Source organism: Acinonyx jubatus, chromosome D1 (genome assembly GCF_027475565.1).
Source record: "Acinonyx jubatus isolate Ajub_Pintada_27869175 chromosome D1, VMU_Ajub_asm_v1.0, whole genome shotgun sequence".
In the NCBI taxonomy this organism is placed as follows: domain Eukaryota; kingdom Metazoa; phylum Chordata; class Mammalia; order Carnivora; family Felidae; genus Acinonyx; species Acinonyx jubatus.
Window position 1 is genome coordinate 108,964,917 of NC_069390.1, and position 104,045 is coordinate 109,068,961.

Genomic DNA, 104,045 nt, shown 5'->3' on the forward strand with positions numbered 1-104,045 from the left:
AGGGGGATGGGGGGTAGGGTGGGCTGGGGGTGGGGAAGGTAAACAGAACAGGAGACAGAGAACGCCACACAAGTGTGCAAACACTTGACTGAGGGCCTGTGAGAAGCAGGACTTGGGTTTTCTCTTCCATGTCTGTACCTTTTCTTAGGTAAGGTGCTTGCCAAGCATGTTGAAATAACTAAATATAGGCTACTATTTGACACAGCTTTCAGATAAACTAATAATTAAAGCAAACAAGTTGAATGGAATCCTAGAGTCTGAAAATCTGGGCGGCTGATTGCATTTTTGACTGAATGGATTTAAGTGACCAGATGTTGTGGTATTGTGTAGACAGAATTATTACCTAATAAGAGCCAAGAAAGAAGCAGATTAGTATTTGGCACTCCCACAGTTCGGTATGCAACTCAATTATGTAGTTTTGTCCATGAGAGAGATTCAGTAAATGCTTGCTGGCTGAGTGATCAAACTATTTTACTACATTTTCCCACTTCCCATCAGGGCTTTGGTTATTGTAAATATAAAAGCGATCCTGGATAACTTAATATACAAAAGAATCAACTGATACCATCTGGAAAACAATATGTCTTAAAGAACAATATTTCTTTTGGATTCTCTGTTGTGGTTTGAAATCTCTGTTTTCCCAGTTTGGGATTATTGTATTGCCACAAAGAAGAGATAACATCTTCTATTTCTCCTAAGAAGCTAATATTACAGAAGTTTATATTTCAGTATTATCCGCAACTTAACGTTTCCTTCAGAGATTGTGAAATTTTAGAAAACCACCAATTTTCAACTCTCTATATTAAATGCAGACATAATTATCCTCATTTCCACATCTTTGTGCACAGTTACAGCCACTAGGGTTTGTCTCAAATTAGAATGCCTTCGAGTCATTGCACTGCTGATACATCTGAACATTTCTTAAGGAAGAGAGAAAAGCAGTCATTCTTTTTCAAGGAAGATTAAAGTGATTAGCGTAGTCCTAAGATCAGAAATCATACATTCTGGTTATATTGTGGAGGCAGTGTTAGGGAAATGGTTAGAGAGAGTAGACTTTGAAGTGATACATATTTAAATTCCAAGTAGGAATCCACTCTTACTTACCTACTTACTCTTATTTGACAATAACTCCCTTAACCTCTCTGAGTCCTGTTTTTTTCATTTGTAAATAAGGATGATACCTTATTCATGGTCCATGATTGCTGTAGGACTTACATGGTAACATTCAATACCTGTATATATTTCACCAATATGAAGACATGCTTATAAGACACATGTATACATGTGAATAAATTACATATGTGTGTAGGTACATAGGAGTGTGTATAGATAGACAGATGAGAGAAAAAGGGAGCATGCACATAATTTAGTTTGAGCATAATGTTGGGCACATAATAAGTGCTCAGTAAAAGGCAATTCTTATTAAATATTTGGGTAATAGAATTCTATTCTGGACATTCTGGCAAGGTCCTGGCCAGTTTGGTATAACAGAGATTCAAAGATTTTTTTGCTTCTGTATTCAAATTTAGTTCTGCAACTGACTAGCTACATGATCTTGGTCAAATTATGTAAACTTCTGAAGCTCCAATTGTTTAAAGGTAAAATAAGATTACAGAAATAATAAGATTATATTTACTCTGCAGGGTTTTGAGGAGTGAGCAAGATTAAAAGACATAAAGTGTATAAAGCACTCGACACAAAGTCTGATATGCAGAAGACGTACAATATACATATCATTTTCTCCATGATCTTACACTTATTTTTTAACCCCTGATGTTTTACTTCTTGATCTTTAAAGTATATAAAAACTACATCTGTACCCTTCATAGGGTTTCTGTGTAGACTGAATGAGATGCTATATAAACTACCAAACCACCCCAGTGCATAGCTGGTTTGCAATGTCTCTCAACTCCACTTTCCTAGATACAGACAAAATCTACAAAGACATCAAAATAATGACGATCTGAATGTACAGCAACATCTTGAGTATTCCAAGAAGAATTTAAAGTCTTTGCCAAGTCCTTTCAAAAGCCTAATGCAAATTTCTCACTTGATAGCAAGATGGAAACAGTACTGAGAAAAATCCACCGTTCTCTTTCCACTTGACATAGGTGTTGGTTCCAGACTGTAATTTCTGGGAGGGTCAAGGCCATATCTGGTTTAATTACCCTTACATCCCCAGTGCCTAACCACCTGTCTAGAAAACGGTAAGTATTCAAAGTCCATTTGTTGAACACATGAATAAAAGTCACCCCTGGCAATACTCCAGCAAGGATCACCCAGAATCTGCAAACTGCAAACTACCTCCAGAGTGAAAGTCTTTTGTCCCCTGACACATTCAAAGCAGAGTCCAGGCCAATATTCGTACCCACCTGCTGATTCTCTGGTCATTTGACCATCAAAATTAGTCAATTTCTTCAACTTCAGCAGGCCTTCCACTAGAAACTACTCAAACGTATTTCGGACACTGTCGTCAAAATTACCATGTTTCACCAAAGAGCGCGATCTGCATTCATCAGATTTTACGAAATTTATTTTTTTATGGTTGGTTTAACCTTTGAATGAGCACATTAAACGCAAGCGGTAAAGCAGAATAATTTCTTAGAACCGAATCTACATGTAAATTTGATCTTGTAATATTTGCACACAGGGTGACAATTTCTGATGCTGTGGGAAGCATTACAAATGTGCAGAAATCAATTCAGCCATTAGGAAAAAGCAAGAGTTGCTAGGAAACCACATTCCAAATAAGGAATATTATAGTGGTGACCCAGACAATTACCATATGCCTGACATGATGTCAACGCAAAGGGTAACAGACTTTTAAAAGCACACATGACACTGAATTATTCCTACCACTTTTGCAACTCTGGTGATTCAAGAGTGGCCTTTCTATGACTCAAAAATTCAAATGCAAAATCAAAGTGAGTTCAGAACAATGAGAGATGCCTCCTAAGACTTACCAAGTCTCACCAGTGTGCTTAGGTACATCTATGGTATACAGTGTCACATAATTTCACTTTATTGAATGAAGTCCTCTCAATTTTTAAAAGAATCTACTCTTCAAGTCTGTATATTCTATTTCCATGTGTTTGAATATTCATAGGAGAAAAAAATCCTTCAAGAATAAACACTATTTTTTTAATTTTTTAAACATTTATTTATTTTTGAGAGAGAGAGAGACAGATGTGAGTGGGGGAGGGTGAGAGAGAGAGGGAGACACAGAATCTGAAGCAGGCTCCAGGCTGTGAGGTGTCAGCACAGAGCCCATCGTGGGGCTTGAACTCACAAACCGTGAGATCAACACCTGAGCCGAAGTTGGACACTTAACTGACTGAGCCACCCAGATGCCCTAATATGCGACACAATTTAATATGTGGTGATGGTTGGTTGGTAAATTACAGGTGATGTGACTTTCTTCCATGTGTCATTTTTCAGAGGTCATTTGACATTTTGTGATTTTGGAAAACTAATAAAGTTACTTTGAAATGATTTTTACATTTTTATTTGGCGCTAGATATTAGATTTCAAGACAGCATGACAAATCAAAAACATAAATCCTAACAGTACGGTTAGCAAGCAGAGAGCACATTCCTCTCTCACATATTATTCCATCTGGCTATCTTCACATCAGTGGTGGTATTATAAGATTCAAGCTGCTGGCCTTGGCATATGCACATGTCACAATTAACTTTAAAAGAGAGTAAGTTAAACTGGCAGTAAAAAAGAAAAGCCTTCTTGGTCAATAACACCAGAGAGACCATATTCTAAAATATAATGGGCTAACTGCCCTCACAATAGGTTGGTAAAATCACATCTTAATGTCTTTTTAGGAGCAAGACTTGGCAGAGACAGAGATTCTTATTCTTTACATAAAACTCAGATAAATAAAAATATGAGCTACCTAACTGCTTGGAGGCTTCACACTCTAAAGCACATGATCCAAGAATCAAACGAAAAGGAGCACCTTTACTAATATAATTTCTAGCCTCCTCTTAGGACATTGTACAAACACTCCTGGGAGGGACCCTCTCTCAGACAGGCTAAAATAAATGAAACAGATTATATCTTCTTGAGGAGGGTTTACCCCATCGTGACATGATTTAACAGCGTAACTTTATAAAACATTTAAAGTGTGTCTCCACTAAAGTGCATTTCTCTTGTGAAAATGCAGAAGTGTAAACACCAGTACACAAAACCAGGCTAAGCAATTTTGTATTTTATGTGCACAGTTTCCACCCAAACAATTTAACTTTCCCTTCGTTGCTTGGCTTTGTTTTTCCTTTCACACACGTATTACTGCTATTTTTTGCATGTAGCAAAAATATGCAAATACTTTCACGAAAGGACTTCTTAGAAAATCTGTTTGACAAATATCATGACAAAACTCTTCAATAAGGCCAGCCCTTTCAGAAGTGTGTGCCTGACAAACTATTTTTTCCACAGATGAAAAAGGTGATCATCAGTGTAACTATATTATATGAGAATCAGTCATGATTAAAGACAAAAGCTAAAGCAAACCAGGAAGGGAATTCTAGCTCATTGACATGCGCAAAGCATAAATATTAAGGTCTATTAATTCATTATGCCAATTTTTATAGAAGGATTGCAAGGCAGTAAGTGTGCTCTGTTACAGCTCAGAACTGCAGCATCATGCCAGAAGTGCAATTCGATGACTAAAACAAATTTCTTGCTCAAAACATAAAAATAATGAATTAGAATATAAGACACAATGTTTAAATCCAAAGACTATCTTAGGAAAAAATGTAAACATTTTAAAATATACATCTTCGGGGCGCCTGGGTGGCTCAGTCGGTTAAGCGTCCGACTTCGGCTCAGGTCATGATCTCACAGTCCGTGAGTTCAAGGCCCGCGTCAGGCTCTGGGCTGACAGCTCAGAGCCTGGAGCCTGTTTCCGATTCTGTGTCTCCCTCTCTCTCTGCCCCTCCCCCGTTCATGCTCTGTCTCTCCCCGTCTCAAAAATAAATAAACATTAAAAAAAATTAAAAAAAAAATAAATAAAATATACATCTTTTGCATCACAATCCACAATAACCAAAGGGACAATAAACAGAGAAAAAACAATGAAGTAAAGTGGCTAAGTATTCACCCAATCTGGCTGGTGACTGTGATTTTCAAAATAAGGATGAAATGACAGCCATTCCCTCCCACACACACATCACGGAACTTATCTCCCTCATTTCATAATTTAAAAAATTAATCGTTTTGGATGGAATAATTCTTAAATAGATTACTTATTTCCATTCTCTTCAAGAGGACACCTAACGGTAGTTTAACTTTTCTTGACTAGAGCCATGAAAAGTCTAACTTAACAGATAACAGATACCACACAGTAAGAAAATTGTGACAATATGAAGTTTATTTACCACACTTCTATTTAACAAGCCCTATAGAGTGCAATTAGGAGCTCAGGTTAACGAATGTTTCTTATTCTTGCCTTCAACTGTAAAACTGAAATAATATCAATAGAGCCCTTCTAGGTTTGTAAGACTCAGTAGAGCTATCACATGCCAAGTCCTTGGATCGCGACTGCCTGGCACACTGCCAAGTGCCTCAACAGATATTTATTGTTACTCTGCAGTGGCTAGTTTAAACACAGTTAGATGTTTTGGCCTTTTCTATTTACAGATAGTATCATCTGTGACTTGGGTTGAAAATAGGCACAAATGTAGATTAGTGAGGATGAATCATTATTAGTAATAAAACTCTTATAAAAAATGTACATGACTTTGAACTTCTATTTCTAGGAAGAGCAGGTTGTATAATCTGAATACCCCTCTGCAGGTCAGCTCACAAGGCAATGAAAAGAATATGACACCAAGATGGGGGGGGAGGGGGCGAAGATAAAGCTCAGGGAGAGGTCATTACTAAATCTGAGGGTGCTTGTCCGCTACAGGCATCTTCTGACTTCAGAAGGGAGTGAGGTTAGAGAAATGCTTTGGGGACTCTAATGGTACCTACAGAACCACAGGGACAAAAACCCAAGTCTGAGGATGGCCAAGGGGGACACCGTGGTAAACCCTCCATACTTTTAAGATGAGACCCTAGGAGCCAACACCCCAGGTATAAGGGAGATACCAAAAATATAAGGTGAATCAGTAACTGGCCCCCATGGGGAAGGATTCCTGGCATTAAATCATGTGACCCTGATTGCTAGAGCCCCGAGCAATTCCTCCCACCCAAAGAACACATACAATTTCCCTGCAGGAGGGTAACATCATTCCACTTCTCGAATGATTCTCTAACTGTTCATACACAATCTCCAGCACACAAAAAGTAACAAGAATTAGGCACACAGGAGACAAGTAACATGACTAAAAAGTAAGTGAAAGCACAGATAATGTCATAGACCATGAGGCTCTAGACAAGGGGTTTATGGAGCAAAGGGTTTAATGATGGCTGATAGCATCTAGGAAATAAAAGTGATATTAAAAGTTTTATCAGATGAATGGAAACTTAAAAAACTACAAACTGCTCTGATAACATGAAGTATAAAGGGGGCAGGTTTAATGAATGATTTTCATAACTAGTTGAGGGGAATATTAGTGACTTAGTAGAGCTGAAACGAATATACAGACTTAAGTTCTAATAATTAAACAGAAGCAAAGTACAAAAGAGAACCTACTGTAACCTCCTGTACTGGTAACCTCTCAGTGAAAATATACTTTAAACATATTCTTTAAAGACCCAGAAACACATTTCTAGTACCATATAAATTCACTATACAGAGTGATGTATTAGAAAATACATTTAGCCATAAATTTCACCAGTAATAGTAACTTTGTATATTATTGCTACAATAAAACAGTAATTTACCAAAACTGCAACTATTTGCATTACCTAAAAGATTAAAAGTAATTTCAAACGTGTCTAATGAATAAACACGGGAGGTGAGATTAACTGGGCTCAGTATCTTGGTGAGTTCCCACAATGCCCAAGTAGTTCTTCTGAACCCTTAGGTTTAAGTTCTAGAGATAGAACATTTCTGGTAAGTACAATACACACGTCAGGGAAAAAAATAAAATTAGAATTTTACACATAAACACTTATCAAAGAATCACAATCAAGTTACCAAATAATTAGTTTCTCTTTTCCCTAAATACAATCTTGGGCTGTAATCTCATGGGGTTAATTTAATATTACAATATTTGCAAGCAACAAATCTCTCCAAATATTAAAGTAACAACATCATTTATTATTTATAAATAACAAGTATTTAACAATTAATTGGAGAATAATTATTTCATAATCTCAAAAAATTCTGCAAACTCATTAGAAGACTCAGTTGAAGCTTACATGAGTTACAATTTAATGTACTACATGCAAATTGTAGTATACATAAGTTGTATGTTAAAATTCCTGCCTTTGGACTAGGCGGTTAGAAAAGATTCATGGCATTTCCCTGATTTGCAATTAAGATTGCTAAACACATTACTATTACAACATGATTACACATTGTTTTTTTCAAACTCTCTTTCACAATCTCTGTATAATTCCCTCATTATATAAAATGCACTGTTGTCTGAACTAATGAAGCAAATTTGAATTTGTGTGCCTGTATGATGAAATTCAATGTAAATATTTTTTTAAACTGAAGTCCAGAAGTAAAACTTAGATATTTGGACACGCTAACTCAATCTTCTTCAAAAGCCTGAAATCATGAAAATGCCACTGGTCTTTCCAAAATCTATATAATCACATTCTCCAGTCCATCAACGCAGCTTCTCTTTCCTACCCATATTTTTATTTCTAAGGAATAAAGCACAAGCAGTAATAAATATTTTGCTATTTTAATCAAACAGTGGTTAAATTATTAGTAAAAGCCTTTCTGCCTTAAAAACTGCTCAAAATACTTTGGTAGGATTAGGGTCACAAGGTTAAAGAACAGCATGAAGTCATACAATTTTCTAGTGAAGTCACAATACAGTAGCTCAAACAAAGGGCAAAGAATATAAATTTGATAGTACTTTTCTTCAAGAGTTAAGTTTAAGATGTAAGAAAAATCAGATTTCCTCTGCACGGGGGGAGTGGAATAAGCATAATGCTGACATTTCTACAAGTTCAGTCAGGAGAATAAACACCATATTGAGAAAATATTAAAAATTATAATCATTCATGTTAAAAGCAGCCTTTTGTTTGTTTCAAATTTTTATTTATATTCTAATTAGTTAATATATAGTGTAGCATTGGTTTCAGGAGAATTTAGTGATTCATCACTTACATACAAGACCCAGTACCCATCACAACAAGTGCCCTCCTTAGTGCCCATCACCCATCTAGCCCATCCCCCACCCACCGCCCTCCATCAACCCTCAGTCTGTTCTCTATGGCTAAGTCTCTTAGGGTTTGCTTCCCTCTATGAAAGCAGGCTTAATTAAAGTCACTTTGGGATTATTTTTCCAAATGGACCATATTTGTGAATGCTCTGTAGCTACAGTATAGAACAAGCCTCTCAGTCTCATTAGAGTATTTATGAAAAATAATTTCTGTGAATATTATAAAATGAATAACTGAAATACTATATTCTTTTGTTGCTTTAAAAATTTTTTAAACTAAACCAATTTTACAGTTAAGGATTCAAGGATATTACCAATCACTTTCAAGGAATTGTAACTGATAATTCAGGTACATATTTCCTGTAATGAGAGGTGCCTGAAATACTTATAAAATCATGTACACATTATCAATTAATTTTTCAAAATATGAAAGGTTTGAGGGAACTTTATTTTGAAGTATTACAACTTAAATAGCTTAAATTTTAAGCATCCTAAACTTACATAGTTTGAAGTAAACCATCAGCTGATCACATATCAACCCTACTGCACACCCAAGCATTTTTTTTTTAACGTTTATTTATTTTTGAGACAGAGAGAGACAGAGCATGAACGGGGGAGGGTCAGAGCGAGAGGGAGACACAGAATCTGAAACAGGCTCCAGGCTCCGAACTGGCAGCACAGAGCCCGATGCGGGGCTTGAACTCACAAACCGTGAGATCAGGACTTGAGCCGAAGTCAGAAGCTTACCCGACTGGGCCACCCAGGCGCCCCACACCCAAGCATTTTTAATAAAAGATTCTTTCAATAAGTTTAGAAATGTTCCCATGGCACCAACTTAGAAGCCAATTCAAAGTCAAATTAATATGCCAAAAACAATCTCAAACCACGCAAATAATATGAATAAGTAATGAAGCTAAAATTATTAAAGTGGTTTTATGATTTTGAATTCTCTTTCTGCATTCTTATTAAATCTTTATAGACATTTCCTCTTCTGATTTAATAAGACCATCTGATTCATAAGACAGAGTAATGTTACATACCACAGATAAAAATATGGAGGAGCACACCGTAACGCATGATTCCCTGGTTTTGTTCTAGGGTAATTTAAGTTTGCTTTGACAAGGCTGAATCAATACAAACATGATATCCCCTATAAAAGAAAATCCAACATAGGAAAACAATCCCAAGTGATAAGACTGCCCGGCTAGTAGTCTTGAAAATTTAAGAACTGATAGGAACTCAGTCTGGACTGTGTACATTTGCAGTTTGAAGCAGATCTGAGACAGCATTACTTTGTTTTCCTGGCAAAGGTAGAAGTGTCATTCCTATACTTGAATAACTGGATAATTATGACCTGAGGGGACTTAAACTAGTTTTCTGAATGCTCCATGCTTTCCTATTTTTATTGCTGATGAGAATGGTGAGAAAACCCTTTCTCTTTCCACTGTTTTTTTTTAACGTTTATTTATTTTTGAGACAGAGAGAGACAGAGCATGAACAGGGGAGGGGCAGAGAGAGAGGGAGACACAGAATCGGAAACAGGCTCCAGGCTCTGAGCAGTCGGCACAGAGCCCGACGGGGGGCTCGCACTCACGGACCGCGAGATCGTGACCTGAGCCGAAGTCGGACACTTAACCGACCGAGCCACCCAGGCGCCCCCTTTCCACTTCTTAAAACTGCCAAATGTAAACATATATGTAAACATCAAAGAACAGTAGTAAAATGGGTGATTCTGCACTACAATCCTACCTGCACTTTCCTTCCTGCCTCCTCTCTCTTCCCATCATCTTCTTCCTTTCCCTTGGAGTTAAGCACCATCTTGAATTTGTAGTAACCACCCCCCTTTTTTTTTCCTATACCCTTTTTCCAGCAATGCAGCTATCTCTAAATAACATGTTTTTTCCCACTTTCCCAGTTTTGAGACTTAATTAAGTGGGATAAGACTACAGCCTTCTTTTCAGACTTGCTTCTCTTGCTCCGGATTATGTTTTTGACATTCATCCTTGTTGGTGTCAGTAGCTGAAGTCATTCATTTTCCCAAGTGTATGGTGTGTGTGTGTGTGTGTGTGTGTGTGTGTGTGTGTGTGTGTGTCTACACATACACACGTACATATACATATTTTTTTTACAGGCAATCCTTTCTATTAGATGGTTATTTGAGTTATTTCCAGTTTGAAACTCTTATCAAGGTGTTGCTGTGAATAATCTTGTGACTTGTGCTACACCTGAACACGTTCTTCCCTGAGCAAGCATCTAGGGGCGAGGTTGCAGGGATGTAGGGAAGGCACACACTAAGGCACACACAATATACCGTACTTGGGACGGCGCACTCCCACCAGCTGTGTGTGACTTCCCCCTGCTCCAGATCCTCACCAACTGTGATAGTGTCAGAGCTTCAAAGTTGTGCCAAACTAGTAGGTAGCAATGCTACAGGATGGTGCTGCCAATATATAGTCATCCCGTTACTCGTGAGGTTAACCAAAGATACTTTTAATGGTTAAATGTGTTGCAAAAAACCCTCCTAGTTTGTGGTTATCTTTTTCTCTTTTTAGGTGTTATTTGACAAGCAGGAAGGTTTTAACTTCAGTGTAGAAAACTTTACACCTATTTTCCTGTGTGATTTGTAAGTTTTGACTTGACTAGTTTACAAAAAAAAATGTCCCTTATGCTGAGTTTAAAACTCCCAAATTATAAATTTAAGACATTATAGTGGGGCCCTTCACATTCAACCCAGGTGGAATTACATTCTGGACAGCTTCGTGAAGTAGAGGTCCAGTTTTAATACTTTTGTCCACATGGATAAACAGTTGTCCTCCAACCTTTGATGGAATAGCCCATTCTTTCCCCACAAATCAATTTCACCTTCGTCATGTATCAAGTCCCTCTTTTCTCCGACACACTACAGAATTATTAAGACATGTTCAGTTTTGAATTCCTATGATTTGGCTTCGTAGAAGGTTTGGATAAAAAGTGGAATTCTTCAATGAAACTTGAGGAAAATTGCACTCCATGTTAGGAGTTGGAGAACATAAAAAAATACTAGGCCATATTGCAACAGTCAAGAAGTGTTCAGTTCTAAAAGAAAATAGCCGGGACAATCAGTCCAGTATGAGATGTCCAAGTAAGAACATGAGAATATCAGGCTTTCTGGCCAGGTGGACCAATAATGGAACTTATTTGTGGTAGCGACCCAGAAGTATAAATAAAGAAAAAAATTACATAGATATACACATATGTACACCTTATTTATTTATATTTCTCTTCCAAGTTGAGAAACTCTCTGTTTATAAACACCCCCCCAATTTTTGTTGTTCTTGGGGGTTATTGGGGGGATTTTTTGTCCTGTTTGTTTTAAAAAAAAAAAATGTTTATTTTTACGTGTTTTCTTTTTTTCTCTAAAAAACTTTGATCCCACAAAGGGTGGGGGGGGGGGGGGGGGGGATTTCAAAAAAATTGTTTTTATAGCCACTTCAGGCTCAGAGCTTCCAATCATATATGGGGAAAAAATTCTCGTAGTTCTGCAAAGTCGGAACTTAGTGCATATTCTGCGTGAAGAATGTGGGCGTGGGGAGGGATGACTCATCTCTCATCTGTATTGCAATAAATCAATTCTGTTTGGGGTGGTTTCCAACTTCAATTAGATGAATTCACTCGATAAGGGTTGCTTTCAAAAACAACAAAGCCTGATGCACTAAATGGGCTGGATGAGAATGGATTTGAATTTAGAATCTAACTGAACATATGATTGTCATAATTTATCACATCTTATCTATATAATTTTAATCATCTGGCAAAGCTAGGTTATAAACATCGAATGCACTATAACTAGCTGAAACTGAATGATTTTTTTCCTTCCAGTGCAGAATGGTAAGGTGCCCTTGTGCAGTTTACACACCGTTTCTAGTACCAGAATTACTTACAATTGACAAACACTCAGGCTCGAGTTGGAAAGATGTTCCCTTACATTTCAGCAATTTAGATACTTTCTGATATTGTTATAGAAACAGACAGCCACGGCACATTGTCAATAGCTCTCTTGGCCCCAAATACAAGATTTCATGATGGGTCTTTACGATTACCGGCAGATGTATCTTCTAAGGTCTCTGTAGAGGCGGCAGCGCTGACCTTTCAAGAGCTTTGTTTGAGTCCTGCTAGTCCTGTGAAACAATACGAACTCTTTTCTTCCAGATTCTGACTGGAATGCAAGTACACGGGGGTGGCAGAGGGGAGTTCTTCTCTTGGTTTTGCAAAGGTGGCTACTTTGTGTCACTCTAGGTGAGGCTTAGAGTGGCTCAGGCCATTTCACGGTATAAAGATACTTAAAGAAATAACAACCCGAGGGAAGTGGTGTGGGGCCTTTAACTTGGCTTGTTTTAATTAAGGTACTTCGAATTTTACCCAGCTGCGCAAAGACTTCATGACATATTTCTAAGCTTTATTTCACCCCCACAGTAACCCTCTGGCCACTTACTGGGAGCTGGTTTTCCACGGAGATGTCCCTTCAACTCCCATCTGCCATTACAGACCCAAAGAATCAGTTAAACATTTGACTTGGGTATGCTTCATTCTGAAAAGACTCAGTAGTAAGAAACGAAACCACTGTTGATCACCACTACACAATCTCTACTCAGAAGCCCATTCACAGGGGTGGAGAGCAGAGGTTTAAAGAAGTCTTAACTTGACCCTTTAATTGCACATACCTTTAATTACCGTCGTTAAGAGCTACAATGGAATAGCCAAATCGTCTTCAGAGACGAGGGGATGACATGCTTAAGCATTATTTGGTAACTTTAGTTTTAACTGAAGAATTTGTTTTCCAATAGGAAAGGTAACAGTAGAGTGGCTAATCCTAATTTTATTTTTCTTTCAATTGACTTGAATACCTATGTTCAAGTGCCTCTTGATTAATATATTACAGGAGGGCAGGTAGACAGTAGAATTTACTTTCCTGGGACAACGGGGACAACTTTTTCTTCTTCTTTTTTTGAAGTATTTACAGTTGAGATACAATTTTATATTAGTTTAGGTGGACAACACAGTGATTTCACCAATTCTGTACATTTAGCATATGCTATCATGATAAGAGTAGTTACCATCGGTCACTTACAAGGTTTTTACAATATTATTGACTCTACAACACTTATGCTGATACTTTCTCTCTTGACCTTTTTTTTTAAATTGTTTATAACAATTTATTGTTCAGATTGGTTCCGTACAACACCCAGTGCTCATCACAACAGGTGCCCTCCTTCAATGCCCATCATCCACTTTCCCCTCTCACCACCCCCTTCAACCCTCAGTTTGTTCTCAATATATAGAGTCTCTTATGGTTTGCCTCCTTCCCTCTCTGTAACTTCTTTTTCCCCCTTCCCCTCCCCCCTGGTCTTCTGTTAAGTTTCTCAGGATCCACATATGAGTGAAAACATATGGTATCTGTCCATGACTTACTTTATATCTGGAAGTTTGTACCTCTTAATCCCTACACTATGTCTCTCTTTCTCCAGCAACAACCAGTTTGTTCTCTGGCATTTATGTTTTTTTGTTTGTTTGTTTGTTCTGGTTTTTTTTTTTTTTTTTTTAGGTCCGCTTTATAAATGAAATCATATGGCATTTGTCTTTCTCTCTGACTTATTCACTTAGGTAATAACTCTCTAGCTCCATCCATGTTGTTGCAAATGCAAGATCTTTTTTTTAACTGTTTATTTATTTTTGAGAGAGAGTGGGAGTGGGAGGGGCAGAGAGAGAGGGAGACAAAGAATCTCGAAGCAGGCTCAGGCTTGAGCTGTCAGCACAGAGCCCGATGCGGGCTCGAACTCATGAACTGAGAGATCATGACCTGAGCTGAAGTTGGACGCTTAACTGAGTCACTCAGGTGCCCAAGAATCTTAAATCTATTCTTTTTTATGGCTAAGTAATATTCCAGTGTGTGTGTGTGTGTGTGTGTGTGTTGTGTGTGTGTGTGCGCGCGCGCGCCCTGCACATCTTCTTTATCCATTCATCTATTGATGGACACTTGGGCTGCTCCTTATAATCTTGGCTATTGTAAATAATGATGCAATACGCATAGGTGCAGGTATCTTCGAATTAGTGTTTTCTCTTTCTTTGAGTAAATACCACAGGGATAAATTCATGAATAACTGGTTTCAAATAAACCCTTAAGTTCTCAAAGACAGCTTATTTTAAATTTTTTTTTTATGTTTTGTTTATTTATTTTGAAAGCGGGGGGGAAAGAGAAAGAGGGAGAGAGAGAGAAATCCCAAGCAGACTCTACAGTGTCAGCACAGAGATGGAGTGGGGCTCAATCACCACGAACCGTGAGATCATGACCTGAGCTGAGAATAAGAGTCTGGTGGTTAGCCGACTGAGCCACCCAGGACCCTTTCAGAGATAGCTTGTTGAACATGTTTAAAAATGGGCAAAAAGGACTGGAAGAAAATGTGCTGAAAGGTCATAGTAGGTAATTTCTTGAATGGTGGAAATTATGTCAGGTGATTTTTATTTTATTTTTCAAATTTAGAAAATCAAAACTGAATTTCAGGTTAATTGCTCATGATCGCAGTTTTCTTTGGTTTCATTATTTCCCTATGTGAAGTTTAGAGAAATATATTTTGTTATTTTTTACATTTTGCAAAATCTATTTGCTATGGGGCTCCTTGGATTAGAGGATCTCATAGCAAGAGAGTTCATCTAAAAGATAATCAAGCCTTAAATTTTTCCTACTTACTCCCTTTGCTTTCTACACACATTTTATCTGTGGCAGAAAGATTCTAAGAAAGAATCTGTAATCACAGTACACTGCAAGCAAAATTTTACCTCTGGAACTGGAGACTAGTTTAATTACAAATATTGAAATTACTTGAATCAGCTTTTCTCTCTGGATTACCAGTAGTTTAAGTATTTTTAAGGGAAGGAGAAGGGGCGCCTGGGTGGTGCAGTCGGTTAGGCGTCCGACTTCGGCTCAGGTCACGATCTCGCGGTCCGTGGAGTTCGAGCCGCGTCAGGCTCTGGCTGATGGCTCAGAGCCTGGAGCCTGTTTCGATTCTGTGTCTCCTTCTCTCTCTGCCCTCCTCCCCGCTCATGCTCTGTTTCTTCTCTGTCCAAATATAAAATAAACGTTGAAAAAAAAAATTAAGGAGAAGGAGAAGGACGGCAAATGAATGGATAACGAGAATCATGCTGGGAAATGGTTGGACTTTATGGCCAGTGAGGATGGGTATGTCCTCAACCTTAGCCTCATTATTATTTAAATTCAAGAGACTCTATCTGTGGAGAATATGAGACATTGTGAAGGAAGTGGCTATTTGTTGTAGGAAATGAGGTCGAAGAAGTGGATATTATACCGTGGTTTGTTTCTCTTCTTATTGACTGGCGCTCTCCAAGCTTTGTAACGTGCATGGATTACTTACTCCCATTACTGTGCCTCAATTTCCTCATTTGTAAGGATGGGGTTAATAATACTTCATGAAGAATTTTATCAATGATTCATGTGGCGCTAAGAATAATATCTGACATAAATTTAAGCTCTCAATTAACATTAGCCTGTATTCTCTCCTATGAGAAAGTATTGCAACACATCTACATGTGATTAGGAGAGACCTTACTACATGGCATCCATTAAACTGACATATCCTTGTCTAAAGAGTTTACACTCTAAGTATAAAGAGACTAATGAGGAAAGTGTACATACTTGGGCCCATGGGAAAAAACAGTGGTGTTAAGGGACAATCATTAAAAAAATGTTCATAGGCTGAAAAGGAGTTTTATAAGGATGATGGTGAAAAATAATTCCTAAAAGAGAAAACCAGAATTTAAATCTCACTATGGGGTTATGTGTAAGATGTAATTTCTTAACCGTAAGACTGGAACACACTGAAGGTTCTCACCACCAAAACGTGGACTCCCGACTATCAATGATGTGTAGAATGATCCCCTCCCCAGTTTAGCCTGGTTTGAATATGCATTACTGTGTGTAAAGGTGATAACATGATTGCTAATTTGTAAATAGAATGGTGAATATGAAATGAGAATATAAGTTATCAGTCTCTTAAAAAAATTTTGTTTAAGTTTATTCATTTTGAGAGAGACAGAGAGGAGCGAGCTGGGGAGAGGCAGGACGAGAGAGAGGGAGAGAGAGAATCCCAAGCAGGCTCTGCACTGTCAGCGTGGGCGCTGTTGCAGGGCTCGAACTCACGAGACGAGAGATCATGACCTGAGCTGAAACCAAGAGTCGGATGCTTAACTGACTGAGCCACCCAGGTGCCCCACCACGTGTGCTACACTTGCAAGTGAGGATTGAAGCCCCAACTTGGAGCAGCAACTGTAGGCAACCAGTACACGGAGCTCCCAATGATACCTCGTGCGCAGAAGCTCAGAGTGCTTGGGACTTTCTTTGAATGCTTCCATCAAGACACTCCTTCTTCAAGACAAGGAATGAGCCCAAGCACTATTAGGCCCTATTCTTAACCTTCCTCTCAGCCTTTACATCCAAAGAAGGAGATAAAGCTACAAAGCTCTTTTCAACAGCAGAAATCTCTTTTTTGGGCTTTTGTTCTTGCTTTACACCCTAACAGGTCTGTGCCAAAGTTTAGGGATCTTGTGCAGTGAATTTAAATTCTACAGGAAAACTCAATATACACTCATTGAGATATGTGGATTTTCCTGCTCTGTAATCGTAGAAGTTTTACATTTGACTGACAGAGGGTTTAGGTACGAAGCTTGGCTCAGAGAGTGGATGAGGTTGATCTTACTTTTCTTACAGCTAGATCTTACTCTTAATATCTATTCAGAGCTGCAAGACCACAGTATTTTTTTTTTCTTGTGATGAAGACTTTCTAGCTGGATTTATAGGATTGTGATTTGATAGCTCTTGTCTTCGTTTTGATGGACTTCTACAAGGTCTTTCCACTCTCTTGACCTCCACCTTGATTTAGCTGGCTCTTGGAGATAAGGAGACTGGGCCAAAGAAAGGCATTTTTCTGCAGGCGAGCTCAGCAGGTTGCTATGAGATTCCAAAAGGAAACTGAGTGAGTGCGTCTTGTAGGTTTGCGTAGCTACAGACAAATAGAAAAGTATCAATTGCCTCAATGGGCTGTGTATATTTACGTGGTAGTGCATTATAAAATTCAAACAGCTAATAAGGACAAATGAGTTTCTTAATGGGCTATGGATAATATGATGTTTTATTTTTGCAGATGATGTATGGTGAGGTGATTTTCCCTTAGGGTAGGATGGTGGTGTTTGGAGTCATTTGGTTACACTGCCTTTTGATTCTTTTAGCATGCAATTCTTAGAAAGGCTTCAAAACTAGGATTTAAAACCACCATATATAACTATTCCTTAGGGTTGCATTTAATTTCACACTGGGTTTATTACTATGCATTGGTGTTCGTAAGTGGGGTTTTAAATCCTGTAATGTTTATAGGATTCTAAATTATGCTTCTTAATAATGTTAAGCTTCTGCAATTGATCTGTAATGGTAAGCAATCATCTGGAGTCTTTTCTAGCAATGTGAAATTATGTGTTTGGATTCCTACTAAGCAGAGTTGATGTTATGAACCAAACCTTATTTTTCTCCTAGTGATTATTTCCCTCTTGTTATCCATACAATGAGCATGAGGGTGACAGTACAGCCAGATTACTTGGTGGAAGTGCTGAAGTGAACAAATGGGAAAAGGTGACTTGGACCTTTTTGTAAAAAAAATAAACCATTACATGAGATCTGTTGGATCAAATTTATACCGTTACCTAAATCTGCAAAGGGCATTAGTTGAATGTAATGCTAAATGCTATAAACCTCATCACAACCGCTACTCTGAAGGACAGCCAGTGCTACATGCGTCTTTTACTCTTAAAATGGATTGCTAATGGATTTCACTTTGGTCAAGAGTTTTTCTATTTTTATCTTCATTGGGAGAACTTCATCCTTTGATTTTAATGATCTTTTTAATGAGTCATTTAGGAAACTTACTGCTTTTTCTTCTTCCTCCCTCCCTACCTTCCTTCTTTTGCTAAATGAAGGTTACATTTTAACTGTTGTCCACAGTTTGTTCATAGAATTTACCACTGAAGTTTTAACTTTAATCCTACTTTCTCTGGTCTAAACCGTCACTGAGGCTATGGGTCTAAATTGCAGATCGTGCATTTTTCCCCTAAGGCAAAAGGCTCTCATTCTTACCGGATGTTCTACTAAAACAAAACATTTTAGAGGTTTTTTTTTCCTTAAGAAATGTAAATTGTGGGCCCAGAAGTGAAAATGAGAGCTTTTAGCTTTCAATAAGGCATACAAACAAGGGACGAGGTGTGCACGGTACGCCAGACGTCCCAAAGTACAGGGTCGGCCAAAGTGGTCCAGAGTGGAAGCATTGCTGTGGCAGTATCAATGAACTAAATGCTAGTCAGACCATTGTCTTAGCGTCCAGTTCTCATAGAAACCTACCATTGTCACTGATGTGCTGTAAATGCATAGTTCTCTGGGTTCTGCCACAGGTCAAGGATGTTCTCCTTGCTCAGCAAAGTCTGTTATTTTATTTATTTTTAATTGATTCGGGAGGAAATGTAGAGGAAACCAAATAAAGAGACCTTCCCAAAAGATTTTCTTTCCATTAATACCTCCATAATATTATATTTCTCTTCCCACAATTAATGCAATGCCTCCCCACGGAGAAAATACCTCACTCAAAGTCTCTGCCTTCTGTCTGATGTCTTCAATTTGTCCAGGTGGCCTGGAAACTGGAATCAGGCCCAGGTCACTTGGGAAGTGTGGTGAGGACAGCAAGCCTTCCGTGTTACCTGTGGCTGAGCTCCTGGCCACTCTGACCTCATGTATATTACTTTCATCAGGCGAAATTATGTGTCTGTGAAGGCCATCAGTCTTAACCGATAGAGAAGATTTCTGCTTTTCTTTCCTTTTCCTTTCTTTCCTTTCTTCTTTTCTAAAATGCAAACAGAAACAAATCAGCGAGGTTACTAAACAATCAGATCATAGCAAAGAAGTTGCTAACCTTAAATTCGCTTCCTAGCATCCAATTTGTTCCTAGTAAAGGACACAAATCATTGGTGTATCTTGCTTAGAACAATAGAATAATAGAACGGGACAGGCTCAATCTTACTTTACCTCCATCTGTTCCTTCGGAAGAAAAAATGGAACCAGAAGTTTGTTCAGGGTTCTGCTGAGAAGAAAATTTACCAAGAATCTCCCATCCAATACCACTTGGAAACCATTTACTCTTTCTAACGTAGTTCTAAGAGCAGTCACAAAGCCTTGTAACGTTTTGGGATGCTGCCTGATCGTAGGGCTTAGGGCTTGTTCTGGATCTTGCAAGCAAGCTCAAGCATGCCCAAGCAAGGACCCATCTTGAGAATGCACACCGTAAATAATCTACCAATTTACAGGAACTGAAGCGCAGAGGGTCATATTAAATAACACCACAGGGATGTAATCACCAAAAGCTAGAGAGTGCTTATAAATATAAATGTAAATGGAAGGATAAAACAAGAACATTTTTTTTAATGTTTATTTATTTTTGAGAGACAGAGAGACAGAGTGAGAGCAGGGGAGGGGCAGAGAGAGAGGGAGACACAAAATCTGAAGCACGCTCCACGCTCTGGGCTGTCAGCACAGAGCCCGACATGGGACTGGGGCCCATGAACTGTGAGATCAGGAATGGAGCCAAAGTCAGACGCTTAACCGACTGAGCCACCCAGGTACCCCGTAACAAGAACATTTTTTAAATGCTTAAGTGTAAGAAGGGGAATCTAGTAAGGTAGAAAGGACAGGGATGGAAGTTTAAATTATCTTAATATATCTTGTTTTGTAGAATTGACTCTTTGCAACTATTAATTTTCATAATTAAAAGCAAAATTAAATTTAAAGATGAATGCCCACAATTTGAAAGCAAAAATGAAACAAATCAACTTACAAGGCAACTTAAACCATACGGACTACTCAATTTCTTCAACAAGTATATGGCAAGAAAAAAATTGAAGGGAAATATATAGACCAAGAGTAACTTAAACAATACCTCACAAACTGTGGTGTAGGGTACATTTATTCAATACTGATTGAGAAAAATAAACTGTACCAAAAAAATTCCCTACCCACGTGCAGAAATTTAATATTAATATATCATTCAGTTTTGATGCCACAGAAATAAAAGGGATCATAAGAGATTACTGTGAATAACGTTATGTCAACAAATTTGATAACCTAAAAGAAACTGACAAATTCCTAGACACATACAAGCTACCCAAACTGAATCCTGAAGAAACAAAAAATCCAAACAAGCAAAGAAGAATTAACAGCAACTTTTCCAAATGCTTCCAAAAAATTAAAAAGCAAAAGATACTCCCAAACTCATTTTATGATATCAGCATTACCATATTAGCAAAGGCATAAAAAAAGACTTTATGAAAAGAAAACTCGGGGCGCCTGGGTGTCTCAGTCGGTTAAGTGTCCGACTTCGGCTCAGGTCACGATCTCACAGTCCGTGGGTTCAAGCCCCACGTCAGGCTCTGTGCTGACTGCTCAGAGCCTGGAGCCTGTTTCAGATTCTGTGTCTCCCTCTCTCTCTGACCCTCCCCCGTTCATGCTCTGTCTCTCTCTGTCTCAAAAATAAATAAATGTTAAAAAAAAATTTAAAAAAAAAAAAGAAAGAAAACTCCAGGTCAATATCCTTGATGAGCAGACATGCAAAAATCCTCAACAAAAAGCAAACCAAATTCAAGAGCCCATTAAAAACATAATACATCACAACCAAGTAGGGATTCATTCTTAGGAACGCAAGGAATATGAAAACCATTCTATGGGATATGCCATTTAACAGAATGACAGATGAAAATCACATGATCATCTCAATAGAAAAAGTATTTGACAAAATTCAACATCTTTTCCAAATAAACACTCTCAATAAACTGGGAATAAAAGGAAATTACATCAACATAAGGAAGGGTATATAGGAAAACCTACAGCAAACATAACACTCAACGTTAAAAAATGGAAAGCTTTTCCCCATGGATCAGGAACAAAACAAGGATGTCCACTCTCACCATTCCTGTTCATAATAGTACTGGAAGTCCTAGCCACAGAAATTGAGCAAGAAAATGAAATAAAATCAAACAAATAGGAAAGGAAAAAGTAAAACTACCTTTGTTTACAAATGACACGATCTTATATGTAGAAAACTCTAAAGATTTCACCAAAGCACTGTCAGAATAAACAAATTCAATAAAATTGCAAGATACAAATCTACATGAAAACAACCAGTTATGTTTTTTGTGATTTTCTTAACATTTCTGTTAGCTTTGAGAGACAGAGTGTGGGTGGGGGAGGGGCAGAGAGAGAGGAGACACAGAATCCAAAGCAGTCTCCAGGCTCTGAACTGTCAACACAGGACCCGACACTGGCTCGAACCCACAGACTGTGAGATCATGACCTGAGCTGAAGTCAGATGCTCAACCGACTGAGCCACCCAGGCTCCCCACCACCAGTTTTTATACTCTAATAATGAACCATCCAAAAAAGAAATTAAGAAAACAATCTCATGGATAATTTATCAAAAGAACAAAATACTCAGAAATAAAGTAACTAAAGAGGCCAAAGACTTGTACACTGAAAAATTACAAGACACTGATAAAATAAATTAAAGACACAAATAAATGGAGATATGCAATGTTCATACACTAGAAGACTTAATATTATTAAAATGCCCAAACTATCCAAAAAGATTCTAGATCTGATGCAATGCCTATTAAAATTTCAGTATTTTTTTCCCGAAATAGGAAAAGCAATCCTAAAATTCATATGGAACCACAAAGGACTTCAAACAGCCAAAACAATCTTGAGAAAGAACAAAGCTGGAGACATCACATTTCCTGATTTCACAATATATTACAAAGCTACAGTACTTAAAACAATATGGTACTGTTATAAAGACAGACATAAAGACCAACTGAACACACTAGAGAACCCAGAACTAAACCCATCCATATTTAGTCAACTGATCTTCAAACAGGGGTGCGAAAAATACACAATGAAGAAAGAGCAGTGTCTTCAAGAAAGGGTACTGGGAAAACTGGATATACACATGTGAAAAAATAAAACTGCATTCTTATCCTACATCATACACAAAATCAAATCAAAACTGATTAAAGACTTTGATGTAACAGTTGAAACTGTAAAACTTGTAAAAAAAAATAGGAAAAAAAATCTCATGACATTGGTCTTGGCAAATTTCATGGATATAACAACAGAAGCATAGGCAACAAAAGAAAGATGAACAAGACTACACTGAACTAAAAAGCTTCCGCACAGCCAAGGCAACAATCAACTTAAGGAAAAGGCAACCCATGGGATGGGAGAAAATATTTTCAAACTGTATATCTGACAAAAGGTTAATTTCTAAAATATATAGGGAACTCCTACAACTCAACAGAAAAAAAAAACCAATTAAAATAGGCAAAGCACTTTTGAATAGACATTTCTAAAAATGACACACAAACAGTTTAGGAAGAATCTTCTGCTATACCAACACACAGAGGATAATATGCTCAATATCACTAACGATCAGGGATGTACAAATCAAAACCACAAGGAGATGTTACTTATAAATATGTTAATCGGGTAGGTTTCATGTGAAGTATCTTTTCTGAAGTGAAATAATACAATACAATAAAAAAAGATATCACTCAGTTTTTTAAATTTTAGGTAGGATAATGGCATTGTGGTTATATTTCAAAAAAGAATCCGTATATTTGGAGATTACAGTGTGGATATTTATAGGTTAAATTCTAAAATGTATGGGTTTGCTGCAAAGTGATCTGGAGGGAGAGAGACGTAGACAAGGTAGAGGGGAGATGAGATGGTCCAAATTGTACCTGCTAAAGCTGCATGCCGGCATATGGAACATCACTGTTGCATCCTCTCTACTTAAATAAATAAATACACACACACACACAAATATATAATGTTTTATAAACTATTCCATATTTTAAATTATGTGATATATTTCATGTATTTTATTTTAAAAAATAATACAAAATTGCATATAAAATAATATATTGCTATATAAAATATTCAACATATAAATATTAAATTATATATAAAAATATGCATGAAAGTTGCAAAATAAAAGTTTTTTTAATGAGTATTATTCATCTCAAAAATTTGGACTTAGAACAACCTATCATAAATGCCCCCCCCCAAAACAAAGAAACAAGGAGGGAGGAAATAATAAAGTTAAGAGCAGAAGATGAGCAAAACTAAATGCTAGTTCTTTGAAAAGATGAATATAATAAACAAGAAATACCTATAGTAAGATTAAGCAAGAGGAAGGGGGGGGAAGGATATGGTTAAATCAAATTTAATTAAAAATGAAAGTAAAAAGATATCAGTTATTTAAAAATGATAAAAAGCTATTGTAAGCAGTTTGCACTAATCAATTTGAAAAAAGACAAAATGAAAAAGTTCTAGAAATGTACAAAACACAAACACTGGTGCAAGAAAGAATGTTTAAGGCACTTGGGGGGCTCAGTCAGTTGAGCATCTGACTCTTGATTTCAGCTCAAGGTCATGATCACACAGTTCATGAGTTCAAGCCCTGCATCAGGCTCTGTGCTCACAGTTCTGAGCCTGCTTGGGATTCTGTCTCCTCTCTCTCTCTGCCCTTCCCACACGCTCTCCCACTCTTTCTCTCAAAATAAATAATAAATGAACCTAGGGAAAACAAAGAGAAGTTTTATAGAGCAGTAAGTATTAAAGAAATTAAAATGGTATTAAAGATGTTTCTCCCCCCAACTCCAGGCTATCTTGGCTTTGCAGGACAATTCTACCAAATTTTCAAGGAATAATGCTTTACTATTTTACATTAACTATTTCAGAAAAAAATGGAAAAACAGATGCCCAATTCTTTTTATGAGGTTAGTGTAATCTTTTTCTCAAATTTTTATTTATTTAAATTCTAATTAGTTAAAATATAGTGTAATATTGGTTTCAGGAGCAGACTTTAGTGATTCATGAGGTTAGTGTATTCTTGATTCCACTGTCATAACCTCAGGGAAAGAACATTGTAAGTCCATTTCATTTATACATGTAGTAGAAAAGATCCTTAAATAATATGTTAGCTAGTAACATGTTCATTAAATAAGTCTACAAGTCCCTCAAAAAATAATAGCATTAAGCTGCAGAGGGTTTACCCAAGGAATGTAAGAATGATTTACCTCAAAAATATTAGAGTAATTCCTCATGTCAGTAAACTAAAGGAGAAAAAGCATAATTATTTCAGCCGATGCCCAAAAAGATTTGATCAGATTTAACATGTCTTTAAAATCTTATTTTTAAGAAAAGCAAGCTAAATTAGAAGAAAATCCTCTTTTATAAGTAATGAGTAATACTATTATAAAATTTCATCTTCAGTATTGGTTACTGTATCAGACACTATGCAATTGGGCTTTATAAATCTCATTAAATGCTTACAGAAATACTATGAATACTAAGAAGTACACATAGAGAGATTAATTTATTTGCCGACAATCATAGAACTCAAAGGTGATGAAGAAGAGTCTCAGAACTAGGGCTGCCCAGTGACAAAGCCAAATGATTTTTCCAGACTCCCCACTGATTCTTGTACAAAAGCCAAGCCAGTTGTGTTGCTTTCCATAAAGACCTAAAGCTACCCCATAATGAAGCTTTTTGTCCCGAGTAGAGGTCAGTGCTCAAGATGATCTTTCATCACTGCCTCTATATTTTGTCTTGGAAGAATTACAAACAGCCCCAAGATGAAAATAAGCCTTATCCAAAAAATAACTTAAAAGGTAACAGAGACAACACTAAATCGACGCAGAAGAGCCTGAGTGTGGTAAAACAGGTCCAGATTCTGCAGATATAAAGAGCCACAAATTCGCTTTGATCAAAAGAATGCGGAGATGTAGTACACTGATTTCTGAAACAGTGACCGTGGGATGAACATACTGCTCATAGACAGCCATAAAATTCACCACAATTTACAGAAGAATAACTGTATGTCAACCGACCCTGCATAACAATTAAGCTTCTGTCTAGAGCAAAAGAACAGAAGCTATGATTTTTCTGCCTGATGGTAAATGGGGGCAGATGGCAGCCAAGGTCAGAACATCAGAGTAGAAGGCTATAGACGAGTGCCAGGAACTCTCGTTGTATCTAATCTTCCCAGCTCAGCTTGCCAAAACTCACAGAGGTGGTCTAGGGAGCTAGGGAAATTTGGTCCTGGAAAACTTACCTTTGACAGCCCTCTGAGTAAGTGCTCTGAGAATATGCTGAGGTTGCATCTTGTTGGCAAGCAGGAAAATGGATGGAAATCTACAGAATAGTCCGGAGATGGCAGGAGTCCACAAACAAACCAAAAGCTCAAAGAAAGGTAGAGGGCACTACTCAAGGGACCAGACAGGATTCCTGTCCCAAATGATGGCAACACTTTGGGGAGGGCCTGAAGACCAGGGACAGTTGGTACCCTGGTTCTAATTGCTTCTGTCTCTCCTACTCTAAGTAGTATCTATCTGCACATTCTTAGTTATATCCTTTTCCTGTATTAAAGGAACTTGCTTTCTTTACCAATATGTATTAGCATCTTTCTGTTAATCACATCACTATCGCATTACAACAACATCATAGGAAGGGAAGGCTCAGTGATATCAAGGTCACTCAACCTCCGTTAGGTTTTAACAAATAGTACTCATTCCTATTTAGCTTCTCCTACTCCTGACTTATCTATAATGCTACCTTATTAAAATATCAAGTTTCTTACAATACAAAAAATATCTAATGGTATAAAACAAGGAATTTTGAAGCATTTATTGACCATTATCTATCTAGACAATATATATTTATTTATAATCCTTGTAACAAAGCATTCTATAGAAAACAAAACTTTTACCATGCATATGGCTAAAAGATTACATTTTTCAGATACATTTTCAGTTTTAGGGATGGCCATGAGATACGTTTGAGCTGATGATATACACCAAGGTGTTGTATAAAACTTCTAGAAAGTCTCCTTAAATGGGAGGAGGTGTGTCATTCTCTGCTTCCTCCATTCTGTTAATTCATGTAATGGCCGGAACTCCAGCAGCCATTTTTGGATCATGAAGACAAGGATCACAACACAGAGTGGAGAATCACAGAAATGGTTCCTATGCACACATGAGGATTCTATTCCACACCCCTGATCTTCTCCTGTATGAGAAAGATTTTTTAAATATCATTTAGCCAGAAGTGATTTTGTGTTTTCATCATATGTAGGTGAATCTGATCCTAACTGGCATAAGAATGTAACATTCCAAGTTCACATATCTAGTAAGTGACAAAGCTAGGATTCAAACATGCTCCAAAGCCAGATCTATATGATGCCAAAGTCCAAGAGCTCTAGAAAATCCAGTGAAGAAACATGTTTCTTAGATTTGGTTCTCCAGGAAACAGACTTAGAGCTGGAAATTGGAGATTTGCATAAAAGAAATTTACTGAAGAATTCTCTCAGGAACCACATCCATGAGTACTGGACAGAGAGAAGTTGAACAGTAATTCAGTTGCAAGAGACCTCATTCAGTCCCATGGGTGCTTCAAAGCAGGGATGGCCCTTCAGAGATGTCTCCAAAGTGAGGTGAGGGGGCAGGGTCTTTGAACTCCACCTCTACCAATCATTGTATGCCAGGTGTCTCCAGGTAAGGCCCATACGTTGGGTGAAGTCATTTCTCAGAAGGGGCTCAGCTATGAGCCAGCACTGAGAGCTAACATTCCCAGCCGCAGGAATGAATGCCTTGGTTCTACAGTTTCTAGATGTTGCTAGAGCCTCCACTGTGATGCGTTTATCGTTAAGGAGATATCAAGAGGACTTAAATCTGTTTCAGATATGATCTGACAACATCTGTTCTCTCCAATGTGGTACATACTTCAGCACCACAAGGTGCTATGCTGAGTGCCACAACAAATAGGAAGATGATTTAAATATATGTCCTGTATCAAGAGGTCAATATGGAGATGCCAATGACCTGATGATTAGCAAAGTTGAGAATGTCTTTTGTAATAAAGAAATAAGTGCATGTCCTGAGAATTCAGAGAAGGGAGAATTTATTTCCAACTGGAGATTTATTTCATGAGAATATCAGCACATGAGCTGGACCTTGAAAGTGAAGTAAGATTTGGACATATAAAGGTAATTAAGTATGGAACTAAGAGAGGTACTCCAAGGGGAGGAAATAATGGGACCATAATGAATAAGAAGAAACAAGTTTCATTTGGTTGACGTATAAAAGCACCAAAAGGAAGTAGGGAAACTCCCATGACAAAGGAGTTTGAGGAATATTTTGCTGAGAGTTGCAAATGCCTAAAATTAATTCCAGAAGCAAGAGTGACCAATTGAAGTACTCTGAGCTCCAGAATGACACAGCAAAAGCTCCATTTCAGGAAGATTAAACAGAATGAGAGGAAGGACTACATCTTCAGAATTGTTGTCATCTACTTCAGTGAAGAGGAAACATCAAAACTGTCTTTCCCAGGCAGTTTCTTCAAATGGTGCACCAAATAAGCAAGGCCATACTTTTTCGTGAGACAATCCCTTTTCTTCCCATTGCATCAGTATTTCAGTCGCAGATTCTAATCACCCCTCAAATAGACACTGTTTATAATCAAATTGTATTTTTTAGTAATTAATTTGATCATATACTGTAACCACCAACAAGAGCACAGGGGTCTCAATCACTGATGCAGCCCAAGATCTAGTAAGGGTCAAGGACTAAACGGAGACCCAGAAGAGACAAAACTAGCATCACAAGGAGTCACAGAGGTGGGAGAGGAATGGATGAGTCACCATGGTGCCCCCAAACTTGTTGGAGAAAAAAATGTACTATTATGGGTATGCTAGAAAATTGCTAAGTATGTTTATTAAGTAGGTTACCATTCTTTTATTTCTGTAACAGGTAAAAATAAAAATAGACCAAAACAAAATAAAAAAGGACACTCTAATTCAGTGACAATGACACTTCAGTCTCTTATGTGCAGTGGTTAGACATACAGTCTCTGGAGCCACATCCAAAATACAACCTGTATTACTTGTCCAAATTGCTGGACAGCTCTATGCCTTATTTTTCATTTGCAAAATGGGGTCACTAATTGTATCTGCCTTGAGGACTCTGTAAAGATTAAATGAGTTAATGTATACCTTTATAAAGTGCTTGGCACAAAAAGCATCCAATAAATGCTAATGATCATCATCATTACCACCACCACCATCATCAACATCACCATCATCATCATCACCACTACCATAATCAACATCATCATCATCATCATCTTACTAATGCAAGATCTACTCATACAAGATTTTATGCAGATGCATTTACATAGCTTTGAATCACGCGGTATATGCATTTCTTACTAGCATTCAGTTATTCAATACAATGTCTTGGTCAACTATTTTTCTTTCTTAATAATAACTCATTATTTTTAAACAATATAACAACATACACATGAAAATACCTCTTTTTTAATCCCCAAAACCCCTCAGTAGTTGTACTTCTCCAGCAGCATCTTTCCATCTACTGCTGTCTGTCTCCCCTTCCCACACTTTGTTCAGAATTAATGCAACAGATTAGGCAGAAGTCATCAAAATTCCTGAATCCCGAAAGAGCTCTGTCCTAATGTAAAACCCACAGACAGCACTCAGGCCAACACTACCGCTGCCCTCCCAGCATGGTTCACTCCCGTGAGGTCTGTGCCACCATAATGGAGATGAAGTTGGGTACAAGGAGGAAGGAAGGTTAGAGTCATATTTGTCTGTGTGGCCTCCTCTTTCTCATGCTTCCACATAATATGGTGGTGCAAAAAAAAGCCAAGAAGGACCAGAGAGTCACCCAAAGGAAAGGCATGAATACTCATGTGATTAAAAAGCAAGGGAAAGGTATGATGCTCACAAGCTGTCCAGCAGTGTGCCTCCAGTCAGGAGAACTACTTAGTGGTTCCATTAGCAAGGCCAGAGCTCACACATGCCCTCTTCTAGGCCCCTTGCCAGGTATGTGGGACCCCACAATTTCCCTCCCAAGTGTCTCCAGTCTGCTTCCAGGGCCTGCTCAGTTCTCCTCAGGAGGTCTGGCACAGCTATTTATGCAGCATGGACAGAGCTTGGATGTGTGGGCCACAGTGTCCTCCTCTGGGAATGCAAACCTCCGTGTGGTGAATGGCACAACCGAGGGCATGCAGAGAATGAAGCAGACTACAGGCCTTGGCCAGGGGCTATGGGCTAGCTCCCCATTGCTGCCACATTCCAGCACAGATCTCCGAGGAAGCCAAGCGTTCTCAGCTCAAACTTGGCCTTCCAGCCATTGTGAAGACAGAAATAGGATAGATAGATAGAATTTAAAACATTTAGTTTGGTTAATCAATTTTTAAATATTTACACACATGGGTCCTCATTTGTACTCTTGTGCCACATTATGCACATGACAGCACGATCATTTGTCCACCTCCACCTCCACTCCTTAAGAACCACGTGGGAGCCTATAAATGTCAGTGGCCCAAAAGGCTTTGGGTCATGGACCACGACAGGTTCATCCCAACGAACAGTACTGAGACTGGTAGGAACAGGCACTGTAACATGCCTAGATGGGTCACTCAAATACCTTTGTAACCCAGCAACCATCAAATACTTGTTGAATGAAAAAGGAAGGAGTGGGTGAGCCCAAACTTTCTCAAAGGGCCGGGAAACTTGAGAAACTTAAATAAAGTCTTCCTCTGGGTAGCACCATTACTGCTGATATGGACAGGTGCCTTGTGCATGAGAAACAACAAAGCTGATGAACAATACCAAGAGCTGTGAAATTTGCACAAAATGTATATAGAAAGAACTATTTTCTGCTTTTTAACGACACACTGAGGTACCCACATGTGTAAACCAGGGATGTTACACTTGGAAGTAGGTGCCACTTCTGCTCAGCTCCTTGATTACATATTCAAATAAATGTACACAGCTTTATTTGAATGTGTAATCCTACGTGAATGGGAACATTCAAACAAACTCATTCAGTCCATTTATTTAGACGTCTGATGGCTCATTCTAGGAAAATGCATGTACTTTCTCCATTTTTCTTTCTACACCATTAACTGGAATAAATACAATTTAAAACGTTTTGTTAAAATAGCATTAAGGATGGTGGGTTATGTTTTCTTTCTTTGTGGAGCAGTTACACTGAACTGTGATGCATAGAAATATATGTACGCATCTCCAACAAAATGAATGTATATTATATACGACCTCAGTAACATTCTACTGGCTAAAATGTCCTAATGTATAGCAATATAGGTTTTTATGTATAAATGGGAAAAAATGGATTGCACTGGAAATAAAGGGAAAAGACATTCTTTCTTGCCTCCCCTGCTGCTTTGACGATTGTGAATTGCAGGATTTGGATGGGGGAAGATGGAAAGTAGGACTTTATCATTATATAAAGGTTTTTTTTAATAGTTATACTTGTGCTCCAGGGCCACTAACGTGGGGAGTCCTATAAAGCTGAGTTTCCAGAAGGTTAATCTGGGAGCAGTGTATAAACAAGAAGGAAGAAAGGAGAAGCTTGGAGGGAAGGCATCTGTCCCTTAAGAGGCTCAGAGAGTAACAGGGGCACAGAATGGGATGTGGTAAGGGAGATGGGGATGTTCAGCAAGGACTGGTCATGGAAGGAAGAACAAGAGGACTGGCAATCCAATGGCTATCATTGCCTCTGCCCTCACCTGAACCACAGACCCTCATTCCAGAGCATCGACGGACCTAACACACAGGCACCTTTCAGAACTCAAAGTCTTCATGGTCCACCGTCTAAATACCCCATCTCTGGAGGCAAGGGAAACAAAAGCAAAAATGAACTACTGGGACCTCATCAAAATAAAAACCTTCTGCACAGCGAAGGAAACAATCAACAAAACTAAAAGGCAACTGAAAGAATGGAAGAAGATATTTGCAAATGACATATCAGATAAAGGGTTTGTATCCCAAATCTCTAAAGAACTTATCAAACTCAACACCCAAAAATCAAATAATCCAGTGAAGAAATGGGCAAAAGACATGAACAGAAACTTCCCCAAAGAAGACATCCAGATGGCCAACTGACACATGAAAAAATGCTCCACATCACTCATCATCAGGGTAATACAAATCAAAACCACAATGAGATACCACCTCACACCTGTCAGAATGGCTAACATTAACAATTCAGGCAACAACAGATGTTGGCGAGGATGCGGAGAAAGAGGATCTCTTTTGCATTGTTGGTGGGAATGCAAGTTGGTGCAGCCACTCTGAAAAACAGTATGAAGGTTCCTCAAAAAATTAAAAATAGGACTACCTACGACCCAGAAAATGCACTACTAGGTATTTATCCAAGGGATATAGGTATGCTGTTTCAAAGGGTCGCATGCACCCCAATGTGTATAGCAATAGCTATAAAGTATGGAAAATAGCTAAACAATAGCTAAAGTATGGAAAAAGCCAAATGTCCATCAATGCTTGAATGGATAAAGAAGATGTGGTGTGTATACATGTATATATATGTATGTATATATGTGTACACATATATACACGTATACACACACACATATACACACAATGAAGTATTACTTGGCAATCAAAAAGAATTAAATCTTGTCATTTGCAAGTATGTGGATGGAACTAGAGGGTATTATGCTAAGCAAAATTAGTCAGAGAAAGACAAATGTCATAGAACTTCACTTATATGAGGACTTCAAGATACCAAACAGATGAACATAAGGGAAGGGAAGCAAAAATAATATAAAAACAGAGGGGGACAAAACCATAAGAAACTCTTAAAAGTGGAGAACAAACAGAGGGTTACTGGAGGGACTGTGGGAGGCGTGATGTGCTAAATGGGTAAGGGGCATTAAGGAATCTACCCCTGAATTCATTGTTGCACTATATGTTAACTAACTTGGATGTAAATTAAAAAACTAAATTAAGTAAAAATTAAAAAACAACTAACCCAGTAATTAAAAGATTCCCTAATGGAATACTGTTGAAAAATCCGAGTCACTCATGAGTCCCCACTAAGCTTTCTAAGTAAGTGGCTTTCTTAGTTTTCCTAGTTTCTCATCAATACGGACCATGTACTCTGATACAAATCTGCTCTTGCCCTGCCTCAAGGTTAGCAGAAAGAAGATATTCTCCTGTGACTTGGCTTGTTAAAAAGAAAACAAGAAAGAAAATTCATCTGAGATAAACCAACTATTTCTCATGATAGAAAATCTGCATGATTACTTTGGACATAATGTATTGCATGTGTTCCTGGCTGACTTTGCCTAAATTAGCGAAGCTTTTTGAATGACCAAATACTGCACATTTCACTTACACTCTCTCTCACACACACACATAGCATGAAACAAAAGTGAATAGGATATAACCAAGGACACTAAGGACATAAAAGATTAGTTTTCCTATAAAATGTAAAAAACTGCTTTGGGAACAGTTTTCTATTTGATAACTTCACAAGCAAATTTATGTTGACTTCTAATTTATTAACCGCTTTTAGAAATACTATTTTTTTTATTTTTTTTAACATTTATTTATTTTTGAGACAGAGAGAGACAGAGCATGAGCGGGGGAGGGTCAGAGAGAGGGAGACACAGAATCTGAAACAGGCTCCAAGCTCTGAGCTGTCAGCAAAGAGCCGGACGCGGGGCTCGAACTCACGGACCGCGCGAGATCATGACCTGAGCCGAAGTCGGCCACTTAACCGACTGAGCCACCCAGGCGCCCCAAAAATACTATTTTTAATAACTCTAAACACAAATGTGATTATGGTTCAGAGAGAGGGAAACATTTTTTTTCTCTTTCGTAAATTAATCCTGCCAAAAAGTGAAAGGCATCAGTTTTGCAAAAGAAAATTCCAACAGACAACATTGTTAATATCTGAACTATCATTTCAGTGAAAGTAAAGTCAGTGAGGCTGTACCCTTGACTCAAAATCATGTACCATTTGCAGAGGGAACCCCAGAAACTTTCCTCCAACATGATGATTGTCATCCAGGAGCTGTACTTTTTTAAAATTTTTTTAATGTTTTTATTTATTTTTGAAGAGAGAGAGAGACAGAGCATGAGTGGGGGAGGAGCAGAGAGAGAGGGAGACACAGCATCTGAAACAGGCTCCAGGCTCTGAACTATCAGCACAGAGCCCGACACGACGCTCGAACTCATAGACTGCAAGATCATGACCTGAGCCAAAGTCAGACGCTTAACTGACTGAGCCACCCAGGTGCCCCAGAGCTGTACTTTTTTTTATTGGTGAAATGGAATGTTCAAACTATCTTTATCATGACTCCAGGATCTGGCGTTTTTAGTCCAGCTCAGTTCTAAAATGGTCTTAATTCATTTGCCTCAGATTACTTGTCTTAATCCTGAATACCCAAATAAAAGAGACCTCAAATTAATTATTTGATCATTAAAGAAAATCGATCTATAAAAATGATATATTCTAAACCTTACTAGCTAAGATAGTATGCTTATCTCTTCCAAGTTACTAAAAGATTAATGCTTTCATTCAGCTTAATGGTCAACCTGATATATGATGGGTTCCTAGGGAAACAACAGGAATTTATCCTTGGAAATTCAGGCTATTTCCTTGTTTTAATCACCAGTCATTATAAGTATGTTAGTGTCTACAGATTTATTCTAGACTTTTAATTTTTTTATGATTTATTTTATATTTGAGAGAAAGACAGACAGAACATGAGCAGGGGAGGGGCAGAGAGAGGGAAACACAGAATCTGAAGCAGGCTCCAAGCTCTCAGCTGTCAGCACAGAGCCCAACGTGGGGTTCGAAGTCACCAGCAATGAGATCATGACCTGAGCTGAAGTCACACGCTTAACCAACTGAGCCACCCAGATGCCCCTAGACCTATTTTAAATTCACAAATTAATATCAGACTCCAAAAGTATTGATTATTATCTAAGCCTTTAGCTCATTCACAAGGTGCATTTACTTTGAAAAAAGTTTATTGAGATAAGACGCTTTAGTCTTCTATTTTTAGGAGCTACACAAACATAGAAGCAGAGAACCAAGAGCTTCCTCATACACAACTTAAGAGCCATCTCTACACCCCTGATGCCAATTTAAAACAACCATTACCTGGCCACTTGATCAACATCCATAAGCTCAGGGCAGTGGTTTGGAAATGCCAAAGGAAACCGGAGCTCAACAGGGGTGAGGAGTCATACCATGACCATTTCCATCTACATGTCCAAATGACAGCTATTAACAGCTGCTTTCCTGTGAGTTAATGATTGCACAACTTGCATGAATACAAACATAACATACTTTTTAAAGCAAAGCTCAGTCTAAAGTAAAAATCTATGGAGAAAAATCCTAAGTTCTATTTTAAACAATCAGCTGCACCCAAAGAGAGAACGATACTCTCCTAACTATAAATAACTGACTTTCAAAGTCTACAACGTTTTTTCACCAAGAGAGCTCAGGCATGTTATCAAGAACACATGGTAAAGTCTTACAACAAAGTCAATGACCTTGGAGACAGTGTGGTAGATGAAAGAAAGGGAGCTTTGGAGCCCATGAGAACAAAGTTATCAAAAGAACAGCACTTACTAGTACTGTGATCTCAGAAACATGACCTACCCTCTTTTAAGCCTCAGATTGTAGATTTTCGAAATGAGAGTAAGCATACTTACCTCATCTGGAAGTTATGATGTGCATCCTAAGGATGTAATTCCAGTGCCAGCCAGGAACTTGGAGTATAGAGGTAGAGGGAAGAGGCAAGCCTATACAAATAAATAAACAGTTATAACTTGGACTAAGGGCAACCTGGGATTAGCACTGGGTGAGCAAATAATGGGGGCAAGGGCATACAGAAAAAAAAACCCATGTGAGTAGTGACTAGGTACTACAGACAGAAAGCTGTTATGGAATGGATTTTCCCCCAAAGTCCATACATTGAAGTCCTAACTACCCATAGGACTGTACTTGGATACCAGCTCTTGAAAGGTAAAGTGGAGGTTGAAAGAGTTCATTTGGGGGGAGGGACCCTAATCTGATAACTGGCGTCCCATAAGAAGAGAGTGGACACCTACATACACAGAAGGAAGACTACGTCAAGACAGTGGGAAGGAGGTCATCCACCAGCCATGGAGGCAGGAGACCCACCCTGCCCATACCTTGATCTAAAGTGTGAGAAAATAAATAAATCAATTTCTGTTGCTTAGGCCTCCCAGTCTGTGGTACTCTGTGATGGCGGACCCAGCAAACTAATACGAAATCCCAACACTTATTCAGCGAATGGTGTCTGAGCCTTTGTAGGAGTTAGACACTGTTGTAGAGGCATAAGGAAACAGCCCTAAACAAAGCTACTTTGGTATTTGGACCCCATAGAGCTGACATTCTGGCAGGGACTGCAGTAGGCAACAGACAGCAAGGAAGTAAGAAAAACAGATGATGCCCATGGCCAGGAAGAAAAAGAATGCGGGGAAGGGAGATCAGGTGTTTGGGTTGGAGAAGGAGCAGTTTTCAGAGCTAGCAGAGACCACACTGAGCAGGTGACGTCAGAGCAAAGATACGACAGAAATGAGGAGTATGTCATGTGGGCACATGGGAGAACATTCCGGGCAGACAGAGGCAAAGCGAGCGCAAAGGCCTGAAGCAGGAGTGTGTGCCTGACATGCTCAGGGAGCAGGGAGGGGGCTGGTCCAGGAAACAAGGGGAGGGGAAGAGGAGAAGCCTTCAGGGAGGTAGCAGAGGCTGGGGAGGGTAGCACCTGTGTGGTGCGCAGACGGAGTCAGGCGTCTGGAGACAGGAAGAGCTGGGGCAGAGCTTAAAGACTTGGAGGCCCCAGCTGCTTGTAGATAGAAGCCTGAGGCTGGCTGCGATCGCCCCAGAGTAAGGACGGGCGGAAAGCTGATGGGAGGTGGGAAGAAGATGAGGACAGACCAACACAGACACTGGTGAGCAGCGGCCCGGGCGGTGGGAGGAGGAAGGAAGGAATTTTTAAAGAAAGGGAGTAATTACGCGTGTCTGTAAAATGGTGCCACGTAGTCCGCAAACTGGGGGTTGAGACTTCACCGTGAGCTTCAGCGAGGTGAGTGTGGTTCCTTAATGAGATGAGAACTACAGCCGAGTGGGAGAGGAAGCCGGCTCAGACTCAGCTGACAGAGGGAAGATCTGCAGGTGCTGGCACGTGCAACGCTAGGGCGTAGGAAGACAAACAGGTGGTGGTGGATGGGAAGTGATTGTCCCCCTGGGCCGGGAGAAACAGCCGCAGGTGCACAGGATGGCCAGTCCCAAGGAAACCCCCAGGTGTGCAGGAGAGAGTGAAACCGTGCAGGAGCCGCGTGAGCGAGATGGCTTCCTCCCTTAGGAACGCGGCTCAACTGTGGCAACGGGACACCAGCCAGAGCCGTGGGGACAGATGTAGCCAGGTGGGCGGTTGTGAGGTTGCTGGGACTGTGTGTGATTGACAAACACGGTGAAGATGCCCTACGTTCTCTCTGCCTGTAGGACGGGATCACGGCCGGGATTTCAAAAGCGATGCACGTGAGAAACAGAGCATCGGGCCCTCCACAGGGACCCCCGTGTTGTCCTCTTACAGCAGACATTCCCACCTCCTTCTTGCCACCGTCATCTTCGTGATGCCTGGCAATCCCTCACCTGCTCTCCATTTCTATGATTTTGTCCCCTCGAGAGTATTACACAAGTGGAATCGAAAAGCGTGTGACCCTTTCAGGAGTCGCTTTCTCCCCTTTGGGCATAATTCCCTGGAGATTCGGTCCTGCTGCAGTGTCTATCAGCAGTGCATGCCCTGGCACTGCTCACCGGTGAGCACCCCACCGCACGGGGCTAGCATGGTTTGGCTGTCTCCCTATGGAAGGACACGTTGTACTAGGCTGGACAATGGCCCTCAAAGAAATCAAGTCCTGATACCTGGGATCTAACTCTCATCAATGGGATCTAGTTAAGGATCTTGAGTCCTGGGTTTTCCGAGTGAGCCCTACATGGAATCACGAGCATCCTTAGAGAAGCAAAGGGAGATTTGACAAAAGGGGAGGCACTGTGTCCATGGAGACAGACTGGGGTGATGTGGACACAAGCCAAGGGAGGTTGGTGGCCGCCGGGAGCTACCAGAGGGAAGGGATACACTGTCCCCTGGAGCCCTGGGGTCTCCAGAGGGAGTACAGCCCTGCTGACAGCTTAGTCTCAGCCCAGTTAAGCGGATTTTTGGTTCCTGGCCTCCAGAACTGTGAGAGAACACGATTTTGTTCTCATAAGCCACCAACTTTGTGGTAAACAAGCAGGTGTGTGCACAACAGGTCCTCATTCCCATCTCCCTCGGACCTTGGAGTCTTCCTTCCCTGAGAAAGTCAGGGAAGCTCTGGCATTTCAACCTAGTTGACTGAAGGCAGCCATTGAGTCATTATTACGACCGTTCCCAGTTGTCAAGGCAACACGTTAAATCGCATTTCCTGCAGGAGGAACCCTGTACCATGTCTGGCCTATCTTATGTCACCCTCCTTGGTTTAATACTCTTTGAATCCACTCCCATCCCCAGTCTCCTACCAGTGCGAAGTGGTAATGCCCTGCCACTCCCTGCATGAGCACCTGACCCTGTGTGGGCCTGATCCCGTACCCCCATTTGGAGTACGCTGGCATCCCGTTATCTTCCAGGAAGTAAACACGGATGGTAGATGTGGAGCCTGAAGATCACTGCTCTCTTGTCATGACGGTACTGTCTTAGGTGAAGCCATTGAAACCTTTTCTCGAGGGGTCCTGGGGGTGGGGTAAGACTATTTCCCTTGGACGGGGCAGGGGGGGGGGGTGGGAGGAGCTGCTTCTCTTGGCAACAAAATATAAGATAATCCCCTCATGAGGCCATACGTTTTCTGATGTTTCACCCTTGCTTTCAATCTCTCCTATTTCCTGAATATGCCCCAGACACCCAAAACTGACCCCGAACAATCTCTGTAACTGCCCCCCACCCATGGCCACAGTGAGGACTCCACCCGCAATCCTCCAGCGTGCTGTCCTCCACCACTCTGCAATGGCTCTAGTGGTAACGTGAGCAAGTGTGAAATCACCTCTTGCTTCCAACGACCAGTATCCACTTCTGCCCACAAGGAAGTTATTTGTATGTCCACCGGAGAGAAGAGCAGTCCAGTCCCAGAGTCCCATCTTCAACGTTTATTTATTCTGGGGACAGAGAGAGACCGAGCATGAACGGGGGAGGAGCAGAGAGAGAGGGAGACACAGAATCGGAAACAGGCTCCAGGCCCTGAGCCATCAGCCCAGAGCCTGATGCGGGGCTCGAACTCACGGACCGCGAGATCGTGACCTGGCTGAAGTCGGACGCTTAACCGACTGCGCCACCCAGGCGCCCCCAGAGTCCCATCTTGAGGCAGTTTCCTGAGGCCACTCCAGGTACAAATTACCATTTGTGCACAACTGCGACAGGAGACAGACCGCACACCCAAAAGCAGTGAGTGAAGAGCGCTGCAAGGGTAAGGGAGCCTCCAGAAGACAGTGGAGAGAGCAAAGCAGCCATGCTAAGCAAAGGCAAGATGTTTCCACTAAGAGGAAAGTGCAAGGAAAAGTGGTTCCTGATCCTGTGAGATTTATCTGGAGATGAGGGTCGTGTGGGGGGATGTGATACAGAGGAACATGACTACAGAAGCCCCCTGTTATCCATGGGGATATGTCCGGAGACCCCAGGTGGGTGCCTGAAACCACAGACAGTACAAATACGACAGTAGCCATGAAGGGGTGCTGGCTGCATGCCCCCACAATGCCAATGATGGGGTGCAAGTCTCTGATGAAGGGGGGCAGGCGGCACAACCCTAAATCTCCAATGAAGGGGTGTAAGATGTCCATGATTGGTTGCAGGCAGCACACCCACACCGATGAAAGGGTACAGGATGCCAATACAGGGGTGCAGGCAGCTCACGCCTACTTGTCCCATAAAGTGGTACTGTCAGTTCACCCCTACATGGCCCATGAAGGGGCACAGACGGCACACCCCTACATGGCCCATGCAGGGGTGCTGGTAGCACACCCCTACATGGCCCATGAAGGGGTACAGGTGTGATGCCCCTACATGGCCGATGAAAGGGTGCAGAAGGGGTGCAAGCGTCACACCCCCTCCATCACCGATATAGGTGTATCAAGGCTGTCCTAGAAGGGTGAAAATTTTGACTTGCATACTGTACTCAGGTGTTAGGGATGCGGTGATGAGCGTTAGTAGGTAGGCTCAGGCACTGGTATATGATCTTAAGATCTGAATATCAAAAATAGACAACTAACTGCTAACTTAATACCAGGTGAATTTCACAATAAAAGCAATAATGCTAGGATGTGCAACAAGAAATATTTGTCCTTGCATAAGCTTCTATCAGAGCAGATAACCAGGGATAGTTAACAATAAGATAAAAATAACCTGAGTATTAATATCAAACCAATTGTGGACCCAACACAGATAGGAAATCAAGGTAAAAGGAACTCAGTGCACACAAACCCCGCCTGTTTGCCAATCACATCACCTCTAGCATTTCTAGTTACCGAAAACCCCAATGGTAATCCTAACCCTAACTCTTAAGAGACGCGTGCTTCTTCAGCTGTGAAAGGGAAAGGAGCCATTCGTGAAATGTCACATTTAATAGTGGCATCACTACTCCCTTGCTGAGGGGTGGTGCTGCACATGGGTGACCCCCTCCCAAGCAGAGGTGGATGGGGCGCAAGCATACAAACCCTCCCAGAAAGAGTTGTCCAGGAGCAACTCTCAGGCACTGACCGAGGCGCATGCTTGAAACCCACGTGGGGGGGGGGGGGCAGTGCGCATGTGTGAACACCCTTTTGAGCCGAGGGTGGGCAGTACACATGTGTGAAACTCACCCGCGCCGAGGGGGGCAGTGCGCATGCACGAACACCCTCCCCCTCCCCCCCCCACCCCCCACCTCCGCCCAGAGGGGTTGGGGCGCTTGCGTGAACATTCTTCCCTGCTTATGGGGGCAGGGCACATGGTGAACCACCTCCCCGGGGCCAAGGGGGGGCAGTGCGCATGCGTGAACACCCTCCCGCACAGAGGTGTGGCAGGGTGCATGTGTGAACGCCCTCTCGAGCTGAGATTGGCCGCATGTGTGAAACTCACCCAAGCTGAGCGGGGTGGGGCGCTTACGTGAACATTCCTCGGTGTCAAAGGGGGGTGGGCGCATGGCTGAACGCCCTCCTGCGCCGTGGGAGGCGGGGCGAATGCGTGAACATCTTCCCGGGCCTAGGGGGGATGGGGCGCATGTGTGAACATTCTCTCACTCTGAGGGAGGGTACAAGCATGACCTACCCTTACCAAAACCTCTAATGGTAATCTTAACCCTAATGCTTACCTTAGAAGGTAACTGCTTCTTCAGCTATGAAAGTGAAAAGAGCCACTCATGAAATGTCACATTTAATAGTGGCATCACTACTCCCTCGCTGAGCAGGGGTGCTGCGCGTGGGTGATGCCTGCTACGCCGAGGGTGGAGGGGCGCATGCGTAAGACGCTCCAGGCAGAGGTGGGGCAGGGCGCATGGTGAACACCTTCCCCCGCAAAGGGGGACGGGGCGCATGGGTAAACGTCCTCCTGCACTGAGGGAGTTGGGACATATGCGTGAACCCCCTCCCGCAACCCCAGGGGTCGGGGAATATGCATTAAGCACCCCCGCCCCAAGGGGGGAGCAAGCATGACCTACCCCTTACCCTAACCCCTAATGGTAATGCTTACCCTAACCCTTACCTTAAGAGATTCATGCTTCTTCAGCTGTGAAAGTGAAAAGAGCCATTCATGAAACATCGCACTGAACGGTGACATCACTACTCCCTCCCTGAGGGGTGGCTCTGTGCATGGGTGACCCCCCCTTCCTGCGCAGAGGGTGACGGAGCGTATGCGTGGAAGGGTCGTTTGGGGAGCTGTGATGCAGAGGAACACGACTATAGAAGCCTCCCCATTACCCGTGGGGATATGTCTGGAGACCCCAGGTGGGTGCCTGAAACCACATACAGTACAAATACTATAGATACTATGTTTTTTTCCTATACATGCATACCTAAAGTTTCACTTATAAATTAGAGATAATAGTCTCTAATAATAACTAATGAGTTTAATAATTTGATAATTTAATACGTTTTTTTCCTATACAGGCATACCTATGCTCAAGTTTGATTTATAAAGTAAGCATGGTGAGAGTTGAACAATATTTGTCTCTAATAATAACTAATAATCTAACAATGATAGTAACTCATGATCAAATAGGGCAATTAAAACCAGATACTGTGATACAAGTTCTGGGAATGTGATCTCCCTCTTAGAACTTCTTGTATCAGACTCACCTTCTGCTTGTCAGGATGTGAGATGATAAAATGCCTACGGGAGGATCTGACAGGAGGTGACCATTGTGATGTAACGAGGCTCCTCATGACCTCCTGAGGATTCTTCAGGAGGGTCACCTGCTTCCCTGGGAACAGGAACCACAGGGAACTGCACAGAAGGCCTGCTGCCTGGTCTCCAAACCACTGCCCAGCAAGGGAATCAACACCCTGACCGAGTTCCCGTCCCACCCAGTCGTCCTCGCACTTACCAACTCCAACAAGGAAAAGGGATTCTGCTTAACACAGGGCCTATAGTGAATATGCTTCTGGTGTCCTGAGCAGGTGGAGAATGGAGTTAGAAGGGGAAAGAGTGGCTGGATGGACAGGCTGCCTGTGCCTCCAGCACTGGCAAGAGCACAGGAAGGGTGCAAAGTATCAAAAGAAAAAAGTGGGGGCTGGCCAGGATCGCCCAGGTTCTGGGTCTCCAGTTGCCCAGGGCTCCAAGTCAAGGCCACAAGACTGGCCTCACTCCCAGTGCGTGGGCACTCTCCTGTGGGGCAGCACACTGAGCATTAGGCTCGACTTCTGCTTCTATGTCCCAGAATGTTTCCTTCCTTCCTTTTCATATTGGTTCCTTTCCAACTTTTCTACAAAAAAATCCTAAAAGAACAGTGACTGTATACTTGTAGGCAAGAAAATTCCTCTGAAGCCCTCCTCTGCCTTTTGGCTTAAAATGTGGGCAAGTTTGTTCGCTTCTTACTAGATCTGTATCGCTTTTACCTAAGAGTCTTTCACAAACTTTGAATGAAATGAATGCCTCCAGAAGGTGTGCAGGTGTAACTGCTAGCACATCGCCGCCTACCCCTCAGGGTACCTATGATCTCCTTTGAGAAGTCTGAGATCAGTGAACTCATCATTCGACACCGTTGCCACTTTACATAACGTACAGAGACCCCAACCTGATGTTTCAGTCCCAAGAGAAAAATCTAAAAGTACAGGACACCACGCATCCAGGATGCGAGTGCATACTTAAGTAGTTAAGTGAATAAAATTACAAGTGATAAGAGGTTATCTCTGGAGAGGGAAGGCTTAAGGGGGGAGGGGGGGGAGGTCTTCAGCTGCACCCGTGTGTGAGTGCACGTGGGGCAATCTGAAGTTAATACAGCAAAATAGCAGTTAAACCTAGAAGCTGAGTTACACACGGGACATTATTTCACAAAATCAGCAAAAGCTACCAATCTGAAGGCTCTCGGACCGCATCATCCCTGCCCCAGGATGGCTTGCTGTTAAAACTTTCATCAGCATACCGCTGAATTTTGCAGAGTGGAGTTCAGACTCTGAATCTAGCCTATCTGGTTTGAATTATTGAGTCCACTATTCAACAGATGCATAATTTTTAAAAAGTTGTTCAACATCACAGTGCTTTTCTTGCCCCATTAAATGGGAATGATACTATAACCTACTGTAAATGTTATGAGGATCGAATAGCCTGATACTTGTGAGGTGAGGTGCTTGTGAAGGAAGATAGCTATGCTAATAGAAATACCCTAACACAAAGAAGCCACTTGATCTTAACTGGATGTATGTGCAAAGACCTCTGCTAACTTCAAATTCACAAACACTATGATGGCATATTTATTTGCCCCATACAATGAAACAAGCTCCCTTTATATTTCCTTTGAGTACTAGCACATGGAATTGTTTTCAGGTATATTTTTGACCAAAGATGTATGTACCCACATATTCACGTATAAACCTATTTTGTTATCAAGTTCAGGTGGCAATAGTTCAGCCAGTGGGGGCTACTGAGCTACCCCAATCTGATGGGTTTCTGACTTTGAAGCTGAGTAGTAAGGATAGTGTAAAATTTCATTGAAAATTTATTTGATTTCTGAGCTTTACACTGCAATGGACTATGAACATGCACACATACATAGGTCGATCCATTTTTCAAATCAACCCGTCAGTTCCTATGCAGGGAATAGTTTTCTATTCATAGAAACCAATGAAGCTGTCCCAAGCAGTATATGGTGTAATGCAAATAATGATTTTGGACTCAGCAAAACACAGCTGTGAAGCAACAGCACTGTGGTCCAGCCCAGCCCAGGATTTAACAATCGTTGGGACCAAACACTGGGCTTCAGTGGCAGGGAATGGAGTAATCTGTGTAAGCAGCAGCTGAATCCCTTACACCACCTGCGTAAGGGGATTGCCCCTTCCTCTCAGAAAATACCTCTTCCATGTCCCTTACGCTAGCATCTGCTACAAAACAAGAGGCAGAGGAAATGGGAAACCAGGGAGTCTAACAGAAGGAGAGGCAAGGGATGCCGGGGGGGGGGGGCGGGGGGGGGGGGGACAGTAAGAAGAGATTCCAGGAATGCAGCTGGGCAACAGCCACAGAAGGCACAAAGTCCAGACCGGACAAAACAGACTGCTCCAGACACGGTGTCTCCCAGAAAATGGATGAAGTGGACAGCACGGATATGTGTGAACATGCATCTCATAGAGTTTCAGGTGGCATTAGCAAGAAGTGCCTACAACCCTATGCAAACGAAGCCAATTGTCAAGGAAAAAAAACTGCCATCTGGGGCAACAACAGCCATCGATCCCTGGGCACAGCTTTACGTATTCTTAATAAAATGTAAAGGTTCTAAATCAGTCAACAATGTAAGCACTGAATCACATGATTATACTGGGAAGAGGAGGCAGGAAGGGAATATATAATGGACTGGAAACAGAACAAGCTTTTGAAACTAGAAATTAAAAGAATGCCCATGATTGCAAAATCAAGTAAAACAGAAGTATGCTATTCGAAGATATGGTAATAGATAACAAAAAGAGTTTGCTCTGGGGGATAGGAAATGGAAGAATGAGGTCAAGGGGTGGTATTTCTCACTCAGAAAAACGAGCCTATAGATCCTTTAGACTCTGTAAACCATGTGTAACTTTGAGAAACAGAAAAACAAAACATGAAATCTAGTGCAGTGCCTGGCTCATAAAAATTCACTGACGTTATTTGCTTTATTATCATGACAAGACAGATGACAGGTTTTCATATCACTATTACATTCATGCTAAGGGACAACAAGATTTCCTATTTTATATGTTACTTGATCTTTTAAAAACACATTATTTGCTCTGCTTGGAGTATTCGGGCATGCTTCATAAAATAAAAAATTACAAAACATTCCAGTTGTGTTTTTTACTAAGCAAATTATCTAATTTTATGCAATTTACACACAATTATTAATTTTAGTAACAAAAACAACAGAATTCTTTCACTTGTTGATATCCCACAATAACAAGACTTAAAGTCCCCAAGACATGCACTACAGCTGTGTAACAGATTCTGTCATCGACGTGATGGTCTTGGCATCTTCTAGATTTTGTTCCACTTTAAGTGCTAATTCACTGAATTAAAACAGGCAAAGATTATGAACAACTGGTTCAGAAGAAAGGAATAAACACAGCTAGTAACAACAATAATGTATCAATCTCATTTGTAATAAAATACAAATTTAAAAACAAGACACCATTTCTCACTTATATTGGCAAAGATCAAATGAAAAAAAACAGAGAATTTGTACAGCTGACCAGGGAGAACGGGGGTGGGGTGGGCGGGGGGGTAGGCGGAGGGGTGGTCTCACATGTAACATTAGCTGGAAGTAGAAACCACACGGCCTTTTCTTCTCAAAGTTCTAGAACTGTTTAAGCCTTGTGAACCACTTCCAGAAATGCTCTTAAGGACGAGAAGCATGTTACTCAACATGTGGTCACAAGGACACTCACTACACCAGTGTTCATAGTAAACAGCACACACGGACACAACGTCCAGCATGGGAAGGGGTGCACATGGTGCGAACCAGACCTTCCCTGTGATGGCAGGTGGCCGGGCGCCCTCGATGCCACGTCCCCACCCTCGCCGGGCTCCCTACCGCGGGTCTACTCCCCACAGAGGCCATTAACATCAGGGGTCCGATCTGAGTCAAGAGAAGCTGGGGGGAAACATTGTGGGGTCTGTTGGGAAGTTCTCTTCACGGATGACAATGAGACTGAGAGGAGAAATGGCCTTTCCTGCCTTTTAGACCCAGTCCTATGAAGATGTGAGGCTCACGTTACGGGAGCAGCTCTTTCCATGAGGGACGGGAGCCCCAGGCAGAACCGATAACCCGAGGCTGAGGTTACGGGCACCTTGGAACCGTGTGCCAATTCGGATGATAAAAGCCCCGGGGCTACTTGGATATTGTTACCTCTGGTCACGACTTCAGCGCCAGTTAAGCCACAGATGCAGACTAATGAACAGGAGATATACAGTTAAGCCAATAAAAAAATTACAAAACACTATGTTTCCATGAAAAAAAGAAAGTGGATTAATATGGATTCATTTGCCAAGAACAGGGTCTGGAAAGAAACTTCAGCTTTTAGGAATCATTATCTCTGAAGCATAAAAATTTACATATTCCCTTTCTCCATATTCGATTTTCTACTTTGTTCTACAATAAGCACCTATCACTGTAAGATTCTGCTCCTTTTTCTACTCCTTTTGTCAATCCAGTACGATTTGGGAAAGAAGAGGTAAACGTGTGTTCTAGGGAATTAGCTTGAACTGAGAACCTGGTGTTTTTAATAGGAAAAGTGGTTTGCTTTTATAAAAACGGGTTTTTGAAATAAAATTGGATACTATCAGGCATTTATTGTTTTAGTGAATACAGAAGATTACAAACAGTTTTCATTTTCCTTTGTTACTTGGGGAATCCTATCATGATTTTGTACCATTCCGTATTGGAATTTCTTCTGTGAAACAAAAACAGTCCCAAAACGAAGGATCTTCAGGGGTCATAGGAACAGCAGATGATATTAAATCATTAAAAGTGAGGACACTAAACTGCCTCGGAGTTGGTTTAGAATCATCTTGAGCTGGAACCTAAAAGGGAAAAAAAGAGATTACCTCACTGTTTTACTGCATGTGAATCTTATGATCAATTTCATAATTAGGGAAATGGGAAATAAGACCAAATTATTCATGTCAGTAATATTAAACTGCAACACAGCAGGATTTCTAGGTAACTGCAATTACTCCTTATGTTACTGTTGTCAGTATAACAAGTTAAAAGAACGTAATTCTTGAACCTTTTTGGTACCTAACTGTGGTATATGTTTAAAATGTAGATTTCTAAGCCACACATCCAAAAATTCTCATAGAGGAGTTAAAAGGATCCCAAAAGATGAGTTAAAAGGATCCCCAAAATATGTAACTTTTCAAAAGCAGGTAGGTTTTTCTGATAGAGAACCACAATGCAAACTTGTGAGGAACACTCTAAGGGACAGATGTGACAAAATTCCCATGACCACACAAGAGATGCAACACTTCTATAGGAAATGATCACTCAACACTAACCTGAAACTACATCTTATATTCTCAGATACAGCCCTTGTTCGCAACTCAGCCCAGGGTGGACCTTCTTCAACATCAAGAAGATCCACCAATTGGTGCCACCTCTCACAACAGGTTAAATGGCGGACGCGGGCCTGGAAGCCAGCCACCAGGTCAGGGGCCTGTCAGGCTCCCTGCAGTGCCACAACAAGGAGGCAGCACGTGTCCACAAGTGACACAAGTATAAAGCTCTATACAAACAAGAGAGTTGCAGAGTGTAAAGCTGAGACTAAATCACACGAGGACAAGTAACCAAGGCCAGAATATCTTCAGATAAGAGGGGTCAATTTTAACATCCTGTCCCCTTTTAATTAAAGTATCTAAGAAGACTTTTAATCCTTTGATAATTTATCAAGAGTACTGTCTGTGCATCGAGCTATTTTCCAGCAGTAACGACACGTATCTACTGATCACGCTACAGTGTCTCACGTGGATTCCTGAGAAAGAAGGACACGCATATAGCTCCAATTATTACAACATGACCAGGATTCCTTACAAATATATTCCCGCAGAATCACAACTGTGTACATGGAGGCTGAGGGCCCTTGACCTGAAGGGTGTTTTGGTTTGTTTCACTTTCTTCACTCAACAACTCAGCACAGAAAAAAGAACAGACCGTGGCAGGAAGAACAGAGACCAGTGTCCCATAGCAGCGTGACACAGGGCCTCACACGTGTTTGGCCCTGTCACTTTGGGAATCATTTGGGGGATTACTACAGAAGGTGGAGGGGTTCCATCCGACAGATAATGCCATCACTCAACACCCTCCACTAAACCTTTACATTCAACCCAGCTCCAGTTCATGGGGAAGAAACCAGTGGTAAGATGCCTGGGACAGTGATTATCTTGAATTTCTACCAACATATAAGCACTAGGACAATACTAGCGACATTTTTTTTTGTAATATTCACGAATGTGAAAAAAATAGATAACATGCTTTATAAAAATTACTGTGAAATTCCAGGATCTTAAAGATTTGATCATGTAAAACTCTTCTAAATCTATGATCTTAAAAAACAAACACACACCTCTAACAGGATATAAACCCAATGACTGCTTCTATTCAATAAAGAACACATTCAACAAGGATTCATGCTTTTTAGAAAGAAGTAAGAGAAATCTTAAAATCTTACCCCCTGACGTCTAGATCCATCCGGTTTCCTCAGAGCGACTGCCACAAAATGGTGCTCATCTATTTTGCTTTCCTGAAAAATAAAAGGTAGTGGATAACATATTACTGAAAGTGCAAACGCAGATACACTTCTGTTTCCATTTTTAAATCTCCGTCTCCCTGTCTCTCTACACACACGCACACACATATATTCCCTCGCCTCCCTTGAGCCATTTAAGAAGTCACACAGATCGTGGCCCCTGACTTGTAAATACTTCAATATGTATTTGCTAATAGGGATATTCTCTTATTCTCTTATACAACCACACTAGCTAATAGCTTCAGTAAACTGACGTTCAAAGAATACTTAAATCGACTACCTATAATCCAATTTTTGTGAATTAATCCAATAATGTCCTCCCAGCATTTTCCCCTTCCAAAACCAGAGCTCATCCAGGATCAACTGCTGCTTCCAGCTGTCATGTCTTGATAACAAGATGGATTATTGTATCTAGAAGCACATCTGGGTCCTCATCAGCCCTCACAGGTGACATTTCAAGTGTATATGTAAAAAATCAGACTGCAACACTGGTTTATAAGCATTCAGGTAACTAAATAGTACAGCCCCTGGAAACTCAGTGGAAATTCATAGCTAAGACTTAAAGAACACACTGTTTATTGTTTTCTGTTTTCCTCTGTGTCTGAAGCAACAGGGAAGGGGGTTTAGAATAGATATCGAGGCAGTTACCTCAATTCCCAACTACTAAAACCATAGAGGCACTGGGTGGTTCATCGGTTAAGCATCTGACTCTTGATCTAGGCTCATGTCATGATCTCATGGTTCATGGGATTGAACCCTGCCCGTGTCAAGCTCTGCAGCACGGAGACTGCTTGGGACTCTCTCTCTTCCCCTCCCATACTCTCTCGCAAAATAAACTTAAAAAAAGAAAAATTAAAACCTCCAAAACTATTAAAATTTTCAATGAAAAGACACCTAAGACATTCCTTCATAAGGTATCATTTGAAATGGAAACTATAATCAGAAATAGTATCCTCTTCATATCTTCACACCAAATGAGCAGAAAACAAAAAAAGAAAGAAATCCAGTAAGGACAGATATATTAAAAGAAGAAAAAAATATAACCAGCTAAATGTCAGAAGATTTAACTAAAAACAAGCCCACGATATCCATTATTATGAACAAAATTACGCTTGTTGATATATGGTCTTCCACTGCTCACACTAAATATGCTGACAGCATGAGCATCGTAAATGCAGGCAGGTTTCAGCTGTCACTACTTTGGGAAAATCTCTCAGATCATGGGCTCTGTGGTGTCCGTATCTGAGGGGAACATCAGAGGGAACTGTGGGCCGTCCACTAGAATGCCAGGATGCCCCGCTCATTACTCACATTATCTCATCATCAGCCACAATTCAGTGAGACTGATTTCACCATAAAGCTTCGTCCTCTCTACTCAGACCTCATCAGCAACAGGTAAATATGGCATCTGACACGGCAGATATAAAGAAACCAATTCACGAGGAACAACTCATTGAACCCACATGAGAAGCCCTGTGTGGTGAGCTCTGCACTAAATCCTTCTTGCCAAGAACAGTGCACGATTAAGAATCAGGTGAAAAAGGAAATGAAACCAGCAACTTACTACTGACACGAGTTCATTCAATGCTACTGAACTAAAGATTGAAGTTTAACTTCCAAGACTTTCTAAATTTTCAAGATTTTAACTTTATAAATTTTATCCATAAAATTATTGTAAATACCAGAATTTCCCTATAATCTCTGACAAACCAAAAGGGAGCAAGAATATTTTATCCTTTTAGTGTTAGATTACAAACATTAATCTGCTTCAGCAAGTCTGCATGTTATTTTCTTAGTACTTACCCATCTTAGGAACAAAGAAAAACAGTTTAAGCTGTAACTTGAAACGCTCACATTTTATCATTTTTTCCCCAGTGGCCTAGCACTGAAAATGTATCTCATCAATATTACGATTTCTACCTTTGTAAGTACTTTCCCTTCAATGCAAAGAATTACTATTCCATGTAACCTCCTCATCTGGAACTTTTTGGTGGCAACCTTCCTAACAGCAACTGGCTGTGAAAACTGAGAGCCTATAGAATAGGACATTCCTCTTGACAGAAGAGCTCGTATTTTCTCTTGACAATTATTCTTCCAGGTGCGAGGTACAATACTCAGGGAAGTGGAAAGCCCTTGGCATTCGTTATAGTAAATCACGGTCTATAAATTAGACACCAAAGCTGTCAGTGCCCCTGCCCTCAGCAAGCACCGAGGAGGTAAAACAAGGGGCCGAGAGATGATGAGGTGCGATGCGTGATGTCACAAGGAAGGAAAAAAGCACAGTCGTACAGGAAATCAGGAGAAGGCAATGGAATTGGGCTTCAATTGTCAAAGGAGAAGCGGGAAGAATGGAGGGGGAGGTGGTCTTGGAAAAATGAGAATAGAAGATTGGGGGACACTGGAGGAACGGACAGCAATCTGCAAGGTGGTAACAGGGTGGAGGAAATGGGAGCTGATGGCCCGAGGCTGAAGGGCAAGCAAGCAGGAGCCCAGCAGTCTCTGGTCCTCTTGTCCAGATGCTGTTCCAGGTGGTTCTGCATCTGTGCCCTCCCTGGGGCTCCCAGCTCCCACCGCACAGCCACGCTCTCCCCTCACATGTCTTCAGACACTGAGCAGGTGTTCTGTAAACCTGCTTTGTGGTCTTTGGATTTTCACTTCCTTCTGAGTCCTCAGGGAAGCCAATGTCCCTGTTCCTCTAGGGGCAGAATTTCACTGTGTCCCTGGCAGGATGGCCCTGCCCTCTAGCTGTGCCCGAACGAGGATAATGTCCTGGGCCTACGGCACCATCACCTGGGCTTTCCAGACCGATACCTGGAGTTGAGGCCGGTACCTGTACGCATCCCTCACTCTAGTGTCCTACAGGCAATCTTTGGTTATTTTTTAATGATTTTATTTTTAAGTAACCTCTGTATCCACCGCGGGGACTGAATCCACAACCGCAAGACCGATTGGCATGCTCCCCGCATGGAGCCGGCCAGGCGCCCCCAGACTTGCTTTTAAATCTGTGTCCAGAAATGGGGCTTTTTCCAGCGTAGCTAGTTAGTCCTCACACTATGAGGAAGAAAACGCAGGGGTGTGAGTAGCTCACACTTGTTCACGGCTGCACACGGTCATGAGTAAAACCTGTAAGCCTCCCACACACACTATCCTGTTTCCAGCCCAAACAACACTATTTCTCAGAATGGTGTGGATTGTTAAGTCGTGCTTTTTTGTACAAGTGACCTGCAACTCAAACACCCGACCTTATTCACTATGTCAGCAGCTGTGATGCGGTGAACACTTTCTCACCACACCCCCGCCCTTGGATCCAGAACTTCTGGCCATCCTGGTCATTCTTCCTTGGTCTCTTCCACTCCACCTTCAACTGTCAGCATCCTTAGGACTGTCCTGCGCCTCTCTCCTCTCTCTTAAGCAATTTTACAGCTGCCACTTTAAATCCCGCCTGTGTGATGAGGACTGCCCCCGCCAACCGAGCCCCTGTTCTGTTCACCGGACGCCTTCATGTGGGTGTCTCTCTGGCTCCTCAGGCTTAACATCCCTTCTCTTCTCTCGTGTGCGGCACCTCTCAAGATGGTCCTAGGAGTCACAGAAGTGTTCGTGCCTCTTTCACTTACTCACAGCATCACAGACAGCACTGGGTCTTCAATTACCTACCCGATCTTATCCCAACTTCATACCTGCTAAGCTTCCTGGAGAACACCAGTCAACAGCTCCTATCTTATCCATTCGTCGTTAACTCCTTCCTCTGTACCAAGCCTCCCTGCACACCATTCCGGTGATGACACCAGGAACAGCCACATTACACATGGCTGCCGGGCTCTCCACACAACAAGCTGGACCCATCCCAGGAGTCCACCTGGCACCAGTGACCGGTCAGGAGGTAAGCACCTGGCCCAAGCCAGGCCGGGGAGTCCCTCTCCAGGTCTTTCCGGGCTGAAAACACAAAGGCAGTTCACCAAGATCTGAGCTGCAAACTGCTATGTGCAGAAGTGGAGGGAGCCCCATTTCCTGCCACACGGAACAGAGAAGTAAAGAAAGCTGGTGTGAAGAATGACAGGCAAGGGCAGGAGTAGAGAAAGGCAAAAGTGAACGATAAGATTTCTGAGTCTCCTAGTCTCCAATTCTGGCTGATTGTGGGGCCCAGTTACAGGAATCACTCTAACAGCCCATGAGGCTGTATCTCTGGCTTCAATGGGCTTGTGTTGGTTTCTGTCTCCAGCAAGCAAGACCTGCTGGTGCCAGAGACCAAATACAGAAAGAGGCCTGTACGCTCACTCAAATGTCCTCATCACAGCCACAGTGGCTCCCTTTGGCTGTTCACACACTAAAAGCTCTTCTTATTCCAGAGCGGCTTCTCTGCTTCTCCCTTCCCATTTTACTTACCTCACTAGGACTTATCTTTCCAGGATCAGCTTAAATGTTACACGCTCACATGGTGTCCCGGACCTCCCCTGCAGGGCACCATGCTCACACCCGGGGTCCCTGACCCCCCCTGCAGAGCACCGCGCTCATACAGTGTCCCTAACCACCCCTGCTGGGCACCGTGCTCACACCCAAGGTCCCTGATGCCCCCCTGTAGGGCACCGCACTCACACCCAGGGTCCTTGACCCTCCTCTGCAGGACACCGAGCTCACACCCAGGGTCCCTGACCCCCCCCCTCCCACAGGGCACCACACGCATACAGTGTCCCTAACCGCCCCTGCAGGGCACCGTGCTCATACCCAAGGTCCCTGACGCCCCCCTGCAGGGCACCGTGCTCACACCCAGGGTCCCTGACCCCCCCCTGCAGGGACCACGCTCACACCCGGGGTCCCTGATGCCCCCCTGTAGGGCACCGCACTCACACCCAGGGTCCCTGACCCTCCTCTGCAGGACACCGAATTCACACCCAGGGTCCCTGACCACCCCCCCAATAGGGCACCACGCTCACACCTGGGGTCCCTGACCACCCCCGGCAGGGCACCGCGCTCACACCTGGGGTCCCTGACCTCCCCCACAGGGCACCACGCTCACAAATGGGGTCCCTGACCCCCCCCCCGCAGAGCACCGCGCTCATACCATGTCCCTAACCGCCCCTGCAGGGCACCGCGCTCACACCCAAGGTCCCTGACGCCCCCCTGCAGGGCACCACGCTCACACCCAGGGTCCCTGACCCTCCTCTGCAGGACACCGAGCTCACACCCAGGGTCCCTGACGTCCCCCTACAGGGCACCAAGCTCACACCCAGGGTCCCTGACCGCCCCCCCCCCCCACAGGGAACCACACTCACACCTGGGGTCCCTGACCTCCCCTGCAGGACACTGCGCTCACAACCAGGGTCCCTGACCCAGCCCTGCAGGGCACCAACAATGATTCCTGTCGTGCCCACTTTCATCGAGTAGCCTCCCCTAATTAATCTCAGACATGCACAAAATAAAGAAATTCTTACAGCAAGTGATAAGTTTTTTACCTCAAATGCCCATTCTTTTTCTTCTTCCCCATCTAGGAACAAACGTGTTTCTTTATAAACTTGGCCTATATCGAGATTTAATGGGGATATATCGAATTCAAGCCGTTGCAATTCAAATCCTAGGCCAACACCAAGGGCTTTTATGAAGCTTTCTTTCAGGGCCTAAAATACAGAACAATTTTCTCTTAGCAGTGCATTCAGCGGGTAAAATCTCCATAAACTCTACAGGCCCAACACATCTGGATTGTTAGCTCTGTGCTACATGGTGACTCCAAGTTATTATCATTACTTTTACCCTTGCACTAGCACAGACACAAACCAGACATGGGATCACACAGTCAATCATCTGATTCCCTGGGCCTCCGCTCTGGGTGTAACAGCACCTCCCTCACAGCCCTGTCATGACCGTTAAATTAACTCACGAAGGGCATGTTTTCTGCCATATAGGGAATATTACAGTAGTGTTAAATAAGGCCTCGTGTGTACGAGTTCCTTTGAAAAAGAAAACATTAAACATTGTGAGAAATGTCTTGTTTGAGCTTTAAGAGCAAGTACCTTCTAACTGACCACTGAATATACATTCCATTTTCTTAACTGTCATTAAGATTTAATTATGCCGCAAAAAAAAAAAAATCACAAAGTTCCCAACAATCACCCGTTTGTTTTAAACACCGTAGGAACTCCCCTAGCAACCAAAGGACTTTGATGCCGATTTTTAGTAAAGACAATGAGTCATCATGGGCTTTTAACTCTCAAAATTAGAAAGAAATTATACCCAATTCCTATAAAACATATCCAGTTGAGTCCATTCATCATTAAAGCTTCTGATGGTTTCCCATTCTTTGTTGGTAAACTTTCTTTTCATAATATGAAAGAATTCTGGAATTGAACCACGACCTGTCAATTGAAGAAATACACAATTAAAAACAGACAGTGACAAGCAGAGGTTAGCCCAGGAACACAAGGGTAGTTATAGAAATAGTGAAATTCTGTGATTAAATAACAATGGGAAAAAACCAACACACAGTTGTATTGATAGATGCTTTCCGAAAATCTGATACAATTTACCAGCCAAATGTGGTATAAATTCTAAATAACATGGAGGAAAAGAACTAGATGTGGTGGAGTATCAGAAATCTACAACAAACACTCTTAAAAAAGAGCTCTATTCCTCTGGGGTTTACATTTTTTACTTTGTTATAGAACAGGAAAAAAAGAGCAATTCCTTTACTGTAAGTTTTTGAGAACTGCTAGAAAGCTGAGGGTTTATTTTTTTAATTTTTTTTCATGTTTCTTTATTTTTGAGAGAGAGAGATACAGAGACAGAGACAGAGACAGAGCAGGAGAGGTGGAGGGGCAGAAAGAGAAGGAGACACAGAATCCGAAGCAGACTCCAGGCTCTGAGCGGTCAGCGCAGAGCCTGACTTGGGGCTCGAACTTAAGGAGTGAGAGATCATGACCTGAGGTGAAGTCAGACCCTTAACTGACTGAGCCACCCAGGTGCCCCGAGGGTTTTTTTTTAAGTTTTATTTTGGGAGAAAGAAAGCCCAAGAGGAGATGGGCAGAGAGGTAGAGAGAGGGAAAGAGAATCCCAACCAAAGCAGGCTCTGTGCTGTCAGCACAGAGCCCGACGCGGGGCTGGATCTCACAACTGTGAGATCATGTTCTGAGCTGAAATCAAGAGTTGGACGTTCAACAGACTGAGCCATCCAGGCACTCCTGTTCTTCTGTTTTTTTCTAAGTTACCACTTTGGAAAACTACTTTACACTTCTTTCCTTCACAGGAATGATTTCTGAACATGTTTTCTTATTTGACTTTTCCAAATGAAAACAGATGCTAATTTCTGCCTTTTCACGGATGCTACTGTGAAGTAAGCTTTTTTTCAAAAAAACTGAGATACACCCCTAGAGCCTCTGTTCCACAGACAATAAAATATCACAGAGAATTCTGAACATAAATAACAAATGATTCAAGGAATCTGATTCTCAGAATTGAGAGCTGAGACACAAATTAAAAATACAAGATATGTCTCTCATATTTTTCCAAAACAGAACTATGTGCTTATCTATCGTTACCACTAGACAGGATGTTTCTGTATTTGTTTATTGATTCTGCAAATAGGTCAACTGTAAATACTACACAAATGTGTACAGAACTAACGGTCACACATGGGTCAGTCATGGTGCCTGGCCTCCCACACAGCCAGCCTGGAGAGCCCATCAGAGCCTGGCCCCGGACAGAAGGCCCACAAACGTTCACCACGTGGATAAACGAAATGAACCGTCATTTGGTCCATTACTGCCCCATGCCCTGCTGTCCCGTGTCCTTAGTTCACGACTACAGTTCCTCGCGGAGCACGGCTTCCTCTTCGTGGCCGTCCCTTTGCAGACTGTGTTAACTCCGACTCACAGCTCTAGAACACCCAGCTCTAAAATCCGACATTCCCACTGGCTACAAGTCCTCCAGTGACAGCCACCAGCACACGCTCTGTGGGTTAGAGGCCTGTCTGGAGACCAGAAGTTGAATCCCCTGCTTCACGCGTTATTGGCATTTCACCGCTAACCTCACTCTAGAAACTCCCCAGTACTGCACACTGGAATGCTATGGACTGCGTCTCCACAGGGAGCTTACAGCCGGTCCTACAGCAACCAAGGATCGTTCCCATAGTGATCTCAAGGGTAGAAAGTATCAAAAATCAGTTAATCCACAGAACTGTTCACGATCCCCCACCATTCCTATTTCAGCAGACTTAAGAGTGTCCTCCTTAGCCAGGAGATACTTCCGATGATCCTGTGGGGAGTGATATGTGGTCCTTTACAGATCAAGACAGAGACTCTCATTTACTTTCAAGTTCAACAGACTCATTTAATCCAACTATCTTCTCCTTGGCACTCTGTTCTCAAGAAAAATACATTTCAATAGTTTACGAGTTCAATTAGTGTTTACTGTTTGTGTTGTTCACATTGCTAAAATACTGTTACTTCCTAAAAGCAGCCCCGCAGACCTATCAAGTCATTTCACGTAACAGCACTGAAATATTAGCTGATCTTGGAGTCCCAGGGGAGGGGGATCCCTCTGATGGTCCCGTGCTTCATTCTCCCAACACCTCCCTCAAGGCTCCTACTAAACACAGTCTCCTTAGAAAGCAAGCAGCACTAGCACATGGCGTGGCTTGAGAAATGACACTCGAAAGTGACAATAAATCTGGAGAATTTAAACACGGGGAGCACTATATCTAGGTAAATCATCAACTGCTTCCTCTTGAACACGTTCTGGCACAGTGCAAACACGAACAGTGGGGAAAACAGCTACCTTGGATGTGGTGACCACACTGTATATTTTGAGAACTGTAGCTTTAATGGAACACTGCCCCAAATGCCACAGTTAAAAATATATGCCTATTGTCATCTATAATGTCATTTTGTTTGCTGGTTTCTTCATAACCTTCAAAAAACCCTCTAATTTTTTAACTAAATAAGATGGGGTAATCAAGACAAAAAAGATTAAATATGCATGCTAATAAAAAATGAACTGATAAAGCCCTCTGATTTTTTAACTAAGTAATATGGGGCAATCAAGAGAAAAAATATGCATGCTAATAAAAACAAAATGATGGAACATAAAAAGCAATCTAGCACAATCACTGAAAGCAATCACAAACTGATTATGTACAGCTAAAAAAGTACCCAATATGAGGGCGTTTTCATATACTTTTGAGAGCATCTTATCCATTCCACAAAATAAGAGCTGTGACAGCAAGAAGAAAAGAGTATTTTCTAATTATTTGGCCAAAGCACAAGAGCGCCACAGTGTGGCACTATGGTGGAAATACACAGTGGGTGAGTCCTCTGCTAGGTAGTTTACCTAGGAAATTGGAATTCGCGGCAGGGGGAGAAAAATCAGTAGGAAATACCAGAACAGTACATTTGTCCCTCAAACGATCTGAAGGCAGCATAATTATCAAACATATAATCTGGCAAACCACCTAATAATACCATCACGTATTCATGTTTCCTGTGAGTCAGATTTAATCATCCCACCACATGCTGAAGGGGATAGGTAAGGAAGATGAAGTGACTGAAAAACAAAACCACTAACCACATTTACGGAAACCAGATTACCTCTCTTGTTGCTTAGCCTTTAGGAAAAGCAGTGTTACGTACTAAGCTTCATAATGATCAACTAATCGAGACCACGGACCAACTGGTAGGTTGACTAAACATTCAGTAATAACCCACAACAAAGAGTTCATACAAACACCTCAAGCTGCTATTGCAAACCTACAAAAAGAAATCCCACTAGTACCAGAACCTCAAAGCCCACCTACGTCAATCTGTCCCCCAATGTCACCAATGTGTTCACCATCCTTAAAAGGGATCTGTTACTTTAAGGAGGGGTTGAGCCCTGTCCATCTGTGTGCTTCGAAATAGTGAAATTTAGCTTTTGATCAAAAGTCCAATTAGAAATTCCAGTAGTGCCATTTTTTGGATTACATATATTCTTGCTTCCACAGGAGCGGGGAAGGGACAGACTTCTATTCTAGACTTTGAGCCCGTATGTGCACAGTGATGATGGACTTGTGTGGGAATTTACCGAGGCACAAACCCAGAATAAAGCAACAATGTATGAGGCCCTCAGGTGCGTTTCACAAATCCTGACAAAGGAGCTCTGTTAGAGCAGGAGAGCACAGACTGAGATGCAGGCACCTGGGCTGGACACCCCCACTCAGGCAGTCCTGAACCCCAGCAGCTCGTAGTGCCTATATAAATGCCCTCATCAACACATGTGGCAAGAAACAGGCCTGGAGAGCAAGAACGGAACTCAGGGGCTGCAAATGTGTAATCTTTCAGGAAGAGGGCAGGACGCCCTGAAGGCAGGTAGAGGGGCCAGAGGGTGGGGGAGGCCCCAGGACCAGGAAACAGAGCAGGAGACACGGACTATTCTCAGGCCTCGAAACCATACAAAGTTTGCCCTGTTGGCTTTTCCACCTGCTTGGGGCCCAAGGCCTCCCTTTCCCACTTTACCCTCCTGAAATGGGAAAGTCTACCCTGTGCCTATTCCCCCAAGGTGTTACAGAAGCAGATGGTTTCTTTTCTAGCTTAACAGGTTCACAGGAGAGTGAGGAATTCTGTCCCGCCATGGAACATACCCAGCCTCACCTGTACCTGAGTTAGATCATCCACATGATGAGACGTCGAAGCTTTGGAGCTGATGATACTCAGAAGAGATGCTGGAGTCAGAGTGAATGCTGGAACAAGCTAAGGCTCGGAGAGGCTGGGACGGGATGAATTTATTTTGTACGTGGGAAAGAGATACATTTATGGGGGAAGGTGGAGGATGGACCATACTGGGTTGAACAGCATCTCCCAAAATTCATGGCCACGCAGAACCTCAGGGGTAGTCTGGAGATGGAATCACGTTAGGATGAGGTCACAGTGGATTAGGACAGGCCCTGTATCCAGTGACGGAGAAACACTCAGGCACAGAGAGAATCTAGGAAGATGCAGGTGGTACCGAGGTGGCCAAGCCAGAAGCCAAGGGCGGCCAAGGGCAGCCAAGGGCGGCCAGGAAACCAGGAAGAGGCAACGAGGGGTTCTCCCTAGAGCGTCAGAGGAGCACGGCCCTGTCGACTCTGACTGGTGGCCTTGAGGACATCACAACCCTCTGGGGTCTAACACAGGAGTGCGTAGTGGCCGCTCTGGAGCCCCGGGACACCAGGGCACAGGCACACGACGCACGTCACGTGTGCAGACGCACCCACACTCCAGACAGCTTCGGCGCCCGCGAGTCAGACGCTCACGTCAGGGCACCATCGCCTCTGTGCCGACAGTCCTTTCAACCTCGGTAGTTCCAAAGCTTCCAACAAGGCAGAGCGGGGGAGATTACGGAACACACGTGTAAAGGGCCCCAATGACTCAGTTCCTCACAAATGGGGCGCTGGTGTCGTGCACACTGTTACTGCTCTTCTGCGAGGCACGGCACTGCATCCCCTGTGCATTCACCACGTCTGCGCGGTTTTCCTGTCGCTACTTCAGCAGTTCGCACGTTAACAGGGTTAACCTCTGTCCGTCGTATGTGCCACAAATGTATTTCCTGGTTTCTGAGAGAAGATTTAATATGAAACCGATCACGTCTGCGGACTTGGTTTCCTCTGACCTTTCTAGCTTCACAGGCATCCTGCTTCCACAAGTCTGAGAGAGTACACAATTCCACTGTGTTCTAGCAATAGTCATGAAAACCTAACTCTAACTTTGTTCTCTAGTGTAACACAAGGGTCTAAGGCTTTCTCATGACTTCCATTGTTAAAAAAAAGGGACGGGTTACGGACTTCCTCACTGCTGGATCTGTAAACTATACCAAGTACAGGGATCCCCAAACATTAATACGACTGACATTCACCTGAGAAACCAGCTGTGCTCTCAGAGATTCTGGTCCAGTAGGTCTGGGGGCGTTTCAAGGAATCTGCATTTTGAGGAGCAGCCTGGCTGATTTTAGTATCCTGACCACCATTTTAAAACCATCACTGTACAGACATCTGAGTGGCTCAGTCAGTTAAGCGTCCGACTTCAGCTCAGGCTACGATCTCTCGGTCCACGAGCTCGAGGCCCACATTAGGTCTGTGCTGATAGCTCAGAGCCTGGAGTCTTCCTCACATTCTGTGCCTCCCTCTCTCTCTCAAAAATAAATAGTAAATAAAACATTAAAAAAACAAAACAAAACCCACTACTCTATGCATATAACCGCCACCACCTCAGAGCTAACCTTTGTTAAGTATGCAATCATTCCAGGCACTGTCCATGTCTATGCCTTCAACTATCCAGCTTTGGTGGTAGAACTGTTTAGCCATTAGGATATAAATCATCACATACACACAAATTGTAGAAGAATTAAAGATTTAAACATAAAAATAAAATTGTAATTTTATTTTTTAAGTTTATTTAGAGACAGATAGCATGAGTGGTAGAGGGGCAGAAAGAGAGAGAGAGAAAGAAAGAACAAACCAAGCAGGCTCCCTGCTGTCAGCACAGAGCCTGACCCGGGGCTCAAACCCACAAACCCTGAGATCATGACCTCAGCCAAAACCAAGAGTCTGACACCCAACTGACTTAGCCACCCAGATGCCCCTAAAACTGCAATTTTAGAAAATCTAGTGGACTCCACCCTATGGGCAGAGAATATCTTATATCAATTTAATTATTTTTTCCAAATAAGACAGAATTCAGAATTTATCAATCAAAAGATAGATGTATTTAATTAAAAAAAATATAATTCATATGGCCAAAAATATAACTAAATTTAAAAGGTAAATAATAATACAATGGGCAAAATACAACAAATTTGGTCAATAAACTATTAGTATCCACAATATATAAAGAAGTTTTATGCAATGATTAGAAAGTACTGATAAGCAGTTTATACAAATCACAAATTTGAGTAGTCGATAAGCTATTGCTCTAGTGATGAGAATAATGCACCATTTAATCAATAATCTTTGCCCATTGAACTATTATTTTGTGTAGACACCGGGCTCTCACTGTTAACTGTCAGTTTTCTATTCTTGTGTTTACAATGCTTAACAAACTCGTAGGAAATGGTAAAGCCAGTCCCCTCTCGCTGTATTTTTCATATGCTTAGACATGAATTCCTCCATGAAAACCTTAAGTTCATTTAACCCCATTCTGCAGAATGCTTCACATACTTTGTACCTGTAAAACCTTAAACAGGAATCAGTACAATCTAGCACAGACAGGCCACATATTACAGACTACGTAGGTGGGCTTTGGATCCTGGGTACAAATCCATGTTCTACTTTTTTTTTTTTTTAATGTTTATTTTTGAGAGAGAAACAGAGCGTGAACAGGGGAGGGGCAGAAAGAGCGGGAGACAAAGACTCTGAAGCAGACTCCAGGCTCTGAGCTGTCAGCACAGAGCCCTACACAGGGCTTGAACTCACGAACTGCGAGATCATGACCTGGGCCATAGTTGGACGCTTAACAGACTGAGCCACCCAGGCGCCCCTCCATGATCTACTTTTTAGCTGTCACCTAGGGCCGGGGTCTTACTCTAGTCTCTAAATTAAAAATAGCACTTGGTCCTAGGCATCAAAAGACGAAGTAAGATAACACATCCACGGCTCTAACACACATAGAAGCATCAGCACAGAGGAAGGTGCCCCACAGCCAGCCCCAGCCTGTAACTGGGAAGGGGATATTCCCTGCTGGGAAGACCTGGTTTTCCAGGGAGGAGGTCGGAGTACAGAAGGAAGTGTGACTTATTTCAGCTACCTGCTTCCATGTGTCCAGGCTGAAATAAGACAAACGTGGTCAGTAAGCACCCCTGCAGAACGCGGGTCCAGGAGAGCGGGAGCCCGGATGTGGGAATGACTGTGAAAGTAACCTCAGGAGCAAGCAGGTGAGACCTGGATGGGAGCGGAGTGGAGGCAGTGGAGACAAAGGAGGGCGAGGAAGACAACTCAACGGGAGGAAATGCTTGTAACCACAACTCACTGACCAGGACAGTTTCTCTTGTAACGTTTTCCACCATGGATGTGTTCTCACTTTCTCATTTGTAACAAACACATTTAGCCAAGCCTAGGACTCCTCTCATTTGCACATGTGATAAATATTCACCGAGCACCTGCAAGGTGGCTGCACCCTCGGCTAAGTATGGGGTGCACTGGAGCAAAGCCGCAAGAAGCCACAATCCCCAACCTCATCTAATGAGGAAGGACAGACGACAGTCCAGGAGTTAGGCTGTCAGGACAAATGAGAAGGGCCACACAGAGGAAAAGAAGGCCAGTCAGTGGCCAGAAAAGTCTCTTCGAAGGAGGAACTGACCAGTGCCGTGGCTCAGTCGGTTGAGCATCTGACTTCGGCTCAGGTCATAATCTCACGGTTCAGGGGTTCGAGCCCTGCATCGGGCTCCGTGCTGACAACTCAGAGTCTGGAGCCTGCTTCGGATTCTGTGTCTCACTCTCTCTCTCCCTCTCTCTCTCTCTCTCTCTCCTCCTCCCCTGTTCGTTCTCAGTCTCCCTCTTTCAAAAAATAAATACACGTTAAAAAAAAAAATTGAAGGAGGAACTGACTACCTCTCACGCTCCAGGTCTCAGGTACTCAGGAAAAGAGAGGACAGGAAGAAAGATCAGCGTTTCTGCAAGGACGCAGAGCAGTTTGCTACTCGAAGCAATGAAAGACAAGGACAGCAGCTAGAAGAGAGAGGTACCAACAAGAAGGACACAGGGTCGTGAGAAGGGGACTGGATTTTATTCAGAACCAACCCAAGAGTTTCGAGACAACTGCTGTAGGCATTTTTAAAGACCGCTGCGCTCCATACAGAGACCTGTACCGACAGCACAAAAGCGGGACGCAGTCAGGAAGCTATTACAGCTGCACGGGGAGCAGTACGGTGGAAGGACACAGGAAGACCAGACCACCCTCCTACCTCATAGTCCCACCGGGCACTTTACACTCACTGTGCTCAATTTATGTAGCAGCCGTTCTAGACAGCAGTGCCTTGAGTCATTTCTAAGCTATTAAATTAGTACCAAATCTCAAAACATCGAGTCATTTTGTCCTGACAATTACTATCCAGCTAAGTTTATAATAAAAATGGGAACCTGAAAATGTAAAATCATGGGAAAAACTTATTTTGGTCTTTTCCCAAATCTAAATAATAATTTTGATACTGTATATCTTGTCTTGTTTTGTAACTGTGGGAACACGACTAAAAAATTCATAGAACTGTATTTTCTTTTATACTCATTAACCACAAAAGGCTTTGATGCTAGATAAAAATTAGAAAATGAAGGAAAAACCAATTTCCCAATCTGGGGCGGCAAATTATCACGAGGACCCACAGAACACCTGTCCCCAGGAGTTAGAAATGTGCTGCGCTGACTCATTACCCATCCTGGGGTCCCCGGCACCTTATAAGCCCTCCTGTCTGGACATTTAACTAAACAATTATTTCCTGAGGGCCAGCTCTGCACCAGCTCTTTTCTCCAAGAAGCAGAGAACACAGCAGCAGCTGCCACATCCCCCTCCAGCTGTGGGCATCTGGCTAGAAGACCCCCCCCCGCAAGGCTGCCTGGGTCCAGCAGTTACTCCCTAGTGCCCTACCAGCAGCGACGGGAGCCCTGGGAGAGGGAGGGACTTTTAGCCAGCAGAAATGGCTAACAAGTTCCTACATGATGCTTCCCTGCAGACAGGAACAGAACACAAAATGGAATGGAGTTTTTCCACACACCAAGGATGCCCCAACAGCTGACTCCGACCTGGAAGACAATCTGGTAACAATGTCCGCCACAAAGTTATGCTTCTGCTGCCGGCCTGGGTTGTGCCCTCCATCACTCAGCAACCTTGGGGAACGTGCCTTGCTCGGCTATCACTTATTCTGATAAGCAGAGCAATTCAAATGAGTCCCCACTGCAGTAGAACAGTCTACTTCCCTCTCTCACTGAGTGATAAACTGTCCATTCACACTTGAGAACCAGCGCAGTGACCGGAAAACCGCTCCTCCCCAGTTAGGAGATACAGCAAGAGCTTTTTGGCAATGAAGCAAAGAAGAGTTAAGGTCTAGACACTGTGATTAGCCAAATAAGATCAATAAAAAAAGTTGTATGTGTATGGTGGGGAAGGTGTCCTAATAAAATAGGAAACTGAATTTTCAGTTTTTGCTCATTTAACTTTTTAATTATTAAAAGTTTTAATTAGTGGGGCACCTGGGTGGCTCAGTCGGTTAAAGGACTTCAGCTCAGGTCACGATCTCACGGTCTGTGAGTTCGAGCCCGATATCGGGCTCTGTGCTGACAGCTCAGAGCCTGGAGCCTGCTTCTGATTCTGTGTCTCCCTCTCTCTCTGCCCCTCCCCCACTCATGCTCTGTCTCTCTCTGTCTCAAAAAAAAAAAACAAAAACATTTTTAAAAAAATTTCAATTAGTAGTTACTTATTTATCCAGTATTGACCATCAGCCAATATTGTCCCCAGGAAGCCAACTGGTAGTAAGATCTATCTCACAGGCAAAGTTGCAAGGCGGCCGTGAGCCCTAGTGGCCAGCATTCTTGTGTCATTGTGCACACTGCATTCAAAGGACCAGTGGCCTCTCAAATAATTTCTGACTTTTGGAATAAGGACAAAAGGAAGCTATGAAAGCACATGGGCTCGTTCCCATGCTCGCCACATCTCCTTTTTAGCAGTGGCTTTTCCGAATAAGCTCTCTGTGATGCTCCTGCAAACCAGATGCTGTCCTGGGAAAAACACACATGTGCATATTCACACAAAACATGGTGAACGATTTTAGGACATTAAGAAAAAAAATGCCTCGGGATGCCTGGGTGGCTCGGTGGGTTAAGCGTCGACTCCAGCTCAGGTCATGATCTCGCGGTTCCTGAGTTTGAGACCCACGCTGGGCTCAGAGCCTGCAGGCTGCTTCAGATTCCGTGTCTCCCTCTCTGTCGGCCCCTCCCCACTTGCATTCTCTCTCTCTCAAAAATAAATACACATTAAAAAGAAAATTTTTTTTTGATGCCTTGATGTTTATCCAGGAATTTTTAGGCCAAGAATCTCCATTGTCACTAGTAGAGCCTCCTTTGCAAATCTGAGAAGAGCGTGGGCGAGGAGAAAAGCAGGTGGTGGCAATGAGAGGTGAAGGAACACCCCGACAGCAACCGTGAGCAATGAGACTCACAGCCACACTCTGAAGGCCTCCAGCCAAGACACAAAGTACTTCTTCATGCACCTGGCAAAGAGCGAGCTAACGATGTTATGACCTGAACTAGGCAGGTGCTAAGAGATATGACAGCAGCCAGCCTCGGACATAGCTCACAGTTCCTGCTCTCATGTGGATCTGAGGACCAAGAGAAAGACCATCAATTACCCTGACAAATAATTATAAACGGAGATATGTAGTGGAATGAAGGAAATATATTTTAGGAGGGCTCACGACAAAAGAACCGACCTATGACTGTGGCTCACAGAGGTGTCCCTAGTAAGGCTGAGGTGACAGCTAACCGGTACAGAAGTCATCTCTGCAGAGATGGAGGCAGGGGATAAAGTTAACACAAATCTTCCAGAGTAAGGGCAACAGAAGGAAAGACTGTGGTGGAGAAAGTGTGGAGATGAGGAAATTACACCATGAAATTAGGAAAATGTTTTTCTCTTATTAACACCTTTCTTCTTAGCCTGTTACTTACCTCCTCATAAAAATAGCGTATTGATGCTGGGGTGGTTGGAACAATTAAAATGGACAATATAAATATGGCACTTAATAAAACGTGCTGGCTTATAGTAAGTGCTCACTAAATGTTACAGGTGATGAAAACTACAGAGCAGTTAAGAGAACCTGTGCTCTAGTAAAACTACCTGAATACTCAACCCCACAGTCAATGTAAGCAGTTCCTACGGTCACCAATTACCAATACCTAACGCAAAATATAAGCAACTTAAATATTTTAATAATGGCTTGCTCTTAATTTTCGCTCATGTAAATGTGCTACAAAGAGCTGTAATTAAAATATTCCAGAAATACAGGTCATCTCCACTATAGGACTATAGTATACTTCACCAAGGAGATGTTTTTGTTTTTTTTCTTTTTTTTCTTTTTTTTAAGCAAAACAAGTTACTCGTGAATTCTGGAAAATACCTGAATGAAACGAAGTTCTTACAATATAATTACTATGTTTTCTAACTAGAATGCCATTCGAAATGGACTGTTCATGGAGTTCATTTCGGTTTAACATTATTTAAATAATACAAAAAGCTACTGAAAAACCGTTCTTTAGAAAAGTTAACAATCTTCAAAAACAGTTCGAAATGTATTCTTATTTAACAAGCTAGGGTATAATCCAAGAAGGAAACCTTTGTTATTTTCATTTTGCCTCTAGGGAAAGCATTACACGCGTGCTCAACTCAGAGAACCTTTCCTTTCCACAGACGTTTGCGGATATTCACAGAAAAAGGGAAGTATACCCTTTTCAGATACATGTTCTCTCAGCTACAGCACCTTTGACTACTGAGCACATTTTTCCTAAACTTAAAGATCTGTAATACACCTCCTGGCCCGAGTCTTCGGACAGATAAGAACTGAGAACACAAGACTGGTAACTTGTGCACTGCAAAAATGCAACATTACCTGGAAAACTAGTCTTCATTACATCAATTCCAACTTGTAGCTCAGGTTCAGCAGCGAGCACAGCATAGTCCCCTTGATGAGAGATGTTAAAGTTGAAATTGGGGTAAGGATTCAAGGAGTCTTTCGCAAGAACTGGTTTTCCCTTTGCAGTTCTCTGCAAACGAATATTATTCCAAGGGATATTCAATTTCTCTGCAACTAATTTCCTCATCATCAGACGACCCGCCTGTTAAGTAAGCAAAACACACAGTATGTATTGATGTGTACTAAAGATTCAAATACGCTGCGTGTAACAAAGTCCATTTTTGTGGTTTCTAAAATATATTCATTTTTAGGTGTTCAAAAGTACGGAAGTACTAAACATACTGCGTTAAGACTTCAGCAATGCTTAAGAAGCTAGAAGAAAAGGTCAAAGTCTCTCCTGTCAACAAGTAACCAATGTTCAGATTCGGCACCCTTCTGGTCTTTTCACGACGTGTCTAAATAAATATGTGTTCATTCAGCTATGCTTTTGCTATCTATCTCATATATGAGATCCTACTCTAAGCGGGCCTGCACCATCCATAAGGTTTATAACGTGCAAGTGCTGGGAATTATTTCATGTCTGTACACATGGATCCAGTCTGTACCCTTTTAACTGTAGCATAGTACTTCATACTCTCAAGGTCCTCCTCTTGATGGACTACTCCCCTATTACCGGACATTTAGGCTGGCTCTAGTTTAGCTATTATAAACAATCTCCCAAGGAACCACCCTGTTGTTCCTACATCTTTCTGCCTATGTCCAAGTACATGCAGACCCTACAGACACATCACTCAGCTACAATAATTAACAAGTCAGGGACACCTGGGTGGCTCAGCAGGTTATGCGCCTGACTCTTGATTTCAGTTCAGGTCATCATCTCAAGATTGGTGAGATCAAGCCCCATGGTGGGCTCTGTGCTGACAGCATGGGAGTCTACCTCTCCCTATCTCGGCCCCTCCCCCATTCTCTGTCTCTCTCAACACACACACACAATTAGCAATGCATGACTTACTTCACATATACCTCATACCTCTCCCAGTGTCCCACGTCTTTAATTAGTAAATAAATTACTAAAACCACACAAAAATACCCAAAGATATGAAGTAACAAAACATATGATATTTTATAAAATACCTTTCAAGTATTTTCCCCTTCCATTCTAACAATGATTTTTAAAACTCACAACACTCTGCATTATGGTTTCTTACAAATTATAAAAAAAAGTTTTAAAAAAATTCACCAATATGCCTTCCGAACATTATCAATTAGCCCACCTTCTAAAGGAAAAGGCGTTTCCATACAGAGGCATTTTCAAGAACTGGCGGTCTTTAAAGTGATGGTAACTACAAGCTACTTCAAAATGCTGTCTACAGAAGAGATAATTTCCAAATGCAACTTTCCATATGTTGCTTAAAAATATATCACTAAAATAAGTAATTCCGTTTAAACTATCGTTCCCCAAGGTACAGAGTCAGTACGGGGGTATGCCTAAGACGGCCCCTCCCCGTGGCTCGGCCCACCCCTCCCTGCGGCCCGGGCCTTCTCTTTTCGGTCCAGGACCCCTCCCCTGAGCCCAAGAACCCTCCCCAGTATTCGGCCCTCCTCCTCGCCGCTCAAGACCTCTCCTGGGGCTCAGTCCCCCCTCTTCGCGGCCCAGGAACCCTCCTCGGGACTGTGCCCACCCACATCCCCGCGGCCCAGGTCCCCTCCCTGGGGCTCGGCCCATCCCTCCCCGCGATCCAGGTTCCCTCCCCGGGCTCAGCTCCCCGTCTCCGCGGCCCAGGACTCCTCCTCGGGACTCGCCCCCACTCCCCGCGGCCCGGGGCCCTTCCCCGCGATCCAGGAACTCTCCCCGGAGCCCAAGTCCCCTCCCCGCGGCCCAGGCCTCCTCCCCGGGGCTCGGCCTCCCCTCCCCGCGGCACAGGTCCCCTTGCCAAGACTCGGCCCTCCTCCTGGCGGCCCAGGACCCCTACCCGGGACCTTGGGCCCCCTCCCCAGGGCTCGACCCACCCCTCCCCACGGCCCGGGCCCCCTCCCCGCGGTCCAGGAACCCTCCCTGCAGCCCAGGTCCCTTCGCCAGGACTCGGCCCATCCCCCTCCCCGCAGCCCAGGCCCCCTCCCTCAGGCCCAGGACCCCCTTCCCGGGACTCGCCCCCCTGCCCGCGTCCTGGGCCCACTCTCCGAGGCCTCGAGGCTGGCCTAGGCCTTCCCCAGCTGGGCGGCGTGCAGAGCTAAACAAAGTGGGGCCATCAGGGATTCCGAGGGCCTACCGCGCGCAGACCTTCTCAGGATGTGGAGACTGGAGCATCCCACCGGCAGGTGCACGACCCGCGCGGAGGTAAGATGAAGATCTGACAACCCCGGACGTGCATGATGCAGACCCCTCGCCGTGGGGCGGGCGGCGGCGTCGACCCCAGCATCACCGCCCCCGCGGCCGCGCGGCTCCCACGGGGTAGGGGCTGTCCTCGCCGAGGCCCGGCCGCCCGGCCCGCACGTATAGGCCGGCCAGGGAGACCCACGACCCCCGGCGGCTGCTGCCCTGGCCCTTCCACCCCCCGCAAACCTGTAGTACCATGGCTGCTTTGGCGTCCCGGGCGAAGACGAACTGGCCGATGCGCTCCTTCTCCTCGGGCTGGATCGACCGCACCGCCAGCAGCCACTCGGCGCGGCTCGGCAGCCAGGTGCCGCACGAAAAGGCCCAACGCACGCCCTCCATCGCAGGCACCGAAGAGCACCGCCGCGCGGGCGAGCCCATGCACGGAGAAAGGACCCCGCAACCGCCCCGGGCCCAGGTGGCGTGGACGCAGGCCTGGCCCCACCCCCTTCGCACCGGCGTCAGGAGGAAGGAGGCGGGCGCCGCCGACGTGCGCGCGCAGCCCCGCCCACCAGGGGGCTTTCGCTTTTCCCCGGCCGCGCCGCCGTCTCCTGGAGAGAACGGCTAGGGGCGGAGACGCAGGCCCGCCTCTGCGCTCTGCGGCAGCGCGTGACGTCACGCGGGGCGGGGCCTCAGGGAGCGTAGGGAGGGACCAAGGCCGAGAGCCCCTGGTTGCGCCACTCACACTCGGAGAAGCGCTAACAGGACAACGGTTCAGGCCAATCGCAGTGAGGCCTGTGGCGGCAGCGAGACTAGGGTGGAGACTTCGGAGACTGCAGTTGCAGGTGGGTGAGCTCTGGGGTCTGAGGGAGGAGTGGGATGGCAGCGCCTCGTTCTGGGGGCCCCGCGAAGGAGGGGATCCCCGGGGCTCCAGCCGCCCCTGTCACCCCTCCGTGTGCGCGGCCGGGCGGGCGGCCGGGCTTTCCGCGGCGGAGAGGGCGCCGCACGGTGCCCCCGGGCTGCCTTGCTCGCCGCCCCGGGCCCCGCGGCGGGAGGGGGGCTGCGGCCCTGTGTCCCGCGCCAGGCGGCCCCGCCGACCCTCACTGTGTCCCGCGCCGGCCGATCGGTCCCTCCGATCCCTGAGTGCAGCCGGGCGGGGACGGCCGGGCCTGGCCCAGAGCCCTGGGGACAGGGCACCTGCGGTATCGCGGCGCCGGCCGCCTTGCTCTCCAGGAGCGTCGGCACCGAGTTAGAGCCCCAGCAGCCTTCCTTCCAGGGCGGCCGAGGGTCAGATCGATGCCTCTGCGCCCGCACCTGCCCCGGGGAGACTCTAGGTGACGCTTCTGCGAGAGTCCTCGTGACCAGAGCCCCTTGCGGGTATTGGCCCAGCGGAAAGTTGGCCTCTGCGGATGAATGTCAGAGCCCAACTTTGCGGTACACTGAATGCTGTCCTCCGAGATTTGGCCGGGTCCCTCCTTCTTTTGTCGGCTGATGGAGGGCCAGCAGTCGCAATTCGCAGTTACCTAAGGATTCTTTCCATCCTCTTCTAGGTGGCTTCTATTCTGTTGTTTTCTATACTTGTTTCTATACTTGTTTCCTGATACCGTGAGCCCTTTCCAGCCCTTTGCAAGTAGGTGGGATTTTGAACACACAACACACCCATCCTCAAAGGGATGTAAAATAAATTACTGGCTTGATATATCAGCTTGGGTAGTACTGACCAAAAGCCTGTGTCAGGTGCCGTGTTTGAGATCCGCTTACTACCTGCAGAGAGCTTACAGTCTGGCAAGGCACGTAAAGCGTGTACAAAAAATCCGCAGTAAGTGACACGTAAAGGTGTGCAAAGCATAAGGTGTCTGCTAATACAGCTATCACCAATGATCATAACTCCTTTCTCCGCTTTTAACTTTATGTATCTGAGCATCCTATGATACCTTCTCCGTTCTTGTCTTTTTCAACTGATTTTTACAAAATTTCACCCTATTTTCTGTTTCTAAAACACTTCTAGGTACATGGTCACATGTTCTGTGCAGTAGTGATTATTGTTACGATGGAGAATCTGAGATCAGAAAGGGGATCTGTGGAATTAGGTAAATTCAGGTTAAGGAATGCATAGTTGATTCTTTTACCACAGAACTAAGCTCTGTATATTCATGCATAGAGCCTAATATACAGACAGATCATGTGCTTATTCATACTTGCTCTCTCTGCCTAGAATATTCTCTCCTCCCGTCATCACATTCATTCCCCTGTATCATTCAGGTCTTGGCTCAGACGTCCTCCGAGAATCTCTCTGTACACCAGATCTCAACAGCTCACTCTCCCCACCCCCTGCCTCATTCCCAAGCCTGGTCGTATCCTGGGCACTCTTTATAGGTTTCTTTAATGGAATCCCCTTCCCTGTGTACTTTGTAAATTATTACTTATTCAAGGCTGAGGGCAAACCTTGCCTTTTCTTAAGGACTACCCCAGAGTATCTTTTTGTTTGTTTGTTTTTAACTAATTAATTTGGCAACTCTTCTAGCACTACCTTATAATATCTATTATCCTGAATTATGTATGTGTGTTATCTTACAAATTAGGATGTAAGCTACTTGAGAGGGAATTTAATGCATACCTTGCCTCCTACAAATGGTATACACAAGTAAATGCTTTGATCAACCTTTACAATAGAGTTTACTCCGTTTATAACCTAACACTGGCATTTATATTCGGTCTACCTTTATTTCCCTCATTTTTATCTTAGGGAAATATGAATGTGCCTAACTATATTCAGTAAACCCAAACATTTTGTTACAATATCTTTATTGCATTGGTCAGGGGGAAAAGAAGACTAAAATATTAGAGGTTCAGCAAATTTGTGAGTAATAGTCATCTTGCCAGATCTTGATCTGTGCCTTCTTATTGGGATCCTAAGTAAACTGTGTTCTCCGTGTGACTTTGGGTAAATAACATAACCTCTTCCAAGGATCAATTTCAGTGGAAAGGTATCAAATGAAATCATCTCTAAGGTTCAGTGATTTTTGAGTGAATAATGTGCATTTAGCTTTTTACTGAGTCACCACTTAAACTTTATTCCATTGTAAAACTTAACTTTTCAAAACTTTAGCAAATAACTCCATGATTCTACCAGCTACTCAAGAAAGAAACCTTGATTTTTCTTTTCCCTCAATTTTCATGTCCAATCGATTCCATGTTCTACTGATTCTACTTCTAAAATAGAGCTAAAATCCGTTTTTTTCTCTCTCCATTGTTAACGTTGTGGTCTAGCCTGCCATCATGTCTTCACCTGCAGTACCGACTAGTTTTCGAGCCTGCAGGAGAAGGGAACGTTGTTTCCTGTGTCCTCCCTGTCATAAGCACTCCTCGGCTCCGAGCTAATCACTGTGCTGTCCGCGCCCCTGACTAGACAGGGAAGGAAGGAGACCAGCAAGATAGAAAACCTGAAGAGTGATGTGCCACAGACACTAGAGATGCGTGTTTCCAGAAGGGAGACTAGTTAGCCACGCGAATACCCCTGAGAAGTTCTCTAAAACGGGGAGAGAGAATTTAGCATTGCTGGCGGCAGCGTGGTGATACTGCCTCAGTCCGGTGCCAGGGTGAAAGGGAGGAAGGGACGGTAGTGGGCTCACACAGCAAGTGGAGGCAAAGCTACTGCGGACTGTTTCTGGGTGGCGGAGTAGAAACATGGGATGGTAACTGGAGGGTAATACAGGTTCAAAGGACAGATTTTTGCTTGTTTGATGTGTAAAGTGGGAGATACTAAAATGTGTCCACTGATGGAATCTGTCCAACAGAATTGGAGAAAGTGTTGACGCAGCAGAGGGGGTAGGTTGTGTGCGCGCGCATGCGCGTGCGTGTGCGCGCACCGCCCTAAAGTGTACCGCAGAGTGGAGGACCCGGTGTCCGTTGTTTGTGGCTGTGTGCCCAGTTTCTAGAATAGTGCTTGCCAAGATAGTAGCTACTCTGTAAACTTTCTAATATTTGAATAAGTGAATGACGTGAATTCTAGTGCCCTTTATCTCTTAATTCTTCTTACAGCAACCAGGAAGATACTTTAAAAAGTAAATCAAACCATGTCACTGTCCAGCGCAAAGTCTCGCTTTGTTCCAACAGCACTTAGGGTGAAATCCCTGCTCCTTCTGGCCCACAGGACCTGCGTGAGGTGGCACTGGCCTCCGCAACATTCTTGCTCTTGTCAAACGGTTCCAGTGCTGCTGGCCTCCTTTCGTTTCCTAAAACTGAAGGACCGCTTCCCACTTTAGGCCTTGCTACATGATTTCTCCCACCAGCCCCTTACCTTCAGTGACACCTTCTCCGAAAGGCACGCCCTGACACAGTAGCGGACAGGAGCAAAAGCTCTGGAGCCAGACCATCTGGGTTCAGGTCCACGCTTACTTGCTGTATGCCCTTGAGCAAATTAAGGTCTCAAAGCCTCCCCTCCCCCTCCCTGTAAAGTGGGGACAACAGCAGAATCTATGTTACACCGTTCTTCTGAAGATTAAAGAGGCTCTGAAGCACGTAGGACAGAACACACAGAGGAAGCACTATGGAAGTGTCGCCACCATTACTCTCTGAAGTTGAACATTCCCCATTGTTCGTTTTTATTCCCATTTCCCAGCTCTTTCTTCACAGTATGGATAACGATGGATAATTTGTCAGTCTTTCTCATTACATAGTGACCACCGGGGAAAGCCAGGGTCACGACTGCCTCTGTTCTCCATGCTTTCTTTAGTGTCTACCTCTGTACCTGGCATACAGTTAGCACTCTGTCGTAAGTGCTTATGAGAACATGCCACCAATCACGTTCTGTTTTGAAACTCCGGTGACCAAATTCGATCACCGGAAGGCCAAACAGAAAGGGCCCACCCAGGTCAGTCACAGCACAACAGCACAGCTTTCTTTTCATACTGCGCTCCCATCAAATGGCACGTGCTATTCTTGTCACTACTTTCTATCAAGGTCTTATCACACTTGATTCTTGTACTTTTATTAATTTAACTATTTAAATCAAACTTTAGTGGAAGACATTAAAGGAAATAACGAGAATAGTTTTAAAAATTGACTCAATGTTTTGAGCACAGAGTAGTTTGTTGAAGTTGAGATGCAGTCTTATAAAATACACCATTGTTTTACGTGCCACTGAGAAAGAAAACAGTGCAGTTTTTAAGTCCAACACAACTCTTTATCGTGTCGAACTTTTCATACTTACGGAAAGCCCTTTTAAAAAATCACGTATCACCCTCTTACACACATAAAAAGCAAAATTAGCTGAGATGCTTGTAAAACTTTGTCATATTCAGAGTACAGTGCTTATAATTCACTTTCAACTCAGAATCTCAATGTCCATGTTTTTCTATATAAGGTCAGTCTCTGTAATCCGAGAGCATTAGTGACACATCATTTCATTTTTTTAATAACAAAAAAAATTTAATGTTTATTTTTGAGACAGAGAGAGAGAGACAGAGTGTGAGCAGGGGAGGAACAGAGAGAGAGGGAGATACAGAATCTGAAGCAGGCTCCATACAGGCTCTGAGCTGTCAGCACAGAGTCCAATGCTGGGCTTGAACCCACGAACCGTCAGATCATGACCTGAGCTGAAGTCACGACTGAACCCCCCGATGCATCATTTCCTAAACGAGTATCCATTGTTATCTCCAGAGTTTTCTTTTAAATCACCAATACCCATTTTCCACATTTTGATGCACGTACATATGTAATGACAGGTGTCATGACTGCTACCTGACCAAAAGCAATTATAAGATACCTGTCATTTTCAGATATGTTGAGTGTGAAAAAATGTGTGTCTTAAAATTAGTGAAATGTCATACTGAATTTGCAGAATATTTGAAGAAAAAAGTTGCCTTACAGATCTTTTACCAAGAATTGTTTTACAATTAATAATGTTACTAAGTACATGTTATTACTGAGTTTAACCATTAATGTTGATATACCCCATGACAATATTAATTTTCATGATATAATTTACAATACAATGTAATTGGGGTGTCCACTTTGCACATGAGGAAGCTAATGCCTCAGAGAGCCTCAATAGAGGTTACTAGAATAGTGACGGGCCATTTAGGACCCTGTTCTTGCAGCTCTAGATCCTGCGGCTCTTTGTTGTTTGCAAAACACAGTAGGACTGCAAGTACAGATTTACTCCAACCAAATTTAAGACATGAAGATTTCAGCTTCTTGGATTTTTCATTCTGGATTGAATTTAATGGCAGGGTTTATCTTTTAACAGCTTCATGAAAGTGGATACCTGTATATGACTCTAATATATTTAAGAATGTGTATTGGGGAATACTTGAAAATTTCTGTTAAAGTTTGCTTTTTTGTTACCATGTGCAGAAATAATCATTACTTTATACTTCCATCATTGGGTTCAATTCTTATTTATGAACAATAAACCTCAATAAGTGACTTAATCCAACACAAGAACCAAATTAAATAACATGTTTTTAATGATAATAAAGTTAATGTTTGTGTTTGGGGTTTCTTAAATTTATTTTCTCAAGACATGTCATTATGCAGAAATACAGTTTTTATCATTTTGAAAGTCTTAAGTTTGGGTACCTTTTAGCTTTTTTGTTTTACATTCAATTTCTTTTAAAAAACTAAGTAACTACTTATACCAAAAAGTAAAATGATTTTTCCTTCGCATTTTTTAAGTGTTTTGAACAAGAGGAAAACTGGGATATCAAAATGGTTTCTAAATTGAATTTTTGTTTGTCTTTTAAATTTTGTTTTGAAATAATCACATATACATAAAGTTTTAAAAATAGTATAAAGCAATCTCATGTACCCTTCACCCAGTTTTCCCCATGGCTACATCTTACATAATTATTGTCCAATATCAAAATCAGGAATTTGACATTGGGCCACAGTTTGTGTGCAGTTTGATGTCATTTTTTTCACATGGGTACATTCCTGTAACTAATCAAGTTACAGATTATTACAAACCACGATAAAACTCTCCGTTGTGTTAACCCACCCTCCCACCCACACCAGAGTCCTCAGTCCCTGGAAACCACTAATCTGTTTTCTATACAATTTTTCATGTCAAGAATATTACAGAAATAGAATCATACAGTATGTGACCTTGTGAGATTGCCTTTGTACACTCATAATGCTCTTGCAGTCCATCTAAGTTGTTAATGTATGTCAGTCGTTTGTTTCTTTTTAATACATTCCATGAGATGGACGTACCACAGTTTATATACTCATGCATATACTGGGCAACACTTTGGATATTTATAGTTTTTGACCATACATGTAAAGCTGCTATGAAAATCCATATGCAAATTTGTATTTCTCTAGGATAAATGCCCAGATCTATGGATAATATAGTGTATGTTTAGTTCCTCCCCCCACTTTTATTGAGATATAATTGATACATAACATTGTACTAGTTTTAGGTGTACAACATGATAGTTTGATATTTGTATATATTATGAAATGAATACCACAATAAGTTCAGTTAACATCCATCACCTCACATAATTAGAATTTCCTTCTTCTGAAGCTTTTAAGATTTACTTTCATAACAACTTTCAAATACAGAATACGGCGTTGTTACCTGTAGTCAAAATGCTGTACATTAGATCTCCAAAACTTCTTTCTTTTATAGCTGGAAATTTGTATATTTTCACCTCCTTCACTCAGTTCCCCCATCCCCCACCCCCTCTGGCAAACAACGTGTTCTCAGTTTCCATGAGTTTTTTTTTCCAACATACCACATACAAGTGACATTATACAGTATTTGTCTTTATTATTTCACTTAGCATAATGCCCTCAAGGTCCATTTGTGCTGTCACAAATGGCAGAATTCCTTCTTTTTTAGGGCTAATATTTGTGTGTGTGTGTGTGTGTGTGTGTGTGTGTGTGTGTGTACCTCACGTTTTATTTATCCACTCATCAATCCACAGACATTTGTTTCCTTGTCTTGGTTACTGTGAATAATGCTGCAGTGGGGTGCAGATACCTCTTCAGGAGAGCAATTTAGTTTCCTTTCAATATATACCTAGAAGTTGAATTAGATCATATAGTAGTTCTATTCTAAAATTGTGAGGAATCTCCTGTTTTCTACTATATTGGTTGCACCAATTCACATTCCCACCACAAGTATACAAGATTCCCTTTTCTCCATATCCTCAATAGCACTTGTTATTTCTTATCTTTTTGACAAAGGCCATACTGACAAGTGTGAGTTTATATCTCGGGATTTTGATTAGCACCTTCCTGATGATTAGTGACATTGAACACCACTTCATGTATCTGTTAGCCATTTGAGTGTCTTTGGAAAAAGGTCTGTTCACATTCCTTGCCCATTTTTAATTGGATTATTTGGAGGTTTTTGTGCTATTGAATTCTATAAGTTCCTTATATTTTTTGGATATTAACACTGTCAGATGTGTAGGCTGAGAATATGTTCTCCCCGTCTGTAGGTTGCCTTTTCATTTGGTTGATCACTTCTTTTACTGTGCAGAAGTTTTGCAGTTTGGTGTGGTTTCACTTGTTTATTTTTTGTTGTTGTTGCTTGTGCCTTACATGTCCTATCCAAACAATCACTGCTATTACCAATGTCAAGGAGCTTTTTCCCTAGTTTTCTTTCAGGAGTTTTTTTTGTTTTGTTTTTTTGTTTTTTAATTTTTTTTAATGTTTATTTATTTCTGAGACAGAGAGAGACAGACCATGAGTGGGGGAGGGGTAGAGAGAAAGGGAGACACAGAATCTGAAGGAGGCTCCAGGCTCTGAGCTGTCAGCACAGAGCCTCACATGGGGCTTGAACTCACAAACCGTGAGTTCATGACCTGAGCCGAAGTCGAACACTTCACCAGCTGAGTGACCCAGGCGCCCGTTTTCTTTATTTTAAATTTTAACTTGTTAGTGTAAAGAAATGCTACTGATTTTTGTATGTTGATTTTGTATCCTACAACTTTACTCAATTCATTTATTAGTTGCTATAGATATATATGTTTTTTTGGTGTAGTCTTGAAGATTTTCTGTATATAAAATGCCATCTGCAAACAAAGACACTTTTTTTTTTCCTTTCCAATTCTGATTCCATTTATTTGTTTTTCTTGCCTGATTGCTCTAGCTAGAACTTCTAGTACTCTGTTGAATAGTGGTGACAGTGAACAACCTTCTCTTGGTCCTGATATTAGAGGACTCACCATTGACTTTGATGTTAGCTCTGCACTTCTCATATATGGCCTTTAGTATATTGAGAATTCTATGCTCACTTTCCTTCTGTCCCCAGTTAGTTGAAAATTTTTATCATGAATGGATGTTGAATTTTGTAATTTTTTTTTCCTGCATCTGTTAGGCTGATCATATGATTTTTATCTTTCCATTAATGTGGTAAATTATTACATTTATTGATTTGCATATGTTAAACCATCCTTGCATCGTAGAGATGAATCCTGATTGATTGTAGTCTATTATCCTTTTAATGTGCTGTTGGATTCAGTTTGCTAGTTATTTTGTTGAGACTTTTTGCATCTGTAGTCATCAGAGATGTTAGCCTGTAGGGTTTTGTTTTTTGGTTTGTTTGTCTTGTTTTTATAGTGGCCTTATAAAATGTGTTTAGAAGTATTCCCTACTCTTTAGCATTTTGGATACTAAAAGGATTGGTATTGATTCCTTTTTAAATGTTTGGTAAAATTCACCCATGAATCCATTTGGTCCTGGACTGTCCTTTGTTGGGAGGTTTTTGATTACTGATTCATCTTACAGTAATTAGTTTGTTCAGATTTTCCATTCATGATTCAGACTTGGTAGGTTGTATATTTCTATGAATTTATCTATTTCTTTTGAGATTTTAATTTGTGTATAATAGTACATAGTAGTTTCTTATGATACTTTGCATTTCTGTTGTATCACTTATAATATCTCCTCCTTCATTTATAATTTTATTTATTTGGGTGCTCAACCTCTCTTTAGTTAGGTAAAGGTTTATCAATTTTGTTCATATTTTCATAGAACCAACTCTTATTTTTGTCAGTTTTTCTGTTCTTTTCCTGATTTCTATTTCATTTCTTTCTGCTCTAATTTTTATTATGTCCTTAGTTCTGTTAATTTTGGACTTATTTTGTTATTCCTCATTCTTTGGGATGTAAAATTAGGCTGTTTACTTGGGGTCTTTTTCATGGTATTGTATTTATTGCTATAAATTATGCTCTCAGAACTGCTTTTGCTACATCCCATAAGTTTTAGTATGCTGTATTTTCATTTGTTTCATGATATTCTTTTATTTTCCTTTTAATTTCTTCTCTCATGCCTTGATTGTTCAGAACTGTGTTTAATTTTCATTTATTTGCTAATTTTCCTTTTTTTCCCCATTACTGATACCTGCTTTCATATGATCATTGCTGGAAAACATAGTGTAATTTCTGTCTTCTTAAATTTGCTAAGATTTGTATTATGGCCTAACATTTGCCCTATCCTAGAAAATACTCTGTGTATCTGTCACTTAGGTCCTTTTGGTCTATAGTGTTGTTTAAATCTACTGATTCTCTGTTCGGATGATATATCCATTATTCAGTGGAATGTTAAAGTCACCAATTATTATTTTAATACTGTTTATTTCTGTCCATTCTGTTAGTATTTGCTTCATACACTTAGGTGCTCTGATATTGGGTGCATAAATATTTACAATTACACATTCTTAATGGATTGACTCCATTATCATTATATAATGACTTTATCTCTTGACTACGTTTTAGCTTAAAGTCTCTTCTGATATAACATCCCTGCTTTCTTTTGGTTACCATTTGTGTGAAATATCTTTTCCCATGCCTTCACTTTCAGTCTACATGTGTCTTTAAAGCAGCAGTGAGTCTCTTGTAGGCAGCACATCATTGGATCTTATATTTTTATCCATTCAGCCATCCTGTCTTTTGATTGGAGAATTTGATCCATTTATGTTTAATTATTAATAGGTAAAGACTTATTATTGCCATTTTGTTTAACCATGTTCTGTTTCCTAGATGCTTTGCTGCTTCTTTGTGGTTTGATGACTGTTAGAGCAATATTTTGTCACTCTTTAATCATAGTCTTTTTGTGACTACTACAGGGTTTTCCTTTTTGGTTACCATGAGGCTTATATAAAAGATATTTATGATGTTCTGTTTTAAGTTGATAACAGTTTTAATAACATAAACTTTAAATTTTTATTTCTCCCCTCACAGTTTAGATTGTTAATGTTTCAGTTTATACATATAAATATGCATATATACATGTATGTATGTATTAAAATTTTTTATTTTTAAGTAATCTCTACATCCAATGTGGGGCTCAAACTCACAACCCTGAGATCAAGTGTCACATGCGCCATTGACTGAGCCAGCCAGGCACCTCATAGTTAACTTATATTTTATGTTGTGTATCCAGTAACAAATTTTTGTAGTTATGATTACTTTTAATGTTTATTTTTTAACTTTTTAATTTAGAGTTGTAAATGAATTGAAATAATTAAGATTATTTTTCTACATATTCATATGTTTTTGTGATGTCAATTAGCATCATTTTATTTGGCACGTGGGTGGCTCAATCAGTTGAGCATCCAGCTTCAGTTCAGGTCATGATCTCATGGTTCGTGGGTTCGAGCCCCGCGTTGCACTCTATGTTGACAGCTCGGAGCCTGGAGCCTGCTTCGGAGTCTTCTCCCTCTCTCTATGCTTCCCCTACTCATGCTCTGTCTCTCTCTCTCTCAAACATAAATAAACATTTAAAAAAAAGAACTACCTTTAGTATTTCTTATAAGTCAGGTATATTGATGATGAACTTCCTTTAGTTTGAGAAATTCTTTACGTCTCATTCATTTCTGGAAGACTGCTTCACCAGCTATACTATGGTCAGCTGACAGTTTTTGTTTCTCCTTCAATATTTGTGTGAATCACCCCACTGTGTGATACACCCCATGTGTATCACCCCATTCTCTCCTGGCTGAAAAGTTTCTGAGAAATCTGTGCATAGTCTTATGGGAGGGGAGGAGGTCCCTTGTACGTGATATGTCACTCTTGCTGCTTTCAAAATTCTTTGTCTTTGACTTTTGACAATTATGTCTCCCTGTGTAGCTGTTTAGGGGTTCAACCTATTTGGGTCCTTTGGGCATCATTACTCTGATATCCATTCCTCATGATATCCTTCCTCATGTTTGGGAAGTTTTCAGCCATTATGGTTTTAAAAATATTTCTGTCCTTTTTTCATTCTCTTCTCCTGGGATTCTTATAATGCATATATTGTTCTTTTAGTGGTGTCCACTGAGGCCCACAGGCTTTCTTTATTTAATTCTTTCTTCTTTTTGCTATTCTGACTGGATAATTTCAAATGCCCTACTTTATAGTTCACTGATTCTTTTACTTGATGGAGTCTGCTGTTGAAGCGCTCCATTGAATTCTTCATGTCAGTCACTGAATTCTTCAGCTTTAGAATTTCTCTCTCTCTCTCTCTCTTTTCTCCTTCCCTCTCTCCCTCTCACTCCCCTTCCGTCCCTTCCTTCCTTTTTTTCCTTCCTCCCCTCATTCCTTTCTTTCTTTTCCTCCCTTCCTTCCTCCCTTCCTTCATTCATTTGTCTCTTTGTTGAACGTCTCATTTTATTCATGCATTTCCCTAATATTATTTAGTTATTTGTGTTTTCTTGTAGTCCACTTAACTTCTTTAAGAGGAATATTCTGAATTCTTTGCAGTTTATAGAGCTCCCATTTCCTTAGGGTCAGTTATTGGGGCTTTATTACTTTCATGTAGTGATGTCATTGTTTACCTGATTCTTCATAATCCTTGATTCTTTGTGTTGGGATCTATACATTTGAGTAAGCAGTCTCCTCTTCCACATTTTACAGGTCTTCTCCAAAGACAGTCTTTCACCAGTCAGTTCACCTTGGTTCTGGACTGGTCAGCTGGCAGCATCCGTGGTCAAGTGGGGCTTGCTATCAGGGCTTTCTATTTGGGCAAGGAGGCTGCCTGAGCCCTGAGGTCAGACTTGGTGCCGATGGCTGGAAACTGTTGATTTCCTGCCCATGCGCAGCTGTGGCATGGGCTCTGTGGCTGCATGGATTCTCTGGTTAAACTTCCTACTCAGGCCTACCTGTAGCACCACCTACTCAGGGTGCTACACTCAACAGTTAGGCAGGGCTGCAAAGGTGCTTCCTTGCCTGAGTGGAGTTGTACAACAGGCTCCACAGCCCTTTAGCTTGATGGCCAGGGGCCTGAATCCAGCAGAGAGCTGCTCACCAAACTCCTTGCTCAGACACTACTACCAGCTTTGCTGTGAAGGTGGAAAGAGCTGCTGGCTTGGCTCTCTGCTCACCTGCTGCTGTAAGCTTGGCTACAGGTTGGGCTATACAACTTCCCAGGTGCTCTGGTGAGGCTTGCTTGTTGGGCAGGGCTGGAAACTGTATTCAGTGCAAGGCAGGGCTTCACATTTGGGCCACGTAACAGCCTTCACAGCCAGTTAGGCTTGGTAGTCAGGGACTTCAATCGGGCAAAACACATTGAGCTCTCTGGCCAGACGGGTTCACCAGCTGGGCTCTGCAGACTGGCAGAGATGTTGCTAGGTGCTCCTCTCAAGTGCTGCTGAGCTGTTCAGTTTCTCAGGTGCTCTGCTCAGGTTTCTCGGTGAAGCTGGGCTGGGGGCTGCACTCAGCAGTGAGCAGGACTAAGATTTAGCTGTTCTGCCAGGCAGGGTGGCAGGACAGGCTCCGAGGCCAGCAGGACTGGTTGTCGGGGTCTTGAATCAGGCACAACTACACACTGGGTTCCCTGGTCAGATGGGGTCACGATCTTGTGGTTAGCTTAAGAAACAGCCAAATAATTTCCATTATCAACATGTGAATGATATGGTATCTCGGTGCCCTCTCAATCATCTGATGTTACCAATATTTTTTTATTAGCCATTCTAATGGATGGGGGTGATATTTCATTGTGGTCTTAATTTTGTATTTCCATGATTAATGATATTAAACATATCTTCATGTGTTCATCTCTTGATTTTCTTTGGTAAAATACCTCTTCCTATCTTTGCCCCCTTTTTAATTGAATTGTTTGTTTTTTTACTGATGGGTTTTGAGAATTCTTTATATTAATAGATATCAATCTTTTATCAAATTTCATTTGCAACTATTTTCTCCCAGGCTGTAGATGGTCTTTTCATCCTCTTAACAGGATCTTTCACAGAGGATATGAAACATACTCAGTTTTGATAACATTCAAGTAACATTTTTCTCTGTTTTATGAAGTGTGCTTTTAATGTCATAGATCTAAAACTCATTGACTAACCCTTTGCCACGAAGATTTTCTCCTATATTCTAAAAGTTTTAGTTTTTACATTTCACACTTAAGCCTATGATCCATTTTGAGTTAATTTTTGTATTAAATGTGATATTTAGATCAAGGTTCACTTTTTTGCCTGTGAATATTCATTTGCTTCAACACTATTTGTTAAGAGATTATCTTTACACTATTGAATTGCTTTTGAGCTGTGTCATAAATTGGTTGATTTTACTTGAATGGGGCTATTTTTTAATTATATATTCTGTTCCACTGATCTGTGTGTCAGTCTTTCTCCAATATCACAGTTTGATTAATGAAGCCATATAATAAGTATTGAAATCAGGTAGACTGACTCTTCCAACATTACTGTTATTTTTCAAAACTGTGTTAGCTGTTTTAATTTCCTTGTCTCTCCATAGAAGTTTTAGAATAATCCATGTCTACAAAAAGATCTTACTGAGATTTTGATAGGAATTGTGTTAAATCTGCACATCAGTATAGGGAGAATTGACATATTTACTATGTTGATTTTTCCAGTTTATGAACATGGTACAATCTGTCAATTTATTTAGGCCTCTTTGGTTTCTTTTGTCAGCATTTTGTAGTCGCAGTGTATAAGTCTTGTACTCGTTTCAGTAGATTTTATATCCAAGTCTTGTCTTTCTTTTCCTTTTCCTTTCCTGCTATTGTAAATGGTATTATAATTTAAACTTTGGCTTCCATGTGTTGATTGCTAGTTTATAGAAGAAACATTGATTTTGTATGTTGCTCTATATCCTGTGGCATTGCTGAACTCCTTTTTTAGATGTAGGTATATTTTGTAGGTTACTTGGGATTTTCTATTTAGACAATCTTATCATCTGTAAGTATAGAGGCAGTTTGTTCCTTTCAAATGTATAAGCCTCTTGTAGAATTTTGTTGCCTCAGTGTGCTGGCAAGGACTGCCAGTACCATGATGAATAGCAAAGGTAAGAGTGGACATACTTGCCATTTTCATCATAGAGCAAAAGTGTTCAGTCTCTTACCATTTAGTATAATGTTAGCTATAGATTTTTTATAGATATTCTTTATCAAGTTGAGGAAGTTCTTCTCTGTTCTTTGCTGAAAGGTTTTCTCGTGAATAAAAGTGGGATTTCTCAATGATTTTACTGTGTCAATTGATACAGTTACATGATTTTTCTTTTTCACTTTGCTTCAACACTGGATTACATTAATTGATATTTGAATATTGAACCACCCTTACATCCTGGGATAAAACTACTTGGTCTTGGTCTTGTGCATAATTCGTTTTAGATACTGCTGAATTATTTTTCCTGATTTTTAAAAATTTATATATTTATGAGGGATATTGATCTGTGGTTTTGTTTTTCCCTTTCTTTGTTTTTGTATTGTCTTTGGCTGGGGTACCACATGAGTACTGACTTCATAAAATTACTTGGGAAGTGTACCCTCCTCTTCTGTATTCTGGAGGAAATTATATAGATTTGGTATTAACTTTTTAAAAACTTTTGGTGAATTTAATTCCCTTAATAAGAAATTACAGGGCTGTTCAAATTTTATATTTCATCTTGAGTGAGTTGTGGTAATGTGTGGATTTTTGAGGAATTAGTCCATTTCATCTGCCCTACTGAATTACTACATGTAGAGTTGTTTCTAGTATTCCTTTCTTTATCCTTCTGATTAACTTCAAGGTGTGTAGTGATTCCCCTATTGCATTCCTGATATTAGTAATTTATGTCTTCTCTTTTTTGTTCTTTGTCAGTCTTGCTAGAGGTTTGTCTATTTTATCAAACCTTTCAAAGAATAAGTTCTTTATTTCCTTTGCAGTTTTCTATTTTGAATTTTGTAGATTTCTTCTCTTTATCATTTCCTTTAACCTGTCTACATTGAGTTTATTTTGCTCTTCTTTTTGAAGTTTCTTGAGGTTGAAGCAAAAATTATAACTATGTAAGGGTTATTTAAATCAATTATATAATAAGGATATGAGGGAGAGTAAAGGGAAGTAAAAGAGTGTAAAGCATATACACTTTATACTGACACTGGTAAAATGTTTACACAAGTATTTGTTATATACTGTATACACACACCATATATATAATATATATATGTGTGTGTGTGTACATATGTATATATATACACATATACACACATATATATGTAATACTTAGAACAACCACTAAAATGTCCATACAAAGAGATATGCTCAGTCACTATAGCCAAATCAAAATGGAATTTAAAAAGGTTCAAGTAACCCAAAGGAAGGCAGAAAGAATAAAGATAAATTAAAAATAGAGAAACATAAAACAACCAACCAAAAAGCAGCCCTAAGTATTACCATATCAATAACTGCACTAAATATAAGTGGTCTATATACGTCAATTAAAAGATAGAGATTAGCTGAGTAGGCTTTTTTTTAAATGATCCAACTTTATACACTTCCTATAAGTCATTCATTTCAAATAGAATGATATAAGTAGGTTGAAAGTCAAGGATGAAAAAATATACACTATGCAAGCAGTAATTAAATGGTTGTGGTTATATTAATACCAGATAAAGTAGACTTCAGCAAGGAAAATTATGAGGGACAGAGAGGAATATTATGTGTTAATCCACCCAGAAGACATAGCAAACCTAATTGTCTATGTACCAAACAAGAGAACTGCAAAATATCTGAAGCAAAAACTGATAGAACCAATAAGAAAAATAGACACATTTACTTTTACAGCTGGAGACATTAATACTTCTCTCTCAATAGGACAAGAAGACAGAAGTGACACAGAAGAACTCAACACCATTAACGAATATAATCTAATCAGCATTTATAGAATACTCCACCTAACAAAAGAACCCACATTATTTTCAAGTGCCATGGAACATACAGCAAGAGTAACTGTATCCTAACCCACAGGACAAACCTCCAAAGACTTAAAAGAACTGAAATCACACAGACTATGTAATTGCTCACTGAGGCATCTCTGTAAAGGCTGCTTTAAAATTCCTGATAGATAATTCTGACATCTGTGTCCTGTGTCGGTGTCTGTTGATTCTTCTCTCTTTCAACTTGATATATTCCTGGTTTGGGGATATACTGGATATTTCATAATAAGACTCTAGATCCTATTTATATCTTGTATTTTGGTGGGTCTTTTCTGACACTGCTCTGTTGAGTTAAGGCCACCAGCTCATTACTGCTGTGTTGAGATAGAAGTCCAGATTTTCCACCTCACCTCTTGGACATCTGGGATAGGAAGGGCTCTTTTTACTGCTGGATGGTGTTGAGAGTTCAGGCTCCCCTCTTTGCATCCTCTGATACCACTTTGGCTGAGAGAGGGAGGGGCACATCCCCTGGCAGTGAAAAGTCCTACATCTTCAGTGGGCCTCTGGCTCCAACCCAGGAAGGACAGGGAGGAATGCCATTTTACTTCCAGGTAGGGGTAGAATCCAAGATCCCATGTGTCACATGACCTCCACTGATGGTGGAGGGGAAGTGGTGGACACTTGCTACCCCTGGACTAGCTACCCACTCTGCCTTCCCATGGATAGGAAGAGGAGGGTTGACGCATCTCATTACATCCTGGGAGGGGTGGGATGCTAGGCTCTCCATTCCACTTTTGCTGACGTGAGTGCCTGTAGATAGTCAGTTTTTCCATCATGTTTGTCAAAACTCTTCTTACTAGGTTGCTCCTGCCCCTGGTCCTATGGCTAAAGAGATCAGGTTTCTCTCGGAGCTCTTTATGCATGTGCCCGCCCAGTCGTGTTCGTGTTGTCCACTTGTTCAGTATCTGGGATATCTTAGGCAAAAATAAAACCCAAGGAACTCACCACTGTATTGTTCTTGGGTCCCACGTTCACTAGCCAGTCTGCCTATTTCTCTCCACCTTTCACCATCTGCATAGATTTATGATATATATTTTTATATGTGTCCAGGGTTCTCAGTCATTTTTAGCAGCAGAAATAGTGCCAAGCATGTCTACTCCACCTTACTGGAAGACAAAGCCTCACTGTTTTTATAGGAGTAATATTTATAAGAATTAAATTAAATACTGTGTGAAACCCAGGGATCAGCACCTGACACAAAGTACTGGCTCTATAAATGTTAGCTATTTTTATTATCCTGTATATCTTTCTTTTTCAGAATGATGTTAAACTGCCGTGGTAACTTTTTTGGCCAGTACATTTATGGTTGGATCTTAGGCACATGAAAAGGACTCTATGCTTTCATTTAATATTAATATCTATGGCCAGAAGAGCATTGAAAAGAGTATAAACTTTGAGTTAAGCAGGTTTCTACTGGTTTTACATCTTTATGCTCATCATTCAATCTTGAGCCTCAACTTCCCATTTTGTAAACAGTCATTATTACCAAAGTTAAATTATAAACGCTGAATGAAATAACTATATAAATTACTTACTATAAATTCTAGTACCTTCAGGCTTGTTATATCACTCAATAACTATAAAAGTTAAGAGTCTCTAACCATTTACTTGCCTATCAATGTTTACCTGTTAACAGAAATGGAAGTTTCACCATATAGTATTGTTCTTTGATGTACTGGTTTAAAGGTCCAGAAAGATGTGCTTTGTGGTATGGATGTAGGTGCCGAATGTAGATTGTTGTCATCATTTATCTCGATTGTCCCCATGTTGCCACTCTCTCCTCAGTGTATTTCTCCCATCTCAAACAAAAGACAACAGAATTTCCTAGAATCCACCTACTCCTCTAGTCCTTACCTCACTGAACTTCTTTAAAAAATAATTTATACAAATTTGTGTCCAGTATTCCCTCTTAAAACTACTATAATCTGACCTCTCCTCACCCCACCCCCGCATGATCAACATTGTCTTTTCAGTCCTTACCTTGCCTAACCTTTCTCAGCTTTGGATGATGTAACTACTTCCTACGTGAAATTCTCTTCCTGTGCTTTCCATCACCACTCCTAATTTTCCTCCATTTCTGTCCCTGCTCTTTGTGAGTTTTTCCTTAGCTGTAGAACTTCCTCACCTTGTGTCTTCCACAAATTGTACTTTCAACTGTATCTCCAGTTCATCTAGACTGTCACCTGGCAGGTAGCAGGTGCTACATGAATAATTCTTTTCAACTAAACGGTCTTTCCCTTAGGGTTAGTTATCATTGGAGTTCCATTCTCAGCCCTCTTTCTCTACTGATTCTACTTATTTTTCTTGATTGATTTGTATCCATTTCAGTGGCTTTACTTATCTTGTGGATTCAGTTCCCCTATCCCTTTCATAAACTTTCCAACACCCTTTCTCTTCAATAGCACTTATAATTATTATGATTAAATAAAGTCTACATATATAAATGTGCTTAAACCAAGTTAAGAAAATAGAAAATTTCAGCTTCTGTATGAAGCCATTCTATATGAAGTAACCATGGCAGCCTTTAACTTTTAACCACTTTACCAAAATGAATGCCTATGCATAATGCCAATGTATTAGTTTGATACTTGAAAGTTTCCACTAAGTAGTTTTACTTATATTACTAGTCATAGAAATAAAAATTACTGTATACTATATCATTGGGCTCACTTTTTATCCATGAATTATGATCCTCAATGATTGATTTAATCTAACACAAGTTACAAGTTCCTTATATATGTATAATCAGCTATAAAAAAATTACATATAAATTATATATACACACGTTTATTAAAAAGTATTACAAACCGTTGTTGCCTTAGTTAAACATTGTACAGGAGATCCTAGCTACTTCTGTAGTAGAAGAAAAAGAAATAATGCCTGTAAAAAAACAGGAAAGAGAACAAACAAGCCCCATTGGCTACAAATGATGTAGTTTTTTATGCAGAAAACACAAAAGAATCAACAGATATTTAGATTAATAAATATACTTGAGTTGCTGGGATTAAAATTAATATCCATTAATTAAAATAATCCTATTTGTTGTAATAGACACATCTCAGTGGCTTAACAAAAACGAAAATTTCTTATCCAATAAGAAAACAATGTTTGGATTTTTTTTTAATTGATATTACTCATACCAGTGAATGCTACCTTCGATGGTAAGTGCAGTGAGAACATGAGCTACATCTTGGTTACTCACTGCTGTATTCCTAGCAGAATGATGTTTCTAAAATATAAATCCAATGGTGCAATTCCTCTCCTATTTAAAGTCCTTCTAAATATTCCTCATTACCTCTAGAATGAAACCCAGGCCCCTTGCATGGTAGCCAGACCGCGTGAGCCAGGCCGTTTACTATTTCAGCTTTATCTGCCCCATCTCTAGTCCTCAACATGGGGTCTCTCCCAAGGGGCTGTGATGACTCTGTCATCCCTATCTCTCCACTTACCATTTTTTTCTCTTGGAAGTGTCTTCCTCACCTTCTTCGGCAACCATCTTTCGTTTTTTCTTTAACACCTCCAGTACCACATCCATCAGAATGTCTTCCTTCATCCTCTCCCCTCTGCTTTGTCCTCCTCCTCCCTGAGAGCAAGTCTGAGATTGTCCTTCCTGCCTCCTTGATACTCTTCCCATGTCAGTTTTGACGCTTATCACATTTGTTACTTCTTTCTTTCCAACTGGCCTGGAGGCCTGCAAGAGCAGGGATCCTGTGACCCATTTATCTTCATATGCCCAATGCCCACATGGGTTTGAAGCCCCAAGGATATTCAATAAAACTGCACAGAGGGGGCAAGATCCGAGTGGAGGCACTGCAGCAGTTCAAGTGAGAACAGTGAGAGATTCATCCTGAAGAACGGCAGCGGGGTGGAGAAAAGGTGGTGGTTTTAAAATAGATATGGTCCGGGGCACCTGGGTGGCGCAGTCGGTGAAGCGTCCGACTTCAGCCAGGTCACGATCTCGCGGTCCGTGGGTGCGAGCCCCGCGTCGGGCTCTGGGCTGATGGCTCAGAGCCTGGAGCCTGTTTCCGATTCTGTGTCTCCCTCTCTCTCTGCCCCTCCCCCGTTCATGCTCTGTCTCCCTCTGTCCCAAAAATAAATAAAAAACGTTGAAAAAAAATTTAAAATAGATATGGTTGGTGGAGGAGGATTTCTGAGTGTCTGGCTTGGGCAGTAGAGAAGCTCTTCATCTCAATGGAAACATATAACGAACAGAGCTTGGGCGGGGGTGGGGGGCGGGTGGAATCAGCATATTACTTAAACTTTGGTAGTTTCCAGTGGTAATCATGGCCACATTAAAGAATTGGAAAATAGAGGTATTTTTTAATGCCCCTAAAAATATATTTTAAAGTTAATTGTATGTATAGATAACACACGCACACGCACATAATCACATGCAGAATGAAAGTGTTGTGTTCAGTATCTACCCACCTCCTTCCCTCCATCTCCCCCTCACTAGACGGCTTGAAGGTCAGGGTAGCAATCTCTGCTTTACATTATCCCATGTGGATCACACAGCCTTGTCAACACCTATCATCGTAAACTTTGAAAGAACTTTTACAACCCAAGAAGAATCTAAGATTGTAGGAGATGAGTGTGTATTTCAATCTTCAGCATCTAACTTCCTCTGTCAGAGAGATTTAAATACATACCTTTAAATGGATGAGAATTGAGAGCAGTTCCAGGGGGTGTCTAGGCGATGTGGACTGCATCTCCCAACCAATTCTGTGGTTCTCTGAGGCAGGATGAGCAGAGACCCTGCATTGCTGTTACAGATCACTGATGCACCAGCCCACTGCTAGACGTGAGAAACAGACCAGGAGATACACCTTGGTCTCACTGTGTGGCTGAGAAGATGCTTTGACCCTTTGCACAGCATTAAGTCACGTCTGTCTCTCTTATATAGATCATGCCTGCTTCTCTGCCCCGTGTACTCTTTTATGTAGTGGACGCACTCCTTGGCCTCTCCCTCCGGTGTCACGGAGGCAGTAGGAGAGGCTGGCTCAAGTCTCAAGCAGGGTTATGTCTTCTGTCCACTGATCTGGCACTTCAGGGAAACTCTTACAGTGACAGCACTTGTGTTCAACTCTTCTCTTCAGCTTAGCAATTACTAGAAAGCTGCCTCTCTCACTCTTCTCCCCACTACGTGAGGAATGTAAACCTCCTGATTAATATCAATTAAGTGATTTCCTTGGCTGTTGTGTTAAATTTTTGGTAGAAAGTACCAAATTCCACTTATCTAGCATATACTTAATGCTCAAGTATGTATTATCTTTACTCTTCTCAATAGTACAACGACTGACAGGTACAGTCTGTCCCTATTTTACAGAAGGAAAAAATGAGAATCAAAGACCAGAAGTTCCTGGCCTCAGATATTTCACAAGTCAAGTGCTGAAACAGCACGGAGCTCATCTCTCCAATTCTGAAGCCTGTTCATCCTACTGCTCACATTATATCGCAGCCCTGGGAGAATGGATGACTTTATAGTTCTTAGAAAAGGACGAAAAAATATCCATAATTTTAATAACAGAGTTTTACAAGTGGCTTAAGAGGCATGCCTTGCGAGGTGAAGAATTACTCCTGGGGTGGCAGCCCTACACAATTCTCTGTGCACCCCACTCTAACTTGGGTTATATGTTCTTTTCCATCTAAGGTCAGATATTGTTAACATTGTTAAGATTTGTAGTGTTGTGATGATTAATTACTATATCAACTTAACGGGGCCATAGGGTGCCCAGACATTTGGTCAGATATTATTGTGGGTGTTTCTGTTGAGTGAGCTTCCAGATGAAGTTAACACTTGGACAGACAGACTGGGAGAAGTAGGTTGTCCTTCCTCATGAGGGTGGGCCTCATCCAATCAGTAGAAGACCTGGATAGGACAAAATTGCTGAGTAAGACGAACCTTACCCGAGTGCTGAGTTGAGACAACCACTGCTGCCTTTGGACTCAAACTGAAAAAAGTCAGCTGTTCCCAGCTCTCCAGGCTGCCCAGCCTTCAGACTGGAGCTTACGTCACCAGCTGCCCTGGGTCTCCAGAGTGCCAACCACAGATCCTGGGACATCTATAATTTTGTGAGCCAAGTCCTTATTTTTTATAGACACACAAGTACCAGCATGTGTGTGCATGTGTGTCTACACAAAACCAACAAGCTTGTAACCTGTAGGTTCACTGGCTCTGTTTCTCTAGAGACCTCTGACCAATACAACTGTTTTCTGCCTGCCTTTTCTTCAGAACTGATCCCAAACCTCTAATTATCTCTCTCCCTTCCTGACACCCACACTTGTTATGTCTCCCTACTTACAACTACTTTAGAACACTGCTCACTGAATTACTGCAGGTAACTTACTTCTCCAATAATACTGCCAATTCCATCCTATTACTCCCCCACTTGTACACGCACATGCTCTCTCATGCATGTGCACACGCTGTTCTTCCTTCATATACTACAGAAGCCATCCAACTGAACTTCCGTGATAAGGAAAATATTGTGCATTTCTGCTGTACAACAGAACAGCCACAAGTGTTGGTGGAGTTCTCGAGGGAAACCAGGTGGAGACATAGACGGACAGATCTGCTATAAGAAGTTGGTTTCCATGATCCTTGAGTGTGAGAAATCCCAAGATCTGCAGCCCGCAAGCTGGAGGCACAGGAGAGTCGACAGCATGGTTACCATCCATGACTCAGTTCAGAGCAGAAGCCTGAAGCTCCAACTCCTTGACATCCAGGCAGACAGACAGAATTCCTTCTTGGCCTTTTGTTCTATTCTGGGATGGACTGGATGAGTCCCATTCACATTACGGGGTCGGGGGGGGGGGGGGGGGGAGGGCGGGGCAGCCTGCTTTACTTACTGTCCCAATTAAATGTTAATCTCCTCCAGAAACACCCCCACGGACACACCCACAAACACTACTTAGCCACATATCTGGACACCCCATGGCCCAGTTGTGTTGACACGTAAAAGTAACCATCACTACATATGGCTACTGATTACTTAAAATATGGCTACAGCAACTGCATTTTTAATTTAATTGAATTTTAGGTAATTTACATTTAAATAGTGATACATGGCTCATGGTTACTATATTGGACAAGAGAGCAGTAGATGGCTCAGTCCTAGAGCTTTAATTGAAGTTGTAGGACCACAGGGTATATAGCTCCCACCTGGGCCTGAAATGCTTTCTCTGGGAGAACCCAGCCACCGTGACACTGCCATGCTATGAGGGAGTATAGGCTGCCCACATGGACAGAGTGCACATAGACAGACACCGTCTGTTCTAGCCATCCCATTTGAAGCATCCAGAATGGGAAAGAAGGAAGCATGTTGGACCTGTAGCCCAGTCAGGCCTTCAGATGACCTCAGCCAGAGCTCCCATCTGACTCTATGTATATGAAAGTCCCAGAGCAAGAAGCTCCAGTGAAACCCACAGAACCATGAGATACAATAAACTGTTGTCTTAAGCCACTAAGTTTAGGATGATTTGCAAAGCACTAGATAACTGGGATAAAAACATACTAAGGGAATCAATGTTCCCTATTTCTTTGGCTCCCTAGTTCTCAGGCTTCTTTTCCTTTCTGAAGACTCAGGGATCATTTCTAGTTTGCTACTAGACAAGTTTCTCTGAACGGGTAGAGAACCTGTTTCCCACTTCCTTGCTTTTTGGTGGGTAAACTTGTTTGCATAGAATTGAATCTGCAGTTTGGCAAAGTCACGGTTGTCTGGCCTTCAACTGTCTTAGATTTCTGATCGCATGTTTAAAAGGCCTTTTTTAGTGAAGTTATACTGTTTTCTGTCCTGCTTTCAAATAAGCCAACTTGGTTAAAAAAAAAAGAGAGAGAGAGAGAGAGAGAGAGAGAACTAAATAAAATGACAAATGATGAAGGAGAAATAACAGCCAACAACGTGGAAATACAATCATAAGAGAATATTCTAAAAAGCAGTAAGCCAACAAATTAGACAATGTAGAAGCAATGGGTAAATACCTAGAAACATAGAAACTACCAAAACTGAAACAGAAGGAAATAGAAAATTTGAAAGGCCAATAACCAGCAACGAAATTGAGTCCAAAATCACAAACCTCTCAACAAACAAAAATCCGGGACCAGATGGCTTCACAGGTGAATTCTACCGAACATTTAAAGAGGAGTTAATATTCTTAAACTTTCCCAAAAAATATAATGGAAGGAAAACTTCCAAATTCATTTGTTTAGGCCACCATCACCCTGATACCAAAACCAGATAAAGATTCCACTAAAAAAGGGAACTACAGTCAATATCCCTGATGAACATGGATGCAAAAATTCTCAGTAAAATACTAGCGACTGGAATCCAACAATACATTGAAACGAATCATTCACCACAGTCAAGTGGGATTTATTCCTGGGCTGCTGGGGTGGTTCAGTATTCACAAATCAATCAACATGATCCACCACATTAATAAAAGCAAGCACTAGAACCATTGGATCATTTTAGTAGAAGGAGAAAAAGCATTTGATGAAGTTCAACCTCCATTCCTGATAAAAACCCCTCAACAAAATAGGGTTAGAGGGAACATACCTCAACATAAAGCCCATCTATGAAAACCTCACAGCTGACTGACATCATCCTCAATGGGGAAAAACTAAGAGCTTTTCCTCTGAGGTCACGAACAGGACAAGGTTGTTCCCTCTCACCGCTTGGATTCAACATAGTGCTGGAAGTCCTAGTCATAGCAATCAGACAACAAAAAGAAAAGGTATCCAAACAGGCCAACATGTATCAATGCTTGCCTTTTTGTTCCTTTCTAAAGGCCCTAACTAGTTAACACAGTGTAACACTGATCTTTTTCAATTATTTCTGTCTTGAAAGTTGAACCCCAGAAGGCTACGCTTCAAGATCGATACTTTAACATCAGCTATGCTACCAGAAGAAAAGGGATGGGAGGGCAGAGGGATGTGTTGGGTATATACCCATGTGACGGCTACTATAAAATAATACCTCTTATGTGTAACAAGACTAGTCATGTGGGGAGATCCTATATGAGCTATATATATAAATTATAAATGGTGCTATTTGACACAATTGTATGGCTTGAACTTTATGCCTCAATTTAATATAGTCTTTTATTTTCTAGTGAGCTCAATATTTATAAAAGCTCAAAAGAAATTCATGAAAACAAATGTTTAGATCAAGGTTTATTATGATCTTAGAATTTTTGTGTAATTGACATTAAACAAATTTTGGATCTGAAATTTCGTCAGGACTCTACTACATCAGCGATTGTTTTTCTTTCCAGTTCTAAGAACAATTGGAATTGGCTATGGATAATTCATATCATCTCAACCAACGAAACTCATGCAATGGACTTCCATCTGAGAAGAAAAACAACTTCCTTGTGTCTGAAGATCATGGACAGAAAATCTTAAGTGTACTACAGAATTTTAGAGAACAAAATGTCTTTTACGATTTCAAAATAATCATGAAAGATGAAACAATCCCATGTCATCGTTGTGTCTTAGCAGCATGCAGTGACTTTTTCAGGTACTGTACCTTGTCTATGACTCAGATTTTGTGTTATTACACTTATTTGTCATAACTGCTGAATTTCTCCCCTACAGGAGCATGCAGTGGTGATTTTTAATTCTTAAAAAAAAAGCTAATTATAACCTAGATTAACTAATGATTTTTGAATATAAAAATTTAAGACTACCTTTTTTAAAAACTCAGGTCTTCCCAGATCAGCATTTCCCAATGTTGTATTGGACACTGGTTCTTTGAAATGTTCTGGGGCGGGGAGCGGGGGGGGACGAAACTTGTTTTGATACAGAGTCCATTTTATTTGGGGGAATTCTTGCACTGTGCCATTTAGAAAAAGAGGAAAGGATGGATAAAATATGGAAGTATAGTTCAAAGAAAACAAAGAGGCTGAGAGGAAAACGGATTTCAGTCATGTACTGTATCCAAGGATTATTCCAGGGAGAGGGGGGCTCATACAGATATTTCAAAGTTTCTCCTCTCTTTGTTTGACAAAGGGGAAAAGTACCTCCAGAAGCATTTCTGGAGAATACCCAACTTTTCTGATTCTAGGCAACCTTCTGGATAGAATTTGGTTCTGAATAGAATGTCCTAGTCATGAGCCTGTACGATTCCACTGTGGTGACAGTGGTTGTGGAGTCTGCAAGGTTAAGTGTTGGATGCATGACCTTGCTACGGTGGCAGCTGTTTCACGGTCATACCATCCCGCGAGGCCTCTTGGTCACACACAGACCTCTCTTGGTGACATCCTGGCCTCAGCCCTCCAGTCATACTGCCATAAACTTCATCCCAGTTGTGGTATTTGCATTATATTCGGTTTTGGAAGTAATTTGTATTCAAAGTAAGCAGGCCTTAAATCTCTAGTAAATAAAATTGGTAAAAACATAGTAAGATTTAAGATGTAAATACACTAATCCTTACTTTAACTCCTGTTTTACTGACAGCATCTGATTAAACCTCACCGTTACTGCTCTGGAGCGAATCCTCTAAAAGTTTAGTACTGATACTCCCCTGCCCCTGGGGGGTCCCCTGCTGGAGGTGGGAGCAGTGGCCCAGGGCCGCACCTGGCTCACTGGGGAAGCGCCTCTGGCCTAACTGGAGTCTGCTTCTGACCCTGTAACCTCAACTGTTCTCCCAGTCCCACTGGAGCCCTCGCTGTCCCTATGCTCTGCCACACCCTGGTGTCACCAGTGTCCCAGCTCTCTTGTATTCCACGGGCCTTCTTCCTGGTAGCTCCATTCTGCTCCCTCCCCATCCTGCCACCTCGTCATGACAGGAAGTGATGGTATAGGGATTAAGTACTTGGCCTCTTAATACACATGCCCTCAATCTAAATCCTGGCTCTGCCCCTTACCAGACATGACTTTAGGCAAGTGACTTAATCTCTTCAGGCTTCAGGTTCCTGATTTGTAAAAATTAAGACCACAAAAACAGAATCTAATTCACAGAGTCATGATGAGACTTAAATAATGTATATGTAATGATTAGGACAGTGCCCACTATAGTCAACCTATTATTATTATTGTTATTATTATTATTATTATTACTGTTTCCAAACCTAGCAAAAATGGACAAACTCTGGTAAACACACAAGTTGATTTCCCTACAGTGTTTTCTTGTTAACAAAATAAGTTTGTGTAAGCATTTCAATTGGAAGTCCTCTACTCTTCATGGAGAAATAATTTTTTTTTAATGTTTATTTATTTTTGAGAGATAGAGACAGAATGTGAGTGGGTTAGGGGCAGAGAGAGAGGGAGACACAGAACGAAGCAGGCTCCAGGCTCTGAGCTGTCAGCACAGAGCCCTACGCGGGGCTTGAACCCACGAACCGTGAGATCATGACCTGAGCCAAAGTCGGATGCTCAACCGACTAAGCCACCCAGGTGCCCCAGAAATTATTTATTAATTAAATGTATCTGCACCTTGTTTTTGGCCACAATATTTTCAGGTACTCCTAGCTTTTATGGATCTACTTTAAATTTTTAAAAAAACTGCTGTGAAAAGAGAACAATATATTTTAAACTTTTTCTCCCTGCTTTGAAGTAACACAAATGGCAGTTTTATAATGACCTAGATTAGATATATTATATATAGTATTATATTGATTATATATAGCATTTTACTAAAGGAATACTAAATTTACTGTGAGTTTACTAAAGTTCATATAAAACTATTTACAAATTTAGACTGAAATTCTATAATTTACATCCTTATATGATAAGGCCACTAATTCATAATATTTGTGTTATCAAATTTACTGGATATTGGGAGGAAAAATATGAAATAGCAGGAAAGTGCATAATGCATGATAAATGCACTTTATAATGATTTTGGAAAATTAAAGTTTTTGAATGAGATGTAAAGTCATGGAGAGAAGACTGAAAAGTAATCACACATACTGTACAGCCACTTTATGATTATGGTAAATTCAAGATCGATGTTAACTGGAAACTTTCAAGCTGAACAGGATGAAGTATGGAAAGATGATCTTACATATGTCTTCTCAAAGAAAATGTGGAAGCTGGTGATAAAAATACACAGGATCTGATAGGAAATATTTTCTAAAAATGATAATAGCTAATACTTTGCATTGATTAACTCATTCCTCCTCAACTGAGCAAAGTAGATATATGTGTACCCATTTTCAGATGAAGAATTTGCAGCACAGTTAAGAAGTGCCCCCCCCCAACCGAGGTCACACAGCTAATTAGTGACATAGGCCCGATACCCACCCAGGCGGCCAGATTCTAGAGGCCAGGCTCTCACTATTACCCTAACCTGATTATCTGTGTCCTCATAAGTCAATGTAATTATCATCACAGTTTAACATTTCTGACTTGATCTACGTTGTTGAAATAGTGTATAATGTGTATAGTTTTTGTAACCATATTTTTTTGTGTATTAGAACAGTCCAGTGGGAAGGTGTTTTGTTGTCCTTCCTTTTCCTAAGGGGTGTTCCTTCCATATTAGGAAGTCTCCTCAGATTTTTCATTTGGATAATACTAGTGCTTCTTAAACAGTTTTCATTACCCTCTAGAGTGGACTCTAAAAAATAATTTGGTTTAGGGGCACCTGGGGGGCTCAGTCAGTTAAGTGTCTGGCTCTTGGTTTTGGCTCAGGTCATGATCGCACAGCTCATGAGCTCAAGCCCCGCATCAGGCTTTGGCTGACAGCGCGGAGCCTGCTTGTGCTTTCTTTCTCTCTCAAAATGAATAAACATTAAAAAAAAACCCCAAAAAACCAAATTGTATTCCCCCCAGAGTACTTGAGCACTGAGGAGCGCTGCTCACGGAGGTATCCTGGACAACTCGGTGCAGACACAAAGCAGTATTATACCAGAACCCAAACCAGTCAGTGTCCACTCCTACTGAATGTCCAACTACTGGAAGTCCTTGCTTCTCTGTCGTAGCTCTTTCTCTTGAATCTCGACCTCCACTCACTGTGCTACCAACAACCGCCATAGCGAGTCTGTGTAAAAGTGAACGATTCTGGATATGATGTTAACTAACATAGGAATGGGTGGCAAGATTGGTCTTACCAAAACCAATAGTAAAATACATACGTCGTAGTCTCCTGCCCAACCATTTCCACATAATTTATATTTTAGCTGAAACTGAGTCCCTAAAGTTCCCAATTCCTCAGAGTCTATCGCCTCTGCCAGGTGGGGAAAAATTACAACTCAGAAGAACTCTTGGGCTGGTCTGATTATTCAGATCTGAGGACCCCCCCCCCCCCCCCGCCATCTCTCAGTGGTTATTTCTTCACAAACTTACTTTGAGCCTTTTGGTTTGGCATTTAGCTTTATGACGTCACATTCTCTTTTCTCCCTAAAGTGCTGCATAAAACGTGTCTCTTTAGAGATGTTTTGTGGATTTTCCACGCAGGCAGACTCATTAGAGACAGCTGATACGTCACTGTATCCCATCTTCCACGTGTGTCACTGCCGCCAAACTGAAAATTCATTTGAAAGACACTTTTAAATCCTAAACCCAGAAGCACTATCTATTTTAAATGTCTGTACTTATCACCTGCAGAGCTGATACTAATTAACTCACAAAAAGAGAAATTCAGCCATCAGAGAGACCTTACCCTGATTTTATGAATGATATTTAAGAGCATTGAAATTGGCTTACAAAATATGAATCTTTTTATATGTAGCCTTCTTTGGAGTAAATGCCGTACCGCAGCTATAACGTACGTATTCTGCAGTGTGGTAGCTACGTGGTCCGTGGGTTTTAAAGATAAATGATATGGTATGTAACTGTGCTAGATATTCACATAATTTATTAAGATGGTTTAAAAATACATTGCATAACCATAAACCTGAGATTCGTGAAACATTCTATCAACCTGAGGGTAAAGGACACGTCTTTAAGGTAACCTTGAAAAGTACCACGGAATCACATACTCCTGTTTTCCTTTTCTCCTGTGTTCTCTTTCTTTCTGCAGGGCCATGTTTGAAGTGAACATGAAAGAGCGAGACGGTGGGAGCGTCACCATCACTAATCTGTCCTCCAAAGCAGTAAAAGCGTTTCTTGACTACGCCTACACTGGGAAAACCAGGATAACGGATGATAACGTGGAAATGTTCTTCCAGTTGTCATCATTTCTTCAAGTTTCCTTCCTAGCCAAAGCTTGCAGTGACTTCTTAATAAAGAGTATTAACCTTGTCAATTGTTTACAGTTATTATCGTTGTCAGACAGCTACGGCTCTCCCCGCTTGTTTGACCACGCGCTGTACTTTGTACAGCACCACTTTTCCTTACTGTTTAAATCCAGTGATTTCCTAGAGATGAACTTCGGAGTACTGCAGAAATGTCTGGAATCCGATGAACTGAATGTCCCTGAAGAAGAGACTGTACTGAAAGTGGTCCTTAGCTGGACCAAACACAACTTAGAATCAAGGCAAAAGCATCTGCCTTATTTGATTAAAAAAGTTAGATTACATCAGTTATCCGAGGAGACCCTTCAAAACTGTCTGCTCAACGAAGAGTGTTTACTCAAAAGCACAAACTGTTTTGACATAATCATGGATGCTGTTAAGTGTGTGCAAGGTTCCGGTGGACTCTTCCCTGACGCTCGACCATCCACAACTGAAAAATACATATTTGTTCACAAAACTGAGGAAAACGGTGGAGACCAATATACCTTTTGCTACAATATAAACAGTGACTCGTGGAAAGTGCTGCCACAGTCACACCTGATTGACTTGCCAGGGTCTAGTCTGTCTAGTTATGGAGAGAAGATATTCCTGACGGGCGGGTGCAAAGGGCCGTGCTGTAGAACGGTTCGGCTTCATATCGCAGAGTCCTATCATGATGCGACTGACCAAACCTGGTGCTACTGTCCAGTGAAGAACGATTTCTTCCTGGTATCAGCTATGAAGACACCAAGAACCATGCATACATCAGTTCTGGCTCTCAACAGATTATTTGTCATAGGTGGAAAGACGAAAGGGTCTCAGGACATTAAAAGCCTCTTAGATGTCGAGTCTTACGACCCTCTTTCTAAAGAATGGATGTCTGTCAGCCCGTTACCCAGGGGCATATACTACCCTGAAGCGAGCACCTGCCAAAATGTCATTTATGTTCTTGGGTCAGAGGTAGAGATTACAGATGCCTTTAACCCGTCACTTGATTGCTTTTTCAAATACAACGTGACCACCGATCAGTGGTCTGAACTCGTAGCAGAGTTTGGGCAGTTTTTTCATGCGACACTAATCAAAGCTGTTCCAGTAAACTGCACACTGTACATATGTGACCTTTCCACCTATAAGGTTTATAGTTTTTGTCCAGATACTTGTGTCTGGAAGGGTGAAGGCTCTTTTGAATGTGCAGGCTTTAATGCAGGCGCAGTTGGAATTGAAGACAAAATTTATATCTTGGGTGGCGATTACGCACCAGATGAGATCACAGATGAAGTACAAGTCTACCATAGTGGCAGATCTGAGTGGGAGGAAGTCTCACCCATGCCACGAGCCTTAACGGAATTTTACTGCCAGGTGATTCAGTTTAATAAATACAGAGACCCATGGTTTTCTAATCATTTCTGAAAGGCGTATGTGCTTAGACATCCTAAAACTATCCCAGTTCTAGAAGCCTACCATAAATCTGTTAAGCCTAATAGCTGGTAAAAAGGTCTTTACCTCTTAGTAAAATAAAATGTACCTTCTGCTAGAGAATTACTATGAATGTATAGCATATATGACTTAGCGGTTGCTGGAAACTTAAATACAAGATACATTTACCCAAAAATTATATCGAATATAATTTAATCCTGGAGAATCCAGAATACTTAGTATTTTCATATGTAAATAAGACTCATAGGCATTGATGTCTTGATTTTGAGAGTAATTTATCTGTGAAAGACTAGTAAGAACAAATCAGTGTTCACAGATTTGTACTATTTAGAGGGGAAAAAATCTCTGTAGGTAGTGAAAGTGAATTATTTGCACACTATATTATATGAAGTGAAAATTAAGTTAGAAAGAGGTGAGAAGCCTACCTTGTTACTACAGGTGTAAGAGTTACTGAATTCCCATCCTTTCTGATCACTGCTTAGCTTCTTTTAACCCCTCTTCCTTTTTTCATCATCATTTTTTTTGGTCAGAAATTTTTCTAAAATGCAGTGTATTTCCCAGCCTTCTAAACTTGCGCTAAACATGGCTTGACATTTTTTACGATTCAACTCTTCATTAGGAGCATAATGTACCATGTTATAATGCCATAATGCCATTGGCAATTACTGGAATGCTTTTAAAATTGCTGGTTCTGGTAGTCCTCTGTGCTGGTTGGTTTCGATTTCTGGTGGCAGCATATCTTACTCATTTTCTGGCTGAAGCTCAGTAAATGAACATTCTTGATTTAATGACTACTTGTAAGTTACACCCCCTCTCAGTCTATCTTTACATGTAACCCACTGGGTGAAGTTTTGGGATTCTGGGATGGTAGTCCTAACAAACATTTTCTGTATCCTTGCCACATTCCAGCATAATTGAGGACGCAGCAAATCTGATCCCTAGATAAGTGTATCATTCTGTTGCATTTCTTAAATTTGTAAATATCCAAATTTGATCTGTAGTTAGAAATTTCTGTGCTTCAGTTAGTACCGTATCAGTTTTCCTTGGTGATATATCCCAATGATAAAGCACCGTGTGGGTTTACTATTTTCATAAGATATTCATAGTGGATTATTTTCTAAATTTAAAAAACTCACTAGGTTTTGTATTGATCGCATTCGCAACCCGTATCCGTTAAGATGTTTAATCACCTTTAACCCCAGTAAAGAAAGAGTAGCAATCATCCTTGCTCTCAGGTGTGACAAGATTGCGTTGCAAAAGGAGTATGTTTCTTTCCTAAGTTTAAAAGATATAACCATATTAGGTTTTAAAAGTGGAAATATACCTAAATGAAGGTCCTTTTATTATGCCATATAAATTTATTGTATAAGCTTCAAATGTTTTTTTCAGGATAGAACAGGATATTAGACTACGTTACTCTGCAATTCCAAAATCAAAGACTATCCCTAATCAGATGACAGTTGGCTGAGAAGCATTCTGTCAAATTGGTGGTCTTCCTTCCTACCTAAGTTGGCTCTGCCGTGTGTGTGTGTGTGTGTGTGTGTGTGTGTGTGTGTGTGTAAGAAAAACAGAAAATTCAATGACCAGTTTTGTGTGGTCTATTTGTGGCTTTGGAAACCAATTATTTAAGAAAGACCATACCACAGTGGATGACCTATATGTGGATTGACTGAACTGTTGATTTAAGCATATATAAATAATCAAAGTATGTTTAAAATAAATAATTGTTTTCATTATTGACTCTAGGAAATGTTCATCCTTTCCAGAAAGGAAAAACTAAAGGGGAATAGAATCCCTTGCTGATCTTGTTTCATTATTCTCTCATCCTGATGTCCACCAGTCTTCTCATTGGCCATTGATGTATGGTAAAGTTTCTAGAAGTATCCTTGTTGTCAAGCCTAGCTCCCTCTGCATTTAATATACTTCCTAACACACAAGGCTTTCTGCCTTTTTTCTACAATTGCTGCAGTTTACTTGCTAATCATTTTCTTCTTATTGCCATCCCTTTACACCAGGGAAAAGCACTCTGTCTAGTCACAAAACCCCAGACTCTTCCTTTATTTCCTGTTCTTGATCCTTGCTGC

At 41.6% G+C, this 104,045-nt stretch overlaps 2 protein-coding genes and 1 long non-coding RNA gene across 4 annotated transcripts; 1 reads left to right on the plus strand and 2 right to left on the minus strand.

Annotated features, from left to right (window-relative positions):
• Nucleotides 1-44,653: 44,653 nt before the first annotated feature.
• Nucleotides 44,654-69,741, minus strand: AASDHPPT (aminoadipate-semialdehyde dehydrogenase-phosphopantetheinyl transferase). Its single transcript, XM_027051984.2, has 6 exons — nt 69,472-69,741; nt 66,876-67,101; nt 54,522-54,643; nt 53,747-53,908; nt 48,219-48,290; nt 44,654-46,575 (listed from the first exon to the last, which is right to left on the minus strand). The coding sequence occupies exons 1-6, from the start codon at nt 69,652-69,654 to the stop codon at nt 46,411-46,413; spliced, it is 930 nt and encodes a 309-aa protein (XP_026907785.1). The 5' UTR covers nt 69,655-69,741; the 3' UTR covers nt 44,654-46,410.
• On the minus strand, nt 55,056-62,736 carry LOC113596948 (uncharacterized). The gene is made up of 2 exons (XR_003417761.2): nt 60,147-62,736; nt 55,056-59,847 (listed from the first exon to the last, which is right to left on the minus strand). It is a non-coding gene; the product is annotated as an uncharacterized LOC113596948 (long non-coding RNA).
• Nucleotides 69,742-69,831: 90 nt separating the features above from the next.
• Nucleotides 69,832-103,517, plus strand: KBTBD3 (kelch repeat and BTB domain containing 3). 2 transcript variants are annotated; one of them, XM_053204171.1, is made up of 4 exons: nt 69,832-70,058; nt 86,249-90,246; nt 95,644-95,888; nt 100,332-103,517. In XM_053204171.1, exons 3-4 carry the CDS (start codon nt 95,668-95,670, stop codon nt 101,932-101,934), a joined length of 1,824 nt encoding a protein of 607 aa, XP_053060146.1. In that variant the 5' UTR covers nt 69,832-70,058; nt 86,249-90,246; nt 95,644-95,667; the 3' UTR covers nt 101,935-103,517. The 2 variants fall into 2 exon arrangements, with proteins under 2 accessions (XP_053060146.1, XP_026907774.1); XM_027051973.2 differs by lacking the exon at nt 86,249-90,246.
• Nucleotides 103,518-104,045: the final 528 nt, after the last annotated feature.

Coding starts and splice junctions, on each gene's coding strand:
- AASDHPPT (XM_027051984.2), bottom strand. CDS start 69,654: ATGGGCTCGCCCGCGCGGCGGTGCTCTTCGGTGCCTGCGATGGAGGGC. Junction 53,909..54,521: donor ATATGTTTTATAGGAATTGG/GTATAATTTCTT, acceptor TCTGTATTTTAG/GCCCTGAAAGAAAGCTTCAT. Junction 46,576..48,218: donor ATGGATCTAGACGTCAGGGG/GTAAGATTTTAA, acceptor TTTCCCTTTTAG/GTTCCAGCTCAAGATGATTC.
- KBTBD3 (XM_053204171.1), top strand. CDS start 95,668: ATGGATAATTCATATCATCTCAACCAACGAAACTCATGCAATGGACTT. Junction 95,889..100,331: donor GCATGCAGTGACTTTTTCAG/GTACTGTACCTT, acceptor TTCTTTCTGCAG/GGCCATGTTTGAAGTGAACA.